This window comes from Girardinichthys multiradiatus, chromosome 4, assembly GCF_021462225.1.
Source record: "Girardinichthys multiradiatus isolate DD_20200921_A chromosome 4, DD_fGirMul_XY1, whole genome shotgun sequence".
In the NCBI taxonomy this organism is placed as follows: Eukaryota; Metazoa; Chordata; class Actinopteri; order Cyprinodontiformes; family Goodeidae; genus Girardinichthys; species Girardinichthys multiradiatus.
Window position 1 is genome coordinate 16,617,331 of NC_061797.1, and position 131,796 is coordinate 16,749,126.

Consider the following 131,796-nt stretch of genomic DNA (forward strand, 5'->3'; position numbering starts at 1 on the left):
TACGTTTCAGCACAGTCTGAATCTGATGAACCCACGTCATGACGGATGCTGCAGTCGAGGTCAAAGCTGAAGATAATGATCACCCTTAGAACTTTAGTACTAATCAGTTTAAATTTCTGTTTGACTTGGTCCATCTTATTAGTTAGCATTTTATATTTGCCTGTGGTAAAAAAGTAAATGCTGTGTTCTACTTGTATCACATTGGATAATGGTGTGATTTGTCATCGCAGCTTTAGCTCACTCAGGTTCTCTGTTTTGGATTTCTTTCTTCCATCATCCCTCTGGTGTTGGCTGGGATGATGGTGATGGAATAAGCATGGTGTAGTTCACTGGTAGGACTGAGCTCATAAGTCTGTTGGCCTAGCAAATATTTTCCATAGGCGTATAGCATGTAAACAAATAAGTGGAGCTTGAAAAATCACCTTCATAGAACGCATTGACCAGCCCAGATGTTGTCATTGGATGATTATATCAAATTAGAAACAAACTACAACAAAAAAGAAAAACAACTAGAAAAGCCGAACTTGTCATTAAGTCCAATATTTGGCAAACTTTATGTGAAGTGACTCTAATTGATCTGAAAGACAAATCCGGCTTGCAGCTTTAAACCCTCGGAGGTCCGCTCTTGTTGTGGTCCCCTTGGTTTTGGAACCCTTCCCGGACTCTTTCGGGTGAACCTTCTGGTGATTTACATAAGGAACAGAACTTAAACCTTTCAAGAGGAAATTTATAGCCCTCCTCCAAATTTTAACTGTCCCTGCTTTGCATCAAGACGATCCTGTGGCTTCAGTAACGTGCTCTGCAAGGCTGTGGGTAGGTTTTAGATTTGTATTGTTTTATCTTCTGGTCCAGATATCCTTTTTATATTCTAATAACTTTGTGTCTGAGAGAAGTATGTAGAAAAATTGAGCTCTTGTCAACCAGTCAGTTTCCAGATGGTTGAGTGGATTCAAATCTTTTCTGCCTTTATATTTTCATCAATTTTGGAGCTCAAAACTTGACAGAGTCCCTTTGCTGTTTCACAGCTAGCTGTTCACAAAATGGTCTGCCCCCTCTTGTCTGTCTCAGTGCAAGGACAGAGAAGAAAGGAGGACAACTATGCCCAAACATTTTAAATTTGGACAAAAATTCAAATTTCTGTCCAGTTTTCTGTCTGATGTGATTCTTCAGTCATTTTCTTGACATCTTTTAAAATTACATTTTCTTTCCTGGTTAGACGCTTTTTCCTTTATTTCTAACAGACTTAAAAGTCCAATCCTATTTCTTCTCCTTTACTCATGTACTTAATCTCATGTTTAAAAACATAACACTATATATTTTTCTGTTTCTAGTTGTCTTCTTTTTGGAGAACTATATTGTTGGTGCTTATCAAAGTTCACATGGCTGCCATCGACTAACTGCTGAAACGCTAAACAAAGTTTTTGGCTTTGTTTTCTTTCTGCTGTCTGTAGACAAACAACCCATCCATGTTTGAAGTGTGAAGCTCTTTTGTGTTTGAATGATTCATTGGTCAGTTTTAAGTGGTGTAAGAAGAGGGAAATAAACACTCCTTCACAAAAGGAGTTGATTATTTATTTTCAGCTGAAAGGCAGATTCCCTGGAAGCAAAGCATGAAAGAAAGGGGTGGGATTGTGATTGAGGAGAAGGGGTTGGTGGTCTCCACTAAGACCTGCTCCAGACCATTTCCCTCCATGTTGACTCCCAGTTCGTTTCTGGATTGATTTTAAGTTTTATTTATTTTTTCTTATGTTTACATGGTCTTGCATCTTAGTATCTGTCCGTCTTGATCCAGTTGTATGCTTCTTCATGCTCAGGTCGGCAGGTCAGTTACTGTTGGTCGTCCCAAAGTCAAACAGGAGCTTGAGCTGCCTTGGCTAACCAGACAGGCTAACCCACTTCCTGTTTTCAAATCTCCTCTTTGGCTTTTAACTCAGTTTGAGATGCTGGCCTTTATTGTTCTATTAACTGGTCATTACTGTTACTGTTTTTATTGATTTGAATGTTTTTATACTTGCTAGAACTTTTAATTCTTTGTATTTTTGGGATTCGCTTTGTTCTTTTATCAGTGTAAAGCACTTTGGTAAACAGTGTTGTTTTAAAGTGCTTCATAAAAATCGTATTGTGTTCATTTGTCTTCTTGTTTTGGATGCAAGCTGCATTTTCAACAGCTTTTTTAAATTTGTACCTGTGTGACTGGGCATTATGTATCTTTTCTATTATTTTGTAATGCTGTGTCTTATATTTACTGTTTTCATATTATATGGCGTAACAACCAACAAACTTTTGAGATTGCATGTGTTACATCAAACAAAATGGTTTGCATAACTATGTAGTGTGTATATGTATTCAGCCTGTTTTGTTCTGGTTGCCCTAAATACAATCTAGTGGAACCAGCTGACTTTGACCAACTCACAGAGCGCCGTTGAATCCCTCATCTGAAAATACAAATAATACAACTATAAACGAACCTAGAAATTCCTGTACACCTTAACCAACAGGCCGTGCAAGCAGAACAATAATCAGAGAAGCAGCAAAGAGGCCCATGGTAACTTTGGAGGAGCTACAGAGATCCATGGCTCAGGTGGAAGAATCTATTAGTCATGCATGTCAAAAAACTGGCCTTTATGGAATAGTGGCAAAGGAAATCCTCGGTTAAAAGAAAGCAATATGAAGTCATCTGTGCCGTTTAACAGAAACCATGCAGAGTACACAGCAAACATGTAAAAGAAGGTGCGGAAATCAGATAAGACCAAAATTGAACTTTTTAAGCCTATATGCAAAGCAGAAAACGAACACTGCTCGTGACCTTGAAAATGTTTCATCCCCACAGTGAAACATGGTGTTGGTACAATCATGCTACGGGGATGCTTTAAATAATACACTAAAACACATAAAAATACAATAATGTGTGAAAATGGCCTAGTTAAAGTCCAGACCTAAATCAAATTGAAAATCAGCGGCAAGACTTGATTATTGATGTTCACAGATTGTCTCCATCCAATCGGACTGAACTATGAGTGCTTTGCAAAGAATATGGAACAGTTTATTCTCCAGATGTGCAAAGCTGGCAGACATAAACCGCTTGCAGTTGTTACTACAGTTGTTACTATAGTTGTTACTATAGTGAAAGCTGTTTCTACAAAGTAGGGGGATTAATACAAATGAAGGCCACATTTCCACCATGTTTTTTATTAGTGAAAACATTGAAATTTTATGCATCAATTTCTCTGCACACTTCTGCACCAGTAGCTATAGTCATAAAACACAAATAACCCATATTGAGATTTGTGGTTGTAATGTGACAGATGTGGAGAATTTAAGGAGTATGAACTCATTTGCAAGACCCAAAATTAAATTGAAAATTAATTTACAAAGATAATGTTTACATTTAATCAGAATCAGAATCTGCTTTATTGCCAAGTTCGTACGTACAAACAAGGAATTTGACTCCAGTACACTTTACTCTCTGGGTTGTTTTTTGGTTTTGTTTAATGCATTTTTAATAATATATATTTATGCTTATATCTTTATGTCCTTAAATATACATATATACAAAGGTGGATTTGCAACTTCAGTATGCAGTTGTTTGGTACTCTATTAAATGTTCAACAGAGAAACAGCCTGGGGGAAGAAACTGTCTTTGCGGCGGCTGGTTTTAGTAAACAGTGCTCTGTAGCAACGGCCTGAAGGTAAAACTCTAAACAGTTTATATAAATTTTAAGATTAATTTCTGAAAAAAAAAAAATGGTGACAAACAGCTCCTGTGGGAGGACAGTGATTTTTCCTCTAATGCTTTTTTATGTGTGATTTTGCTTCTATTTAAATGAGTCAGAAAAATCTCTTGGTGATAAATGAAGTAAAGGTGTCTCAGCAGGGCCAGCCGAGGTAATTAAAGGCTTTTCAATAAAGTGAGCTCTTTAAATGCAAATGCAGCATTGAATGAAGAACAAAAGGCATAGGATGTGCCTGTATTGGAAATTGGTCATTTTATAACAAAATTCATTTCATTATAAATTCAGTTCAGTCAACAGCTAAATCCTGACAGTGCAGTAAATCCTGATAGAGGGGTGCGGGCTGTTGGAGTGCAAATTTGTAGCTGATTTCCTTGTGATGGGTGACACTGAGGGTTGTCTTGGTGCCCATGTAAAGGTCTGTTTCCGCTCCACATGGTTATTTTCGAGCCCCTCAGCTCTGTTTCACATTGATTTTATTCGCACATTTATAAGATCAGACTGTCATTAAACCACAACTGTTTGCCATCACCCTTTAAGACACTTGGACAATAATATTAGTCTGATCTGGTCATATTTTATTAGCACACTGAAGGTTTTACTGCCTATTTACAACAATCATATTTAACTCTTGTTTTGGTAAACGCTGTTGCGCTTGGCAACTTTTATACATAGCTTCTATAAATGCACTTAGAGTTAAATCATTCACAAATCAATATAGAAAGCGACTGGCCACACATAATCAGCCCAGTAAAATAAAAAGCATAAAAACACACAGATGATTGCGATGCGCTTTTACGCACGACGGATACATAATAACCAAGCGACGTGACAATTCATTTCTTTTTAATTTAAAGTAAAATATTCTTGCGGCTCCACACGAGCCCGAACTATCTCATAGAATCGAGCGACGACATTATGGTCAATCAGCGTGATAATGGCATCCGACTTGCGCTTTACAGTCGTCCGCATCCAGTGCGCCTTGGTTACAGTTTGCCAAACACATTACGCGCGTCATTAAATCGCTCCCGGAGTCTTTAAACCACTATCTTCTGCGGACCACAGCCCGCAGCTTGTCCCTAAACTCCTTCCTCATGAGGCAGTAAATGATCGGGTTCAGGCAGCTGTTGGTGTGCGCCAGACACACGGTGAGCGGGAACACGTACGTGTGGACTATGTAATACGCACTGTCCCAGTTGGCAAAGTTCAGTTTGACCAAGACACTCCACAGGGTGATGGCGTGGTTCGGCATCCAGCAGAAGAAGAAGGACAGCATGACGATGGTGATGGACTTGGTCACCTGAGACCTCCGTTTGGGGTTGCTTGTTTTCATGCTCCGCTTGCGGATGAAGCGCAGCAGCATGAAGTAGCTGACTGAAACTATGGACATGGGTAAAACAAAGCCTACAACTATCTTCTGGATGTGGTAAACTGCTAACCAGTACTGTCCGCCCGGAAACCTCAGCAGGCACAGTTTCTCTCCCGTCACGTTCGTGACTGTTGAGAAAATCGACGTGGGCGCGGTGGCCAGAGTTGCCAGAGTCCAAATAACTGCGCAGACCCATTTGGCGGAGCAAGACCTCTGCACGGTTCGGTTCTTCAGAGCCGAGGCCAGGGACCAGTAACGGGTCACGCTCATCGCGGTGAGGAAGAAGACGCTGGCGTACATGTTCATCACGGTGACGGACAGGACGATCTTGCACATGGCGTCTCCAAACGGCCAGCTGAAGTCCATGGCCGTGTCCACGGCCCAGAAGGGCAGCGTCAGCACGAACTGGAGGTCCGTCACCGCCAGGTTGAGCACAAAGAAGTTCACCCTGGACTTCCTGCGCTCCTGTCTGACCCTGATGAAGAAGAGGACCAGCAGGTTGCCAACCAGACCCGCGGCGCACACCACGGAGTAGACGAGGCAGATAAGGACCCTGAGGACCGGACTCCCGTCAGCCGTCACGTCGATGTCCTCCAGTTTGCTGAAGAGGTCCAGTCTGAGTGACCTGTTCAGATAAATGCTCTCATTGCCTTCACTCATACTGTCAGCATTTGTACTTTATTTTAATTTAAACGCCTGGACATTTATTCCCAAACAGAGCTGGACCTTGCAGTGCTGCCATCCCAACTTCCCATCTCCTCCTTGAAGACGCGCAATCTTCTAACACAACCTCCAGCTACTGACAGGACCGCTCCACCCCCTGCCTCTCTCTCATTCAGACTATGGGTGGGGTTAGACGCTCATTGGCGAGCCTGACGCAGAGTGCATCCATCAGGCTTGCGCGCAAAGAAGCGCCAGTGTTCTTCTCCACAAAGACGAAATCAAATCCAATAGTCTTATATAAATCTAGTGATTAACATTAAAGTATTAGTTGTGGCGTGTCTGAAGCCTGTAAAATGCAGCTGGATGTCTGAGTTTGTTCTCCTCAAAAGACGTTGAAAGTTAATCACCAACTGACTGCTGCCACCCAGTGACCAACTGAAATGTTTTCATGTAAAAACGTCAGAAATTTCCAGACTCAACTCCAACTCCAGATTTTTTCAAGCCTTTACATTCAAAATCCAAAATTCACTATGAGTTAATGGCAGATTTTTATACAGCGTGTATGCTTTCAATATGAAGCTGCAAAAAAAAGAGACTAAGAGGAAAGAATAGAGGAAAGGACGAACAACGAAAGGAGAAAAGAAGGAAAAGGGGACGCAAGAATCGACACAAGGGAAAGAAGGAAAAAGAAAGGAATAAAAGGACACATGAGGGAAAAATATAAAAAAAAAGTTTGTACACAATGAACGAAAGGAGGGAAAAATGCAAGGAAGGACACAAGGAAGAATGGATGGACAAGAATAAGCAACGCAAGTAAAAACAGAAGGTAGGATGCACACAAAGGAAAATGAGGAAGAATGCAAGGAAGGAATCAAGAAGGAAGGATTGTCACAAAGAAGGAAGAAAATGAAAATTGAACAACAAGAATAGTTTGGAAAAATCTGAAATCCATTCCATACTTTTCGATATTGTGTAGCAGCACTGTACAGTACAGCAGGAATGCTTCAACACTAAAACTGCAGAAATAAATGGAAACACGGATTTAGCAGAATGCATTTTATTACATCTACTTTTCTACATAAACAGGTAACATTCAATAAGTAAACAATTTCTTCCAATGCAGGTAATAAATATTTTTTTCACTTGGTATATTTGTACAAACTGACATGGGTCTACTGTACACCGTCTTCTCCTTTCCGTCCATGAAAAGCCTTTTTCATCTTAAGTTTTTTTTTAAACAAGTTTATTTTCCTCAGAGTGGAGCTGTGAAACCTGTTCATAAGGCAGTGAGTGCAGATGTCAACTCTAGTCCCGTCTTCAGAGATTATTTCTGCTGTGTGAGACTCTTTATTGGCCACAATCGTCTTTTTTTTTCCTTTTTACAGCTTTCATTTTCTAAAAAATATATAAATTATTTTATTCCTTTCGCTCTGAGGAGACACACACAAAAAGAAAAAAAAAACAAGTGGACATCAAACACCTCACGGTTGGATCTGAATGTTCAGTTTTCAGGGTTCCATACATACAGAATATAAACACTTTTCCCTTTTAGTTCAGGTAAGGAGGATCAGAGAGTAAAGCCGCTTTTCCAAAATCAGCTGTTAAAGAGGCAAAAAAAAAAAAAAAAAAAGAGAGAAGTTCACCTTAATAACAACTGCTTGTCCCCTGTAGCATACAAAAAACCCTAAACACAGAACAGGAGGGAGCGCCTAACATTGAAAGGGATCAGGAGGAGATCCAACTTCTTTGTTTTTTGGTAATTTCACACAGAACCTCGGGATGTTAGAGAACTTCAACAGAAACACATTCAACCCGCTTTTGCTCTCATACTCCATCCGCCATGAACTCAGCAGAACGACAAGCGTGACGACAGAAGCTTCAATAAATTAAGCCGCAATCAAATGCTTTCAGTAACAGTGACCGTCTCGTCAAGTACCCCAACACGGGGGTTTGATATTCAAACAAACAGAGCAGCAGAAATCTGGTAACGCTTCATGATAAAGGCACAAGCTGTTAATGAGTCTGAATGAGTTGACACCAGCAATTAATGATTAACTGACTCCTCGCTGTTCCGAATAAAACTGTCAGCAGCTCCAAAAGCTGCAGAGCAACCCCTGCAGGTCTCTGCTTTGTTTTCCAGGCCAATGAAGCTGGTTTTCACTCGTTTTATGTAGGAGGAAATTCTTTTTTTTTTCAGTTTCATGATCAGAATAAATTTAAAATGATCAAATAGAGAAACTAAAAGATATATTTTTTTACGAGGGATGATGGAGGAGGACATTTTGGCTACCCCCCCCCCACGAGTTCAAACAACTACAGGAAGCTGCTAAAATCAATTGCAAACAGCTATTTAGGTCACATTTAAAAGCAGGTGGGAGATATTTAAAACCTCCTAATATATTTTTTATTATTGTCGAGCAGAGAACAGATAAGCCCTGAATCTGCAGTGGGCGCCAGACGACATGAGGTAAACATACAGAGTTCATATGAAAGTGTACAAAGCTGACCTAAAACTCAGATTGATGTACACAGATGTGTGGCCTGTAGGCATGGGCCGGTGTGAACCGTGAATAAAATTCCACAGTTTTCACAATATTTTTAACAAATATTTTAAAAAAGAATAAATGATGTAATTGCTTTAATTTAAAAGACAAGCAAAACATTTTCCTAATATTCCTGAAATATATCCAAAATATGCATTAATTATTTGATAACAAAGGCATTTTTTTAAATTTAACTGCTAATTTGATGCATTTAACACAAATAAAATGGATTTCTCTGCTGCATTAGCTGTTTATGATGATACATTTTTAATAATTTCCCACCTAAAATCAATATTTGTACGACTTACAAAAACCCACATGGCACCCTTAAGAATTTATCACTTTTAAAAACTATTTTACAGTTTTTTGCAACACATTTGCATTTCAACAGAGATTGGGTAAAATATATTAAGCAATATGTGTATATTAGATAGAAGATCAAAAATAAAGATCAGTGTCCTTACATCTAGAGGCATGGTAAAGCTTCGTCTTTTTCTCTGTGGTGTTTTTTAATATTTCCTTTTTATAAAAGGCCAGAAAGCAGACTTTTCTTTGTTTTGGTGTGTTATACACTACCAGTCAAAAGTTTGGACACCCCTTCTCATTCAGCGGTTTGTCTTTATTTTTATTCCTACATCTGCTTCAAGACAACTCCTTCAAGACTGCAGAAAAACCATGCCATGTGACATAAATAAAAAAAAGCCACTGAATGACAAAGGTGTGTCCAAACATTTGCCTGGTGCTGCATGTCACAATTAAAGACTCATTTGGATGAGCAATCAAGTGTTTTTATACCTAACTGACTGTAACCACTCAATAGAAACTGATTTTGTGGTGCACAAAAAAACCCCTGCAGACACCTTGGACTCCTGGAAAACAATTGGACAGCTCACCTGTAATAACTAGATTCTCCACCAGGGGGTAAAAGACAAGCATAGGATTTAGTCCGCCAGGTTATTGGGAAAAACGCTAACATTGTTTAAGTGGAGAAGTCCCAGAAATGTAAATAACAAATTATACATTTAGCCTTGTATTATTAACATAAAATACAGAATAAACCTTTGATAAAATTAATGGTACTTTTCAAGTGCTCATGCACAGAATATTATATCTTTTTTGGCACCATGCTTTTAATAGTTGCATAAATAGGAAGATATTAACAGGTTAAGCAAGCCTGCAGGCTGCTGCTTTACAGACAAGCTGCTTGTACTTTGCCAACTGCAGTTTCAAAACAGCATTAATTTAGAAGGTGTGATAGGTGGCGCTAGTGTCCACAGCATGACTTCTTTTGAGTAGCTGGAAGTACCTCCAAATGGCCTGGTTTGTTTATCTTGTAAGCAAGGAAAAAGTGTAGATTTGTTCCAGGCAGCGGACTAACAATGCTCCGCAACATGTGGGGGAGGTACAGCTCTGTGATACTTTATGCCCCAAACAGGCACTTCCTCTCTATACTTTCTGATTAAAAGCACTTTAAACAGCAGGAACGCTGTGATGGAAGATTTTAGTGGTTTTGGAACGGTTTAAAACCCCAGTAAACCTCCCCACACCTACTGGCATGTTTGATGTGTACCATCTTTGTTCAGGAAGACAGCTAATGTTTCTGCACTCCCTCTTTACATTACTGGATTCCAGAACACAAGCATAATTCGTTCAAAGAAATAATTAATCATGCATGAATTAATTAAGCATTCGTTTTGTGCCCTCATTTCAAAGGATTACCAGAGTCTGCTCCTAAGAAAATGCACAGTGGCATTTATTTCCCTGGAGAATCATCACAACAACACCTTTCTGAGTAGTCTAGCTGCTGGCAAATAAGTATTCGACGCATATTAAATAGAATCTTTTCACAACTGGCTCCCACATGACAGTGACTCACACTCTCTTTCAGCCACCGAGCAATTTGTAAAAGATACAATATATAGACGCGAGGGTACAAAATAAATAAAATACTGCACAGCACAGGAAATACAAAAAAAAAGTTGTTCCAGTAGATGACGGAGTCATTTGGAGAGGCTGGAGTTGGTTCCCATGAGAAGAACAGGGAATGAATTTAGCAATGCAGAGTGGAAGGGAGGGGGGAAGGTCACCCTGTGTCAGATCCCGACTGGTTATCGAGGAATGGGACGGCAGACGTGAAGTGATGGGAGCTGCTGTCAGAGCCCATTATCTCATGATCGCTGGGACATTTAGGCGTTACCCGTCTCCGGCGCCTGGAAGCAGAACGTCAAAGAGATGGTCGTAACAGCAGACACCAGGAACATTTAGAGGATGACGGGACATATCCGTGGATCTCTCCAACACAGTTTAGATAAAGATGAATGAAAGTGTGTGTTGCTTGAAAAACGTACATTCATGAGCAAACCAGACGCACTTAACAGCGGAGTGTTTTGCTCTAACACAGTTTCTCTCCAGACAGGCCATGCATTTTTTAAACCATCTGATTCTGTGCGGAGCCCACGCTGACCTGCGGAGCTGCCTTCTCTCACTTTTCAAGACTTCTCCACAAGTGCTTTATCCAAACTTAACTCCCTCAAGATGTCAGATGCGGAAGTTGAAGGTGACGAGTTTAAGACGTTACTTTAAATTTCCTCAGACGCACACACATAAACAGGCACTGGTTTAAGCTTGGTCACAGGCTTTGGACGTCTGTGTCTTTAAAAGGCCTGACGCTGCGACGACAGCTTCGTCAGAAAGTCCTTTATAACAGTCAGCCGAGACACACAGCAACACACTGAACTCGGAGAGATGGACTGAAAACACTGGCACACACATTCAACAGCACTCACTTTCATTCGTACCTACTTTTTGGCATTGTGCAAAAACAAACAAAAAAACAAAAAAACTCTGCCAGCTAAAAGTCTAAATTGGCAAGTATAAATACCTTCAACAGTTTAAATGCTGTACGCTGGCAGACTTTTTACAAGGAGTGAAAATAAAAAAACAGGAAAGGGAGGATTTCTGCTTCAAGCTACTCCACTAACGTCAACCTGAAAGTCAAAGGGAATGCATATTTCACTGTTTAAATTATTTTACATAAGTTAAACGAATATTAAAACTACTACAATATGATTCAACTGTAAATTCAGCCTCATTTGAGAAAAAAAATACACAATGAATCTGAACATGAGCTCGAAGAGTAGAAGAGGAACGTGGAGAGAAACCAGGTTATTGTTGAGATGCAGAAAAGACGACAAAGATAACGTGGCAGCAGGTGTTTAACTTGTTCTGTGAGGAAAGAAAAGAAGGTCCAGTCCTCCACCTGGAAACAGCGACAGAAGCAGCTCACCACACTGAAAATGTTCCTGACATACAAAAGTAATAGAGGAAAATAGATTTTGTTCTCTGTACACGGTGCTGTGCCTTGTTTTTGTAAAAAGAAAACAATAAAGAACCTTCCATCCTTGTGTTTTAGCTCAGGCAGCATCTCTGCTGTTTGTGCCAAGTTGGTACCAGTAAAGAACTCCTGTGGTCCAAACGTCGGACTGATTTCTTATCTGAGGTCAGTAACACCAAGTACACATCTGCCCCCTTTAAGTGGAGTCGCCCACTCAGATATTTAGTGCTCTTCTTCATTATGGCTCCAAAAACTGAGTTCGATGACGTGGGGCCAGGTCTAATATCTGGATCAAAACGTTACCCTGCAAGTCAGCACGGGGTCAGGTTTGTTACCCCATTCAAGCTGGGCCCAGAGTGTTTTCACCCATGTCGGGTCAGTCCAGCGATATGACGTCAGGTATCCCGCCGTAAATAGCTGCCACGGCTGCTTCGGCGCTGCTCCGACTGGCCACCACGCCTGGGTGTGTGTGTGAGGGGTGCGAGGCCGCGTGCGAAGATGAGTGTGTGGAGTGATTCTCACGAAGGCTACTGGATGAGATCAGGCTACTGCCTCCCATGTTGCTCAACCCGTTAGTCGGCGCCGTCAGCGAGGGGGCCGCGGGGGTACCTGATTGATCGAGGAACAGCTGGGAAGCTGACGAGGAGGTGCTGTAGGGCAGAAAACGATTGAGAAGGAGCTCGTGGTCCTCTGAGGCTGAGGCAGCCGCCGCCGCTGCCATGACCATGTTGTAATGCTGCGGGTTGGGGAGAACAAGGGAGGGCTGTTAATGGGACAGCTCCCAAAAGGCTGACTGAAGACTGCAATCCTACTTTCTATTACAGAATGAGACACGGGGCAAGGACTAGCAGCTTATAATAATAACAATAACATCAATAATAATAATAATAATAATAATAGAACCTGCATTATTTTTGCTAACATATTTCGACTGATGTGGATGAAGGTAAGACGCTGACTCAGACATCATGATAAAAAAACTGCATTTTCTTCAGGGGACCTGGTAGGATCTGGGTCAGTACCAGCTAGCTTTTATTAATGATAAAATGTACTCCAGATCTAACGGCTAACAGTGGGAGCCATGCTGTACTCCGTGTAGAGGAGCTTATAGAGGTGCACTAAGGATAAATGTGATATAACCGCATTACCTCTACGTGAGTGCGTGCTTTTCAGACCTGTGCAACCAAATTTCCTGTGATCTGCAGAGTTTTTTAGGAAAATGTGTTTAGGGTGTCCCTAAATAAATCTACGAGCTCTCAGCATAAAAGTAGAAGGGCTGAGTGGTGAAGTCAGGGAGTGAAATGTTCTTCATCCAGAGGAAGGTGGCATGGTCTTAGGATTGCTTTCTTATCCTTCAAAGGAAGTTACGGTGTTCTGTACCTTGACAGAATTTGCCTTCTGTTTTTTTTTTTTTTTTTGCACTTTCCTGTTTTGCAGATGGCTAAAACATTCACAAACTGGTGGGTGCTGTTTCAGCAGCTATGGCATTTTGACATTATTTCTACAACTAGTAATAAAACACAGAGAGAAAGATGTACATAAATAACTAAAAGGTGTAGTCAGTAAAATGTTCATTTTTTGCTACTCCCTCTGTGTTCTCTTTCAAAGGCGACAGGTTAGAAGAATACATTTTGATATTTTTAACACTTTGTGAATCAGTTTTGATATTCCATTCATCCTCACTGTCACAAGCTGGCAGCAGAAATATCTGACACTGATGTGGCTTAGGGAAATACCCAATGTTTCTTTTGCACCAGACAACTTCCATTTGTCAAACGTTTTGCTCTCATGGTTTCCTGTATAGCCTGTAGAGACTAAAAGCCACTAGAAGTAAGAAAGGGAACATGGAGTACAGGAAGGATGCTTCACCCTATCATCAGGTTTCAGGCACATCATGTTAAAACTTTTAGTGGCTTACTCAGAATTAGGAACTCCTTTTAATAATTTCTCTGGGTATTCCCAGGAACATTTCTTCACTGAGTGCACATTAGTAACTTCGGCTTTTCATGATGAAAGAAACAAGAATTCCTTCATAACATGTACAATCTAAGTTTTAAAGGTATTCTCATATAACACACAGAGCACAGTTGAACATACCTGGTGATTGTCTCCTTGAAGAAAAGAGAAGAAGTTCAACTCTGGAAATCAAGCACAAGCAGAGTCAGTGTCGAACACATCTAGAAATTAGATGGTGGCAGATCCTAACATAAACATGTCTAGGCTGGAGTAAAGGGTCATAAATGCAATAAAAATGATTAAAAATGTTTAACTCGTACTTTTAAAATTCAACTAGTGTCAACAAATTAATGTAACTTTCATTCAGCCAAATATAGAACCATGGAAATCAAACTGTGGTGCTTTCAGGGACACTCGAGAAGATTCTATCTCAATTATTGACGAGGTAAATCTGAAGAGACGTGTTTTTAAAGCTGGTGTTGCACTGCACTGCACTTGGCGACAGTGACTTTTCAGATTTGAATTTGTTAAAAAATATAAATAATTAAAAAACTAAAAAAATACAGCTTTGAAATCTATGTCTATGCTCCAACCAGTTCCCTTCACAGAACAATTATGCGCTACTTAGTGTTGGTCTATCATATAAAATCCCAATGAAAGACATTTATATAGAACCGCAAATACAGGTTAAAATGATTATTATAGGAAGAAGGAAGGAAAGACACAAGCAAAGTAAGAAAGGAAGGAGCCAGTGGAGGTAGGGAAGAAACATGACACAACCAAAGAAAGAAGAAAAGACAGGGAAGGATGGAAGGATGCAAATAAGGAAAGCATAAAGAACACAAGGAAGGAAAGACAAAATAAGGAAACAAAAAGATAAGAAAGAAAAAGAGAAAAATAGAGGGAGGAGGTAAGGCAGAAGGAAGGACAATGAGAAAGGAAGGAAGGACACAATAAAGGAAGGATTGAGGGAAGGAGGGAAACAAGAACTGGTGAGGTGAAAACTTCAGCAACACTAAGTACTTTGAACAAACTTTATTAGCAGACCAACGCATTTCGGCTTGTGGCCTTGTTCAGGGTCCTTGAAACGTGTTGGTCTGCTAATAAAGTTTGTCCCAAGTACTTAGTGTTGCTGAAGTTTTCACCTCACCAGTTCGTTGACCCACTTTATGCACCTTGGGAGTTGGCAAGTTGTGCCAGAAACCTTTGGAAACAAGATCTGACAATGGGATAGGGAATAAAGTCTGGAAATACATTTATTTTCCATACTTATCCACACCTGGAAAATGCTGAAATCAGATCCCATAGTTTTCCAGAGTGCGCAGGAACCCTGTAAAGGGACCGTGGTTCCTACACTGATGTACGCTGCCATGGGCTGGAGTTCTGTACCTGAGTTCTCGTGACTCTCATCAGAAATAACTTTGCTGTTGTTCTTGCTAACTCAAGTAAAATAATAAATTTTCCATGTTTTGTGGGATGTTTACAGCCTTCTGCTTGTCAAACCTAGCACACTGCTTTGAAGGGCATCATTTTTAATAACTAGCGTGCCATGTTGCGATCTCTGCTGTCGTCACATCTTTCAAATATCATACAGGTGGAGCTGCAGCCAGCCGCCTTTAGACACTACTGTTTAACTCTCAACATCATTGTAAAATGTGTCAAACACGTTGACTGTTGGTGAAACCTACTAAACACATGATATAGGTTTGTGAGCTGTGCTCATAAAAGTAGGCAGTGATTTTTGAAAATGAGATTTCTATGTCTGTGTGAATTACCTGACAGGTCGTTGGGGGTGTGGTAGTAGGGTCTGTAGTCCTGGATGAGTGGGGGAACTGGGGGGATGTAGCTGGTGTCCATGGCTGGCATGCTGGGGGTGCGGCTCACAGGAGAGGCCTGGTGGTGCAGGTTCAACACCCTGCAGAGAGTGTGTACACGGAAACATGAAGAGGTCAGAGCACTTGCTGCATTTCTAATAGAGCTTTTACTTCATGCCATGTCTGTCGGGTAAGTCAGCATTCTGCATCCTCTACTGAGCTCCAAAAAACAAGCCTCTGAACACTAACACAGGATTCATTAAAGCCAGATGAAGCAGCAGATGCTCTTAGAGATCATGAATATTAATCTGGTAGAAAATGCAGCGGTAAAAAGATCCAGGGGAATCAGCCAACACTTGTTTGTTAACTTACAACTAATCTTTCATTATCCCGAAGGGTTTGTTTAGCATTAAATTCAGTTTGTTTCATCCTTGCTGATCTATGACCTGCTGATCTTTCATCGTATGTTCATGTTTTAAGCAGGAGGTTTCACACTCATTTTTCCCGGTAAGCACACGTGTGCCAAAAGGAGCACAGCTAACCTGAGCTTTAGCTTCACTTTTAATCAAATTCAAACTACATGTGAAGTTGAACACACAACTCTAGATGTTGCCTCACCCTTTGTTAATGATGGGTGGCGAGGTTGGTGACAGAGACGGACACGCCTGTTTGACTGGAGGAGGCAGAGCTGGAGGAGGAGGAGGAAGAGGCGGCGGGGAATCTGGTTCTTCTTCGTCCGAGGAGCTGTCGAGTGTCAGGTCGATCACTTCCACCTTTTTGCCGTTGCTGCCGTCGCTGTAGCTGGAGGACAAGGAGCTGTGCTGATCTGAGCCTTCAGATGTCCGGCAGGAGCCTGCGGAGAAGCACCGATGTCTCAGTTTGTGCTGTGATTCACAAAGCAACACTTAAAAAAACCAACGGTTCTCTAAAGCACTAAATCTAATCTCCTCTGCTGTAAATGAATCACAAAGCTTTTACTATAGAGACAGTTTATCCAGAAGCAATGTGACTGATGCTCTGCCAAATTAGAACAGACAATGCAAACAAATAAGCAGAGAATACAAGTTAATGTGCTTATTTCTCTTTTCATCAACTTTTCATTCCCAGCTGAAATTCTTCCAGCCTCCTCTCATCCCCTTGACATAAAACCTGTCCTTCTGCTTCTTTTAATGCCATCCCACAAAACTCACCATCCAGCCCGTTGTTCAGGGAAGCTGAGGAGACCTCCTGCACTTCCTTCTTAGACCTCATGGGGGCCCAGCTGCCATCCTCCTTAAACTGGATCTCATCACAGTCTGAGCAACTATTGAGGATCTCTACAAAAAGTCTGGAATCAAACAGCACATGCAGAAACACGCACATGCAAAGGTTATTTTAAAGAGACTAATCACAGGTAATTTTTAAGTACAATTATTTTAAACAGAAAAACTTTGACATTAAATACTGCATGCATCAGAAAGTCCCAGTCAGCCATCGAAGATCCATCGACTCACCCGAGCAATTTACAGTTCTATGCATATTTTAAACCATCCTTTATGCCTTAATACCTGAAAGCCAAGCAACCAGATGTTCTTGTAATTAGAAGTGAGCTTATTCAATATTTCTACAGCTTTCTGTTTTCACTGGGCTTCATACGAGGTTTTTAAAATATTTTCTGTCCAGGACCAGTACCTGAACTAGACAACATCAGGCCTAAAAAGTACAGCAGAATAAAAATATCCAGCAAATAGGGAACAAATTATCTCTTTGTGACAAGCTGCAATGAATAAAGTGCTTGATTTAAAATTTGAGCACTTTGTTAGTAGGAGCCTGAGAGCCATTTCTTCTACTTTCTGTGACAAATATCAAATGTAACAATTTGACAGATTTTAGCACCAACAAGTTAATTCTCTAAAGCTTTAACCTGGAAATAGATGCAATTTAAAATCATTTTCTAAAAGGGTGTAATGATACAATCAGCCCATGAGAGGAAACAGTTACATGATATTGTTTTTATAGGAACAAGACAAGATGAGAGATTAACAACATTTTGGGGAGAACTAAGAATCCCAGTTTTTGTTTTGACAAATAGAAAACATTTTCATAGAAGCAGTCAGAAAACTGTGTTAAATAATGTGTTATCGATGTAGTCAGTGTTCTCAGTTTAAAGTGGTCCAAATGCCAAAAAGAAAACAAACTACATTTCTTTTGTCTTTTTACAAGTAGAATAAGATTCAAAAATCTTTGTTCAGAGCAGTTTTATCCACGTCATGTTTGATCAGCCAAAGTATTTAACATGTTGAGAGAGGGTAAAATGCAGTGCAGGTTCATTAAAACACATTAAAACAAACTTCTTGCTCTCAAAAAATGAAAAAACAAAAAAAACATGACCCAGTGAAATAAAACAAGAAAATAAAAAAGCACATGGCCAAAAAATGCTCAAAGTGAAACAGTATTACTTTTATGCAGTCAATTGTGCGCAACAATTTACTTATAAAGATTCAGACTTTTTTTGACTCAACTCTCCAAATTTCCCACCTTTATTTTCATTTTAAAATATAAATGACTAAAGTTCACTATTAATTTATTTCAAGTAATATTTCAGTGGTTAGGATTTAAATATGAAACCTAGGAAAAACAAAACAAAACTGGAAGGATAAAAGGAAGGAAGAGAGGTCAAACAAACAATTAAATTATGGAAGAAAGAAAGGAAATGCAAGTTTAAGGAAGGAAGGAGGGAATGAATAAAGGAAGGAAGGAAAGTAGAGCTCAATGAAGGGTAGACACACATTAGGGAAATAAGTGGGGGCACAAGGAAAGAAAGGAAGTACAGGTCCTTCTCAAAATATTAGCATATTGTGATAAAGTTCATTATTTTCCATAATGTCATGATGAAAATTTAACATTCATATATTTTAGATTCACTGCACACTAACTGAAATATTTCAGGTCTTTTATTGTCTTAATACGGATGATTTTGGCATACAGCTCATGAAAACCCAAAATTCCTATCTCACAAAATTAGCATATTTCATCCGACCAATAAAAGAAAAGTGTTTTTAATACAAAAAACGTCAACCTTCAAATAATCATGTACAGTTATGCACTCAATACTTGGTCAGGAATCCTTTTGCAGAAATGACTGCTTCAATGCGGCGTGGCATGGAGGCAATCAGCCTGTGGCACTGCTGAGGTCTTATGGAGGCCCAGGATGCTTCGATAGCAGCCTTTAGCTCAGCCAGAGTGTTGGGTCTTGAGTCTCTCAACGTTCTCTTCACAATATCCCACAGATTCTCTATGGGGTTCAGGTCAGGAGAGTTGGCAGGCCAATTGAGCACAGTGATACCATGGTCAGTAAACCATTTACCAGTGGTTTTGGCACTGTGAGCAGGTGCCAGCTCGTGCTGAAAAATGAAATCTTCATCTCCATAAAGCTTTTCAGCAGATGGAAGCATGAAGTGCTCCAAAATCTCCTGATAGCTAGCTGCATTGACCCTGCCCTTGATAAAACACAGTGGACCAACACCAGCAGCTGACACGGCACCCCAGACCATCACTGACTGTGGGTACTTGACACTGGACTTCTGGCATTTTGGCATTTCCTTCTCCCCAGTCTTCCTCCAGACTCTGGCACCTTGATTTCCGAATGACATGCAGAATTTGCTTTCATCCGAAAAAAGTACTTTGGACCACTGAGCAACAGTCCAGTGCTGCTTCTCTGTAGCCCAGGTCTGGGGAATGCGGCACCTGTAGCCCATTTCCTGCACACGCCTGTGCACGGTGGCTCTGGATGTTTCTACTCCAGACTCAGTCCACTGCTTCCGCAGGTCCCCCAAGGTCTGGAATCGGCCCTTCTCCACAATCTTCCTCAGGGTCCGGTCACCTCTTCTCGTTGTGCAGCGTTTTCTGCCACACTTTTTCCTTCCCACAGACTTCCCACTGAGGTGCCTTGATACAGCACTCTGGGGACAGCCTATTCGTTCAGAAATTTCTTTCTGTGTCTTACCCTCTTGCTTGAGGGTGTCAATAGTGGCCTTCTGGACAGCAGTCAGGTCGGCAGTCTTACCCATGATTGGGGTTTTGAGTGATGAACCAGGCTGGGAGTTTTAAAGGCCTCAGGAATCTTTTGCAGGTGTTTAGAGTTAACTCGTTGATTCAGATGATTAGGTTCATAGCTCGTTTAGAGACCCTTTTAATGATATGCTAATTTTGTGAGATAGGAATTTTGGGTTTTCATGAGCTGTATGCCAAAATCATCCGTATTAAGACAATAAAAGACCTGAAATATTTCAGTTAGTGTGCAATGAATCTAAAATATATGAATGTTAAATTTTCATCATGACATTATGGAAAATAATGAACTTTATCACAATATGCTAATATTTTGAGAAGGACCTGTATATGAGGGTGGGAAGAAGGAAGGTAAGACATGAAAAGGAACAAAGGAATGAAGCAAGGATGGGAGGAAAATCTCCATTTTAAGACAATGTGATGGAAAATAAAGTCAGTAAATACAAGTATTTTTCTTTTACTATACTTTTCAAGACTGTATAGGAACCAGGTACATGTTAATTCATGTAAAGACAATTCTGACCAACACAACCCAGCTTGGTCTTCAGTAGGATCACCGTCTCTTCTGGCATATACAGTACTGTGTAAGGCGCGGTGCGTGTAGTGGCGATAGAGCACGCGACCCATATACGGAGGCCTCAGTCCTCGACGCAGCCATCCCGGGTTGGAGTCCCGACCCGAACAACCTGTGCTGCATATCTTACCCTGTCTGTGCACTTTGGAAAAATAACAAAAACAAAGGCCACCAGTGCCGCCAACAAAAGCAAAACTAAATTGCGCTGTGTATCCTCTATATCCGCTTCTCTGTATTTTCATTGTTTTTCCCTCCCTTTTAAATTTGTTTTTGTATTTTGTATTAGGTTTTCCTCACAAAAATGTACTTCTCTTCTTCGTGTGCCTTTGCTGATAGGTGTTGGGTTGGTTGTTGAGGCAAAACAGCCGAGGAGTGTAAGCTACTACAGACATTGAATCGGATGAAGTTTACTTTGAATTAAAATGTAGAATAAATTTTAGACATTTTAGGTATTCATAACGTTTGTCTTTAAGAATGTTTATGACCACCTGCGTTTTTCTTTCTCTTTTCCCCGCTGAGCCCTTCTTACCAAAAACAAAAAGCCTGATGCAGAAGATTTCTCTGGTCAAGCCTGAAGGAATATTAATACAAAGTACTTTAAAAGATTACAAGAGAGTATGGGCATTTGGAAGTAAAATATAGATAAATAAGGGAAGATCTCAGACTTTTGAACATCTTAAAACAAAGAGGTTGCTTGTAGTTTTCTCTTACCCATCAATGATAAGATGCTCATAAGGGGCCTTCTTGTCACAGACAGGACAAACCCAGGTAGGCTTCTTCTCATTCATCTGAATGTAAAGCGTGGCATCGAAGCATTGCAGATGGGAGCATGTCAGCGCCCTGCACGGGATCATCAGCCGCATCTTCCCCAGCTGCACACCAACAGGTGGGGAACCCAGAGAGGAAACGCACAGCAGGGATTTAAGGGTGAAATGCACTCTACATGTCATAAACATGACAAAAACATATGATAATGTAAGATTTTGCTTAGGAAGAGTTAGGTGGGCAAAGGCACGTTAAGCAATAAGTGTTAGGTATGTAAATGTATGGGAAGCAGGAATGGTGATTACCGGGCAGAGCAGGGACACGCGCAGGCTGGTTGTGGCTATTTCACTGTCAGGGTCTGCTGTAAGCTTCTCTTTGACTGAAAGAGGACAACAGCATTGTATGAGTGAGCGAGATGCAGATAAACCTCTTCCCTCTGTCGGACACCAGGTCAGTGCTCTAAATGAATTCAGGAGCTCCATATGCTGCATCTGATTCTTATTTAGGACTGAAGTCAGAAGATGTTTTCAGTAACTCCTATGTCGTATAACAACAAAAAATCTCAGTTTAAAGGCTGCATACATACATACATTTGTTAGATTTCAGTGAAATCTAAGACGTCTGAACCATTTTCTCTCTGGAAATAATTGTTTTCGGAACCTTCATCCAACAATTTTTTCTGAAGAAATGAGCTCGTAAAGCTGGAGACTGTCGTAGTGAACAAACCTAAAGAGAAATACAGCCCTGCATTGACAGCAGAGTGTCGCCCTATTATATTGTCTCATACAGAGGTAGCAACATTCTGAACGATTAAAATATAAACATTATTAAATCGTTTCCAAACCATTTACATGCCATGCCTAATTTGGGATTAAATAAAGACACTACAATGAAACAGATTTTTTTTGTGTTTCTACAATATTTAGTCTTTGCAACCAATCTGGAAAGGTCAGCAAACTCCTGAATATTGAGCGAATTTGCAACACATCTGTATAGTAAAAAAAAACTGCAGAGCTAAGAATTAAACCAAATGTAAAAAGATGCAGTTCAAGCTGTCATAAAGCACTTGATTAAAACTCATTAAATCTGTAGTAGATGTACAACGGACCACCTGTTAAAACTGTAAAAACTGTTGCAAAGCTTTTCACACTTTTAAGGTTTAAATTCAATAGACAAACAAATCTGTCTGGTTGAAAAATAGGAATAAACATAAAAGTTGTAATAATTTGATAGCGTAAGTGCGTACACCCTTAAATTAACATTAGGCTGATCTTTTCATTCAGGTTCGGTATTAACTCTTTAGTTACTGTGATGACTAAAACCAAACCCCTATTCATATTCCGTTTTTTTTGTAGACACTTGGAGATTTTGGGTCAAATCTGACAATGATTTGAATCTGTTCAGAATTTCATCCACTTCTCCGAAAAAACCCAGTTCCATCTAAATAAAAGTAACCCTGGAGCATAATGCTGCTACCACCATGTTTCGCTGTGGGTATAGTATTTTCTGGACGTCCAGTCTTGTTTTAGTCCAGGCTGAATGAGAAAAAGAAAGTTACAGGATCAGATGTCTGCCCTGAGGCTGATGTGGAGAGCTGCACCAGCCACAGTGAGCTCATTACTGGGTGTTTCAGCTCCTCAGATTATAAAAATCCTACATTCTTATTTCTCTCAGCAAATTAAAGCCTTAAATGAGATCCGGTGGGCGCTGGAGGCCGCCGGGTTAGGGGAGCAGACATGACTGACAGCACTGTGGAAACCTTTCGTGGCCTGAAGGTGAGGATGCAATGGAGATGAGATCAGCCATGGAGAGAAGATAAATCTTTTGTGTTTCACAGACTCTGTTTTTTCCTCTTATATTGATGCTTTTAGGCTACACAGACGGAGTAGGGCAGTGTGAGGCCCTTGTTACTTCGTTTCTGGTTCTGGGTTGTATCAGGTTCTGGGTTTTGTTTTGCTCATTCAGCTGCACCAATTTACTTATTTAAAAGATATTCTTTTATCTTTAATTCACACATGCTTGATCTCTGGGAGTTTTTCTTTCTAGGTAAGAGTTCCTTCTCTCTGAAATAACCTTACTGGTTCTGGTCTGGGTGTGCTTTTAAGGTGATTTAAGGTTCTCTCTCCAGGCTGTCCCGTCTGCAAGGCCGGAGAGTTGCATGGAGAGTTGTCTGCCAGGATAACAGGGAGGACGCATTAAATCATTTTAAAATCCAACCCGGATATTTTACTAAATGTGGGCACAAATTCAGATTCATTTTTTCAACGTATTTGATCACAAACTCATCTGTGTTCACAGCTATTTAAAACTGTCCCATACAAATAATAATGATGCAGATGCAGAAGAACAAGTGGTGTAACAAAGTGAATTTCCCTTGAAAATAAAGCCATAGTACAGAAACAACTCAGTGAACAAAATCCTCAGCAGTAAACTTGCTGTCTTTTTACCAATTTTGATTCAGTATAAAGATTGGATCACTTGCCACTCTTTTTTTAGAGCTGAGGATAGACTTTAATCAGGACAATTTTAGCCGTAAATCATTCCAGCTTCTTGGATCGGCTGGCAGGTCTTACTGAGAGCTCTGGAGTGGTCTGGGTTTCTGATGCCTTTTGCCCGCAGTCTTTGTAGCAGCACTGTGGAGGACTGCTGCTTCACAAGGTAAACTGCCATGGAGTAACTCTGTAGACACAAATTAAGACACAAGACAATGTCCCATTGAGAAGTGATATTTTTCACCTTAAGACTCCTCACAAACTGTATTTTGCCCCAGGAGACAGAGATTTGTAGAGTTTACTGCTCTCAATTGCCTTCCAGCAAAATATGAGTCACGCTCCATTCAACTCAGGCTGAATCAGCATTGAACATCCTTGGTTTGGTTCAGACCCGGGACCCATGTCCACACCGAGTCATCAGATCACACATGGCTAGAGCCAAACACAGGGTACTGTTGTTTTCCAACGGCCGATAAAATTTTAAGAAGGACGAAAAGAAAAGAAAAAAGCAAAGAAGCGTGGATAACATTCCATAGGACAAATAATGAGCATTTTAGTAATTTCTTATTCATTATTTTGCCCAAACTCTACATTTAAAAAAATGAAATCTCTCTTCCCCAATTACCATTATAAATTACATTTACAAAAAACAGATCATTGAAATTATTTTAAAACCTTGTTATATAAAAAAAACACTAAAAGAAGTGACAGTAACAGTCTGATTAGACAGATTTTTTTAAATATTGCCCAGTTTCTGAATTAATTTAACTACCTTGCCTCTTTATTGTAAGTTATTAATATTTGATTAATTTAAATTTGATCAATTTAAATTTTCTTTTAAATATCCTCTAAAACAACCACCTGGGGGGCTCATTGTGAGTTTTAAAATATTTTCTTACAGTCAGTTGTCACGCTCAACTGCTTTGTAAATGTAATTGCAAATAAAGTAAGAAAATAACCTTTCTTCTTCATTGGTTGCTTGCAACAGGTCTTTGTAGTTAGGTCGATATTCACTTCCCAGGACTTGACTGCACACAGATTCGGATCAAAATATTTGACATGTTTGACTGATTGTGTCTGAATCGGATCTCTGAAGCTGACAAATGTGCAGATTAATGTCTTCAAGCTTTAGAGTTTGAACAAACCAGCCATGCCTACTATCTCCAACTAGTGCAGATGTTACCCAATTGTGAACCCTGGATTAAAACTGGTGAAAATATTATAGTGGGTCCTCAGCTTTGGGCAGGTTAATTAAGATCGGAATCACTCAACATAGATTTTAAAGCCAGGTGAGAACAGTCGGACCTAAAGCTGCCAGCTGCATCTGAATCGACCAGAATACCTATTAATACCAGATCTGAACAGGGTCAGAACACATATTTGTCTGCATAAGTCTGCAAAATCCCAGAATGCATTTTCAGAGGGGCTTTCACTGAAAGTAGGATTTTACAAACTGCTAACATTTCATTGAAACTCACCAAGCAGTTTTGTGTATTAAACTGAATTTTAAGCTTCTGAACATGGTGAAGAATTAGTTTCACTTCAATGGGTTGGTGATGCCTTTATTATCAATAAATCATTTCAGTAAATTGTTGAATAAATTCAAAAGCTAATTAAACACCAACAAAGTCGACAACAACTCAAAACAGCCCCTATGGACAGACAAAGAACGTTCTTGTTGGCCAACAACTTGAATGTCAGGAATATAATTTAGACAAATAGGCAGGAAAGATTTTTTTAGTTAAGAAGGTTAAACGTTAATAAAAGAAACAATTTAAGATTTCATTATATGTTTTTCTGCAGGTACTGAGAAAGAAAAGATAGGTTTAGCTCCTACCCTTCCAATCTCTGCAGTCCACGATACCACAATGGTGTTTGGGACTGTGGTGGACAATCTGACAAGTGAGGTAATGTTGATCGGCCGGCTCGGCCGCTTAGGCTCAACGCCATTTTTGGTTGGAGGAAGGTAACCCTGAAAATCGAAAAGAAACATAAGGCTCACAGTAAATCTCGTTAAATGTTTTTGTTTGCAGATGCCGAGTTATCCACGACTCCTCACCGGCAAGTTGCATTGCTTCCCGTTGACTTTGACACAAAGATTGGAAGGGAAATGGTCTTCCTGAGGACAGCTTGTCTCCGACAGGCAAAACCGGAGCTGAACCTGAACTGAAAAGTCACATTTGGTTCCCGAGATGTCCCTTTGAGGAAAGGCACGATTATTATTATTAAAACATTAAATGTTTGTGGATTAGTTAAAAGCAGTGCACTAATAAGGGTCGTACTTACATGGAGCCGCTGATCTGCTGGACCTGCTGCGGCGTTAACGCGAAGGCAAAACATGTCTCCTGGAACCGCTGGCTGTTGTCTGACGCTGCAGGGGAACAAAGAGAGAAGAAAGTTTACTAATATACTACAAATCTATCTAAAAAGTAATGAAATCCCACTTAATTTTTCACTTTGACGACATTTAAAAAGGGGCAATGAACAATTCAAACATAAATGTCACCATTTGATGTGCCATAGCAGATTATAGCTTTTAGCTGAGTCACATCTACAGTCCCTTGGCAGGTCAAGATGAGAAGTTTAAGAACAGTTATGAATCGAAATGAGAATAGTTAAAATAAATATACAAAACAACCATAATCCAGCATGTATTATCTCACAAAACTGTGACAGTCACAACACCACACAATATTTCTAAACCTCCTAGTCAATTACGGCAGCTCTGAGCGGTCGTCTTGACTCTTCCTTAGATTTAGAGGGCCTAAAAGAGCCACAGCTCTCCACATCTTCTGGCAGCACGTTCCACTGATTGGTTCCTTTCACAGAGAAAGATGAACAGCACAGCAGAATGGTGTGGTACGATCTCATGTGAAAGATATTCTCAGAGATCTGATTGAATTTATCTCTGAGAATATCTCCAGCCTGCCCCCAGCTGGTGACACAGTCATCTAAATTAAACTAAATCACAGCATGCAATTAACATCCTGGAAGCATCATGTCAAGTACGTTTAAAATGATGTTTTAGTCATTTCTTTTTTACATGTTTCTTGAAATTCAATTTTATTATCGCCTCACCTTAGATAAAATTATGCCAAATTACTCATCAATCTCTGACTTTTTTCTTCTGCTCATACAACCAAAGCTGATATAAAAAAGAGCAGTAAACCATTGTGCTAAAACATCAGAGGATTTGAGATTTTCATTCCTAAAGAAAACAAAACTATTACGAGGTTGATCTCATGTGCAATGGAAAGACTTGCTAACGAGCGCCTGGATGTCAGAAAGAGACCTCACACTGAGGTGAGGATAAAAACCTGCTCTATTTATAGGCCCACCCACAGGTGGTGGAAATAACCGGTGCTCCTAACCCCGGCCAGCAGCTTCATAAAGTTACAAAATAAGTTTGTGTAGAAGGTTAGCAAGAAACAAACAGCTGTTCTGTACTTAAATATAATTGCAAAACTGAAACGAATTCAAAGCTACAATGGCCATATTTTGCATCAAAAGGTATCAGTGGCTGTTCATCAGCTGATCCCTGTTTTGTCGTCTGGATCCTGCTTCCTTATACTTCTCTCAGACGCTTGATGATTATCTAGTGGCTACTTCGTTGCGTTATAAAGAATATGAGCATTGGGCTTATGCTATAATGTTTTATAATAGTTTGGGTCTTTATAACGGGATGACTTAAAGAGAAAAGAACTAAACTGAGGCCTTTCAACCAAGTGTTGCAGCATAAACGTACAGGTAGGAATAAAACAAGGTTCATAAATAACTACAAACTTTATGGGTCCCCTCATATAATACATTTTAGCAAAAATGCCAAACTCTCTTCACCCAGAAAAGAATCAAAAACAGTAGGTGCCTTAGAGCTCAGGGCATTAAGAATATTGAGCATGCAGAATGCAAGCAAGCTGAGGCTGATCTGTCCAAAGGAGAAAAAATAGTTATTACTCACTAACATGTTAGCACTTGTTTTAAATGATTGCCTCTCAAACAGCTTTATAAAACAGAGCTTATTGCATGGAAAATTTCTGCTGGAGCAAATTCTTAAAGAATAGTTGGGGTGTGTTATAAATAGAGTTTCACAGTTTGCCTAATGACTGTTGTCATCGTACATCAATGTGTGCAATATTGCGATTGCACAGAACAATATTTGTTAGATTTGAATATTTACAGCATCAAACTCTGCTTGCCAATGTTATATTTGGTCCTATGTTCTCACACTGAGCGTTTGCCTTTAAACATCAAGCAGGCAACTTTGCTTCCAGTTTTTAAATCACTTCTAAAAACAAATCTTTTTTGGTGGCTTTTAACACAGTGTGAGCAGTTATATTTCATTTTCTTAATAAATTATCTATTTTTTTAAGCTCTACTTTTTATTTGAGAATTTTTAACCCATACCTTTGCATTATTTTAAATGTGCTTTATAAAAAAATGAAGTGAAATTAGGTAATTTTCAGTGGCCAGGTGCTACAGCTCTTCTAGAGTTGTGGGAGGATTGTAATGACGGGAAAGAAGAGTCAGTAAAGGGGGGGGCATTACTGTAACATTAAGCCTTGGTGCCTGCCACCCAACTTGGCTTGCAGCAGATCCTGACGTTCCTCTCCGTAGGTGGTAGACCCACATAGAGAGGGCTTCTTAGTAGTTTCTTCAGGCTAAGACTGGCTGAGCCCCAGGAGCTCAAGGCGCTCGCCGCCCTCTGACCTGGCTCCAGGAAGGTGCTCCAGTCTCCCCAATCTGGGCGAGGTTTGCCTCTTCTTGCGGTCAGCCATATCATCGTAATCACTGAATCACTCTGACCCCTCCCCTTTGCCATGTGAGACTCTACCAAGAGCTAAAGCCCTGAACAACATAGCCCTCAGGATCATAGAGGTACACAAACCCTCCTCCACATTAAGGTGGAGATTAAACAGAATGATGAAGCCCTGAATTTAAATGTGTCAAATATCTATCTATTTAATTTTATCTACATGCTTGAACCTTGCAGGCTTGCTGCTGGTGTTTATCTCCATTAGTTAGTTTGCAGGAAGCAGGAAGCACCCTGATCAGTTCTCTATAAGGGTGTATCACAGCTAAACATAAGGCATGCATGCATACACACATTCACATCTAAAGACAATTCACAGAGGCAAGTAAAACTAATGTGCAAGTTCTTCGGAGGAAGCTGGAGTACCCAGAGAAAACTCACATGTACGGGAACAATATGTAATCTCCACACAGAGAGACCCTGGCTGGGATTTAAACCGACCACCTTCTTGCTGCGACGCAACAGTGTTAAGAACTGCACCATGCAGGATACTCCTCACAGCATTTTAAAAATGAATGTCAAATCCCGACAGACTGGGATTAACTGAACATTTCACACAGTTCTGAATCCTACGTCAAACAGTTCACTTTTCTGTCTTTTTTTGGCTTCAAGTTATGCTTTGTCAACATGTCCTGATGAGGTACATAGCTGTGAGATGCTGTAAAACTGTGATGTTTTTACTGCTATGGAGGGTGCAACTACAAAATAACTAGCAGAGAAATATTTGGTGAAACGTTAATTTGCACACAACACAAACATCTATACGCACCATTTAATTGTGCCTTTCTATTTAATAAAACAGGATGTCCTAGTTTGATAAGAACTGTTTAACTAACTTCCTTTTCTGGAGAAAAACAACTTAGAAAACCGGAAATGAATGCAGTATTTTCAAAATAATAATACACGCACCTAAAACATTGACTTGTTATACTTTGGTCACGTATGCTTTTGTTACCACTATTTTGTTTTTGTGAAGATTTTCTCAATTATTTTTACAAACTAGAACCTTTAGTAAGTGAAAACTAATCTGAAATTGCATGGCCGTGCACATAGACACAAACTCTCAGTATTATCAGGTCCATGCTGGTAATTTGTTTCTATGTAGGCGTTGAGGGGGCTGAAAGCAGTAGTTCCCGTGGAAGACCAATCCTGTTCCTCCTACCATCAGCCTTTCAAAACCTAATTAATTTTCTCAGTAATGATCCATCTCACCTCCCACTGTTTATCATTTGCATGCAATGCATTTAACGCCGTCGCCGTATCTTTTTAGCTGCAGCCTGTGTGCTGCAGAACAAACACAAAGCACGATTGTGCTTTCGTACAACAGTCTCTCTCCTCTTCGGGCACACAGGTTATAAATAGAAAGTGCTCTCTCTCTCTCTCACTCTCTAATCACTCTGAAACTCACCCTCTTGTCTGTGGTAGTGGATTTGTTTCTAGTGTTTCAATGTGCATGGTCAGGAGATCTAAGATGGGCTCCTTCATCCCCAGAAAAATACAGTCAATGGCTTACTGAAGATGTCAATAAAATGTCTGATAAAATCTGAGGCTCCTGTGTTTGTTTTACACAAAGAAAATATTAGAAGTATTAAAAACTGTGGATTGGAAGCACAAGGCTGCTCTTCTTCCATTATTATTAGGGTCTGCCACATTTATGGTCTATTTTAGTAAAGCAAAGTCTACATGACGGGTGCTTTCTTCTTTAAAATGAAAAATTATAAATGTTTTAAATATATATGATAAATATGAACTGGTATCAGCATCCGGTTACCTTAGCTTCATATAAACACCAGAAACAAGGAGGCTTTTTGAGTCCGAAAACTAAATCTGCCCTCCAGCTGCTCTGAAGCTCATTAATGAAGAACGCTCGAGTCCCTGTTTACAGGAGAATGACAGGAACAACCACACAGCATGATGGAAGTAGTGAAGGAGCAGCCGAGTTTAAAATCTGTCATCCTTTGGACTGATACCCAGGACACTTTTATGTGGTGAATGCATTTTTCACTGAGCAGCAGAAACAAACTGCCTTTAAGCTACACAGAAAGAAGGGAGTTTATTTATCTCCACAACATTACCTCAGTTCCTCATCTGTGCCTTTCTTCTATATCTCTATAGTGCATAACCCAGGATTCACAGATACTTTTCATGTTAAAAGGACATACAAATACCTTCATATCCTCTATTTTTTCACATACATTTCCAGATCTGGAAAATATTTAATTTAAATTCCAAACTTTCCAGATTGTGTAGGAACCCCGGACCAGCAGAGTCAGAGGAGCTTAGATCAGGAAGCCAACATCAGATTTTAACTGTGGCTCAGGTGGTCATCAGTAGAGCAAAGTCACAAACAGTACTATCAAACACGGACAATGTCCAATCCAGCTCATTATTAATGAACTGTTTCCTTTCTCTAGTTCAGGTGTTGCCCATGTAAACCAGACGGAGCAGAGTACTAGCTTTGGGATCTCAATTTTGTACGTGTTTGAATTCCTTAGTTGCTCTAGATTTTAAATAGTGATCAGGATTAAGGTAACTAACGAACAGAGGCAGAAATGTTGCTTTATATCTCCTAATCCATTGTACCTTCTCTTTGCAGCTAGCAGAGTTCTTTTATTTAAAGTGTTGTTACTTAATGTCATGAAAATTATTTCCCCAAAGTCTCTAATTTTCTCCACTTAGTGATGAAGTTAATAACTGAGCAGAAATGTAATTACTTGGTTTTGCTTAATGGCACTAATAACAATTAACATATTAACAAAGCATTGCACATTATTCTGGATACACTATTAGACCGACAACTTCCTCAAGAAATTGTGGTAGGAAGGATCTATGGACTAAGAAACTTGATTCTCTGGGGTTTTTTTTCCACCAAAGCTGTTCCAGTGCTGGGCAGGGCTGGAGACAAAGCTATGTATGAACAGGTTCTGCAAAACAACAACAAAGAACCAGAATTGTTTTCCAGCTCTCGGTTGAAGCATCTCTTTTAGCAAATGTTTAAACCTGTCTATATTTTATTCTAGGTTTCTATAGGGCACCACAGAGCAGTGGAACAGCTGCTTTTATTTTGGTTTACTTGCAGACCAGTTTATAAAAGCAGTTTTAAAAAACTGGGTTCAGGGCTGACATTTCTGCTTATTTATGAAAAATAAAAATAAAAAACTGTAGAAAATGAGAGGCAGTAATTCTGTGTTATTTCAGTAAGAATCTGACTGCCCTATTCATGTTGAGGCTCAGTGTCTTTTTTGTTTTTGTCTTAATCTGCATTCCCACCACCATAGTCTTGGGGACTCGATTTGATTGGACGGGGAATGAATAAATGTTGCACACCTTCATTTGTTTTGGATCACTCCCACAATGCAAAGCAGACCAATCCAGTTGGACAATGTTACGTCGTTGCAAAATCGGCTTAACATTGTTGCTTATTCGGGTCACGATCACAAGAAGCTACCCAGGATAACCAGCAATCGAGAATGGCAAGTCATATAATTTTTAATAAAAGGTGCCCTTATCTCTGCCATTTGAATTATAGATATCTGAAATGAAAATGTTTTCATGTAAACACTTAATTTCAGCTATCTTCAACATTCATTCTAAATAGGGAAAAATGTACTTTTAGAGAGATGTAGCCAAAGATTCAATAAACACGAATGGAAAATGTGTCTTCATTTGTCCAAGGAAGAATGACATATGAGGTTGCTATTAAATGTTAAATTATCTTCCCATAGGCAAGAGAGTTAACTATTGGTTGGTCTGCACACGAGCCGAATGCTGCCGTACAGAAAAAAAGCTGTTGAGGTTAACCAGATGTCTAGTGAGGATTTACATGCACATACGTCTGCGAATCATATACATGTAGGTGGCGCCACCTTCTCTCTTTGGTTTGAAGGTTGGTTCTTTTACTTTTCCACTGTAAAAGGAACCGCACCAGGGATCACTTAAAAGCGAACCGAGACAACCATGTTTACATGTGGCCCAAAGTTCAGACTACACCAGCCCAAATGAAGCGGACTGTCTGATGAAAAATACTCTGGACTATATAGAAAACAGTTCTGGTGTGAAAGTGCTCTTCAAGGAAAAGACTGAATCTTATCTCGTTCTTAACACAGTCTCAGCCCTCTGGTGTACTAATGGCTACACTGTTTTATACTGCGCAATAATTATTGTGCAGTATAGTTGCTAGCCTGTGTAGCCTGTGTTGGTGCTCTGAACGTTGTGTATAGAAGAGAAGTGCTTGGGTTGGATTTTCCACACATCAGTGAACCATTTATTGACAAGAACACTTAAAACATTATGGTAAGTCCATGTACCAGACCCCTGCAACATTGCAGAGGTCTGTGCTCTATATAAATGCGCCTAAACCAAGTAAGAATGTATTAAATAATTTAGAACAAATAATAAAATGTGGTATACGGATTATATTTTTGCTTAATTTTGGTCACATTTGTTATAACACAGCGACACATTTTGACTTTGTCGTTTATTGTACAGCTTCTAATGTGAACTATTTAACACTTCTCTGTGAGAATAAGGAGGGAGCCGGTCGCCAGCTTGCTTGTGGCTACCAGAGCGTACTTGTTTGAAACAAATGAGTATTCTAACCCTGTAAGAAGCACAAACCTAGAAAGTTTGAGCAGCAGATTTTATTCTGCCTTCAAGAGAAGCTGTATGAGCTAAACTTTGGAGAATGTGCTCGACTGTATAGCCCGTCTTCAGCACAACAAAGCCCAGCTGGAGTTTATTAACTTGTTAGTGGCTTTGCTACTTTCTCTCTGCACCACAGGCACAAACACACAAAGGCTGCAATGCATTGTGCAGCAACGCAAGATGAAACATTCACAGGCAGAACAAAGGCAGACATTCTTTTTGTGTCAGTCAAAAGCGAAACTCTGACGCTGGAAGGGTCCAAAACAAAAGGTCAGATCTGGATGTTTCGCCCACACTTTAACATGATGACAACTAAATACCGTTCCACAAACGTTACTTACTGCTCCTCCAACAGCAGTGATTACCTTCATTATCAGCGCACGGACGTTGTAAAGCAAGAAAAACTGACAGGGCTCGTTTAGAGATAGGACCACTAAGGCTGGAATTTAGGGTTTCTGTGTAGTCAGCTTGCTCTGCAGTCTCCATCATCAAGTGCAGCAGGCATTTCAAAATGCCTTTAGGCCATGGCTTCATAAAACATCCACATCAATAACATTCTATCCTTAATTCAACCAAAAACATCTATATCTACGAATCTCTAGAGGGGGAAATATTTTTTTGCAGCAGAAGGACTAAAGGACCAGAGTTGTAAATGTTTATTTCAATTCAATTCAATTCAGTTTATTTATATAGTGCCAATTTACAACACATGTTGTCTCAAGGCACTTCACAAATGTCAGGTACATACATTCCAATTAATCCTAACCATTACAGTTTTTAGAGGTGGAATCTGTCGAATCCAGCAACCCATGTAGATGATGATGAACTAACAGACAGAATAATGCAGGTTTAATAGGCTCTGAGAGATGAAAGCCATTTACAGCAGGCTGTTTATAGTTGAATGCAGCCAGGGCTTTTTTTGGTGATGTTCATTTGCTGCGAGAAGGCAGAGCTGTTTACAGTGAAATGAAAATTTTAGCTGGAGGAGGGTCACGCAGGGGTCAGACTATGAGCTGCTAAATATCAGGCTATGTTTTCACACAGAACAAAATGGTCTGGAAACAAATAACCACCATGACGTCCTAAATAAAGTGGATATAGTGGATTAAAAAAAAGGCATACACTCCTTTCAACTTACCAGGTTTCAGACATCTTAAAAAAATGATTATAAATAATTTCAAAACTTTTAACACATTAAATATGACATTTAGCCAATATACAAAAGTACGGAGCCCGCGAGGGGACATGGGGTGAATTTTTTTCTTTTGCATCCCCACGCAATACTTTTGCGTTTGCTCACAAAACCTTTGCTTTCCTACGCTATACTTTTTGCGTTCTCACGTAATAGTCTTTGCGATCTCACTAGAGTCTTTGCGGAATCTCGCAATACTTTGTGGGAAACCTGTTTTTGAGATTTATTTGGAAATCGGCCTTAAATAAAAGGATCTTCAATGAGACTTAAAGACAGTTATTATCCACATGCTGTCAAACTGCTGAACACTGGACAATAAAACTGCACGAAACCACATCTGACACTTTTTTTGCTAATTACTGCTGCATGATGTGTACTTTCTTTGCACGGCACTTTTGTTTTTAAAGTGATTTGAATGGTTCTTCTTATCCTAAGCATTTAATCGCATTGTTGACTGCGTGTTAACCTGCGTATGACAATTAAACCATATCAGTGCCATATCTGTGCTGTTTGTTTTGCGAGCAGTTTGTCATCTGTGCTGCTGTTCCAAAATGCACAGCTTTCTCAAGGTGATTAACAACTTTTGCGAGCGAACGCAAAAGCATTGCGAGCGAACGCAAAAGAAAAAAAAATTCCCCCATGTCCCCTTGCGGGCTCTGTACGAAAGCCCTGAAAGGCAAATGAGAAAAAAAAAAATCTGAAGCCTTTTTTATGTGTTTGTTCTTGTAATATTTGACTCTGTCACTAGAGGCACTGGAATAAAACCACCAGCCTTCACTATCAGCTGTATTGTTCAAATAGATAGTCAAAGGATTGTCCCATTTTCTGAATGAGATTGTTGTAAAGTAAAATAAAATACAGCAAAAGCACATAAACAGTGTATTTGTTGGCCATGCTGTGTTGTTATCATACCAAGATTGTATATTTATGTGAGAGATAGAATTAACTACAGCATTGATCAAGGATATCTGTAGGACAAATGACCATTGCCCACCATGACTGCTCTTCCTTTGGACTAAGACTGTATCTTGCAAATGGCCTTAAAACTTGCAGTCAGTACATGCTCATCATAACCTCTCACAATAAATTAGAAAGGGACATGATTAATCACCAGGCACATTTTTAATTATGAACCCTGTAATGATTTATTTGTGTATTTATGTGTTTATGTATTCATATTTTGGTAACAACAGCTCAATAAAAACGTATTTTGAAAAATAATAAGTTTCCCAGAAAGGGAAGTGGAAAAAAAAAGTTTCTGTCCTCTTATTTTTCTAAGTGTGTATTTTTGTAATACCACTTCTGTTCACTAAAAAGGGGAGGCGCAGCCAGCCAGCTAGCTAGGTGCTGATGAGCGCAGAAAGTTATATTTTGTTTAAAAAAAATCTAGAAGTCTGGTTTTAAAAGAAGCTTTAGGATGTTTTTAGATGAGAAATGTTACCTTAAAAACACCATATATGGAATCAGTCCTTTAAAAAAGCCTGCTTTAAAAATTAGACCCAGGCTTCAGCGGAAGTTGGAGTATGACCTTGTCCCGGCAGGGCGCGCTGTCATTTTACCGCTATCTGTCGTATCTATATAGTTGGTTTAAGTGAGATATAAGGCTTTGTGATTGATAATTACAGGTAGCTAAATATACGAACTACTTCTTCGATGTATATTGTTATGGACAGAGTTAGTTATATTGTATGATAATCGATTGTTCGTGAATGCCGTGGTGCTGCAACTCTTATTTTGAAGGACACTGTCTGTCTCTACTATCAGGAAGTAGCATATTTATTAGCTTGACATAAATTACATTGTTACTATAAACATTTCTTCTCTGTGCTGTCCATACATGATTTAACCTGGTGACAACAAAAATGTAATAATAATGCTTGAAAGAGATTAGGTTTGTGTTCATAAGTGTCTGGTAGTTACATTATACACCAATTCATCCAGTTATCAGGTAACTGAGGTCAGATGGTGGGTAAAAATAGAATTTAACAAATTTTTTCAAATTCTTCCTTCCAATAAATCTGATCTGCATTTAGAGTGAACCAGAAAATAGTCATTTGAAATTAACTAAGGCTCTCACACAGATGTTTCTTTAGTTAAAGGCATCTTAAAAATAATTATTCAGTTATGGCAACCTTGTATGACTAGAAGCATTTCTACTCAATGCCTCAGAACATCCACCAAAAAAGCAAGCTGTCCCTTGAATCTTCTGGCTAACGTCCCAGGGGGAAGCCTCTTCTCAAGGTGATACCGGAGAAAGCCTGCAAACAGTTTACTGAAGACAAGCCGACTGAAGATATGAATTACTGTAAACATGTCCTGTGGTTTGATGAGACCAACATACAGGTCCTTCTCAAAATATTAGCATATTGTGATAAAGTTCATTATTTTCCATAATGTAATGATGAAAATTTAACATTCATATATTTTAGATTCATTGCACACTAACTGAAATATTTCAGGTCTTTTATTGTCTTAATACGGATGATTGTGGCATACAGCTCATGAAAACCCAAAATTCCTATCTCACAAAATTAGCATATCATTAAAAGGGTCTCTAAACGAGCTATGAACCTAATCATCTGAATCAACGAGTTAACTCTAAACACCTGCAAAAGATTCCTGAGGCCTTTAAAACTCCCAGCCTGGTTCATCACTCAAAACCCCAATCATGGGTAAGACTGCCGACCTGACTGCTGTCCAGAAGGCCACTATTGACACCCTCAAGCAAGAGGGTAAGACACAGAAAGACATTTCTGAACGAATAGGCTGTTCCCAGAGTGCTGTATCAAGGCACCTCAGTGGGAAGTCTGTGGGAAGGAAAAAGTGTGGCAGAAAACGCTGCACAACGAGAAGAGGTGACCGGACCCTGAGGAAGATTGTGGAGAAGGGCCGATTCCAGACCTTGGGGGACCTGCGGAAGCAGTGGACTGAGTCTGGAGTAGAAACATCCAGAGCCACCGTGCACAGGCGTGTGCAGGAAATGGGCTACAGGTGCCGCATTCCCCAGGTCAAGCCACTTTTGAACCAGAAACAGTGGCAGAAGCGCCTGACCTGGGCTACAGAGTAGCAGCACTGGACTGTTGCTCAGTGGTCCAAAGTACTTTTTTCGGATGAAAGCAAATTCTGCATGTCATTCGGAAATCAAGGTGCCAGAGTCTGGAGGAAGACTGGGGAGAAGGAAATGCCAAAATGCCAGAAGTCCAGTGTCAAGTACCCACAGTCAGTGATGGTCTGGGATGCCGTGTCAGCTGCTGGTGTTGGTCCACTGTATTTTATCAAGGGCAGGGTCAATGCAGCTAGCTATCAGGAGATTTTGGAGCACTTCATGCTTCCATCTGCTGAAAAGCTTTATGGAGATGAAGATTTCATTTTTCAGCACGACCTGGCATCTGCTCACAGTGCCAAAACCACTGGTAAATGGTTTACTGACCATGGTATCACTGTGCTCAATTGGCCTGCCAACTCTCCTGACCTGAACCCCATAGAGACTCAAGACCCAACACTCTGGATGAGCTAAAGGCCGCTATCGAAGCATCCTGGGCCTCCATAAGACCTCAGCAGTGCCACAGGCTGATTGCCTCCATGTCACGCCGCATTGAAGCAGTCATTTCTGCAAAAGGATTCCCGACCAAGTATTGAGTGCATAACTGTACATGATTATTTGAAGGTTGACGTTTTTTGTATTAAAAACACTTTTCTTTTATTGGTCGGATGAAATATGCTAATTTTGTGAAATAGGAATTTTGGGTTTTCATGAGCTGTATGCCAAAATCATCCATATTAAGACAATAAAAGACCTGAAATATTTCAGTTAGTGTGCAATGAATCTAAAATATATGAATGTTAAATTTTCATCATGACATTATGGAAAATAATGAACTTTATCACAATATGCTAATATTTTGAGAAGGACCTGTAATCTTATTTGGTTCAGATGTTGTCAAGCGCGTGTGGGGGCAGTCAGGTGAGGAGTACAAAGACCCATTGTGTCTTGCCTACAGTCTAGGCCTCAGGGCAGTATTACAACATCATAATGACCCCAAACACACCTCCAAGATGACCACTGCTTTGCTGAAGAAACTGGGGTTAATGGTGCTGGACTGGCCAAGCATGTCTCCTGACCTAAATCCTACTGAACATCTGTGGGGCATCCTCAAACAGATGCTGGAGGAGCACAAGGTCTATAATGCCCCTTTCCACTGGCTCAATTTGGCCCTACTCTACTCCACTCGGCTCGCTTTGCGAGACTTTCCATTACAGTTTTTTCCGTACCAGTACCTACTTTTTGGTCCCTGCTCCAGAGCAGGTACGACCGGGGCTGAGTCGGGACTACATGTGACGTGAACAGACTGTTGTTCACTGATTGGCCGTGGGAGGAGAGTCTATAAACAGTCTATGTGACACTCTTAGAAATTTTGGTTTAACTCAACATGTTAAACAGCAAATGCACAAACAGGGATATATTTTGGACTTGATCACCACTAAGGGTCTAAACATTTCCAAGGTGTCTGTAACTGATGTTGCTCTATCTGACCACTTTTCTGTTATTTTTGAAAGCATCATCTGTAATGACTCAGTTTGCCAAAGAGACATGATAAGAAAACGCATCTTTAAGGATGGTGCTGCTGAAACCTTTAACCAGATTTACTCTTCTACCTCCACTTTGCCCTGAAACACTGTAGATGAGTTGGTAGAAAACCTTCATTCTAAAATCTCAGACATCATTGATTCAATTGCTCCAATTAAAGTGAAAGTCGTTTCTGGGAAGAAAATGTCTCCATGCAGAAGTGCTCCACCAGTCAGAAGTGAAAAAAAGGTGTTGAATAGCTGAACGCAGGTGGCGAAAGACTGGACTCCAAGTTCACTATATTATCTATAAAGAGAGACTATACAGATATAACCTACAACTGAAAAATGCAAGGGAGTCTTTCTTTTCTGAGATCATCAGCTAAAACATTAACAATGCTCATGCATTATTTGCCACGGTCGACAGGTTAACAAACCCTCCTGTAACTGTAGCATCTGAACTCCTCTCTACCAGGGCCTGCAATGAATTTGCTAAATTCTTTACTGAAAAAACCCAAAATATCATAGAGGCAGTCAGCACATCCACATCAACTCCAGTACCAAAGTTGTCTCCAACTAGAACTGATTGACAAAATGTCCCAATTTCACCAAATAAACTGCAAAATCTTAGAAGAAATCGTACAGCAACTAAGCTCTTCTTCCTGCTGTCTCGATGTTTTACCCACAACTTTCCTTAAGAAAGCTTTGCCTGTAATAAAATCTGATTTAACTCAAATAATAAAAATGTCCCTTTTGTCAGGTGTTTTCCCCCAGGCCCTAAAAACAGCAATTATCAAACCTCTATTGAAAAAGAGCAACTTGGACAAGCTGCTACTACAGAACTACAGGCCTATATCAAACCTCGCCATCATCAGTAAGATTACTGAAAAAGCTGTGTTTCAGCAGTTAAACAACTTCCTAACAATGACCAACCGCTTCCAGTCAGGCTTCCTGCTCACCACAGTGCAGAGACTGCTCTTGTCAAGGTGTTCAATGACATCCGCATAAATGCAGACTGTGGAAGAACCACAGTGCTGGTATTATTGGACCTTAGTGCAGCATTCAACACTGTTGATCACTCCAGGCACTTCCAGTGCCTGGAAAACTGGGTCGGCCTTTCTGGTACAGCACTCAATTGGTTTAAATCCTACTTGAAGGACAGGGACTTTTTTGTGTCAGTAGGTAACTTTACATCAGAGACCACAAAAATCACATGTGGCGTTCCCCATGGGTCCATCTTAGGGCCCCTCCTATTCAATATCTACATGCTCCCCTAACTCAAATTTTAATAAACAACGTAAGTTATCATAACTATGCAGACGACACACAGCTATACGTTACGATGTCACCAGGTGACTATGAACCCATTCAAGCGCTTGGTAAATGCTTAGAAATCAATGCATGGATGGGCCAGAATTTTCTTCAACTGAATCAAAACAAAGCTGAAGTAATAATCTTTGGACCAAAGGAAGAGCATTTAAAAGTTAGCACATAGCTTCAGTTAATACAGCTAGAAACCACCAGTCAGGCTCAAAACCTGGGTGTAGTGATGGACTCAGACCTGAACCTTCAGAGGCACATAAAGACAGTAACAAGGTCGGCCTTCTATCACCTACAGAACATCTCCAGGATTAAAAGGACTAATGTCTCAGCAAGACCTTGAAAAACTAATTCATGCTTTCATCTTTAGTAGAATTGATTACTGCATCAGTGTCTTCACAGGTCTGCCTAAAGGGTCAATCTGACAGCTGCAGTTGATCCAGAAAGCTGCTGCCTGCGTTCTCACTAGGACTACGAAAGTGGAGCACATCACCCCGGTTCTAAAGTCCCTACACTGGCTCCCTGTAGCTCAGAGAATAGGGTTTAAAATATTTCTGTTAGTCTATAAATCACTGAATGGCTTAGCACCAAAATACTGACTTGTTGTCAGTGTATCAACCAGCCAGACCTCTCAGGTCATCTCGCTCAAATCTACTCTGCATACCCAGAACCAGAACCAAACATGGAGAAGCAGCTTTTAGTTATTATGCTTCACTAATCTGAAATAGACTCCCAGAAAACTGTAAAAGCGCCGAAACCCTAAGTTGTTTTAAATCAAGATTAAAAACTTGTTTAGAGTGGCCTTTGACTGTGCCATCTAAGCATGATTACCGTATTTTCCGCACTATAAGGCGCACCGGATTATAAGGCGCACTTTCAATGAATGACCTATTTTAGAACTGTTTTCATATATAGGGCGCACCGGATTATAAGGCGCATAGAATAGAAGCTACTGCAGTCAAACGTTTGACTGGGGTTGCGTTATGCATCCACTAGATGGAGCTGTGCTAAAGAGAATGTCAACAAAACAGTCAGTCAAACTTTATTAATACACTACAAACCAGCGTTCTGATAACTCCATTCACTCTCATGGTAAGGTCTCCTCTACATAGAATTCTATTGAATAGAGCCAACCGCACGTTAGGAATGCATTGGAGTCTATGAAGTTGAAGTTGAAATCAAACGTTAGTTAAAACGTGAAAGGGAACTTTTCCCTGATTCAGTAAACACGTAAAAGAAACAGTTTGATGCACTAAATCAAACGTTAGTACTGTTAACCTTTCCTGTTTCTGTCCCCTGACCGTAGTCTGATGACACAGGGGAGACGCTTTCTCCAGGCCCGAAGTTACTAGTTTCCTCGGGGTTAACTCCCTCACTCATACGTAGCTGAGTTGAGCATGAAGAAACAGCATCAAAACACTGAGTTGTTGACGAGATTCGGGGTTCTTTTTAATGACTTTGCAGCACGTAAAAACACAGGGCTTACAGACTCATACACCGCTGCTCCGGTCGCCGTCTCTACCCACCCCACACACACAATAATACCGACGTCACTCCTTCACTCTTGATTCTCAGCTACGGCAGCACACAGCACCACCTCTGTCCGGAGGAGTAATGTCAACATCTTCCATACACACACACGAAACATACACCCCACACACTGAGCTTCTAATCACGTATAGTTCAGGCAATTCCTGCAACAGTACATTCAAACGTTATACACACACAAGTGGTGTTGGACTAGGAGTAAGCACAGTACAGGTGTTTACCGCTATTACTTCGGCGACGCCCCTGACTACGGTAGCCGTAATGCTGCAAGCGGTGCGGCTTTGTAGTTTACCAGTCGTACTGAAACATTTTGACAGAGCGCCGTGTACAACCAGTATGGATCAACCAATTAACCAATTGATCCATATATAAGGCGCTCCGGATTACAAGGCGCACTGTCATGTTTTGAGAAAATTAATGGTTTTTAAGTGCGCTTTATAGTGCGGAAAATATGGTAGTTACGTTTTCAGTCCAATTTTCCTTTCATTTTCTTATATATCATTCTATTCTCTTCATTGAATTTTTTCTTTTATTACCTCTGTTGTTTGATTTTATCATTTGATTTGTTTTTCTGTGTCTGTATCTGTGTTTATTTTCTTTGTGATTGTATTGTAATTGTATTTACAGCGCTTTGAGTGTCTCGTTGCTGAAAATCGCTATATAAATAAACCTACCTTACCTTACCTGCACCAAATTCAGTGTGATTGATCCTAGTCCAGTCCCCAACAGAGATCTGATTACATATTTGGTGGGCGTGGCCTAATTCGTCCACAGCGCCACCTATAACATTTTAAAATGATCAGCCCCAAGCCATGCTTTGACCGAGGATTTGGAAATTTGGTACACATATGTAACTTGTCAAGACGTACAAAAAAAGTCTCTTGGAGCGTTGGTCCAAACCCAACAGGAAGTCGGCCATTTTGGATTGAAGTTGCCATTTTGACCTCAGATTTGCCCTTTCTAGCCCGCATATCTGAGCGAACTCCTCCTACAGCTTTTGACTTAGAGACTTGAAAATCACTCAGTATACTCTTAAGGGATTGGGGATCAAAAGTTATCAAAAGGTTTTTGATACATGAAAGCATGTGGGCGTGGCAACACCTCAAAATATGACTTCTCGCCATGAAACACGAAACTGTTATAGTTTCTACAAGGAATGTCACAGACATGAAACCTTCTGGGATTTATTCATATGATGACTGGAACAATATTCAATGGTCAACTGCTGACATCATTGTAGCCCCGCCCCCTGAGAACAGGAAGTGTAATGTTTCACTTCGTTTGGCTCATATTTGATCTCCTTCATCTAATCAACAAGAAACTGTCTCCAATAACAGATAACTCGATGGTCTAACTTGGTCTCCAGTACTGACAGGTTTGGCTAGAGGGTGTGGCCGTGGTGGCGTGGTGAAGTCTGATGTCACGCCATGGCCATACGTTTGGCTTTAACTTCCACATTCATCATCTGATATGCACCAAATTTAATGTGATTGATCCTAGTCCAGTCCCCAGCAGAGATCTGATAACATATTTGGTGGGCGTGGCCTAATTCGTCCACAGCGCCCCCTAGAACATTTTTAAAAAATCAGCCCCAAGCCATGCTTTGACCGAGGAATCTGAAATTTGGTACACATATATAACTTCTCAGGACCCACAAAAAAGACTCTTGGAGCGTTGGTCCAAATCCCACAGGAAGTCAGCCATTTTGGATTGAAGTTGCCATTTTGACCCCATTTTTGCCCTTTCTAGCCCGCATATCTGAGCGAACTCCTCCTACAGCTTTTGACTTAGAGACTTGAAAATCACTCAGTATACTCTTAAGGCATTGGGGATCAGAAGTTATCAAAAGCTTTTGGATACACGAAACATGTGGGCGTGGCCATGCCTCAAAATACGACTTCTCGCCATAAAAGACAAAATTGATATACAGGGGTTGGACAATGAAACTGAAACACCTGGTTTTAGACCACAATTGCTATGAATCAGAAAAAGGTGGACCCAAGATTCAGCCAGACAGTACCGAAAGTTTAAAAGGTTTATTCATCCACAGGAAAACGTCACACAGGTAACACTCCTCACAGCTTCCAGGAATCACTGCTTTTGTCTTGCGTGGAACTTGAAACCCAGAGGGGAAACCTCAGTGAGCGGCAGGCGGTGATCTCCACAGCACAGGTAAGAAGTGACTCCAGGCTGAATAATCCGAGGGCTAGGCTGGCTCAATAATCCAAGGACAGAAATAGGGTCAACGATCAGAACAAGAGGCGTCAGGCAAGGGGCAAGCAGAGGCATAAACCAGATGCAGGAAACAAGGTCGACAACCAGAATCCAAATAGTCCGACAGGGAGCAGGCAGAGGCATAAATCCAAAAGGCAAGGTAAGGTCAAGAACAATGATCAGACAGGAAGGAACGCTGGATATCTACTCACACAATAGCTTTCGAAAATCTGGCACCGTCTGCTTGTCAGAGTCAGTATATATCAGGGAAGACACAGGTGCTTGGCATTCCACAGATTGCACTACACCGCAGCAGCCACCAGGTGCATCTAATCTGCTGATTGCAGCCAGGGAGACAGGGTAGAGCAGACATGCCAGAATCATAACAACAATAATTTATTAGTATGGTGTAGGGCCTCCTTTTGCGGCTAATACAGCGTAAATTCGTCTTGGGAATGACATATACAAGTCCTGCACAGTGGTCAGAGGGATTTTAAGCCATTCTTCTTGCAGGATAGTGGCCAGGTCACTACGTGATACTGGTGGAGGAAAACGTTTCCTGACTCGCTCCTCCAAAACACCCCAAAGCGGCTCAATAATATTTAGATCTGGTGACTGTGCAGGCCATGGGAGATGTTCAACTTCACTTTCATGTTCGTCAAACCAATCTTTCACCAGTCTTGCTGTGTGTATTGGTGCATTGTCATCCTGATACACGGCACCACCTTCAGGATATAATGTTTGAACCATTGGATGCACATGGTCCTCAAGAATGGTTCGGTAGTCCTTGGCAGTGACGCACCCATCTAGCACAAGTATTGGGCCAAGGGAATGCCATGATATGGCAGCCCAAACCATCACTGATCCACCCCCATGCTTCACTCTGGGCATGCAACAGTCTGGGTGGTACGCTTCTTTGGGGCTTCTCCACGCCATAACTCTCCCGGATGTGGGGAAAACAGTAAAGGTGGACTCATCAGAGAACAATACATGTTTCACATTGTCCACAGCCCAAGATTTGCGCTCCTTGCACCATTGAAACCGACGTTTGGCATTGGCATGAGTGACCAAAGGTTTGGCTATAGCAGCCCGCCGTGTATATTGACCCTGTGGAGCTCCCGACGGACAGTTCTGGTGGAAACAGGAGAGTTGAGGTGCACATTTAATTCTGCCGTGATTTGGGCAGCCATGGTTTTATGTTTTTTGGATACAATCCGGGTTAGCACCCGAACGTCCCTTTCAGACAGCTTCCTCTTGCATCCACAGTTAATCCTGTTGGATGTGGTTCGTCCTTCTTGGTGGTATGCTGACATTACCCTGGATACCGTGGCTCTTGATACATCACAAAGACTTGCTGTCTTGGTCACAGATGCGCCAGCAAGACGTGCACCAACAATTTGTCCTCTTTTGAACTCTGGTATGTCACCCATAATGTTGTGTGCATTTCAATATTTTGAGCAAAACTGTGCTCTTACCCTGCTAATTGAACCTTCACACTCTGCTCTTACTGGTGCAATGTGCAATCAATGAAGACTGGCTACCAGGCTGGTCCAATTTAGCCTTGAAACCTCCCACACTAAAATGACAGGTGTTTCAGTTTCATTGTCCAACCCTTGTAGCTCCTACAAGGAAAGTCACAGAGACCTGAAACCTTCTGAGTTTGATCTGCCTCTGGCCCTGAACAATATTCACTGATCAGAGGCTGACATCATTGAAGCGCCAGTACTGACTGCTTTAGCTGGAGGGTGTGGCTATGATGGCATAGCAAATTCGAATGTCACGCCACAGTCATACGTTTCGCTCTAAATTACACATGCATGGTCCGATTCACTCCAAAATAAATATGTTTGATCTTTGACAACCCCCAAACACCTCTATTGGATTACATTGGAATTTGGATCAACATCGCCCCCTAGGACACTTCAAGGGCTATATCTCCCACATACATCATCTGATCCACTTGAAATGTAGTATACATGATCATGAGTTAATGATGGACATGTTGACACAGTCAATAGATGACATCACTTTAGCCCACCCCCCACTAATATACAAATGAGTGTAGCTTCCATATGGAAGGTCAGATTCACTCCAAACTGAATATGGTTGATCTTTGTCAGCCCCCAAACAGCTCTATTGAATTACATTGAAATTTGGATCAATAGCGCCCCCTAGGACATTTCAAGTGCTCTATCTCCTTCATACATCATCGGATCCACTTCAAATGTAGTATACATCATCAGGGATCAATGCTGAACATGTTGCCACAGTCAGTTTATAACATCATTTCAGCCCCACCCACTAATAAACATGTGAGTGGAGCTTCCATCTGGAAGGTCGGATTTCCCCCAAATTTTGAATACTTCTCGCCAGACCAGAATTCTGCATGAGTGAAGATCATGACATGACGCTCACAGCGCCACCTAGAGGTGACATTGGAATTGAACGGCGGCCTCATTGGTGGCGTGCAGCTGGCAATGCCAGGCTCCCGCGGTCGCTGCACAGGCCGAGTTGCGCTGAGGTGTGAGAGCCTTCAATGCTGCTTGCAGCTTTAATTATTTTTATTTTTTTATATGGTGCAGATATGTTATTGTGGGTTTTTGACCTCAGTTTACATCAGAATTTGTGATTCAAATTGGAGAGTTTTTTGTTGAATATATTTTATTTATTCTGCTCTAGTTCAAAAGCAATAAAACATTCAGTGGATATACATTTATTGAGCTGTACAATGCATAAATTAAAGTGGTTGGGGCGGGAAATATTGTGGGAGCGGGCCGGAAGTGACAGCAGGAGTGGGCTTTAATTATCAGATATTCAGCAGGAGCAGGTGGAAGAGGGAGTAAAAAAAATAGTCCTACAACAAGGTACAATTGGCTATTTTAAGGCTAATTTCTTTTCTTGACTACAGATTTACACAGCCCTGCATCCTGTAGAGTTTCTTCCACCAAAGTGGGTCCAGTTCTAAACCAGGTGTGGAGAAAGACCTGGTTCTGCTAAAACCCAGCAGGGAACAGGTCTTGTTCAGGCCAGAGAGCCAAGTCGTCTACACATCATTCCTACAGGGAAAACACCCGCTTCAGTCAATGTTTCATCCTTTCTGAACAGAAGGCCAGTTGGCATCTACATGTTATGCGTGCAAATAGAGGTCTTTACAGCTTATTTAGAAACAACATATTAGAGAACAGTCTGTGTTTGTCAGTACTCTTTAGAATCCAAAACAGCTTCTCTGATTTAATCCGTTTAAACCCTGAATCTGTGACAACATGCAGCTGTACTGGTTCAGATTGTTGCTGCCCTCTGTATTGTGCTACAGCTGTTTCCAGCTGCTGTCAGTTTAAGCTGTGAAGCTTCTACGTTGTGATATTTATGATGCATTGTGAACACACTGCAGGAATTCAGGAGTACAGTAACTCCATCATGAGGCAGTCAAAAACAAAAATCAATGCATACTCAAAAATTCACGTCTAGTCAGCATTTTACCATAAACTGTCATAACTACAGACTGTTTTACATGAAATATCCTCCAGAGCAACAAAAATCTATCCCTGTGGCATTCAATGAGAGACCTGGTGAACAGTTTTCTTTTTAAATGCTGCAGACCTCAACCTGACAGACTTACTGAGGGTGGAAGACTGTCCCTGCAGCTGTGGTCTAACTGTACTACATAGAGCTGTATTATAAGACGTGTTGCAGACTGCTTCGCTGATTCAAACTAAACCCTAATTATAAAAGAATAAGCATAAACGTTTTTGCAAAACTAGAAGGATTTGAGGTCTAGATACACCACAAATAATCAATTGAAAGAGTCGTCTTTGAAAACTAGAAATGTCTTACCAATTTTTTCCAAGCATTAGCTTTTTTCCAGAAGATATGCTGATTTAATGATCATATACGTGTTGAATAATATTTGTAATAAGGCATATTTCATTATTAAGGACAGACAACAATGGGGATGAGGCAGAGTACAACACGTGAGGTCATCATGGTAATCGAGGAGAAGATGGAGCGGCTAAGACCATTGTGCAGAGGATGCTGGCAGGGCCAAGCTGTGGGCTGCCTAACCTTTATTACCCAGACTGCCAGGACTGAGTAGAGAGCACAGGACTGCACCACAGGGAGGGATAATGACACAGAGTGGGGGGCAGAGGAGAGGAAGATGGTGTGAGAGTGATAATAACTACATTTATATGCACAGAAGAAACCCAGGTACTGGGACTAAACAGACTGGTCAGGAAATCTGAGAACATGCTCACATAGTGCTACATTTCCATAACCATAAACGTGATGCATATGGAGCTGATCATTCAGGATGTACCTTGCAACCGCTTCTCTATATGTGTTAAGCATAGTTGTAATAGTTTAATCTCATTAGTGATGTTTTAGTTTGCAGCAGAGGGCGTTATTTAGCATGGACAACTCATGTCTGTGAACCGATTGACATTGGATTTTATTTCTTGGGTTTTATTGCACATTTTCATTACCTAAATTGGTTGTGTGAGAAAAGCTCATAACACAAATCCAGTTTTATATTTCAAAAAGAAGCCAGAAGCATTGCAGTCAAATCCACTTATCTAGAACCTACAAACCCAGTTCTTATTAAATCCAATTTAGGGAGTTGGAACATCTTGGAATAGCACAAATTATGTATAGGGCCAAAAATAAATTACTGCCTCCAACCAGTGAAATGTTGTTAAAACGTAGGCAAAGTCGACATGAGTAATATCATCATAGTGCAGTTAAAGGGACAGATTTATGAAGCAGCAGCTGGCGGGAACTGAACAAAAGGAAGAAGCAGAGTTTGAGCTGGAGCCTTTCTCAGTCTGTTCCAGGTTCACATATCTCAAAGCACCGAACATATAACAATCTTCCTTTCACCCGACTCTCACAAAACTGTCACAGAATCTCACCGTACCTTCAGTAAAAACATCAAGTTCTCTATTATTGTGTTATTGTCGTATGCCTAAAATTTTAAATCTGAAAATGTATACACGCAAATAATATTCTGATTATTACAGTTATTAGAAGTACTTCTCAACACAAGCGGAAGAAGTTGATATAACCTGATGAATTAGTACAGCTATCTCCTCTGGTAGTCAGCCTGAATTCAACTGCTTGAGGGACAGCTACTTGGAGCTTGCCTCCAGCAGTTTTAAAACAGCATTACCATAATAAGGGCGATAGATGGATGTCTGTCGGGGGTTTTTTTCCCACAGGAAAAATTTCCAAAGATCATACATTGTCTTTGTTCTAAGTGTGGGAGCCTTCTTTCACCCAGCTGCCCAGCAGGGCACAACAATATGTGAGGGAGGGTGAGTGCTGCCCAACTCGATTAAGGAGAAATGATTATTCTAGCCCCCTTGGTCAGGGAACAAGTAATGCAAGACAGAAAGCAAAACATTATTGTCCATTAACACTGTTAGAAATAAAACTACCTAGGTTTAACTTGGAGAATTCAACCTCCTAATCACAAAATCCAATATGGCTGCTGTCTATTTTAAACATATTGATGGTTACAGTAATCATCAGTTTCTCTGCACTTCTGTTAATTTAATTCTCACTAAATCTTTCATTATATTTACGAACAACCCCTACTTGTTAAAATGCTCCTTTACTACTTGAATCCATAAAATGCAGAGAAATATATATGAAGTTGTGTTTGATGTTATCCCCTCAATCCAACTTCAAACTCCAGAACACAGCATTAGCAGCCATTTAACCTTCTACGTTCGCTTTCTGCTACTCACCTCTAGCAGCCACCTCAAAGATCAGTGTGCTTGAACAACTCATATCTATGACTGCTTATAACTGCTATACTTGTGCTACTTTGTTTTGTATTTACCTTGTAAATAGCTAATACTAAACGTTTCTCAGAGCACCACCATAAGTCCTTGTACCAAAGTTTGGGAAACTTGGCTAATATTATTAAAAGGACTTTAAACAGTAGAAAACGTATTTGAAACCACAAACTTTATACCTTGAATTACCAATATATAGTACCTCAAAAACGGTAGCTATCATAAAATGAACTCTCTTATAGAGCCTAATCTTTGATTTATCGTTTTACAGGAAAATAAAAATCCAGACAAAGAGAGGCAGCAAATCGGGAGGAGGAAGATGGGGGGGGGGGTTGGGGGGACTTATTTACTTGAGGTAAAAAATTATGATCCATGTAGGAGAGAACAGCTTTCCTAAAGTAAAGAAAAACATCCACTAGTTTGCTTTTTAGGTGGGAATTAAACCTACTTCATGAGGGTCAAAAAGGTTAATCTTCTTTTTCCAGAAAATGCACATAAACAGTTTCATCTAATGATGTACAAAATCCTCCAGTGAGTTTTTCCTTTTGTCAATCATCCTTCCATGCTTCTCTGAGACCAATAAGTTCAACACATGCATTATTTATCGGAAAGTGTGTTTTGGAAATATTGTAAGTGACAATGTTCGATTCAAATTCAAATAAGGGGAGGGTGGGTTCTGCAGGCACAGGTGTTCACCTGTGTGATTTCATCACTCTGCATGCAAATTTTGACCAAGAATGGCCATGGAGACACATCAGAGAGCGAGAGAGAGAGAAAGGAGGCGGAGAGGGAGGGAACACGTGCAGGAAACTGGAAGAATAAGAGAAGGAAGGAAAAGGAGAAGGATGGTGTGATGACAGAGCTGCAGGCATAGTGTTTGTACATGAATCTGCAGGCAAATTAATCACAAGGCAGCCTCTTACTCCATTAAAATGCTAATGTAGGAAAATCTAGACATTTTCATATATTTGCAATATATCCCAGAGCCCAAAGATTGTTATTATGCTAAGTACAGGCTGGCTGCTGGATGTGATGCAAAGACAAATCCAACCAAGATAAAGCCAAGATGGAAAGTCTCTTAAGTAATATATTAAAGAGCAGAGAATAAGCATGGAACAACACTGAAAGTGTGAGTTTTCATGAAATCAGACAGTAGAAGACTCTCAGTGATTCCTAAAGCATGGTAGTTATTGATCAGCTACTAAAAAATACACTCTTGGTAAAAAGAAAGTAAACCCTCTGTTACCTGTTGGGTTTTAACTGTAAATGATCCGACCTTTACAAGAGTCTAAAAGTATCTGAATCTAACCTCATGTGGATAAAATCATAGATTTCACCATGTTATTATTGATTAAAGCTAAAATTTTAAACTTTGAGAAAAACTGAGTACACCCCCTGATCATGCAACAATATGGGGCAGGGTGAGTTTATGCCTCAGCAGATAAAGCAGGTCATGTATGTCTCACTGCAGCTCCGCATATTGTTTTTATTTACGTATTCATTAGACTTTTGCTCCAAGGAATGCATCTGCATGTTGTTGTGCAGAGCTACAGTGTGAAAATGAGTTTGTGATGCAAAGTTAATGCAACTCTTTGATATAAATTGATATGTGTCTGGTCACTAAATTAACAACAAACCTTATATCATGAATTTTGAAGACTGTAATTTTTTTTGTCATCCCCAACACATCCCAGCTCCTCTCAGTACCACAGATGTTAAGTACAGACTGGGTCAGTGAGGACCACAGCAAATGATTCACTGCTTTTTATTCACAGTTTCAACCTTGCAATCTGCAGTAAAATTTGATCGTACCTTGTTAGTAAACCTTGTTTTGCCTCTAATTTAAACTGAAAGTCGTGAGCCCAAAGTGGTCGATCTGTTCTCTCTATAGATGCATGATCCGTTTTAATTGTATCTAGGATCTAGAGAGCGATACTAACCATATGCTGCTCTGCCCGTTTTCTGTCTATTGGATTGGTCACACTGTTGACTAAAATGTAAAAGTGAGAAGGAAAATGAATAAAATAAAACATTCAACAACTACATAGTAAAGGTGGGTGGTTTAAGGTACAAAGTTATCATTGAATAACAGAAAACACAGCTTCAGGTTTTCTATTATATGGCAGCCACATCAGTGGCACATTAAGGGCATGAATTGTGGTGAAAACCCTTGTGAAACCCTTAGTTGCATGACCATTAACCACCAGTTCTTTTTTCTACAGCTGCAGAAAACAAGTGGGACAACCCCTATCAGAGGTTGAGTTATTTTCAGTTTCTTTGACTTGACAGGAATACGTTTACTCGTTAGCTCTGCATAACTATTCCAACCTATGAGATATGAAAAACATTTGGTTGCTTCAGATAAACTATAAAACACCTTACAGTGAAAAGGCGTTGGGACCCAGCCATGAGTTACAACATTAAAGTAAGTAATAACTTTTCTGGAACTTTAAAAATAAATGGCATTAACCTACTTCCAGCACAGCCAGGAAAAGCAACAAGAGGGGTAACAGCGGACTTCCCGTGAAATCACAGTTTGAATAAAAACCCTGCGTTCCAACAACCAGACCTCCTTCACACCGGTCCCTAGCGGAGCTGGAAGGAGAGACAGCTAATGTGTCCTTGCTGGCAAGCAGACATAACTCTTCAAACTGGATCCAGAGAGACTACGATCACATGCGATCACATGCAACAAAGTTAAGTAATGATTTGCTGATTGAGTATCCGGCATTCATTCATATAAAGGGTGTAATAAAACAAGCGTGACTTTCTTCTGAGGCCTCCAGAAGCAGCCCTAATTGAAGAGGATTTCCCCAACGGCCTGAAAAAGAAGGCCGGGACCGCATCGCATGCCTTCCTGGGTGCACGTCCAGGTAGCGAGAGCTACACCGCCGCATCGCAGTCAATGAAGGAGCCAAATGTGCCTTTGTCTTACAGTTCAGCTGGGCCAACTAAAAGCCCTTCCCCACAGCTACAGAGATTAGCTGCAAGCTAATCCTTTGTTTACCTACACGTGGATGTTTTCCTCAACGCCCAGGACAACTTCTCCTCAGCACAGTTCACGTAAGAGGAGGTGTTTGGGCAGAGAAGATTAGTTTAGAGTTAAATAATCAAAATGTTCGTTTAATGACACTTGTTTTTGCTTGTGTTACGAAACTGTGCTACAGTAAGTGCTAGCAGACTAGCACTCAGCTAATAATGGGTTCTGTGTTGTTGTTTTTTTTAAAAGTTAAAACAAACTTTATTTAAAGGGTGGTTTTTAAACACAGAAGATTGACCATAACGCGCCATCCACCCGTATGCATTTCAACCCTTTTATTAATGGTACTTTAAAGGTATGCGTTTGATTCTGGTAACCAGATATAAGCTTCTTTTGTTAGCTCCAATCGCTAACGGCTAAGGTTGTTAGTTTCCAATCTAGGAAGTAATATTCCCTTAAATATTATTTTACTAAATGTGATAACTAATTAAACACCATTAAGATCCATTTATCCAAAGGTTGTTGGTACTCATTCAAAATATTTCCTTAAATATTATTTTAACATTTCCTTAAATCTTATTTGTACTAGGCGAAGCCATCTAATTAAACACCATTAAGATCCATTTATCCAAAAGGTTTGGTTCTTATTCAAAATAATATTTCCTTAAATATTATTTTAATAAATAAAGGCACTTTATTAAACACCGTTGAGAATTAGTCATCCAGAAGGTTTGTTTTATTCAGCAAATCGTTCTTCAAAATATTATTTTTTTTAAATAATGTTTTATCTGATCTTGCATTGTGAATGGTTGTTTGACGGTATACCAATTATTTCCCAAGTTAGTTCCAAGATTAACTTAACTCCATTTCCAGATTCTTCAAGATAATTCTTGGTCCTCAAACATAAATAACATTGCATGGTAATGTTGCATCACTTTATTTGTTGTTGTTTTCAACCACTTTGATTCACTTGTTTATATTGTACATAGCCCATTGGTCTTCCTTATTCTTTCGTTCTGCTTGGTATTTTAGTTGGGTTGTTTTAGCATTGTAAAGAGTTTGTTGATTGAAATATGTTTGACTTTGAGTTGACGTATTTTTGTTAATAAATTGTTGTATTTTAATAAATTGTGTGAATTTATCCTGTGTCTGTACAGTTTTGCTGTTCAATAATGCCAGAGCTTGGCTCATCCCTTTCAATTCTGTCCTAATACCACCACCTAATTGGGCTGGTATTCACAGCACAACCCTTAACAGACCGAAATATTATATATGTATAATATATAAGTATAAATATTAAACAATATATTCATATTCATAATCATAATCACAACAAAGGTGTGTCTGTAAGGGGGCAGATACTTTTTCACGAGGTAGAAAATCTAATAAAAATCATGATTTAGTGCATCCTAAAACCTAAGCGTGACTGAATAATATTAAAATGCTGAGACAGAATATTAATGTGGTCATTTACAAAAGTATAACAGCTTCTGCTGTGCTTATTAACAACCACTGTTGATTCAATCAATTAAAAGAGAAAGCTTAGATTCCTTATGGGTCCAAAAGGTTCAGTACTATTTTTACTTCTAGTTCTAGGGGAACAAGACTGTTTTGCGTTTACTCTGAATACCTGAGAGAAGTAATATATTGTTGCTCTAACTTTTCTTCGCCCTGCCAACCCCTTACCAGGAAGTGCGACATCGACGCTCACAGGGAGCCTTTTTTCATAAACAGGAACTACAAATGTCAGTGTTTGCAGTGCCTGATGCTGTGATTTGTATATAGAATATTCGCTCATATACACATCCAAAACCTTTCTGGTAATACTTTTGGGTCATTTTCAAATTGAAAGCCATAACTGTTTGCTACTTTGTGTTGATGTATGACATAATAAATGCATTGAGGTTTGTAGTTGTAGTTGGACGATGTAAAAAAGCTGAAAGGTTAGGAATACTTATGCAAGGCACTGGGGGGGGTGAATAAATGTCTTAACTTCACGTTTCAGACAAAAATAACCTTCTCACATCTCCTTTACCTAGACTTGTTGGCTTGATGAGTTCGTCGAGCAGGTCGTAGAACGGCAGCCTCTGGAGCTTCACATCTGGGTGGACCGGATGCAGCGTGGCCGAGGTGGGCAGGTGGTGCGTCAGCCCGGTCAGCTCATGCTTCCCAGGCCCGAGAAGCGAAAGGGGCAGTAAGGCAGCGGGCGATGGAGCGCCACCGTGTCCAGCATGACCCTCGTACGCCAGCTGCGTCAGGCCGGCAGGCAGCGACGCCCCGCCTCCCCCAACGACTCCAACTGAGGCTGGATGATGCGGCCCAGTCATCGCCAGTTCTGAGTGGGAGACCATTTTGGCAGGGAAGCGTCTTCGGTAGAGCTCTTTGATCTTCATGTGCACAGCGGGACTACAGCCGGATTTCAGCAGATGAAGCGCCTTAGTCAGAAGCTCGTGCTTGCGTCCATGTTTGTTGCGTCCAGCGTAGCCCAGCAGAACCTGCAGCTCCGACACCCGCAGGCTCATCACCATTTGCTAAGAGGAGAGAGATAAAATGATGAGGACAAATTCTTGAGATGTAATGTCAGCTGTTTCACACTTTTTAAAATCCTAAACAAATAGCTGAAAGAATCTAATGTGAAAGTCCACCTCTCTTCAGATAAAACATGGACTCCTCTTGATTGTTTATTGATGAGACTACTTGATAGACTACTGTTTTAAGCCCTAAATGTTATGATCCTTAAGTGTTTGGGTTTGGTTTTCATTTGTGTTTTTATCATTTCCTTCTTGTTTATTTATGTTCCCTGGTCTTGCCATATTCAGTTAATTTCTTTTTAATAAAAATAATTTATTTCATTTGTCACTGCAACTGTACATAAACCTATCCCATAGGTAGCAGAGGGTAGCTGTGCAGCGCCCGGGGAGCATGTCAAGTCCAAGGATCTTCCTCAGAGACCCAAAGTGGCAGTCTGTGGGATTCTGACCGGGAACTTGCAGCCTTCTCAGAATGCAAGAGGTCTATACTACGACTCCCACAAAACACACTCATAAGTCTCTGTGTTCATTATAATCAGTAAGGTGTTTCCATATTATTTCATTCGTGTTCAGTGTCTTGGTTTTTTCCTGAGTTCTGTTCTCAGTGCATTTAGATTTATTTCTCTCAGTTGAGTCTTATCCTCTTGGTTAGTAGTTTCGTAGTGTCTTAGTTCACCTTTCCTTTGTGTTAATTAGTCTCCATCCCTTAGCTTCAATGCTTTCATCCTGCCACAGCTGTTCCACATCTCCTTTTAATAACCCATCTGGTTCCTTTGTCATTTTCCTACCCCTGACTCATTATTTAAGCTTCTGGATTTTCATTGTTCCTCGCTGGAATTTTCCGCTAGACTTCCCGTTTCTCTGTCTGTGCTCCATGTCCTGTTTTATTATTAAATATCCTTCACCATGCTTATCCTGAGCTCCTGTCTGTAGTTTGGACCAACTCAAATTCTACAAAGCATGACACTTTACATACATTATACTGCCAAAAGTATCTGTCTGTATACTTTTACATATACATGAACTTTGATGACATCGTGTTCTTAATCTTTAAGGTGTTGCCAGCAATAGCGACTTTAACTATTTTGTAAACATCTTCCACAAGGTTTAGGAGTGTGTTCATAGTTAGATGAGGAAACCAGAATTGCAGCCTCCGCTCTAATTCATCCGAAAGGTGTTCAAGAAGGTTGAGGTCAGGACTCTGTGCAGGTCAGTCAAGTTTCTCCACACCAAACAGCCATGGAAGTGATTGAAACACTAGAATTTATTGATTTGGTGGAGGGAACCAATATGTAGCTTAGGCATGTTCTCCTGAACACTGAAAGCAGCTTTAAAGACCATTAATATTTTTACCAGCCAGTGCCTGCCTTATTTCAGCTGCCTGTAAAGTTTGGCATTTTATCCTGAGGGTCTATAAGAATTGACCCACATTCGGAGGCAGACTGGAGAAAGTCTAGATTTGTTTGTCTGCCACTTCTGCTCTTGACTTTATTCTTTAGCTCTGGATGCTCCTGCATTTTGTCTAAGCAACACTGTCACTGAGGCACATACACAAATTTTGAATATTTTCATCTTTTAAAAAAAGTACCTTTCTAAAAAATAAACAAAAAAAGTTATGAAAGAAAATGCCCACGGTTCGAGAAAAATAATGTGTCAACGGTTTAAGAGAACATCCAGAAATTGATAACCACACCGCTCAATATTTGTTCTCTGCTTTCATGTTCAGAAATTCAGATTTTTACTAACGTACAGCAGGTTGCAGGGGTATTCCAATAAACAGCCCAAAACCTTCTACCTGTAAGGGTGGTGTAGAAAAACATTACCTTTAATTATAGCACTCCACTGAGCACAACTCTAACACGAGACATTTAATAATCTTATGAAAACCATCAAAAAATAAAAACTGTGATTATTGTCTCATGAGTCTTAATTTAACTCTTGAAATTTTTTCTCAATCTAAGCATCTTGATTAAAAATTCTTGCTAGGAAGCCTTTTTTTATGGAAGTCTTTAAAATATTTCTAGCCTATTTTTACCAAAAGAAATAAATCTTAGGCTAAATTAATAAGGTAGAAGTGATCTCTGAATGGTTGTACTCCTCAGAGCAGCTAAAGATGCAGAACAAATTCCTCATATTTACTTTAGGGGACAGTGGGTTGCTTTTCATTGTGAATCTGGTGTTGCAGTCCATCGCCACCTGCTGAACCACAGTTTTAAAAGACATCCAAAACAGGGGAACGGTGAAAAAGGCTCAGTTTGAGTGAAATGCCAGCAGCAAGCAGAGAAGAGCTAACTATGTTCATATGTTGATTCCCAGCGAAGCACAAGCACAGGGTTTTTGTTGTTGTTTACAATAGTGTAGTGGGGAAATTGCTTTTGATTTCCACTCAGTCTCGCCCTCATTAACCAAGGTGTCCTTAAAGGAAGATAAAATGCACTAAAGAAACAAACTGTGCAAAAGGAAACAAAAAATGAAATGAAAACGAAATCCTCACTCTGGGACCAGAGACTGTAAGAGCAGTATTTATATTTCCCTCCAAACCGTTTATACAGTTTAAACTCTTAGTGAAAAGCCAGAGGAAGTGCCAGAGTGACCCAGGTGTTCTTCAGCTGTACAGAGCAAACTGTAGCACAGCTCTACCTATTCCCAACCTGATGCTGCACACTGACTGTTAGCTGGCTGATAGAAGGCTAAAAGATTATTCCCTTCCTTACAACAAAGAATGATACAGATGGTTTAATTCTTGGTCTAACCACCCGTCACTCTTATTAAGTAAACACTTTAGTCTATAACAAATAAAACAATGAATATATGGCATAGATAACATTGATTACTCCTAAAATCAGTATGATTTGTCTACTGAGCAGATGATGTTATGTTTACAGAAAAACAAGGTTTTTAGGAGGGTAATTAATTGTTTAGGTTAATTATTATTATTAATTATGGTTGTCATAATCTAAGTTTCATACCAACCCATGCCTACATTAGTATGATGTTCTCATTGTTTTCTTTTCTTTTGAATTTTTACGAGGCTTGATGTTGGCCAGCAGTAATTACAAAGTGACTGGGCTAGAAACCTCAACCATGCTGTGTGTTTCTAACAGAACAGCATCTACCTGGGCTGCACTAAATAAAAATAAAGGTAGCACGTTACAATTTTCCAACCTGTTCACAGAAGCAGTCCAAGTATTGCTCACACAAACAAAGCAACAATAAACAATACATAGGTATTTTTAAGCAGGACTATTTTCTGGCTTTGCAATGGGAAAAGAAAGCGAAGCTTCGGCCCACAAAAGGATTGTTTTCCAACTCGATGTGAGGCTGAGAGCCAAACTCCCACAGGACAGTAGGATGGAGCAGGTTCAGCAATAGCGCAGAAAAAAACAAGTAAATAAAAACGAAGATAGGCAGCTTTAGGCTTAAACAGCAGTATGCAGCAGCAACTTTTCACCAAACCAATAAACCATTCAGACATGTTACCTTAAACTTTATTTTAATAAACTTGAATTTTGCGTTAATGAAAATATACTGCAATATTTTGAACCTTAGCGTTATTGACAGGATGAGGGATAAGCAACAAACAGAAAAACAGGATAAGTTAGGAGATTTGGTCAAAGGCTAAGTAGGGACAGTTTGAAGATCAAGGTATGCTTTTGTTTTTTACAGTTTCTTAAGCACTAACATTTTTTGTTATGTTGTTCCTTCTGGTTTAAAATCTTAAACTCAAGAGAACTTTCTCTGGTGGTCTTGAGTAGAGACTAGCACTCCCCCTCCCCCACCTGCTGCTGTTTGCTGTCAGTCAGCTGTCTGGTTCAAAGAACAACAAACATCCGACATTAGCGACCAGAATGACAGTCAAGTGCTTACCTTTTGCTCCTGTTAAGGTCAAACTGCTTAAAAGGCCATGTTGACCACAAGCTATGAGAGTGACCATGTCTGTTGGTACAATAAACTGCACATATACCACCAGGCCAGATAATACATGATCAGCCTACTAATCTAAGATTAATCCGCTCATATTGTTACATCATAAAGAGCAGAATGAGAGAACAAACATAATATTCTGGGCAACCATTGCTTTTTGATATCATGTTATGAGACAATTGCCAACAATTTCATGATTTTAATTTAAGGACCATGTTGTCCAATTTTCAATTAAAGTGTTCGAGAACATTCAGTCACTAAATAAACAAAGTAAATAATATTATTAAAGCTATACTAGTTCATTTAGAGGAACGAGTGATGGATATTCAGCAGCAGTCGCAATAGTTGTTGCATTTCTACAATATTTCTGTTTGAGCGTTGTTGTTTCTGTACCATAACACCACGGATCAAGGTTACCTTACTGTGTGAATCTGAAACCTAACTGGAAGTGTATGACAAAAGTTTCTAATCTGAGTTGACAGCCATCCCATAATGTATTTACAAGCTGAAATCAGCCCTACAAGAAGCAGACACCTACAACTTCATGCCTCCATCCTCTTTAATAACTCCCCTTCATGACAACACATGCAGGACACTCCCTCTGTTTAAGAGAAGTCATACAGTTGCATGCTTTCACAAATATAAGTGTATATTTTTTTACATATATAATAATCTGAATGCGGATTGATTAACAAGTATTAAACACTGCCTCGGTTTGGATATAACAATGTTCACATGAGCCACATACCTCCTGTGCTTTGCATTTAGCTGACATTTAAAATGCCATATACAGGTCCTTCTCAAAATATTAGCATATTGTGATAAAGTTCATTATTTTCCATAATGTCATGATGAAAATTTAACATTCATATATTTTAGATTCATTGCACACTAACTGAAATATTTCAGGTCTTTCATTGTCTTAATACGGATGATATTGGCATACAGCTCATGAAAACCCAAAATTCCTATCTCACAAAATTAGCATATCATTAAAAGGGTCTCTAAACGAGCTATGAACCTAATCATCTGAATCAACGAGTTAACTCTAAACACCTGCAAAAGATTCCTGAGGCCTTTAAAACTCCCAGCCTGGTTCATCACTCAAAACCCCAATCATGGGTAAGACTGCCGACCTGACTGCTGTCCAGAAGGCCACTATTGACACCCTCAAGCAAGAGGGTAAGACACAGAAATAAATTTCTGAACGAATAGGCTGTTCCCAGAGTGCTGTATCAAGGCACCTCAGTGGGAAGTCTGTGGGAAGGAAAAAGTGTGGCAGAAAACGCTGCACAACGAGAAGAGGTGACTGGACCCTGAGGAAGATTGTGGAGAAGGGCCGATTCCTGACCTTGGGGGACCTGCGGAAGCAGTGGACTGAGTCTGGAGTAGAAACATCCAGAGCCACCGTGCACAGGCGTGTGCAGGAAATGGGCTACAGGTGCCGCATTCCCCAGGTCAAGCCACTTTTGAACCAGAAACAGCAGCAGAAGCGCCTGACCTGGGCTACAGAGAAGCAGCACTGGACTGTTGCTCAGTGGTCCAAAGTACTTTTTTCGGATGAAAGCAAATTCTGCATGTCATTCGGAAATCAAGATGCCAGAGTCTGGAGGAAGAATAGGGAGAAGGAAATGTCAAAATGCCAGAAGTCCAGTGTCAAGTACCCACAGTCAGCGATGGTCTGGGGTGCCGTGCAGCTGCTGGTGTTGGTCCACTGTGTTTTATCAAGGGCAGGGTCAATGCAGCTAGCTATCAGGAGATTTTGGAGCACTTCATGCTTCCATCTGCTGAAAAGCTTTATGGAGATGAAGATTTCATTTTTCAGCACGACCTGGCACCTGCTCACAGTGCCAAAACCACTGGTAAATGGTTTACTGACCATGGTATCACTGTGCTCAATTGGCCTGCCAACTCTCCTGACCTGAACCCCATAGAGAATCTGTGGGATATTGTGAAGAGAACGTTGAGAGACTCCAGACCCAACACTCTGGATGAGCTAAAGGCCGCTCTCGAAGCATCCTGGGCCTCCATAAGACCTCAGCAGTGCCACAGGCTGATTGCCTCCATGCCAAGCCGCATTGAAGCAGTCATTTCTGCCAAAGGATTCCCAACCAAGTATTGAGTGCATAACTGTACATGATTATTTGAAGGTTGACGTTTTTTGTGAGGGACCGGTGCAAAAGAGGATTGGGTGGCAGACAAAGGTGGAGACCTCAGCGGCCCGATCCCCGGATGCTTAGGCTGGCTCTAGGGACGTGGAATGTCAACTCGCTGGGGGGGAAGGAGCCTGAGCTTGTGCGGGAGGTCGAGAGATATCGACTAGAAATAGTCGGGCTCGCCTCCACGCACAGCGTGGGCTCTGGAACCCATCTCCTTGAGAGGGGTTGGACTCTCTTCTACTCTGGAGTGGCCCACGGGGAGAGGCGGCGGGCTGGTGTGGGTTTGCTTGTTGCCCCCCAGCTCAGCCGTCTCGTGTTGGGGTTTACACCAGTGGATGAGAGGGTTGTATCCCTGCGCCTTCGGGTTGGGGAGAGGTCTCTGACTATCATTTCAGCCTACGGGCCGAGTGGTAGTGCAGAGTACCCTGCCCCTCCCGGGGACTCCATTATTCTGCTGGGGGACTTCAACGCCCACGTGGGGAACGACAGTGACACCTGGAGAGGCGGGATCGGGAGGAATGGCCTCCCCGATCTGAATCAGAGTGGTGTTTTGTTATTGGACTTCTGTGCTAGTCACGGATTTTCCATAACGAACACCATGTTCAAACATAAGGGTGTCCATCAGTGCACTTGGCACCAGGACACCCTAGGCAGGAGGTCGATGATCGACTTTGTTGTCGTATCATCAGACCTTCGGCCGCATGTTTTGGACACTCGGGTGAAGAGAGGGGCTGAGCTGTCCACTGATCATCACCTGGTGGTGAGTTGGATCCGCTGGAGGAGGAGAAAGCCAGACAGACTTGGCAGGCCCAAGCGCATAGTGAGGGTCTGCTGGGAACGCCTGGCGGAGCCCTCGGCCAGGGATGTATTCAACTCCCACCTCCGGGAGAGCTTCGACCAGATCCCGGGGGATGTTGGAGACATAGAGTCCGAGTGGACCATGTTCTCTGCATCTATTGTCGATGCTGCTGCCCATAGCTGCAGCCGTAAGGTCTGCGGTGCCTGTCGTGGCGGCAATCCCAGAACCCGGTGGTGGACACCGGCAGTAAGGGATGCTGTTAAGCTGAAGAAGGAGTCCTATCGGCTGTGGTTGGCTTGTGGGACTCCTGAGGCGGCTGACGGGTACCGTGAGGCCAAGCGTGCTGCGGCCCGGGCTGTGGCAGAGGCAAAAACTCGGGCCTGGGAAGAGTTCGGTGAGGCCATGGAGAAGGACTACCGGTTAGCCTCGAAGCGATTCTGGCAAACCGTCCGGCGCCTCAGGAGGGGGAAGCAGTGCTTTGCCAACACTGTTTATAGTGGGGGCAGGAGACTGCTGACCTCGACTGAGGACATTATCGGGCGGTGGAAGGAGTACTTCGAGGATCTCCTCAATCCTGCCATCACTCATTCCGTGGTGGAAACAGAGGCTGGGGACTCGGGGTTGGACTCTTTCATCACCCAGGCTGAAGTCACCGAGGTGGTTAAAAAGCTCCGCGGTGGCAAGGCTTCGGGGGTGGATGAGATCCGCCCTGAGTACCTCAAGTGTCTGGATGTTGTAGGGCTGTCATGGTTGACACGCCTCTTCAACATTGCGTGGCGGTCGGGGACAGTGCCTCTGGACTGGCAGACTGGGGTGGTGGTCCCCCTTTATAAGAAGGGGGACCGGAGGGTGTGTTCCAACTACAGGAGGATCACACTCCTCAGCCTCCCTGGTAAGGCCTACGCCAGGGTATTGGAGAGGAGAGTCCGACCGATAGTCGAACCTCGGCTTCAGGAGGAACAGTGTGGTTTTCGTCCCAGCCGTGGAACACTGGACCAGCTCTATACCCTCTACAGGGTGCTCGAGGGTTCATGGGAGTTTGCCCAACCGGTTCACATGTGTTTTGTGGACCTGGAGAAGGCATTCGACTGTGTCCCTCGTGATGCCCTGTGGGGGGTGCTCCAGGAGTATGGAATCGGGGGCCCTTTATTAGGGGCCATCCGGTCCCTGTACGAGCGGAGCAGGAGTTTGGTCCGCATTGCCGGCACTAAGTCGGACCTGTTCCCAGTGCATGTTGGACTCCGGCAGGGCTGCCCTTTGTCGCCGGTCCTGTTCATAACTTTTATTGATAGGATTTCTAGACGCAGCCAAGGGCCGGAGGGGGTCTGGTTTGGGGACCAGTGGATTTCGTCTCTTCTTTTTGCGGATGACGTGGTCCTGCTGGCCCCCTCTAGCCAAGACCTACAGCATGCGCTGTGGCGGTTCGCAGCCGGGTGTGAAGCGGCTGGGATGAGGATCAGCTCCTCCAAGTCCGAGGCCATGGTACTCGACCGGAAAAGGGTGGCTTGTCCTCTTCAGGTTGGAGGGGAGTTCCTGCCTCAAGTGGAGGAGTTTAAGTATCTCGGGGTCTTGTTCACGAGTAAGGGAAGAATGGAGCGGGAGATCGACAGACGGATCGGTGCGGCTGCCACAGTAATGGGGGCGCTGTGCCGGTCCGTTGTGGTGAAGAGAGAGCTGAGCCGAAAAGCAAAGCTCTCAATTTACTGGTCGGTCTACGTTCCTACACTCACCTATAGCCATGAACTTTGGGTCATGACCGAAAGAACGAGATCACGGATACAAGCGGCTGAAATGAGCTTCCTCCGTAGGGTGGCCGGGCACTCCCTTAGAGATAGGGTGAGGAGCTCGGCCATCCGGGAGGAGCTCGGAGTAGAGCCGCTGCTCCTCCACATCGAGAGGAGCCAGTTGAGGTGGCTCGGGCATCTATATCGGATGCCTCCTGGACGCCTTCCTCGGGAGGTGTTCCAGGCACGTCCCACCGGGAGGAGGCCCAGGGGACGGCCCAGGACACGCTGGAGGGACTATGTCTCTCGGCTGGCCTAGGAACGCCTTGGGCCCCCCCTGGAGGAGCTGGAGGAGGTGTCTGGAGAGAGGGACGTCTGGGCGTCTCTGCTGAGTCTGCTGCCCCCGCGACCCGGTCCTGGATAAGCGGAAGACGACGAACGAACGAACGTTTTTTGTGTTAAAAACACTTTTATTTTATTGGTCGGATGAAATATGCTAATTTTGTGAGATAGGAATTTTGGGTTTTCATGAGCTGTATGCCAAAATCATCCGTATTAAGACAATAAAAGACCTGAAATATTTCAGTTAGTGTGCAATGACTCTAAAATATATGAATGTTAAATTTTCATCATGACATTATGGAAAATAATGAACTTCATCACAATATGCTAATATTTTGAGAAGGACCTGTATATGACGGCTGTGGGCTATTTTCAGTGAACTGTGGCTTTTTATACAGAAACAAAAAAAAAATGTGATGCAAAGAAAACCCCAGTTTCTGACTGGCGGAAGAGGCTGCCTGTAACTGGACAGAATCTATTTATATTTGTGTCTGTTCTTAAATGAATAATGATTGTTTACAGAGGTTATCGACAGATGAAATATTAAACTGCGAAGTTTAGTATGCATTGGGAGAAAAGTAGCCTCAGACGCTACATACATACTATCTGTTCTTGTTCTTTTTCTGATTCTTTCCATTTATGAGAAACCCTCAGGACGCTCGCATAAAAAAACAACTCTGAAAACTGAAGCTTGTTGCATTTTGCTGTGACTATTTCCCTTTGAAATGTCAACTTCTTTTTTATTTTGGGTGCCCCGGGTGTAAAACATACCTCTCACTACGGTTCAACCACAGAACTGAGCTGTGTAATCTTAACCGGAGCACAGCAATAATACCAGTAAATCTGAACAGAACAGAAACCCCCAACGTTTCGCAGCTTACTGTAAAACATGTTCCACTTTTGCTCATCTTGCTTTCACTCTCCACAAGTGAAGCAAAACAATTTCAGTTCTGCATACCAGCGTGATATTTTATAGGAAGTCATCCAATGCACCACTTTTATTAAGATTTATGCTCATTAGCAACACTGATGGTAGATCAAAAACTCTGCACTGGAAAGCGAAAATCAAAGGTGCTTCAATCTCATCCCAGATGAGCACCACTTTGCTTCAAAAACGTTCGGTCAGTACCAACGACTTCATCAGGAACCAGCCACAGTACTTGCTCTGAAATTAAGACAAGTGCTGTGTAACAAATGTTTTCCAGGACATTAACATTTAAAAAACACTGGTTTACAATTCTTACAGATATCTGTTGTTCCACGTGTGTGTAGCCGACGTTTCGGACAGAAGGCATCTTATTAAAAACACCTAAACATCAATTTTGATTATATATGGACTTTAAGTACTACTTTATGCAAATAATAAGGTTCCTAACCATAGTAGTTGCTTTTAAATGCAGCCTTGCAAGACGCTAATGACCAGCCTTAATCATCTCAGCCCACTCTGCAGTGGCAATGACGGTCAAAAAAATCAAAACTGATGTCACAATTGACACACAGCCTTTAGATGACTGTTATCCAAGACGTCAGCCATGTCTAGACTTTGTATGGCTGATTAGAAGTAACATAAATGCCTATTCCCGTATGCAATCCTCCAATGCAGCCAGATTATGCAGCCTAAACGTCCCACAGCAGGAACATTACATCCAGATTATTCACTATAGTCCTGGGTCAGTCCTGCTGTGTTTTCCTTGAGTCTTCCTATTAGGTTTGGATCCAAATCTGGACTATACGATGGTACTGTACTGGAATGTATTTGATTCAATGAACTGAATTACAATTGATTTAGAGTCAAAGTTTATATGAATTATTCCAGTTTGTCTGGTAAAGTGCCATAAAAATTACTTTTTATGTAAATTGTCACAATATAAATACGTTGAATTGAGGTGACATGAATTAAAATGTACGTTACTGTTCTTGGCCAAAGATCTTAATCAATTACTTATTTATAGCTGCAGCATGGCAAAAGGCATGTGCATTTAAAGGAAAGGGGGGCAACAGGCTTTTATCTAGCCCTTGTTTCAGTTAGGCCTGATAACAAAACGTTGGTTTATTCAAGTTAAAACAGGTAAACTGCATATGGAGAATTTTCAATAAACTTATTTAGTTTATTCAGTTTTTAACTATTTTCCTGTAATCAACACTTGTATTCAGAAAAAATTCTTTGTGTTTTATGCATTTCCTACTAGGCAAATCATTTATCATTATTTGATTCAAATCCTTGTATGGAGAGCCGTTTCATTCAAAATTAAATAATTCAACGGCTCTCCATCCCTTGAACATGCTCAAGTCTCAAATCATCTTATGAAGTGAGAAGCCCTTGCTGTTTACACATCAAGCATCACCATCTTGTGCAAACCAGGCAATTATTCACACAGTTTTAATAATTCCTTGACACCTATTCTAACACTGTACACTACTTGTAACCATACCACCGGCCTAAAAAATATAATGATTTTCCAATATGCAAATCTGATTTCTGTGCAAAACACAAACTTGAGGCTGCACAGTGTAACAGGTCCACACACAGTGTAAAACAGACCTGTTTTCTGCTAATACACACAGCTGAGGTAAAAAGCAAGAGGCAGACGCCCATATGTGAATGCAATTCTAATGCCTCTGGTCTGAGCCACACTGCAGTCATAAAAATGCATCAACCAAACACAGACGGCAGGAGGCTCAATCACAGGTGTAGCATACAGGCTGCAGCTGTCTATAGATATACTTTATCCACGCCAGACTATCATTTGGATAATTCAATATGATCTTGTTCAGTATCTTTAGATGTGCTCAGTGCACATGAACGCACAGTTTATCAATTCTTCTGCTCCCGACATGAATGATCAAGTTTCATGAAATATGCATATAAATGTGTGGGACGTGGAGAAATGGTGACACTGGCTGCCGACCATTTCACACACACGCCAAGCCCCCCCCCCCCTGCCACAAAGCAAACACACACTAAAGGGAGGCAAATACACAAAGCGCACACACTCCCTCAAATAAACCTGACACACCAACACACAAACACTTCCACCACACTGCGGATGTGGAACATTCCTCTGGCTTCAAAAAATAGAGGGAGAACAAACAGGGAGGAGGGAAAAAGTGGCAAGGGAAGTGTTGGAGGAGAGAGAGATTGAACAGTTCGCTGCAACCCCCCCTTCCTCCTTTTCCTTTCTTTCCGCTGTCAATCATTCTCCTCAATATTCCCGGTCAACAACGCAAAGCTTCAAGCTCCGTTCAATGAATGATTTATTTGAGTTATCTTTCTCTCCACCCAGTGTTAATCTTTTTCATCACTTTATTCCTATAGACAGAGGGAGGGCTTTGTTCCTGCATTAGGAGCTAAAGTTAAATCAACAGATGGAGCTTTGTTCAAATTTCTTACTCCCAAAACTGAAGACTTATGGGGGAATAAATCTTTAAGGCTTGACAGTAAATTGAAATTCTGTCTTTTTTGAGTGCACCAATCATTGATTAGCACGTCAAAACTGACAAATCAGTTTTTTTTCCCTCTTCATTGAAATGAAACACTGAAAATTCCACTTTGTTATAGTGCATGGAAGGAAAATCAAAAGCAGCAGGTTACAAATTAAAGAAAAATGTAAACTGGTATCAGCCAGTAAAAGTTGTATAAGCACATCTCTACGTTAAATATAATCTCCTTTATCAGATATCTAATCTAAATAAAATGTATTGAAATATTACAATGTTATATATCAGACCGATCATTGGGACTAATGATCAAAACTAGCAAGAACATGCAGATAAGTCACAAAAATTGTAAACCAACCTATTCTTTAAACTCAGTTTTCTACAAAATGAGAAAACATAAGATCAAGGTACACTGCTCAAAAAAATAAAGGGAACAGTCAAATAACACATCCTAGACCTGAATGAATGAAATATTCTCATTGAATACTTTGTTCTGTACAAAGTTGAATGTGCTGACAACAAAATCACACAAAAATCATCAATTGAGATCAATTTATTAACCAATGGAGGCCTGGATTTGGAGTCACACACAAAATTAAAGTGGATAAAAACACTACAGGCTGATCCAACTTTGATGTAATGTCCTTAAAACAAGTCAAAATGAGGCTCAGTATTGTGTGTGGCCTCCACGTGCCTGTATGACCTCCCTGTCTCCTGAGGGATCTCCTCTCAGACCTGGACTAAAGCATCCGCCAACTCCTGGACAGTCTGTGGTGCAACATGACGTTGGTGGATGGAGCGAGACATGATGTTCCAGAATCAGATTCAGGTCTGGGGAACGGGCGGGCCAGTTCATAACTTCAATGTCTTCATCTTGCAGGAACTGCTGACACACTCCAGCCACATGAGGACTAGCATTGTCCTGCATTAGGAGGAACCCAGGGCCAACCGCACCAGCATATGGTCTCACAAGGGGTCTGAGGATCTCATCTCGGTACCTAATGGCAGTCAGGCTACCTCTGGCGAGCACAAGGAGGGCCGTGCGGCCCACCAAAGAAATACCACCCCACACCATTACTGACCCACTGCCAAACCAGTCATGCTGAAGGATGTTGCAGGCAGCAGATCGCTCTCCACAGTGTCTCCAGACTCTGTCACGTCTGTCACATGTGCTCAGTGTGAACCTGCTTTCATCTGTGAAGAGCACAGGGCGCCAGTGGCGAATTTGCCAATCCTGATGTTGTCTGGCAAATTCCAAGCATCCTGCACGGTGTTGGGCTGTGAGCACAACCCCCATTTGTGGACGTCGGGCCCTCATACCTTTCCTCATGGAGTCGGTTTCTAACCATTTGTGCAGACACATGCACATTTGTGGCCTGCTGGAGGTCATTTCGCAGGGCTCTGGCAGTGCTCCTCCTGTTCCTCCTTGCACAAAGGTGGAGGTAGCTGTCCTGCTGCTGGGTTGTTGCCCTCCTACGGCTTCCTCCACGTCTCCTGGTGTTCTGGCCTGTCTCCTGGTAGCGCCTCCAGGCTCTGGACACTACGCTGACAGACACAGCAAACCTTCTTGCCACAACTCGCATTGATGTGCCATCCTGGATGAGCTGCACTACCTGAACCACTTGTGTGGGTTGTAGAGTCCGTCTCATGCTACCACGAGTGTGAAAGCACCACCAACATTCAAAAGTGACCAAAACATCATCCAGAAAACATCAGTACTGAGAAGTGGTCTGTGGTCCCCACCTGCAGAACTACTCCGTGAATGAAGGAGTGAAGGAAGGAGGGAAGGAGGGAAGGAGGGAAGGAAGGAGGGAAGGAGGGAAGGAGGGAAGGAAGGAAGGAAGGAAGGAAGGAAGGAAGGAAGGAAGGAAGGAAGGAAGGAAGGAAGGAAGGAAGGAAGGAAGGAAGGAAGGAAGGAAGGAAGGAAGGAAGGAAGGAAGGAAGGAAGGAAGGAAGGAAGGAAGGAAGGAAGGAAGGAAGGAAGGAAGGAAGGAAGGAAGGAAGGAAGGAAGGAAGGAAGGAAGGAAGGAAGGAAGGAAGGAAGGAAGGATGGATGGATGGATGGATGGATGGATGGATGGATGGATGGATGGATGGATGGATGGATGGATGGATGGATGGATGGATGGATGGATGGATGGATGGATGGATGGATGGATGGATGGATGGATGGATGGATGGATGGATGGATGGATGGATTTATATTCCCATGTTTTATTCTGTATTTGCTCTGTGGAGAGACCATTTGTTTACATGCAAGTATGCTGGTCTGAAAGTCATACACAATTAACAATATGTGTATTTTTAGTGATTTTCAACTTTGTTCTTTGCCAAACAGGAATCAGTGCGTGTGTGAATGTGTGTGTGGCCAACAACATTTAGCAGCGACTTAACGTCTAAAATTATGGCCAAACTATTTCAATGCGACCACCTAAAAAGATGACAGTTATGATATAACCTTTGATGCGTTCATTAAAATGTGCGTTTTTCCAGATTTAGCACTTTTCAAGAAATGAAAAACATCACATTAAATATAATCTAAAGTTCTTCCTACATTGAGACTTCAAAAGTAAAAGTTTGTCACATTTTTTTGCATTAACTGGCAATTTCAAAAATGAATGTCTAACCATTTCATTAAATAAATCAGCATAAGTGTCCCAATATATGGAAGAGAAAAACGGATCCATCAGTCACTCAATAATTGTGATACCCCTGACGGCCAATTTGTGTAACATCTCCTGACAGCTGAGAACGAGTCATTTTACAGCGACCATTACTGCATATGAAAAAGGTAAAATTATGCACAGCTTTTGAACAGCCTCTGAAACCTCCTCCAGGAAACATTTTCTTTTTGTTCTTTTAAGGGCTTTTCAAGACCTGCAGACACCCAGCAGACTCCTGTCAGGCTGGAAAGCAATGTGTAGGGTAATAATTTTCTGTCCAGAGCTGGTGAGAATGACGGATGGAGAGAGGGTGGGGGATGGGGGAAGAGAAGGCTTGCAGCTGAGCCTCCAAACCGAATGAAATTCTCCACAGCTCCAGTGAAAACACTGGAGGGAGGGGGAGGGAGGATGCGAGAGGATGGGAGGGCAGTGAAGCTGACGGTGGAGGTTTAGATGGACGTCAGGAAAAAAACTATTTCTGCACTGGGCATGGTACAAAAACAAAATAAAATGTTTGAGTAGAACTTCATAATTAACAAGTATTTAATACATCCTGCAAATATGAGAAACAATATAATCATTGCAAGCTCAATAATTGGTGTTTAAAAAAAATAGTGCCATTTTGTAACTGTATTTAAAAAAATCTGATTATTTGTCATGTATAGATATGGGAAAACATTGGGACATCCCTTTTGAGTTTGTCTAAAATATTTCCACATGTGGATATTCTATCAATAAAAAAAAGAAAGATCCAAGTAATTAACCATATCATTAAAACTGAAATTTGCAAAAGGTCATTTTAAAAAATGCAATTTCTGGTGAGCTGTAAGCTAGGACTCTGCCACACTTCTTCTCCAGCTAAAATGGCTAAAATTACACTCAGCATCAGGTGATCCAGCTGATGCTGAGAAAATTGTTACTCAGCATTTGAAGCAGGTTTGCCCTTTTCAAGCCCTGGACACGGAGTGTGGCTCTCCTGCCTGTTGAACTGAGAGGGAACACCAGGGCGACTTTAAAAGACAATGACAATATCCGGACCATCTGGGTACACAATTTCATAGCAACTATTGTCAGCCTGCACCTAACTAGTTGGAAGCTCAGTTTTTCTTAGCGCTCCTAAACGCATCACTCGCCCCTCCTCCCCCGCCCATGCGGAAAATTCCAGAGCCCACAGATTGTTTACTAGTTGAGACGGGGAAGCATGGAGGCACAGAACTGTCCAACTATAACACCAACCAAAGACCGGGGCTTTTGGAATACTGATCGGGATAAACCAAATATAGCAATCCAGGAAAACAACAGGCTCTGAATTTGAAGCACGGAGGTGGACTTGTTGTGGTTTGCAGATGCTTTGCAGCAGCAGGACTTGGTCAGCTCACCATCATAAAATGAACCATGCTTTCTAACCAGTGTCAGAGGGTGGAGGAGGAACACGAGACCATCTGTTAACAAATTAGGTTAAACTGGACCCTGCAACATGGCAAGGATTAAATCCACAAGGGACAAAATGAAAGGTCCTGGGCCATGTCAAAGCCCAGATTTGAATACTTTGAGATGCTGTGAGGTGACCTGAAATGGGATGTGCATGAAGGAAAACCCCTAAAACATCTCACAGCTGAGAACTGAAAAGTGGTGCAGACGTTCCTCAGACTGACGTCAGCATCCCACTGAGGTTGATCCAACCAAAAGGGGAACGAACTGTGTTGTGTCTTTTTCCTCCGTGAGAAAACACATTTATATTGATACCTATTGTTTAATGAGCAAAACAAATTTAATTTTGGTAGTTTAAGTGAAAGTAAGTTGCTTGCTGTTAAGAAGATAAATAAAACATGAGACCAGTCACCCAAATCTGGACATGTCTTAATCGAGCACTGAACATTTATTGTGTGATGACCGTATATGGCATGTCTTTGACTTGACATGTTCTTGTCTCACTGTGTATTCCTAACGTCATCCAGCAGAATTTCAAGAGGTTTTAATCGTTTCCTGAAAATGATTAAACTAAAAATGTGAATGACCCATCCTGCTCTACTCCTGACAGCCTATAATAAATCTCCATTCAGTGAAATGATGACGATGAGATTCAATCAATCAGTAAAAAAAAGGTTCATTCAGGCAGAGTTTAGAACACGACACAGCCCCGTTTTAACAGGAAACACCTAAATATGAATGAGCAGTATGACATCTAGGGATTTAGACATTTCTCTGGGTTGGTTGTTAGGTTAGACCAACATTTTAAACCTACTGTTTGTGAAGTCACCATTTAACAAAGTAAAGCATCTCTTGTTTCTATCCTGCTAAATGATTAGCCTACCATGTTGTTTCAGGCTTAGCAATTTTTTTAAGCAGAATGTCCTTCACTCCAGTCCAAAACCTCCACAGATCAGACAATAACATAGGATAAGTTCACTCAGATACTGTTTCAGTAATTCATCTGAGATCAGAAATTCAAACAAATACCCTTGATTTGATAACGTGCAAACAATGTTCCCTAAAACAAAATTTCTTTAAATACCTGTTTGTACATAAAAAAACAAACTCCCCAAAAAACCATACCAGGTATTGCATGCTTCATCTATACCTTACACATTTTCCTACACACCTAAACCTCACCTTCATTGAAAAACACACCTGTCAGTGCTGTGGTGCTGCAGCACAGAGCAGCGGACAGCACCGAAGCCATAATGAAAGAAAACAGGCAGCGTGGAGGCCTGCCTGATGAGGGCCGACAGGTTGGAACTGGCCAGTGGCCGAGCTGTCCTGAATGGGCTGTTTTATCTGTCGGAAGACACAGTGGCCTCCAAAACTGGAGACTGGCTGGCATCATGGTCATGTTTCTGAGAAAATCCTCTTCAGTCAAGGTTACCGGCTCCAAGCTTTTGTCATGATTTCATTTTCTGAGAAAAAAATCTACTTTTTATTTCTTTCTGCTGTTATTGGTCTTATTAGAAGAGAAAGCTGTTCCAGACTGATATGTAGTGTCCTGTTTTATCAATCCATTCCTTCTTCTTTTGTTGCCTTAGATCTACTTAGGAAAACAAAAATGACTCACCCAACCGCCCTGCACACATAGCATGCTAACAGAACTTACACAACTTGCAATTTTAACCTTAAAATAATCATATTACCTATATTTTCTTATAAAGTACACTGAAATTTAAAACAATGGTAACCTTCTCAATTAAAAGTACTCAAAGCGTAGTTTTATGGAAAACTAAATTAATACAACTGTATATAGAATTAGAGAAATCAGAGATTTTTTGAAGCCTCTATTTCCTTTCAAATCTGAACTAAGAGTGAACTTTTGTTGGAGATTAAGTTTAATGAGCAATTTAATTTTAAACATTTACTTGTTAAGTTCCAATTACTATTTGAACAAGTTACCAAAACTAAAATCTATTTACCAAAAATATTGTCATCAGGGAAATATAATATAAATAGTATTGTTAAATATCGGTTATCGTCCATAACAGCAATATTGATATCAGATATCAATACTGGCCCAAATTTATTTCCTTCCTTCCTTCCATCCATCCTCCATTCAGTGTTGTATGTAGCTGGTGGCTAACTCCAACACATGAGAGGCGGGATGTGAGAGGCCAACAAACCAACCATCAGAGGTGCACGATATACTGAATCGCTACTATAGGCTACTATATTACATGTGGCACACTAATGACATATTTGGCCAGTTGAATTGACTCTTGCTGCCACTGAAACCAAACCTGTCCTATAACTGGATGGCTGAATGACAGAGGAAATCATGATGATGGAAAACAAACAGAAGAGTGAGGAAAATGTGGGTTAAATACAGGAGATATTTTTATTTGTATTAAACAAAAATATGACAGTTATGTGGTTTTCTTATATCGTGCGGGTCTACCTAACATGCAGGGACTGTGGGCGGAAGCCAAAGACACTTGAGAAAAACTATCAATGCCATGTGCCAAATACACAGTATTGTTTCTGCATATGTTCTATATTTTATAGATGTTATTCAGCGTAAAATACTGCATGATTAACAGTTTGCTCTATTCAAATCTTACGTAAATGACAGTCTACCTTCACAGCAGCAGCCTCCTGAACTGAAATTAGAAAGTGTAATTCAGACAATTTACAGTTGCACCACATTTTTGTTCCTACTTGCATTGCAAAGTATCTTAGTTCAAGTTGAAGTAATATGGAAATTACAGACACAAAGACGCTGCAGCCATGCTACGGACCTGGCATGCAATGAGTCAACGTCAACACATCACGGGAGATAATTAACCTCACAGTGATCGCATGTGCTGCCCAAATGGTTTATACATGTACAAAATCTCAAGTACAGCGTTCGGCCACATGACAGTCATACGACACCAACACAATTATATCTTCCCCAAGTGAAGGTGAAAAATCTGCCTTCCAGTTCAAACTATGTGAAACACTTCCTCACTGTGATAATTTCCTGCAACACTTAACAAGGGCTGATTAAAAGAACTGAAATGCTCTGTAGCCTTCACAGCCAAACTTAGTTCTGTTTCCACTGCATTAGAGGATAAAAAATATCAGGAATAGTTTTCTTCCTTTTATGACAACACAGAGAAGTAATGCAGTGAAACACAAGCCTCCAGACCACACCTTGTTTCTGACTGAAACACCCAGCCTTCGTCAATCTCCTGAATTGACGCATTAAAAGAGCTTTAGAAAAGACTGCAGTCAGCTGGGGGTGCAGTGAACATTCATCCCGGCATAAGGAAAACATGCAGATCCCTTTTAGAGCTCATTCTGCAATCAATTATCCAAAACAAACACTCCAACTCTAACTTTATGAGACAGGCCTCTGGAGATTATGATCTAACAGTTAATCTAATTACCAGGCACACTGCTGGCAAATGTTTCAACTGTAAGAAAATATGAGCTGAATATGACCCATTTAGAGCTTAGATTTGTCAAACGTGAAGGATTTGGAGCATATATACTGCACAAAGACAACTTCTGACACCAAAAAGGCAAAATAAGCTAAATATTTTGCTTTTCTAAAAAAAAAAAAACTCTAGATTTTCAGACATCTGTCAAGTTTTGAATATGAAATCTGAAAGCACACAAATGTTGCTCCTGGTCTGCAAGAAAACCACGTGCACCGGTGTTGTCTCAGGTCTTCATGAATGAAGGCATAGCCGGCAGAATCTGACGAAAACCTGAAAAAACCATCTGGTAAAGGCAGCGAATGACAACACTTTAAACGTGCTCTACGCCTATAGATTACAAGTCAAAATTAGTTAACCTAATCCGTGAGGCATTTTATATCCATTCATAATAGCACTTTTACAAAAAACACATGAGTATCCTGGTATGGACTGAAATGTATTTTCTGAGGAGACGATAGAAACCGATCCATTTCATTACTTACTATTCCTTTCAGCTGCAAAAGTATTTGTTTTAAAAAAAGAAAATTACAAATTTTTCCTATAAAGTACTGTGCAAAGGGGAAACCACCCCTGATTCATTTACAATATATTTCCAAGGAGACAAAGTTTCTTGTAAATATTCTGAAGGGGTCCAAGGTGTGGTCCAGCTAAGGACAGTCTGGGAATCATCCAGTGTCGAGATTCATATTTTCTGTCAAACTTTATCTGAATCCATGAAAACAACAAAGAGAAAGTATGTGTCTCGGTGACAGAGTTGTGTTGACACAACGCTGGGCAATATGTTAAGTTATTTATACCTGCATGATTCACAGGTCAGAGCTAAGTGGCTCACCAGTCAAAAACAATATTGCTACTAAAATTGTCAGGCCCTGGACTTGAGTGAGCAGAAGCAACTGCTACTGTCAGATCTTTTTAAAAACCTTTAGAAACAAACAAAAAACACTGATTAAAGAACTCCTTTAGATCAGAAGGAAGTCAGGGTATTAAAAATTGCTTTGTAAATTTTCACTTCGATTTATTTCAGCTCCTGGTAAAAAGTTAAAACTCGAGTTTCCTAATTTCTATCAAATCAGAAGGTATAAACATATAAATGTTCAAAAAATATTTAGGGTTCCTTGTGTGTAAAAAAAGAAACTCTTGGCTGGACCGATCTGGCTTACAAAAAGTAAGTTGAAGGAGGGTGCACACAGTAAAGCACTCATATGACCACTCTGTTTCTCAATATCGTTCCTTCGGCTAAATTACGTTCAAATTTCAGTTTGTAAAATGGTAAATGGACTGAACTTATATAGCGCTTTTCCAGTCATACAGACCGCTCAAAGCGCTTTACACTAGAGCCACATTCACCCAATTGCACTCACTAACGCTCACACATTCATACACAGATACGCAGATCGGTAGGCAACTTGAGGTTAAGTGCCTTGCCCAGGGGCACATCGACATATGGCAGGAGGAAGCTGGAATCCAACCCACAACCTTCTGATTGCAAGACGACTACTCTTCCTACTGAGCCACAGTCGCCTGTTGAAGTTGTTTAATTTAATTTTCAAAAAACGGCACCCCGATAAATGAAATCTGGAAGTATCTGCCCTGCATACAACCTGCAGACATAAACAAAACTAGCAAAATCAATGACCACTTCATTTCACCTGTTACTGTTGTTTAAGTGGGATGAAAGCACCGGCTGGCTTATTGTTATACAGAAGAACACCACGGAGCTCCCTGTGTTAACTTGCAGGGCTAAAATAGACCTGTGCAGTTTTTGTATTTGGTTTGGAGAAGGTGAACAGTAATGCAGTTCTTTTGAATCCCTGGAGGCTGGGAGATGGTGAGCCTCATGTTGTGCCAGGCAGTCTCTGCAGGATGTGTGTGTGTGTGTGTAGGTGGATGGGGGTGGAAGTAGAGGTTGAACACTACCTGGCCATTATATAAAGCTCCAACTCTCAGCTACAGGGCTTTGTGCTGAGCGCCAGCCTCCTCCCCATCCTCCTCCCCTCTTTGTCCTCCCATCCCCCCACCTCTTAGCCTTCCAGCTTCTCTGACTCAGGCTTAACTATGAAATGCCTCCGCCTGTTGTTTCTGTTGTTTTCTCCCTCTCTTTTCTCTCTAGAACCCCAATCATGGTGCTCATTGTGGCTCAAACAAAGAACATTTTGGGGATAAAGACGTAGATGAGGGTAGGTCTTCTTGTGGCTGGATAAGATCAGGTGACCCAGCTGGACGTACTTCTTAAAGACTTCTCTTTTAATCATTAAATGCCATTCATCCACACCTGAGGCTACTAGGGTCTAGTCCCAGCTTGCCACAGGAAGATAGACATCTAAAACCAGCTGCGTTCAATGCTAAGCATCATGAAATGTTGACAAGGGTGTTTCTGATCTGAGGACAAGATAGCAAAGGTTCAAGTTGCACTCTTTTTAAACACTGGCAAAATAGCCCATCGGTGAGAAGAACCAAACCTTCTGTTTACTAAAGACAAAACGACCACCCTAAAGGTGTAAAGCTGAAAGGATATTAGAGACAAAAGTCTGATGTTCTGGTGACAAAAACAGGAACAGAGGAGTAGCAGTCGGCTGCAGCCTTTTAACCGACTCAGTTGGCAGAGGTCGACAGGACTTGAGATGAAGGGGAATGGCAGAGACATGAGCAGGAGACAACAGGCTGGGCAGGACCGCAGATGCCTTTCATCTTGAGAACGGCCTCTTTGATGTTGGACTGCATATACGGACCGCTGCTACGCTACTGAGCTCCAGTCCAGGGTTTTATTCAGGGGAAGATGACAGTCTTGATGGGTTCATAAGATTTCTTTCCTCTCTTCTCCATATCTAACAACCAATACATGACACCGATGCAGAAAGCATAAAAAAACTATTTGAATTGATTTGTTGCATTTGAAGTTAGCTACAAAAGCAAAACATCAACTCTTCACTAGTTTTTTTTAGAGACTTCCCACTAAATGCTGAAAATGGCTAAAAAACATCAAACCTGACAGTCATCTTAACAGTTGTAGTTACCTAATGGCTTTAACACTGGGCAGCACATTAAACTAATTACATCATCTGCTAACACTTTCCAAGGGATTAAGATCTAAAGAGAGTTTATTTTAGATTCACAGGGAAGCTATAAAACTCAAAACCAGCAGCAACAAACGGCTGACGATCCGTCTTCTGATGCTGTTTCAAATGGAAGGCGACACCAACCAAGACAGGACACATTTCCAGTGGAAGATGGGGTTGGTGTGGGACAACTGGATGTGTGGAAGAGTGTACTCACCTGTGCATGGTGCCAAGTATGGTTTACTGTCCTTTAAAGTTTTAAGCAGCTCATTGACTGTTGCTCTAAAGTGAACATGTAGTCAGAATTAGAGTTGTGCAGTATATTGAATGGCAGTGGTAATGACTGGTCTGATGCAGCATACGGCATCCAGTTTATTCAAAGTACCACGCATCAATGTACATCATACAAATATTTGAACAACTGGATTAACTCCAACTGCTCAACGCCCAAAACCGTCAGATAGAGATGGCCGAAAAGCTTCCCAACGGAGGGAAAATCTTAAAACAAATAAGAAGAAGAGTCTTGGAAAGCTGACAAAACAACCCCATCAATGTCCAGACCCAAACGGGCTGTTCAGTGAAAGCAGAAAGCAATTACTAACGTTTTTGTGCTGAAATCTTCCCATCCTTCACTTCTGATGACAATTTGGCCTTTTTGGATGAAATCAAAACCTTTGACTTCCACAAGTATTAATGATTTAGTAACCCAGATGTTAAAGCTTGCAGGTGATCTATAAAAGTGCCAGACCAGTGAGGAAAAGGTGTGTTTTACTGCAAATGGATATCTTTAGTGCAATATTTAACAGCATTGCGTCTGCATGTTTTTTCTGACATCCTGCAGCTGTAGTTTTACCTGTCAACATCCCCAAGTGTGCTTTCAATATAATTTCTAAGATTATCTCACAGCATCTTTCTTCACCCACTCTAGAAAGCATGTTTTCTTGTCTTTTACAAGAAAAAAGATGGGGAGGGACACTCCCACTAAAAATATAAAGCAAATTAAACAATTCAGACTTATTCTCATCACAAAATGTGGTCCCTGCAGGCCAGTGGCAGTCTACGGGGTTGTCTCAAGAAAGGATCAAGACTGTAGCACAAGCACGAGTCATGTTGTTTTGGGCGTTTACCTGTGCTTGAAAAGCTAGTACATTGAATTATGAACTAGTTGTAGGCGCGCAGCACATCTAGAAAATAATGTAATTGGAACACCATTTTACAAAATATCAAAATACTCACACTCTGCATCCTAGCAATGTATTGGATCAGATGTAGATAAATAAAAAATAAACGCACTAAGCCTTTGCAGTGAACACACCACACAGAAAGATGTTTTAATTTTCTCCAACTGCAGGCTGACTGCAGCGTCTATGCAGCTTCAATGCAGCGTATCAATTATGATTAACCCATATTTTCCTTCATCATATAGTCCCAACCATAGTTTGTGGGTTGTGAGGCTATTAATTGTTTCCTGTTTTTAACGGAACAAATCGATTGGCCAAAGATCAGACAATAAAAAAGCAATCTCTCTCAGGAAACCTAATGATAAATATTACAGGCAATTAGTGTTGTAAAAAGGTGAGCAAAGGCTTTAAGGGATTATGTGGGCTAATAAATTATAACTGTACACAGATCAGTATAACACAAAGATACTGCAGTACACAATAACGCTCATTTCCCAAAACATCTGTGTTTCACAAACAAAACCAAAGATTGCTGTAAAAGTGTCACAGATAAAACAGTCCACACTGAGAATAAACAAACAGGAAGTAGCTGATTTGACCAAACTAACCTTTATCACACAAAAACTTGAGCTTGCTTTTTCAGCTAATTGCTTGACGATGGTTACAAAATTGTGCTTCGCTGTCCTCTAATTTGAAGACTTTACAAGTGGAAGGGAGATAAGCACGGCTTAAAGCAAAGCACGTTAATTTGTGTTCTTGCAAAACCAAAAAGGATTTTCCGCTCTTGGCATACTACTTCCTGAAGAATGAACAGTGTGGAGAATCAGTGTGTTGAGCAGAACACCCCTAGGTCAAAAGGTCAATGTAGGGGCCACGACTGGTTAGACCTCAACAAAAACATCTTTTCCATCATGACGCCACCTCATGTGACTACAGGCTGCAGTTGTCCCACGAGAAGAAGCTGCTTTTCAAGACAGATGGATGTTTTAGCTTCTAACGTCTTATTTTATATTGAAGTTTTACTTTTCATCAAATGTAAGAAAAATAGAAAATCCTTGTGTTACACCATGAGTGTCCATGTATTTACATCTTCCTCATCTACAGTTATTATCCATACCCTTAGCAGATTACGATTCTAAATGATTTTATTTAACCAAGAAGTTAGTTCCTGATAGGAAAACCAGGTATCTCTTCAAAGAGAATAAAATAATGTACAGGGAAATCCGTTACAAAATGTTTTATATGTATTTATTTCTATGTGGCATTTCAAATGGCATGTCAAACTTTTCATACCCTTCTAAACAATCAATGAAAAATCGTTTATTTGAATTACAGCATCAAAACTTAACCCTTCATATAAATAGTGAGCAATTTATGTTATGTTTCCATGATAATTTGATCATTTATATTTTATTTTGAGCTATATGTCTTTAAGTTTGGAAGGTCTCCTTGCCATCACCTTAATCTTCAGCTTGCTCCAAAGATTCTCTGGCTGGGCCACTCTAAACTAGGAATATCGAAATCTGATGTTAATATTGCTGTTATGGCCGACAACCGACATTATATATATTTTATATATTTCCCTACCCTTTCAACTCCACGGAAAAACGTCTGCGCTGCATCAATGTCATAAATACCAACCCGCTCCCCTTCCTCTACCAAAACACAAACAGGAAGTAGGTGGAAATAAAAACCGCTTGTTAATATTGGCCCCATCTTATGGGGCCGATACCAATAATATTGGTTTGTAGGTTTTAAACTAAGGCTGATCAAAGAAATAAAGGTATTTTTCATGTCATGTTACACAAACCATAACTTTAATTCATTATGAGCATTTTTAACATAATGTAGAGCCCTGCATCCCCGCTTGTAAAACATGAACCATGACTAGGAAGAGAAAGTGAGCCCACAGATGGCAGAGATAGATTATAATAACAGCTAATCACTCTGTCCCACCTGCTGCCTCGTGCTGTCATTCAGCTGTATATGACGGCTGAAAGCTGGGATTGCCTTTGACCAGAGTGGGGTAATACCAAGACTGAATTAGTTGTACACAGCTCCAAAACACTTTATTCAAATAACTGAATTATCTCCTCTGTTTGTCACTAAATTTTACAAGAGCTGCTAATCACTTCAATCAGGAGCGTTCTTGGGGACTGGAAGGGCACATCTCTACCCTAAACATTCCCACACATTCAGAAAGATGAAGCAGATTGTTAGGAATGCCTCTTGCACTGTAACCTACACTCATGGCATCATTTTAAAATCATGCTATATATTTTTTAAAGAAACAGTTTTGAACATTTGGGAGAGGTTATAAGTTACTGGCTTTCTGTTCTACGGTTGTGTGTTGGCCAGAGTAATGGACACTCAACCCACCTGTTGCTGCACACTGTCAGTCAGCTGGTTGGAGGAGTGTAATTCACGTAAGTTTGTCTTTGTTAACAGAAATATGAAGTTGTCTTTCTGTTGCAAAAACACGAACAGGATTTGATGCACCACACCTCTGTTTTTATACAGTAACGTTAACTAGACACACCTGTCCTCTAAAAACTACAACTACAAAGTGTAATGGTGAAATAAAGATACAACCGCAGGTTGACTCCAGGGGCTATTAGGTGTCTACATTTTTACCAGAAAATTAGCTTAAATTTCCCTTAAGCCGGGGACACACGACTTTCACTAGTGTCTCAGATTTAGTTAAACGCATATGTGAATATGATTTGGATAGTGTTTAATGCATCTCATTTTCATTGGCTGTCAGCTACACACGATCAGTTCACACAACCCAACTGCCTCCACAAACACCTCAGAAAACTCTAACATGTTTGTTTGACTGTGAGTGAGCTTGGATTGGGTCGGTTCCCCTCACACACCAGCAGAGTTTTATGCCCATTCGCCCGGTCGACTGACCGCAACCAGTGCCGACTGACGCAGGCGTTCCCCGGCAGGGAATCAGGGGGTAAAATCGGTCCAAAAACATGTAGCGTGTCCCCAGTTTATCTATCATCAAAACTAAAATAACTATACATTAAAAACAACAACAATTACTATATCTATAACAATATATCAAAGCTGTATGTGATTTATGGTTTTTGTCATGATTTACATTTTTTTTATTTAATTTTCTTTTAATAGCAACTAAACATAAAAACACTGTATTTTTGCTCTCGTTTATCACATAGTTTGATATTACAAAATATAGGGCAGAAACAATTAATCGGATTAATCGTGATTAATCGATCATTGAAATTATAGTCAATAATTTTGTAATCGCATAATCGTAACAGACTCTAAAACATGAACAACCACTCAGAGCAGTAATTAGGCCAAAATTGTACAAAAAATGTAAATATTTGAGATCAAAAACCTTCTTTGTCTGTAAATATGATCTACCCAGAACTCCTCAAGTGGCCTAGCCTTAGTTTCACCTGCTTTAAATTCTGTAAAAAATCTTCTATTAAGCACCTTTTGCTATTCGATTAGTAATCGATTAAGCAAAAAAATAGTCGACAGATTATAGATTTTAAAATCGATTTAATCGATTCAAAACAGTTGTTAGTTGCAGCCCTGATAAAATACTTCTGGATAATGTGGTCTAAAAAAGGCAGAGTGACTGTCCTGAACAGAGGGCTTTGTTTGAGATTGATTGGAAACTGGAAACTAATGCCGAGGCCTGTTGTTCTCTGAATCTTAATAAGTGCGTGATAAGTCATACGTGATAAAAGTGACAGTACAAATCTCTGCAAACAAGTTGCACAGAGCTGTCAATGGAGGGACAAACTGACTCTTCAAACAAAGCACTCCTGGGTGCCAAGGGAGCAAGGAACATCCTTTGATGAACCCACTTTTCATTCATTTACTTTTTCTTGTTCCACACCAAAACATTTCCAATAGTGAAATATTCCAAGTCCCAGAAAATATGCTGGAAGAAATGGCTTTTCTCTTTTCCTTCCAGTTGGAAACAAGCAACTGAGCTCCACACTGCATCCTACCCATGTCCATCTCAAATGTGACATGTTTCCACAGCAACAGCGCTGTGTAACTAAATCACCACAGGAGTTAAGGAAAGCTCCATCTCTGCAAAACCACACAAAAGTCGATGACTGCAGACAGCATGTACTCTCACGGGACCAGAAAGGTCTGACTATAATGGAGCTGGAATGCCAGTTTGACTGAGCAGAACATGTAGAACATAGATCCTGTTGCCTGAAGTGACAAAACATGTTTGTTATCTTTATCTGGTAGGCCAACTGGTGAACCTCACTGAACAGTGAGAACATGGATAAAAGGCAACAAACCGTCTATGACAGTTTGCTCCAGTTGTTTCAACACTAAACATCTCTGACATCTCTGTAACAGAAGAAACATGCAACATCTGTATCGAGTTTGGCATTGTGGAGTTCATCACATCTGTTGTGCACTACTCCACGTCCTAATTCCATTTATCAAGCTTTTTATATTCCCATCCTTTTTCCGGACTGGTGCAGAATAAAGTGTCACATCTAAACCTTACGTCTTCAAACCTGAGTTCATTCAGCAGCGCATGAGAACAGCAATCACACACTGTGACGTTTCCACCTGAACTTCTCATTCTGCTCCAGATTGAAATTAAATGCAACAATAATGACAAAGACAATAAAATAGGCAGGTGCTGAAAGGATGTAAGGAAGCAAAGAACAGACCCTGTATCATTAGGGATTAACCTAGCCAGAGGCTCTACAAATAGACTGTCTCCACCTATAAGCCGCCAGCACATAGACAGTCATTTGTATTGCCAGGTTGCTGCAGCAGCAGCAGCAGCGGCGGCTCCGGAGAAGAAAGAAGACAGTTCAAAGAAGCTAAAGGCGAATCGAGACTCCTCTCAAACAAAATGCGATGCAACAGGACATGTTGGGGGGGTTTGGCAACATCAGAGGCTTTCACAAGCGCGGATGTTATCGGAGATGACTGCGCCGCAGCTTTATGCACATTTTCAGGATATAAAGTACAAAACAATGCAACTTAGAGGTAAACATGCAACGGCACAAAATAATAAAGCAAAACGCCATGATCACCTCTTCCTAATGTCCTGATGATTTAATTTCTTTTTCATGAGACGAGTTTTAACAGAGTGAAATGACCCTGAAAGTGTTCACTACCAAAGGGAACAAGATAGGATATAGACCCTAACTCCAGGTGGCTGCAAGATTCAAGCAAGCCTCCATGATTATGAAGTCATAATACTTGCAATGCAAATTAAAAGAACTGAAGATCTGAGTATTTTGCAAAAGTAAGACATGATGAACATGATAGGTCAGAGGTCCACGCCTCGGCACCCCCGACTGCTACCATTTTCCTTTAAGCCAAGATGTCATTAACCCCATTAGTTCTGGTTCCTGAACACAACATGCATTACAAGCAATATAACCCAAATATCCGTTTTACTTACAGGGATCTTCTTTGTATCAGAAAAAAAAAACCGTTTTGTTTACAAAAACACCAAACGTCTTTGGAAAAGTTTTTTTTTTTTTTTAAGAGAATGTGAGGTGATCAGAGGAAATAATATTTAGCTCTAACAGTAGATGATACAGAGCAAACAATCTTTTGCACACATTACAAATCTCTCCTCATAATTATTCTTAGTTTGCTGTTTTGCACACACTGTCACAGCTGCATATCTGCACACCTGGAAGCTACAGCGGTCAACATCGCAGCCAGTTCTGCCCTGCTGCAGCTCACACGCATATAGAGAGAAGGAAAACAGTCATTTATGTTAAAAGGTCCACTTTCATCGTTCAAAGCATGAAACATAAATAAAAGAATGATCAATTCAACGACAGGAGCTGTTATTTATTTCCAAACAAAAGAAGAGAGGAAGTGAATTAATCACTGTTATCTTAAGCCCTAAAGCATCACTACATTCACTAGTATGACTAGTGTAATATATCAGTATGAAACCTAAACTGAAAACAGAGTGAATGTAAAGAGTTCAGAACGTTTCACTAATTTAAGAAGGACTAAAAATCGATCTGTGTCAATGGCTGCTGGAAAAACGTTTAAAACACACAGGTGTCTAACACCAGACATCTAAAAATAATTATCGTGTCTGTGAAGGTCTGTGTGAAACTAGACTCATTTTAACTGAGACAAAGTTATTAAGTTACTTGTCAGCAGAGGTGGGTGATCCAGGTCCAGAAAGTCAAAAGCCTGTACAGAGATTAGTTCCAACCATTTGCATTTCCAGCTCTGCAGCATAGACAGGGACCAATCACCTGGTTAATTGAACAGAATGAAGGAAAACTAGACAGGGATTTTACTTTCTGGACCTGGATTACCCACCTCTGCTTGTCAAGCATGTTTTAGTTACACACAATGCTTTTCACATTGCTTCTTCCATATGGAAGCAAATCGTTACCATATTTCAAATGAAAAAGCATTTTCAGAAATGCTTTTTCATTTTAAGAATGTGGCTGCATTGTTTGACTCATAAATGAAATTAGTTATCAATAATCCTATTTGCATTTTAATTTTCTTCTTCAAGACTGCTCATTCTTTCACTTAATTAAAATGAAAAAGAAAAAGACATTTGAGATTTATTTTTCAAAATGTACCCCAGCAAATAGATACCAGAATTCAATTTGAAATGTAAAATTTGAAAATGAAAAAGCATTTCCAGAAATGCTTTTTCATTTTAAGAATGTGGCTGCATTATTTGACTCATAAATAAAATTAGTAATCAATAATCCTATTTGCATTTGCATTTTCTTCTTCATGACTGCACATTTTATACCATAATCATAAAGAAAACAAAGCAGACATTGCTTTTTCGTTTTCGTGGTCTGCCCGCAAAGTACTGCCCAGAACTCGAAAACGAAAAAGCATTCCGAGCTGCGGGCGCAGAAGAGTGACGTCACCAGCCGCCCTTCCTCAGCTCCCTGCTGACCGAGCTACCCATCTTGTTCGGTAGGGGGCGCTGTGCACATCTGCATTGCATTACATTGCAAACGTGCCGAGAAATTGATTAAATTGCAGCAGGGCCGAGCTCAATTTGTGGCAGTGGCAGGCAGAACTGGTAGTTCCGGTGGCAGTCTGTGGCGGAACTGCCACAGTCTGCCGCTGGGTGGCAGGGGATTCCGCGAGGATGCCAGAAGGTGCCAGACCGGCCGTAAAAGCTTGCCAATGCCGTTGCCGCTTTTTTTGTGGAAGCTGATGCTGATTATCGGCAAATGGGATGTCATTGTTGTTATAGCCTGTTACCTTTACATAATAATTTCATTATTGATTATTATTTAATAAACAGCTTTAGACCCATAACATAAGGTGATTGTATTTACTTGACATGGAAAATAAATAGCACTATGTGTATGTGTGACGTGTTGAAAGGATGACGATTTATTGCACAAACAGCCGGTTTATTATAGAGCATGAGCGGCTACTCTGAATCGTCACTCACAGAAAATTATAAATAAATGCTTAAAAACACGCTGGATGTCCCAGGCCATAAGGCTGCCACCGGAACTACCAGTTCTGCCTGCCACTGCCACAAATTGAGCTCGGTCCTGCTGCAATTCAATCAATTTCTCGGCACGTTTGCAATGTAATGCACTGCAGACGTGCACAGCGCCCCCTACCGAACAAGATGGGTAGCTCGGTCAGCAGGGAGCTGAGGAAGAGCGGCTGCTGACGTCACTCTTCTGCGCCCGCAGCTCGGAATGCTTTTTCGTTTTCGAGTTCTGGGCAGTACTTTGCGGGCAGACCACGAAAACGAAAAAGCAATGTCTGCTTTGTTTTCTTTTTGATTATGGCATAAATGTGCATTAGTGAAGAAGAAAATGCAAATAGGATGATTGATTACTAATTTTATTTATGGGTCAAATAACGCAGCCGCATTCTTAAAATGAAAAAGCATTTCTGGAAATACTTTTTCATTTTCAAATTTTACATTTCAAATTGAATTTTCGTATCTATTTGCTGGGGCATATTTTGAAAAATAAATCTCAAAAGTATTTTTCTTTTTCATTTTAATTAAGTGAAAGAATGAGCAGTCTTGAAGAAGAAAATTAAAATGCAAATAGGATTATTGATAACTAATTTCATTTATGAGTCAAACAATGCAGCCACATTCTTAAAATGAAAAAGCATTTCTGAAAATGCTTTTTCATTTGAAATATGGTAACGATTTGCTTCCATACTTCCACAGCTCAATGAATGCTTCACATTTCCATGTTCTTCTCTACCAATCCATCCAGGACTCCGATTATGTTAGTATTTATTATCTGGGTGTTCCACAAATCATTACACAACCCAAAGGTGGCTTTAAATTCAGCAGTGTGATGAAGACTAATTTTACAGCTTTTTGGCATCAGGACTATCCATTAAACTGAGCTCTGCTTTAGGAACCCAAACATTTACATCTGAAGAATCTGAACTGGATTATCCTCCACTAAACAATAGTGTTGTCACAATGCTAAAATTTCAGACTGATGCAAAGAATAATACTCAATACAATATTCAATATCATGGCAAAATGTTTTGAAGGAATAGGGTTCTTTCTGGTTAATAGCAATAATTAGGATTAATTACAATAGGATGTTATTTTAACTTCCTCAATTAGGGCAAAACCAAGAAGTAAAGAACAATTCATCCCTCATTTACAAAAAATATATAATTTAAAAGTACCACTTCCATGTTTGGCAAAACAGTATAGAGGAAACACTTTGTATAATATATATGATAATTTCCTTCTGGAAGCATGTATGTTTGATTCAGTCGTGCAGATATTGTAATAATTGCTTATCTATAGTGTACCAGTGCTTGCTTCCATTTGCCTGCCAGTCTGCTTTTAATACATACAAATGTTAGTACTGAGGGACAAATAAAGGATTATTCTATATATTTTTGTTTCAATTATAACAAATTATCCATTATTTTGAAAACCCTATTAAATTATATCCCGTTCAATCACAATTTGTGAGCCCAATGTGAAACCTTGACCCAGCCAAAAAGCTGTGGCATGGGTCATTTGTTGCTTTAAAACAAATGAGCATTTAGGAGAGGGTTCTCTATTGGTGACACAAAAACCAAAACAAAAAATGAGTCAGACACAAACTGAGGTTTTGATGTGGCAAATCAAAGATGCAGGATGTATTCTAAACATAAATCTATGTAAAAAGCCCTTTACTTCTCTGAAATTCAGATATTTTATCTTTTAAAATCATAAAATAAGGCACTTTGGACACATTTAGCCATGCTTATTTATGTTTTTCTCAACTGTTTCAGACTTGAAAAACAATCTAATTAAATCCAACTCTTACCCAGATTTTTTAGGACTGATTAGTAACTCCATATTCCATCCCTTGGTTAAATTAGAAAGGCACATCAAGATGTTATCGACAGTCCCAGACTGCTGGTGTTACAAGATAAAGAATGTCATATAAATCCAACATAAAGCAAACACCTATTTATTCACTTTATTTTTAGAAATTCTACTCTGTAATCTTTTAGACGAAGTTAAAGGAGAGAAAGTCTGGAAACATTTTTCTACATTTTTCCAAGACTCCGTAAACATACAGGGTGAGGTCAAGCTAATTCAGAGCAAGAAGGCAAAAAGTAAACATTTAAAGAGCTTCAGCTTCCAAGACAGACTTTAAAAAGGGCACCAATAAATAAAGAAGTTAGACAGAAATACACTATAAAGTTTCAGAATCTGTTCCCCTTTTTTCACAAAACAAAACCTAAGCCAGACAATGCAATGTGATGTATAAACGAGGATAACCTTGTAATCTTCGTTTTCAAATGGATTCAAATTTTATTCAATTAAGCTGCAGCATAATTTCCTCTTTAAAGTTTTATAGTTCTAAGAACAAAAATTGGCAGGTCAGCGCTGATAGAGACTCGGATATCAGCAGTCAGAGACTGGGTTTCCTTATATAGAAAACTTTTCACCAGTTTCAATTATAAACTGAATGTGTCTGCACTGTTTAATAACTGCAGTCTAATTAGAAGGTATGTAACTGACTGATTCTGTTTGACTGGATTTAATTGAATGATAAATTTAATGTTTTAGTAATGTTTTTTTGTTTGGAAAGTGCCTTGAGAGAACCTACGTTTTTAAACCTGCGCTACATAAAAAAACTGAATTGAAGTGAATTATCGGCCTGGAAAAGTCTGATCGGTGCATCAGTAAGTACACCCATACCTGGTTTACCAATAAAGAGAGCGAACCTGTTAATGTTTGAACAGCAGGAGCTGGCATAGTGAAGGCTGGACAGATCACAGGAAATAATGTGGGAAAAGGTCTAAAATGAGACCCAGAGTCTGATCAATGAAATAAATAATCCAGGAGATCATGTGAAGACCGATCTGGTGTTGGCAGCCAGCGCACCGTTACATGATGAGATGATCATCAACAGGTAAACTGAATCCCAGGTTTATTAATTCAGCCCAGATGAGTTACCTCCACCTGCAGACAGACTCGGCCTCTCCTCGGAAACCATGCCGCATATAGATGAGAAACTCTGGGTTGTTGAAAAGCCCATAATAACGCGTCCAGGTAGCGGGTTTTAACTGAATTCACAGGTGTGAAGAAGCTGCTGTCAACCTGCTCTACCCGCCTCGCAGTCTGGAGGCTGCCGCCGCGTCAAAACCACTCCGCCACGCAGAGGAAAATAACCTAAAACATGCTGTTTTAACCCCCGAAGACCGAGTTGTGATTGGGACAAGTCACAACTGATGGGTGCGATGTAACAGGCAGTCGGAAAGGAGCTGGTGCGCTGAGGATAACCATCCGCTCAGCCAAACCAGCGCCTCTCAACATCAACATAAACATGTTCGCAGGAGCTTTTGGCCGATTCAGAAAAAAAGTTTCTAACGCGTTTCGGTGGGAAACCTTCAACGCGACAACCTCTCAGTCCTGCCGACACTTAATGCGCTCAAGAACTACGCGAAGCAACAATAAAATACTGCAGGACCGGCTTAAATTTGTAGTAATTTCAGACTGCGCCTTACCTTCAGGTCCGCACTCTCCGCCATCTTCTATTTCTGTGCGCAGGCGTGCTGAGGTGTTGTCACATGACCGGGACGCCAGATTGTGATGAGTTCAAGAGCACACTTTGAGAATGGGAAAAACAAAATCACCACAGAGTAGAATAGAATAGAATATCTATGCAATTTCATTTTATATTATTTGAAACAACCACATCAACGAAAAACCTTATTATATGTTTGCCCTATGCAAAATTTAAGTAGTCATTTTAAGTACAGGTAGATCTATGAAGAGTAACCTTATAATGTCTGTGTCAACTTTAATATTTATTAAACAGAAGCTGTACCAAATTGCTGCACAGCAATGATTAGATAAAACTAAGTAACAAAATAACACACTGACATAACAACACTCTCATCTGCTACCATCTTACCCCACCCTAACACTCTTTATATGCCTGATAATTTTGTTCACTATAACAATACCAAACTTCTTTTAAACTCTGAACTGTGGTAACTCAAGTCCAGGGGCCACCAACTTGACAGCTTATACAGAAAAACTGGCCACACTGTCCATTAATCACTCTCCTTGGTATAAGGACTCCATCAACACTCCTAAAGCAACTAATTTTTCTAATCTGATCACAAATAGCAAAGGTAACACAAAAAAACATTTTCTCTATTGTCATTGACAGTGCTTGATCCCCTAACACCTTCTCTCTGATTGATTGATGATTTCTGCAACTCCATACTGTCTTCCTTCAACAACAATACACAAAACCCATGATCAAATAGCCCTGAATGCAAGTGCTCCTACATCTTTCACTGTCCCCACTAACCCTTTTCCCTCCACACTGTCATAGTTCATTCTCCACTCAACTGCTGAAATCTAGGACCTGTTTCACAAATGTAAACCCTCCACCTGTAGATTAGACTCCTTGCCCACATCTTTGGTTAAATCTTGTCTCCCTTCTCTTATTTCCCTAGTAACTTCGATCCAGCAATCTTTTCTTACTACTAGCATTGTTCTCACTTCACTTTCAAAATTTCCCTAATAAAATTGTCGCCTCTCAAGTTCCCTTTTACCTCACTGATAATAAACTGGCTTTAGATCCCTCCATAGTACTGATAAAGCTTTAATAAAAATTACAAACGATCTCCTACTTGCAGCTGACAACAGACTCCTAACCATACTCATCGTACTTGACTTAAAAGCAGCCTATGACACAATTTCTCACTCCATCCTCATTGACAGACTTACTTTAATTGTCATTTCCCACACGCCCCTTCACTCGTTAATCTCTAATCTTTCCAACTCCTCTCAGTATATCCAACTTGGTTCTTGCTCATCCCAACATTCTGCTTTTTCCTCAGGTGCACCCCAAGGCTCATTACATTTTATTTCATCATCTACCTCCTTTCCCTTGGTCATATCTCCTGAAAACACAGCATACATTTTCACGGTTATACGAACGACACCCAACTCTATATCTCATCCAATCCCTCCAATATCCTACCACCCTCCTCTTTGTCCGATGGTCTCCGGGAAATCAAATCTTGGTCCCTTCCAGCTTTTTAAAACTTAACAGCATTGAAACTGAAGTCCTCCTAATAGGCACCAAATTTACACTAAACAAAGTATATATCACATGAACACTGATAATGCCTCCATCTCCCCTTTCCCTCTTGCAAAGAGCTTGGGTATCTTCTTAGACCGCACTCTTTCATTCCAGGTACATATCAGGAACATCACACGTACTGCTTGCTTTCACCTCAGAAACATTAACCTTCTTCGACCTGCAGAAGCTCCGCTGGCCACCTGTACATTACCTCATTCAGTTTAAAATCCTGCTTCTCACTTTTAAGTCTATCCATAACCTCGATTCTTCTTATCTTTTAAAACTTCTTAATCTCACCACACACTCCAGAACCCTGAGGTCCTCCTCCTCCACCCATCTTATGGTCCCTCCTGCCCATCTTAGCACCATGGGGAGTAGGGCCTTCAGCCGCTCCACTCCCCATCTTTGGAACAAACTCCCCCCATGACCTCCATAACATTCAATATACAATATATTATTCCAACCAGTTTTAATTTAATCAAATAAAACAATGACTGAAAGTTTTCATCTACAGCCTATCTTTTGCTTTCAGAAACAAATAAAAACAAGAATATGATATTGCAGGGATATGAAATCTAATCAGATCTAATTTTAGCCATGTGAAAAGGTAGGACTAGTCGTTTTCTTTAGATGTTATACAATTATTTTTCTTGAAGAGGTCCTAGACAGGCATTCCTCTATGATCTCATGATTTTGTAGATTACATGTACAGGAAATGTAAGATTTCCTCAACACTAGACTAAAGCTAAAAGGACTATAGACTATGAAGCTTTGTGACATTACACACCACCAACCTAAATGCCAAAATCGAGATAACCTTGTTATCTCTGTTGAATTTAAAACTACAGCCCCTATAAAAGTACCTTCAGCACATTGTCTTCTTTTACCCATCAGTTTCTGACCATTTCTCATGTAGGTTTGCACTGAAAAACATTTAGGGTCTTTTTTGATGATTTTCCAAAGAATTAATTTGCTGTTTTATTGAAATATGAACACTTACACAAGCTTTTGTTGAAAAAACAAAACAAAAAAAAAAACCTCCTTGTTAGACATGAGTACTTAAACACTATGCCTTCATTTACCTTCTCTGTATTTTTTTGTTTTAACTCAAACTCTTACAAAGTTTTGTAGGACAGAAACTCTGAAATTATTATCGGAATCCTGCTATTTTCTTCAGGCGGTTACAGAAACAATGTGCGGCATACGTTTCACAAGATAGACTTCCTCATGTTGGGGCCAATTGAATGTTTCTGAAGAAAAAGGAAGACGAGGACTTACTTTGTAGTCAGGGGCCAACCCCGGTCTAGCCAGTAGGGGGCGCCAAGTGACTTCAAAATACAACAAATCCAACATGAATCCAAAGCTTATCCTGCACAATTACCAGCCACTCACGTCCCTGCTTACTGTAATAGGGTTGTTCTTCCACGCTGAACCAAACACTATTACACTAAATACATTTTGGCTTTGTGCACAAATCCATGATGAAAAGAAAATACACAAAGACTTTGACAAACTAGTTCTACTGCTTGATTCAGAGAGAAGAGGCCTCATTATGTCATGTATCGCTGCCATCTGTTGCATTGTTGATGCCCAGCGATCGGACAGGTGTCCACTGACCACAAGTGATTATATGAGCAAATAATCAGTCCACATCCCCGTGAGCAAATACTGCAAGACCATTATCCAGCAGCCGAATAAAGAGTCATTGTTTCCTTAAAATGCTTGGCAGGACTGAGTAGACTCCATAGCTGCACTTAGTGTGGAAAATTATTCCAAGGACATGTAAGCCTAATTTCAAACAAAGAAATTCTACCAGTGCTCAGCCACATGTCAACATTTATCATAAAGACTACATCATGTAAAAGAATAGCAGAGATACTTTTTCTTGTGACAGCAAAGATAACAAATTTGTCTTCAACAGGGCTCTATATACACACACATTAAAAAAATATACACCTAGATGAACATAGAATACACACCGGATAAAAAATAAAAACCTTAAACGGGTTATTGAAATCCCTCTGCTGTTGATTTTTTTTTTGAATATTGCTTTTCTGGCCAGTGGGACTTGGCATCTCCTGCCTTATGGGAGGAAACTGAAAGAGTAATGAAAGGGATGAGAGGGTTACTCTGTGATCAAGATGGCTTTCCTGATCACAAAGCACTCATACAGATGCAACAGTGAAGAACAGTCATGCTAGCCTGGTTTGTTATGTCTGAGAGTTTATTTTCTGGTAATGAAGTTGAACCAAGATGTGATGTTGAAGGTGAGAATGGATTATATATGTGACTGGTAAACCATGATTAAAATCCTTTTGCCAACTTTAAGATACCTTTGGAGAGGTTAATTATAAATCACCTCACAGTGTATTTGAAGGATGGACAGGTGTCCATCTCTGTCCCCAGATACTTAAAGCAGTCTACCTGCTCTATGAATAGTCAATGGCTATCATATTTAATTGTCTAAGCAAGGCAATTAAATATGATAGTTAAATGTCAGTCAAGTTTCAATCAGTCCTTTTGATTAAATTAAATAAGTAGCAGCTAAAAAACTGAAATACTTTGTCCATGGTATAGCACCCTCCATGCTTTGGTAAACATGTGCAAAACCTATAAAACAAACTCCTCTATTACCGAACATAATCTCACATCAAATTTTAGAAAAATCCTCTAATCTTCAAAATGACATTAGGTGCAAAAAAGTTCCACAAAAAAAAAATTGCTTTTAAATTTTAAAGTTAAATTAAAGGACTAAAATTCTGTATCTAATTACAGGTTTTAGAACAAAGAAACTTTGTTACAAAAAGACAAGGGACAATTTTCCAATAAAAGAACTAAACAGACTCAGAAACTTATGAAGAGGCCATTGGAGGACTGAAAGAGGATCACATGTGGCTCCAGAACCACAGGTTGCAGAACCTTGCTCTAGGGTATACATATAGCATAATAAAGAGGTCCACAGAGGTAAAACAGCAACACAAGTTTTAAAGAAATACAATGAGGAAGGGTTGCTCCTCGCGGGACCCGGCCGGGCCTAGCCCGAACGAGAGACGCGAGGCCATCCCCCAGTGGGCCCACCACCTGCAGGGGGAACCGTGAGGGACTGGTGCAAAGAGGATTGGGTGGCGGACGGCGGTGGAGACCTCAGCGGCCCGATCCCCGGATGCTTAGGCTGGCTCTGGGGACCTGGAATGTCACCTCGCTGGGGAGGAAGGAGCTTGAGCTTGTGCGGGAGGTCGAGAGATATCGACTAGAAATAGTCGGGCTCGCCTCCACGCACAGCGTGGGCTCTGGTCTGGAACCCATCTCCTTGAGAGGGGTTGGACACTCTTCTACTCTGGAGTGGCCCACGGGGAGAGGCGGCGGGCTGGTGTGGGTTTGCTTGTTGCCCCCCAGCTCAGCCGTCTCGTGTTGGGGTTTACCCCAGTGGATGAGAGGGTTGTATCCCTGCGCCTTCGGGTTGGGGAGAGGTCTCTGACTATCATTTCAGCCTACGGGCCGAGTGGCAGTGCAGAGTACCCGGCCCTCTTGGCGTCCCTGTCGGGGTGCTGGATAGTGCCCCTCCCGGGGACTCCATTATTCTGCTGGGGGACTTCAACGCCCACGTGGGGAACGACAATGACACCTGGAGAGGCGTGATCAGGAGGAATGGCCTCCCCGATCTGAATCCGAGTGGCGTTTTGTTATTGGACTTCTGTGCTAGTCACGGATTGTCCATAACGAACACCATGTTCAAACATAAGGGTGTCCATCAGTGCACTTGGCACCAGGACACCCTAGGCAGGAGGTCGATGATCGACTTTGTTGTTGTATCATCAGACCTTCGGCCGCATGTTTTGGACACTCGGGTGAAGAGAAGGGCTGAGCTGTCCACTGATCATCACCTGGTGGTGAGTTGGATCCGCTGGAGGAGGAGAAAGCCGGACAGACTTGGCAGGCCCAAGCGCATAGTGAGGGTCTGCTGGGAACGCCTGGCAGAGCCCTCGGCCAGGGATGTATTCAACTCCCACCTCCGGGAGAGCTTCGACCAGATTGCCTGTCGCGGCGGCAATCCCAGAACCCGGTGGTGGACACCGGCAGTAAGGGATGCTGTCAAGCTGAAGAAGGAGTCCTATCGGCTGTGGTTGGCTTGTGGGACTCCTGAGGCGGCTGACGGGTACCGTGAGGCCAAGCGTGCTGCGGCCCGGGCTGTGGCAGAGGCAAAAACTCGGGCCTGGGAAGAGTTCGGTGAGGCCATGGAGAAGGACTACCAGTTGGCCTCGAAGCGATTCTGGCAAACCGTCCGTCGCCTCGGGAGGGAGAAGCAGTGCTTTGCCAACACTGTTTATAGTGGGGGCGGGAGACTGCTGACCTCGACTGAGGACATTATCGGGCGGTGGAAGAAGTACTTCGAGGATCTCCTCAATCCTGCCATCATGCATTCCCTGGTGATAACAGAGGCTGGGGACTCGGGGTTGGACTCTTTCATCACCCAGGCTGAAGTCACCGAGGTGGTTAAAAAGCTCCACGTTGGCAAGGCTTCGGGGGTGGATGAGATCCGCCCTGAGTACCTCAAGTGTCTGGATGTTGTAGGGCTGTCATGGTTGACACGTCTCTTCAACATTGCGTGGCGGTCGGGGACAGTGCCTCTGGACTGGCAGACTGGGGTGGTGGTCCCCCTTCATAAGAAGGGTGACCAGAGGGTGTGTTCCAACTACAGGGGGATCACACTCCTCAGCCTCCCTGGTAAGGCGTACGCCAGGGTATTGGAGAGGGGAGTCCGACCGATAGTCGAACCTTGGCTTCAGGAGGAGCAGTGCGATTTTCGTCCCGGCCGTGGAACACTGGACCAGCTCTATACCCTCTAGAGGGTGCTCGAGGGTTCATGGGAGTTTGCCCATCCGGTTCACATGTGTTTTGTGGACCTGGAGAAGGCATTCGACTGTGTCCCTCGTGATGCCCTGTGGGGGGTGCTCCAGGAGTATGGAATCGGGGGCCCTTTACTAGGGGCCATCCGGTCCCTGTACGAGCGGAGCAGGAATTTGGTCCGCATTGCCGGCACTAAGTCAGACCTGTTCCCGGTGCGTGTTGGACTCCGGCAGGGCTGCCCTTTGTCACCGGTCCTGTTCATAACTTTTATGGACAGGATTTCTAGATGCAGCCAAGGGCCAGAGGGGGTCTGGTTTGGGGACCAGTGGATTTCGTCTCTTCTTTTTGCAGATGACGTGGTCCTGCTGGCCCCCTCTAGCCAAGACCTACAGCATGCGCTGGGGCGGTTCGCAGCCGAGTGTGAAGCGGCTGGGATGAGGATCAGCTCCTCCAAGTCCGAGGCCATGGTACTCGACCGGAAAAGGGTGGGTTGTCCTCTTCAGGTTGGAGGGGAGTTCCTGCCTCAAGTGGAGGAGTTTAAGTATCTCGTGGTCTTGTTCACGAGTGAGGGAAGAATGGAGCGGGAGATCGACAGACGGATCGGTGCGGCTGCCGCAGTAATGGGGGCGCTGTGCCGGTCCGTTGTGGTGAAGAGAGAGCTGAGCCGAAAAGCAAAGCTCTCAATTTACTGGTCGGTCTACGTTCCTACCCTCACCTATGGCCATGAACTTTGGGTCATGACCGAAAGAACGAGATCACGGATACAAGCGGCTGAAATGAGCTTCCTCCATAGGGTGGCCGGACACTCCCTTAGAGATAGGGTGAGGAGCTCGGCCATCCGGAAGGGGCTCGGAGTAGAGCCGCTGCTCCTCCACATCGAGAGGAGACAGTTGAGGTGGCTCAGGCATCTATACCGGATGCCTCCTGGACGCCTTCCTCGGGAGGTGTTCCAGGCACGTCCCACTGGGAGGAGGCCCAGGGGACGGCCCAGGACACGCTGGAGGGACTATGTCTCTCGGGTGGCCTGGGAACGCCTTGGGCTCCCCCTGGAGGAACTGGAGGAGGTGTCTGGAGAGAGGGACGTCTGGGCGTCTCTGTTGAGTCTGCTGCCCCCGCGACCCGGTCCCGGATAAGCGGAAGACGACGAGTACAAGTACGAGTACAATGAGGAAAGATGTACCATTTTCGCAAAGTGGAGAATTTATCTGATAGTCTTCCTTTTTAGTCATTTTCTTCCTCCTCCCACGCTGAAGAAACCACACATTAATCACCACTTAAGAGGCTCTGGTGGAATCTGTATTTCTGTGGGTGGAATTTAACCGGTCATCCAAGAGAAAAGTTGTTTGAATAAGAGTGCATGCTTTAGTGCAGGGTCCAAGCAGCTCACACAGAGGTGCGTCAAGGCCTTAAGATGGATGTGTGTTCATCTACATAGACCAGAAAACGACTCAAAAATAGTTGCTTGTTGACCTTGCTGATATCTACAGATGCAAAATATATGTTCTCCGTTTCTAGTGGGAAGGAACTTGGTTTCTCTCCAACCTTGTTTAGTTCCAGTTGTGAGTTCCTTCCCATCTTCCCACTAGAAACGGAGAGCAGGACAGTAACACAGGCATTAAATCCACAAAGCTGTTAAACTACAGCAGAGAGCTCCTAAATCTTCAAAATAACCATTAGGATATAATTAGGCACACCAGCTGTTTGACGTGAGGAGAAACATGCAGAGTTTGCTAAACTGTATTTGGACTTTAACTGGAATCAAGTAATTCGGACAGGTGAGACTGTCATTTGCGAAATAGCACTGACCCACATACAGACAACACTCAGAAAACAAACTGAAAGCGTAACGGTGTTTATTTACAGTACGTGAACACAGGGACATGAATGGGTAAATTCACCAACTGAAAGAGAGGGGAAGAGAACTGGTGAAACAGGGAACGGTGTTAACGAAACGATATTTGTAACCAAGAAAGTGTCTTACCAAGTAAATGCCGTCAGGTCGCTAGGGGTAGAGGGAGTCAGAACCTGGGTGTGCGAAGCTAGGTTGTCCAGATGCTTCAGTACGAGCTGGGGAGTGAATACTGGTGAGTTCATGAGAGAGTTCAATGTTCAGGTACTTGCGTTGGAGGGTGGACAGGGTACGCCTCTGCCTTGGTTCAGGAGTCGGGAATTTCCAGGAAGCTGCCAGCATAATCCAAAACACGAAATCCAGAACGTAATCCACAAAACGTAGGTAAACTTGAGCGTCCAGGAAGTCACTGGAACCAAAGACGAAGCTCAACGAAGATAAACGGGGTTCAGGTTTCAGCCTGCAAAAAAAAAAAAAAAATCAAACACAATGTCATCAAAGAGTCATGGACCGAAGCTTGGTTAGAGGCTAGGTTTGTTACCACTGAAGGCAAACACTCTGGCATCGAAGTGCTGGCAGCCTCCTGCTTAAATACTCCTCAAGGCAATCAGCAGATCAGTCGCACCTGTCAACCCGTGCACCTGAGAAACTCTGGAACCATCTGAAAGCTAAAAACAAAGTGAACACAAACACACACACACACACAAACACACACACACACACACACACACACACACACACACACACACACACACACACACACACACACACACACACACACACAAACCCAGAACCCTGACAGAGACACAGATTGATCTTTTATGCAGCTAGAATTCCAGGTGGGTGTTTTTGGCAAAACAAAGGATGGATATGTGGTAAAGCAACTTATGACAACTATTAGGCATGGTGGAGGATCTGTGATGCTATGAGCCTGTTCCTGTTACAAAGGCCCATGCAACCCTGTAATAGAGCATTGTATTGTGAGCTCTTTAAAACAGCAGAACATTTTTCTTATTGCAGTCCTGCTGAAAAAAGGGAATTATGGTGCTGATGACTTCTTCATCTCCCTTGTGTATTTTCTCCTATTGAATAAATGTACTCAAAGTAAAGGCTGGATTTTCTACAAAAAAATATTATTTCATTTTAGGTCTTTTGTGCATCTTTACTATAAGTACAAAAAAGTTATAGCAAGTATTTTTCATTATCCTTTTAACAGGAAGAAATCTCCATCAGATCCCTCGGGGATCAATAAAGTATCTTTGAATTGAATTGAATTGAATTGAACCAGACTCAGTGTGAGCGGCCATCTACCACAACCAACTTTTTGAGAGGGTATGAGAGAACAGAGCAGAGACAGAAAAAGAACACAGAACCATTGATCCAGGAGTACTTTCTATGGGAAAGAAAAGTAAAACATTAGCGGTGGTAGCTCCTTTAGAGGCTTCATCTAGAAGAGAAAGACAGCTAAACAGAAGGACTCTGAGACAGTTTTCAAGAGTATGAAAGAGAGCACATACAGTTAGTCACAGTAGAAACTCAGCCAGTAGCTACGTCTAAGAGAGACAGGGTTAAACACTAAAAGACAGGGACAAGTGGATCATCTGTAGAAGATGAGCATTAAGCTGAAATAACAATAAATAACGCAAAATTGGAGAGTAGTATGAGAATATAGCAGAGAGAGTGAAAGTGGTCATTATGTCCTCCAGCAGCCTAAGCCTATAGCAGCATAACTACAGAGATAGCTCAGGATAACCTAAGCCACTCTAACTATAAGCTTTATCAAAAAGGAAAGTTTTAGACCTAGTCCTAAAAGTAGACAGGGTGTCTGCCTCACAGACTAAAGCTGGGAGCTGGTTCCACAGGAGAGGAGCCTTGAAACCCAACTGAAACTTTTCAAACAGGTCATTGCTGTGTAAATGCTCACACACTCGATTAGCAACTATTTTCTCAAGAATTTTAGATAAGAATGGAAGATTGGATATAGGTCTGTAATTTTTCAAGTCATCTCGATCAAGCGAAGGTTTCTTACGTAAAGGTTTAATTACAGCTAACTTAAAAGCCTGTGGTACATATCCATTTACTAAAGACAGATTAATCATATCTAAAATGGGGCTGGTAATCAGAGGGAACACTTCCTTAAATAATTTGGTTGGTCTAACATACAAGTTGAAGGTTTAGATGAAGCTAATATTTCTGATAACTCAGGAAGCTCCACAGGATCAAAACAGTCCAAACACAAATCAGGTTCTGCAGTTATTTCCAATGTTGTCTCACTTGCTGAGAATGAAGTAATCATCTTCGGGAGTATGTCAAAGATTTTCTTTTTAATAGAATCAATTTTATTTAAGAAGAATCCCATAAAGTCATGACTGCTAAGAGCTAAGGGAATGGATGGCTCAACAGAGCTATGACTCTGTGTAAGTTTCGCAACTGTACCTAAAAGAAATCTAGGATTATTCATAAAATATGCATAAAATAGAGTATGTAGCATGGATCAGAAAATAATGTAAAGGTTTGCACTTCTGGAGCGAGCCTTTACCGAACGGATTAAAACTGTGAAGTTATTTATCATATCAAAGGTTGTTTGTTAAACTGAATAAAAGAATGAATAAAAGATCCAGTTAACCTTTATATCTTTTGGAGAGTAGAGTTCAACAGTTTTAAACTCATGTCATGGAGGAGAGTCTTGTTCCTGTTGTTCTCCATGGGAAACAGATCTACCAAATGAACCGACAACACAAAAAAGGTACAAAACCTCCCAAAACAGACGCTCTAAAAAACAACAGAGATATCTGGACCAACAGAGAAGTATAAATAGTCGCCAAGACTAATATTAAACCAAAGAAAGCATTACATTCATAATTCAGACTTTACATGTCCACCAAGAGAAGCAACATGCAGACACATTGAACACAAAGGAACACAAGCTCGCCATGCTGACGTCCAAATCAAGAACCAGCCTGACATTGTATGGAACCCCAGTTGCGGCGCCCATTATTCATGAAACAAACATCCATAATGTGACAGATGTGTGTGGAGTACAGCGCTCCAGTGCAGACTCAGCAGTCAGAAAGGAGGTACCAGCTGTCATTTATTTATCGATCAGTTAGAAGTGAAATAATTAACAGAATGTGACTCCAGCACAGATAGAATCAACTAGCAACAGTAAATTAGGACTGTTCACATAAATATCAAACTATGAATAATTTTCCTAGTTTATCAGTTAAATCCAAAATAAATTTAAATTAAAATCTTTGAATAATTTTAAAATATTTCAAGTTTTCTTTGGAACATATTTGGAAATTTGACTTTTTAATCTAGAAATGATGTGAAAGCAGCTTAGTTTGCACGTGCGTGGTCCTGCCTCTGTTTAAAAGCCACAATGCATACTGTACATTAACAATATGTATATAGGGAAACTACAAAATGTTGCTACAAAATAACAGACCACAAAAATACAAATAAATTATTATAATTTTGTCAGAATATATTGAACTGCAATTGGAGACTCCAAGCCCAAGAAGAGGCATAAAACAAACACTAATAATAATGCAAAAACACACAAAACAAGCACAAACCAAACAATTCTCCAAACAACAGAATGATAACAAAAAGAGAAACTAAAAAAAAAAACACAAACCAACAACAATCAAACAAGAAATTACTAAAGTTGTAATGACTACATGACTAATTTTGTCTGCTCTTGCAACCCTTTATCCCCCTTTCCCTCAAAAGGCCCTGCCTTTTGGCCAGGCCACAGTTTTAAATAAGAAATTGCTGCCTGGTTAAATAAAGGTTGCAAATAAAAATAAAAAAGGAAAACAACAACAAAGAGGCAAAAACACAAATCAATCACAAGGAGACACAAAGTAACAAATAATTATGACAAAACAAGTACAAAATTAACAAAATAAAGCTCACAAAGACAATAAACTTTATTCAGTAACAAATATAAATAAAATATTTGCTAAAAGACATAAAATGATTCTCAAAACAATCAGAAGGAGACAATGACAGCTCATAACACACAAAACAAGCATGGAAAGGCAAATAAATATCCACTAAATAATCACAATGAGAAAGCAGGTTGATTAAATGTGATGACAAAGTGCTAAAACACAAAAAGACAAATAATTCTTCTGTGTTTTTCACCAGTATCAGTCTCAGGGAGGACTCAGTGAAGGCAGCCAGTCAGTCCCACTGTATTATGATGCTGTTCATCTTCTGGACCATGTTAGCAATCAGAGGGAACAAAGTTTGCCATTAAGGCAATTATGTTGCTGAAAATTAGCATTCATTGTGCAGCGGTGACATTATGTGAGTATCTGTCTCAGTATGAGGCATCCAGGGTCCCGGAGCCCGGTAATCAATATCTATTAGCCGTCCCATCTGAAGAGTTAGATTTCACCAGTGGATCAACCTGCCCCCCCTCCCCCACCACCAACACCACCTCCACCTCGCCTTCTTGACTCCACGTCAAACATTATAAAGTGACTGGACACTGATGTTGTCCGCCTAATGAAAGAGATCATGTTGAACTCAAACACAATGTGAGGCAATTCGATCCACCCCAGGGGGGAGCTGTTCTGGAAGGAGGCCAGCAGGTGTCAGGCTCCCACCGGGAGGGGGGGACAGGCACAGGAAAAGTCAGGGACATGAAGCCCAGAGAGCTTTTCAAGTTTTATTTGCATTTGTACAGAGATAAACAGGAGAATTGTGTGTTTATGTCAGAAAGCAGGGTTTGATTCTTTTAGGGCTGCTTTTGAGTTGATTTTTCTTACAAGAAAGATCAACAAGAGCGACAAAATGAAAAAGAAGCTGTGAGAACCATAGTTTTCATACTCGAGACAGTGTTTTTCTTCTTATAAAAAGTGCTTCAGACAACAGAAAAGATTTTGGTTCCGTTTGCTGAGACAGACATATATTTAACAGAAACTAAAATTGAGAAACACGCATTCTCAAACAGCTGCATCAGTGCATTGTCTTTCCTTTTAGCTTGTTACAGTTAATACTGTGAAGTAAAACCTGAAGGGCCGCTGCAGTAAGTGCTCATTACTAGGTGCTGTAGTTATAACACAAGACGAATTGGAGGAGAGAATTTGGTGTCCACATTTCGAAATGTTGTCCATTTAAAGTGCTTATTGACATACACAGTGTAGAAATCAAAGTTCAATTACAAATACATGTAAAAACATATTCAAAATGGAACAAAATCTAACAAATGAGGTGTTAACTTAAAATCACAATTATACAAACCATTGCACATTGTCACATCATATACATATATATATATATATATGTATATATATATATATATATATGTATATATATATATATATACATATATATACGTACATATATATATATATTTTTTTGTATGTATATAATGTAGTATTTCTCTCTTCAGAATAGTGAAAGAGCAGACAGTTTTAATTCATTGACCTCCTTGGTTTGAGCTTTGCAGCTTCAGATCAACAATCCTCTGATTCACAGCATGAAGTTCACATGATCTCCTTAACACAAGAGTCCAGTTCTTTAGAGGAGAGATCGCTGCAGAATCCATCTACTCCAGAGCCTTGATGGATTCTCTCAGAGGTGTATCCGTACCGCAGCAGCAGTAGGAGCAGGAATCCTTGGGTTTCAGGTCGGAGAGGTGAACACATGAAGGCTCTCGAGACTGGATCTTTACGTGTGTGGGTGCTTTTTTGAGCTGGGCTGCTGTCAGCTGCAGGGTGGTGGCACTAAGGGGGCAGCAGAGGGGACTTGAAGGCGCAGGCTCCATTGCACTGACGAGGAGTGAGCATCTTACAGGAGAAATGGTGAAGGGCGTCGTGAGCTTCTGGGGGGAACGAGTCCATCAGGAAGAACATGAAGGCAAAAACAACAATAAAGTTCAATTAGTAAATAATCAGTTCAATTCTAACACTCTAGAGTAGGGGTGTTCAAAGTGTGGTCTGGGGGCCATGTGTGGCTTTCTGAATGAGTGGCTCCAAATTTGACCCACCAAAGGTTGCAGCAAGAATTTTAGAAGCAAATAACAAATGGCCCAAATGACTACTGCCTTTTTTTTAATAAGGCAAAAGATTTAAACCCTCTTTATATTCCTGATCTAACACAAATTGCAGATCTATTTTCTACAAAAATCAGACGACATTGTTTCTTTCATTAAAATAGTGCAAGTCTAGTTTATCTCTTGAGCCTGTTGAAGTAAAAACAAAACACAACAAAAAACAACAATTAAATTAGTGTTTTAGTTTTTATTTAAAAATCTAATTTTTGTGGCCTGCGAGTACTGTCAACTTTACGATTTCGGCCTGTGTAAAGTTTGGACACTACTGCTCTAGAAAACAACTGTATACACATTGTAAGTGTAATGTTTTTGAATATATATTAGGAAAAATATAAGCCAAACTGAGGTCAGAATTTGATCGCAGCCCTTAAATACTTTACAAATGGAAGCTAACTTAAACAGAAATACTGTATATATATATATATATATATATATATATATATATATAACTGCTTGATCTGTTCTGCTCATCAGTTCAGAAGAAGAAAAGCTCAAACATTAGAATGAGTTTCCTCTCAAACACAGCTCACATCTGCCTTTTTCTGATTATTTCTGCTGATTTTAGATGAGAACTTTGACTTTTCTTTTTCAGACTCATCAATTTGATTGCTTAATGAGGGTTTCTGCTACAACTAACCTCATTCTAAAATGTATTTAATAAAAGATGTCCTGATAATTTGTTTCTTTAAGTTTTCTGGAATCATTTTTTTATTTTGTTTTAGCAGTAACGGGTGTCGTCCAGACCCAAGTGCTGCAAAACAGGCACTGAAAAGGTTGGAGTGAGACCTACAATTACCAGAACCTAATTTAGGTAAAACATTGCTGATTATTTTACATCATTAAAAAAAAACTGGAATATAGTTTGCTGCTCAAGGATTCAACGCTGCTGAGTCCTTGTTGTAGTCTTGCCTACAGTGCTGGTAAACGTTTTCAAACCCTTCGTGTTTCTCACATTTTGTCACATTACAGCCACAAGCTTGAGACCAACACAAAGTAGAGCTTAACTGTGACATGGCAGAAAAAGGATGCATGTCTCTAACTTTTTGCAGGTACACCTGTAGATCTTCTGGGGCATGTCTCTACCAGCTTTGGACATCTGGAGACTGACATTTTTCCCCGTTCTTCTGCAAAACAGCTCAAGCTCAGTCAGACGAGATTGAAAGTAAAAACATTAGTTTTTAAGTCTCAATACAGATTCTCAATTTTGTAATGTTTGCACTTTAACTGGACTACTCTCATGCATGGATATGTAGCTGTAGCTCTACTTTAGGGTCCTGCTGGAAGGCGAACCTCTGCCCCAGTCTCAAGTCTTTTGAAGTCTCTAACAGATTGTCTTCCAGAATTGCCCTGAATTAAACTCCATCCATCTTTCCATCAACAGTTTCCAGATTGAGCGGTTTATCTGTCCTTGCTGAAGAAAAACCTCCCCTCTGCATGACACTGCCACCACTGTTAGAGTTACCGTGGTCCTCTTAGCTGCTTCTCCGACTCCATTTACTAACCAGGCGATTTCGGAAGGCAGCTGGCTGCACGGCATTTTATTTAGAGGTATCAAATTAAAAGAGGCTAAATGTAAATGTACATCACACCTTTCAGATACTTATTCATAATTAATTTTGAAACCTTTGGATCATTTTCCTTCCACTTCGCAGTTATACACAGTTTGGTGTTGCTCTACCACCGAAAATCACAGTAAAATACATTGAAGTTTGTGGCTATAATAGGACCAAATTGAGAGAAGTTTAAGGGGTTTGTTAACTTTTGCAACTAACTTTAGGTGATGTTTTATGTTTTAGCTATTCTGCTTCTCTTGGTCAGGACTGAGGCTTCATACGTTCAGTTAAAAAGGGTTGCAGTGTGGAAAAATAAGGAAGGTGGGGTAGAGATATGCAAAGCAAACTTTGGATCAGGTAAAAAAAAAAAAAAAATCGGTTTCACGTGGGAATTTGGATTAAAATCCATGATGCTCTTTATGCCAGGGATATTGTCTGCTCTTCCAAACAACAGGGCTTTATTTTTCCACACTGGAAACTTTTCTTTGTTATTGTCTGTCTGTGGTTGCATATGTTGAAATATATTTTAGCACCTTAGTTTCTTTACCTGTTTCGAAAAGTCAGCGTACACACGTTTTATTCTCTGGCAATTTAAATCAATTGTTAGACTGCAAGTAACTTCGATGTCTGATTCATAGATTTTTCTCATATACTAAGGTGTTTATAAACTATTCAACCAGACTTTCTCATTCCTAGATTCTTTTATGACCACTATTGTTTTGTTATTTTGCAAAGTAAGGACCGGAAACCCATAAATAGAGAAAGCTTAATCCTTCTTGTTTCAATATCTTTTATGCAAATGCAAAAATATTTTCAAACCTATACCTTTTCTTTTTCCTGTCTTTACAGACATCAAGTTTCCTCATTCAAACATCATCATTCTTACTGAGGGATTCAGTGTTTAATTTCTCAGAAGCTACAAACTAATTTAATAGATGTTCATTCTGCAACGACATAAAGATTGTGTTTATTTTTCTCTTTACAAATGAAATAATAATTTTTTTGACATTCTGCTTGAGAACACATTGACAGTTTGATATTTCTCACATCTTTAGACATCCAGTCTCTTCTTTTTGTTACACAAAGAATAAAAAAACACTTTTAGTACAACCATTATATGTCTAATGACCACTGACCTCTAAAACTCATTGTATTTAAATACAAACAGGTTGGGGTGGATGCATGTATTCACCCTATAGCTTACAAGCCTGAAGCTCCACAGTTCCAGGGGCATGAAGCAGATTCTGCAGGTGTTGTGGACAATAGCTGCTGTGATGATAGTCAAAGTAACAAAGTTTCCTTTAGCTATAACACCGGCCTATCTAAAACCCACTCCTTTGGGATTTTTTCTGCAGCCCCTGATTTGCAGTTGAGCTTTCAGCCCACACCATGATATTCCCACCAAAGAAATTTTACCAGATGTTTTAAAGTTATTTTGTTTTTGTTTTTTTGGACTTTTCCTGATAGAAGAACTGTGAACATTAACATTTAGGGAGCTATTTGTTAGTTAGCTACTGTTAAAGGCAAAGTAGCAGTATGTTTCTTCCATCAGCACATGTCCAGTCATACTGTTTGGTCCAATTAGAGATGGTTTGAGACATTTTCTGTTCTGATGAGCACCAACAAGTCCCTCTAAGAAAAAACAAGTCTTTATGAATGCCAAAAATTAAAACCTGCTCACAAATGTTCTCAAATCATCGTCACGGTAAGCAAGACTCTGAGTTGCACTACTAATCATCAATATTTCAGATATGTAACGCTCCACTTGAACTTGTGTGAAAATCTTTTTTTATGAACATTTTTATAATAGTATGTTCCTCCTGTCAGCATGAGTCACATTAAAGATCTTGAAGATCTTTTCTTGCCATGATTTCAGTGTGAACGGTGAGGGGAAAAAAATCCACAGTCTCGCTAACCGAACACATTATAAAGTTAGTCTTTACTGTCTCGTGTGGTTCAGCTAAGGAGCTGTTATTACAAGAAAACAGGCTTTGTTTTCCCTTGGTTGTGAGATGATCGTGGTTTCAAGCTAAATAATCCTTCTGCTACACTCAGTTTCATTGTTCAGCACTGCAGCCATCACACATTTCCTGCATGAATCATCTTCTGCTGAAGAAACAAAACTTTTTCATATTGATATCCAAATAATCTGTAGTTATAATGTGAACATCAAGTAAATAAATCTATTAACGTGTTACCCCAAGAGAAAAAAATCTTAAGATAATTACAAAATAAGTAAAGATTTTATCCAAACAGTATATACTTTAAAGCAAATGTTCACCAAAAGCTGTAACAGAATGGCAACTGATTAGCATTTTCATGCATCTAATGACACTGTGGGAGGCAAGCTGTCTACTGGGAGCCAGAATAGTCGTGCAAAAGAAGAAGAGGAGATAAGGTGACGTAATTAGAAAAGCATTGGAAATAAGAGGAGAGATTTTGCATATTTGGTTGCTTTGTATGTTCATTTAAGGACAGCTGTTATACGAAGTACTTTGCAAATGTGTCTCACCTTTAATTCTGTTTATGAAATGCATCCATTTTTTGCACATTTTTCACATGCATAAACACAATTTGAAGGAAAAGCAGTGATCAACTGGTCAGCTAAGCTTTGGTCAGATCTCATAAACACTAGAAATTCATTTTCTTGTAAAAACAAAAAACTGATGGGTTAATTTGAGTTAATCTGATTATCATTGTTTGAACTGTTTCTTTCTCATCTGAAAAATACATCCCACCTAGCATGAAACAGAAGAACAAATATTGTGGCCAATAGAAATATGTGAACCTGTACTTTAACTGCGCCATCACAGAAGAGGCTGAACAACAACAACAAAAAAAGCAGCACTTGCATATTTATTTGAGCATCTGGGTAAAATGTGAATATATGATGGTTTTCCCCTAAGGACCAGTTCAAATTTACCTTTTAGTTTCTGCTGTATTGCATAACGAGCCTTTCTCTCTTGGTCCAACTCGCTGCACAAAGTGTCTATCAAACAAAATAAAATAAAATAAAATAAATAAATGGTCAAAAAGGATTACTGAGGAAAGTAAAAAAAAAATAAAAACGTGAGCAGTATGTGAAGGATTGTAATATGTGCTGTTTGCCCCTGTGGTATTTAGAGTGACCCCTCTGTGTACTTGGACCCTGTATTTAAACGACTGTAACAATAAACCAATCCTTTAACAGGAGGCATTAGTTGATGTCTACTGCATGTAACTGATACAGAGCTACATTATGGTCAGTCTATTCAATTTTCCAGAGCATGATTTAGGAGAAAATAACATTTGCAAACAAAACAATGTGGTTTCAGTTTCAACTTTGGATATCTATTAATCCACTGAAGTATAGCAGGAAATATAAAATAAATAAATGTGGAGTTTACAGGAAAAAGACTCAACTTCAAGTGCTATTGTGTCACTATGCAAGTGTCACTTTTTCTTTTAGAACTAGGAGAATCTAGATGGATTAATTACCAGGAGTTGTGTTACTTTAACTTGTTTTGTGGCTTAAAGAAGGACTGATCTAAATCTGCTTCCCAGAGTAACAGAGAGAGACTCACCTCGAACAATCTGCAACTGCTGGACCATTTCCTCTCTGTAGGACAGCTCACGCTTCATTTGATCCTGGAAATTATCTGTGGAGAACAAGGAACCTCATCACATGGATAGACTGAATGAAATGATCTTGTTCTCCATCTTTTTGCTTGCAGATCCGACTCTCTAATTCCCTAAATACACTCACTAACCCCCCCCCCCCCCCATCATACCTTTCAGATGCTGAAATTCTCTCTCCAGCTTCTTCCTCAGCTCCACTTGCTCCACCAGCTGCTTCTGCAACTCCTCTGGAAAGAGCCAATAATATCAAGACAGATTATCCTATTTCCAGATATTAAAATAGCTTAAAAAAACACACACCTCTTTTCAATTCTGCTCATAAGGATTTGTTGGAGCCCATGTAGTGCACCACCTTTAGGTGCGTCTCCATCCTTAATAACACCCCTCCACCCTCCCACCTCTCTCTCTCTCTCTCTCTCTCTCGCAGGCTGCCGCAGTAATTGCCATGCATTGCCTGGAGGTGGAGACGATAATAACGGAGTCCCAGGGTTTTTCCAAGCGTTGTAAAATAATTAGCTGCCGTGCCTGGAGGTTATGGCTCTGTTCCTTAAAATATTAATAGCCTCTAAACGATTTCCCCTTACAATAACAAGTCAAAACTCCTACATCTCGTGATTAAGTGGTTAACAACTATGGAAACACTGTAGGCCTATAAAATGCAAATTCACATTCGGAGATTTGGGGCGCCTGTACGTCTTTAGCGGCATCATTTCAGATCAGGTGGAAATCTGTGTTTAATTTTATTCTAACATATTGGAGATGTTTTAATTGCTAAAGGGGCGAGTTCCGGTTCAGAAATTTAAATGATCAAATTAAAAACAACAAAATAAGATTAGCCTCCATACAATTGTTACCACGTTCTGAATTATTACAAATAATGCAGCCTATGCCATTTTCAAGCCTTTAAACGTTTCCTACCTTTGGCCATATTCTCCAAATCTCGCTCATGCACACTGATGTCGATGCGTAAAGCTCCATCACCTGCAAATAAAAAACTACAACAATCAATCCAAAATGATGTTTTATACGGTAAAAAAAAATAAATAAAATAAATCTGATGATTTCAGGCATTAACTTGGAAATATGGACGAGAATCATTTAAAACCTTGTCTGTCTTTCTGCTCTGGATAGGACGGTGCGCAGCGCTGCGTCTGTATTTCAGCCATGTGGAGGACACCTAAACATAAACAGGAGGAGAAACGCTGGTTCAGTTTCAAATATGATATTATAAAATAATAAACGTGGTCAGTAGTCGTACCGCTGGGTCTGCTCGGCTGTTTGGAGCTGGAGGAAGGACGTTCGTTCAGGAGCACCGGGCCGTCTGGTTCATGGGTGTACACCTGCAAAACGGAGACTAATTACGCACCAATTGCTGCGGTTCTTCACATAACTGGGGCCATTTCAAAAAAGAAAACGATGGGATTTTTTTTTTTTAAACATAAAATTTATTAGAATTAATACAAAAATAAAACATGGTAAATAAATGTTGGCCTGTTTGGGTTATAATTGAACCTAGAATTCAACCAGGCTCTCTGAAAATAATAATTTTCTAAAAACGTATCAATATATATATATATATTTACCTTTAAATAATAATTAAATGACCGCCCTGCTGCCTTGCTCAGGAGCAAGTGATTTCATTTATTTTTATAAATGCAAAGGCCACTTGACTGTAATCAAAGCTTGCTGGTCACCATTTCCATCATGTTTACTTCTGCTGCTACAGCCCAACTTTCCCTCCAGGCTTTATTAAAGCTTCATTTCATCTAATCTCACCTCATGAAGAGGGGAGCCGCTGCGCATCTGCCGGTCCTCATCCGAAGAGCCCTGCGGTGACGCCCCAGACGCCCCGGGGCTGGAGGAGCCGTCAGGCCGCTCCTGGCTCTCCTCAGCAACAGAGCAGACTCGCTCCAGAACAGGGGAGCCTCGGAGGTCTCCACCTGGGGAGATCTGGACAGACTCCTCTTCCTCCGGACCCCGGTTGGACTCTACGTCCACGTCCGGGTCGTCGTCTTCGTCGTCCACCACGCTGTCCCTGTCCGGAGACGCTGATCTGTAGCTGGAGCTCTCGCTGATGAAATCCGGGGACAGGTAGCCGGGGCGCGCACCGAATCCGTCCCGGTTGCCGTAGAGTTTGGCGATGGTCTCCGCGTCTTTGACCACGGGTCTGAAGGCTGAGATGTAGCTAATCTTCCTCTGAGAGGCCTCGTCCCCGGACTTGTCCTCGTCGTTTCTAGTGGAGGAGGACTGGGAGCTGGGACTGCGCTCATGGTGAGGGTGCGGGGTTGTGTCTTTGGGTGTGTTTGCGGCCCGGTCGCTTTGGTCAGATAGGTCCAACTCAGTTTGCCGGACACCCGGCCGCTCTGCCGGAGGTTTAGGTGGAGCACCCGCGTAGGGCGGGATGGGCAGGCCACCAGCTGTAGGCCAGAACATGGGAAAAGCTGGGTAGAGGGAGTCCTTTGCGCCGGGCCAAAACACTCCAGGAACACTGGATTTGTTACCATCGGTCACCCCGTCGCTCTTTTTCTGACATAGCCCATAGCTGGGGAAGCCATACGGATGGTGAGGGAAGAGAGGAGGGGGGATCTTCTGGAGCATGCCAAAGCTCTTGCTCGGCACCGGGATGAGCGGGTAGCTCCGTGCTCCGCCTGCCAAACTTAAATTATTGCTTCCCTGCTCCTCGTCGCACCGCGAAGTTTTATGGGGGATTTCAGGAGAACTCATTGGTGCCAAACTAGACGAGGCCTGAGATTTCAACGACGATGACATCCCCGACCCGCTCATTGGCAGAGTCCTCTTTCTGCTACCCCCGTTAAACATGGCCTTTACATCCTCCCATGCGTGGTTTATATCATCAGACTGCTTCTTGTCCGTCAGCTTCAGGTGCCGCCTCCAGGAGTTGAAGTTGGCCGCGTCCGGCTGCAGGTACTTGGACTCCGGCGTGCGATGGGAGTGGAAAATGAACTTGTTCGGGGAGAAGTACATGCTGCAGAAGCTGCACTTGATGCACTTTGCCCTGGAGCTGTTGTATCTGGCGGGGATGAAGCTGCCTCTGCAGCCCCAGGCGCATTCATGACACACGTCAAAGGCAAAATTTTCCGGCAACTTCGGGGGACTGTGCGCCCCTAGAAATGACTTGCAGAGGCGCTCGGCCTCCCGTTTGGTGATCATGCCGCAGCGCCTGGATGAGATGGGCATGGCCCCGGCGCGCCGCAGGAGCTCCAGCTGGACGGGCGTGCACTGCACGCAGGTGATACCCAGAGCCACCCGGCGGTTGTGGATCTCGTTGTAGCTGTAGTTTTTCAGCAAGGTGTTGGAAATCTGTGCCAGGCAGAGTCTCTCTTTCCCATCTATGACCAGAGATACGATGGGCACCCCGTACAGGGAGGTCTCACTCACTTGGTTTGGTTTGAAGGAGTTGGGGCTGGAAAACCTTTGAGCGTCCTGCTTCAAACTCGGGGAAGAGCTGGCGTCTCGTCCCGCGTCTCCAAGATGTCCGGGAATCGACTCCATCCCTGGAAGCCTGACGATCAAATACAGAGAGCTGAAATGTTGCTTTAACGAACAATTTCTTTATAATAATACAAATTACTATATATATATATATATATATATATATATATATATATATATATATATACATATATATCGTAATTTGAATTAACTAATTCATCAGGATTTTATTAGCTGGGTTAAGCCTTTAAAATGCAAATATAAACCGTAACAATTTTACAAATAATGCGAAAATAAATTAAGTAGATATGTAATAATAATAATAATAATATTAATAATAATAACTATTTAAGGAGATTATAGAATTGCAAAAGTGAATTCAGTCTTCAGTGAATTCACCCTTGTTCTAAACTTCTCTCTTTCTGTCTTTTTATCTGTGCGTCCGGCCTCCTCTCCAGGATTTTACGCGACCTCCTGCGTGGAAGAAGGACCTCTCCTGCTCCCCTTATCTTCAAATCGGCTCAGCACTTACGGAGCAGCTACTTAAGAGTCACATAAGATCCTTAGACACGGAAAAGGACAGAAGCTGAGCTGCGCCAATGCGCTTAGCGGAGAGGAAAAGAGCAACTGTAAGCTGCTTCTCTGGTAATTACACGGATCCAAGCGTGCGTCCCCGCATTGTTAATAAAAGACTAGCCCTATATATAATTAAAGCTTCTGCGCAGATTAGCCTCAGACAGTAGCCGGGAATTAGGTTGGAGCAGGTCTATCTCACGTTCACCTGCTCCTGATGAAGGCCGCGGAAATCTAGCGAGCAGCCTGCAGGTTTTATCAAAGTTTAACAGCTGGGTAACAGTTTGAGAATCTAAGATGAACGTTTCATGCTCCAAACTCGACTCGGGCATGAACCAAAAACAAAATAAATTCAGAAATTAAAATGTGTTTTTATTTAAACTGAATAAAAAAATGACGTACCTTTTTCTCCTGAAAATACAGCGCACTCCAGCGATGTTTAGGGTGGAAAAATACAACTAAAAAGGTAAGGGGAAGAATATTCAGATTTAATGTGTCCAGATAGAAACGATGATTAAAAACACAGGATAAAACACCACAAACTGTGAAATTTATTTCAGTTGGCTGAAGTGCAGGAAGAAGCAGCAGCGCGCAGGACCTCCATCCTGTTGGAGCTCAGGGAGGTGAATGGCGTGTAGACAGGAAGCACATGGCACCTCTCTCCTCCTCCTCTCCCCGCTGTCATGCTGATGTGTATTAGCTCTCCCTCTCTGCCTCCCCTCCTCTCACTCGGACACATAAACACACGCTGAGCTACACATCACTTTGGATAATTCACATTTTTGACGCACAAAGCCGATCAGAAAAAGGGATCATTCGCAATTAGGCCCCCGCAGACCCCAAAGAGGGAGACATTTGGCCTTACAATTCTTGTTGGTGAATTCATGATTCGATTCAAATAATACAAAAAACACAATCCTTTAGAAATGTACACTATTTTAAAAAGTAATCAAAAAGCCAACATTTATAGCAGCTCAAAAGAGACACTCTGGAGGCCCCCGGCCGCCCCACTGGGGTCAAACTGATCATAGCAATATATTTGCATTTAGGATCAGCTCGATTGCAATGGTGCGCATCTTGCGTTATTTCCCCGCAGTCGAAGCGAGCAGCAGGGCAAGTTGAGCTGTGGAGGGCAGCAATAACGACAAAAAGGCCCGGGCTCATTTATCAAGTTACACGGCCATCTGTTAGGCTTCCACGCCGGCCACGCAAACCATTCTGCAGTTACGGGGTAGGAAATTTCAGAAAAAGAGCAAGAAATGAAGGCTGGAAATCTGAGATAGATGCGTGGACCTTTAAACAGGTTGAGTTTAGATTTATGGCAATAATAACTGAATGAGGCTGAGATGAGGTCATGCCTCTGATCAGGCTGTCAAAGAGATTAAGCTTTGTTTACAAATGGATTTTTGACCAATCAGTTAAAAAAAAATCTAATATTTGGAAACCACCTAAGAGAACTATAAAGTAAATAGTGTTAAAAGGCTTGATCGATTTAGGCGCTTTTTGATTGCTCTGGATCCGTGAACTCTCTGGATGGTAACCAATACCATATATGGCCACCGCAAGGACACCAAAAACTACAAAAAAATAACAGATAAATAACTAAATAAATAAATATATGTTCCAACTCTTTGAAACAATGTTATGCATATGAGACTGCCTGACAAGGAGAGGGACGACCAGAGAATGTATAGAAGTGCCCAGAGCCCCCCTGCTTCCCCTTGGTGGCTACACTGTTAAAATGTTACAAATGACCTCAGGTCAAGACAGAATTATTTAATATCCTCATCATAGGATTTCATGGGTCTGGTGAAAACTGAGTTCATTTTTATTGATAGGTGTGCCTAATAAACAAAACAAATGTGTTAGCTGTATCAAATATATTTATTTATTTATGAGTTACTGTTAAGTAGAGGCAAATCCATCTGAGATCTTGCCTTGGTTTGTGTTTTTTGATTTTTCTATCTGAGTAAATCTTAGGGATAACAATGACACAGAACATCTGGATGCAGAGCTGTGAAACATTCGGGTCAGTTTTCTCCTTCATCAATTAGTATCATCATTTTAGTTGTTTTACTTGATTTATTGCATATTTATTTTTCAGAGTTAGATTTTTCCTAAATTCTGGAAATAAATAATCATCAAAATGCTTGTGTAAGATTGAAATCATTGTATTACACCCAATTTCCATGCATTCTGGTTCTTTTCTCCATTTGTGCTCAAAATGAATGTTTTTGGTGGGTCAAAAGACAAAATTTCCTTAACTATATAATGACAACACTTTCTTTAAATCTTATGTTGCCAAAGTGGTAATAAAATGTCCTTTTGGATGGTACAAACCGACACACACACACACACACACACACACATATATTTATGTTTGCAGCTCTTATTAAGCTTTTATTGCAGTCTGCAATAGTGAGACAGTTGGTCAGCCTAAAGTGTTGTTAGTTATGATTGTTTTATCTTGTTTAAAGTCCATAACATACTAATAAATTGACACTTGCTTTAAAGAGCAAGTTGCTTTATTTGCAGATTATTTGTTAGCAGTGTGTTGCGGTTTACTGGGGGGCAGAAAGCAGCCCCAGAAAGGCTCTGTCCGGCCCTGCTTGCAAAGCGAACATGTTAACAAAAGCCAAACAAGTGAGTTGTTTCGGACGGTTAAATACAAAAAACAAGAACCCACCTCATGTTCTCACTCATCACATTGAAGGGAACGTACAGAGTGTTCCTGGAGAGATGAGAGGGGATGAAGTGTCATCAGCCTGCGTGCAGCCCTTTTTTCTCTTACCTCCCTACAATATTGATGCCGAACCTGATCCTATAAGCGTGTCCTCTCCTCTTTCAGCATGGAGAGTACCCCCCACTCCCCCCACCTCCACCTCCAATAATTACAATTTTATACTGTAATTATTCCTCTCCTTTTAATTATTTAGGCCACAGAGCTGAAAGCAGCCTTTTGTCGGCGTTTATTCCGGGGGAAACGTGAGCTGACGTGGCCGCAGATCAGCAGCGAGGAGGTTTTAATTAGAGACATTTCAGCGGTAATTTTACGCGAGCTCCCTTTATTATTCCTGTTGGATACAAATTACCCGGCTTCATTGATATGCACTCAACAGAAAGCTTTTAACCTGAAGGAGAAATGCGCCTTCAGGTGTCTGTCCAAACTCATCAGATGAGTCTCAGCACGACGCTCAGTGCGAAGAAATGTAGTGAATTTGCTCATTTTGTGCCTGCAAAGCTGATAAATGAAAATGTTTGAAGACTGCCTGTGCTCCTCAGGTTTTCCCTTTTCCTTCTCATTCATGTTCATGAAATGTTTTATTTATTTATTCCAACCTACTGTATTGATGCAGCACTTGGTTTCAGCTGTGGTTGTTTTAAAGTGCTTTATGAATAAATACCAGTAGTAGTATGAATAAATACTAGCAGTGAGTTGCCCCAAAAAGCCTGAAGCGGGTTTAATTACCCTTTCTGAGGATAAATAAGCAAAGTGTTTTAATAGATGGATTTTTGCTTGTAATTTTTTAATCAGCCTGACTTCTAATTCTACTGAGATCAGACGAAAACTGTCCAGCTACAAAGCAAATAAGAGTATAGTCCTATAGCCCAGCTACTCAATGGAGACAGGGGCGTCTCCAGAAAGTTTCTGAAAAGGGGTTGGATGGGGATCAAGGATAATGTCAAAACATAAAGTCGTTGGAGAATTTTATAAACTGTTGGTTTATAATGAGGTGGACACTAAAAAGTGGTGTCAAATTAAAAACAATAATACACAAACGTTTAAGTTAATACATCTGCAATAAATAGATAAAAATGTCAGCTGGTTGAAGTTCTTCCTTTCCTGTCTTATATTCATGACACTAAAACAAAATAAACGATAAAAAATATACCAGGACTGATTGGTCGCCAAATCTGAAGGAGGGGCCACGGTCTCCCCTACCTACCCCTTGGTGGCGCCACTGCCTGTTTACAGCTCTTATTTCACTGGCTGCCATTGAACTCTGATTCAAAACTTTGTTTTGCATTCACTGATGGAAGCTAAATAAATGCATACAATAATATTTTAATAAAAAAAAAAAAAAAACAAAACAATTTGCTCCAAGCCATATATGATATATATTGCGTGATGCTGCATGGTCATTTCTTCCCCACTTTGTTATCATTTTGCCTCATGACGTAAAAAGATCAATCGAGTCCAGCTCAACCGGGACAGGTTTAATAACAGCAACAATTGCAGCCAAATGTTTTATAATTAACAGTTGTATCAGCACCCTATAAAACCATGACCCCTATAAATCCCATTTTAGAGACCAATCAATCCTCCTCTTGGACTAAAGGGCCTATTGATCCCTCTCTGCTCGGCTCTCTTAAACGCTTTCTCCGTCTCTCTTTTTGTTTCCAGTTAAAAGAGAATTTCGATTGCACTTTTTATTGGAAGAAAGACTCCGCCGAGAGGAAAGCGATGGCTCGAAAATTAAACGGTGACATTTTAATTACAAGACATTGATAAAGGGATCCGGAATCCGGGTAATGGCTGTGTACAGGGCGGCCACTCATTGTCCCGCCTGACGCGCTAATCAAGCCGGACTGCTCTGGAAAAGAAAAAGGTCATCGGGCCGATACAAAGCGGAGACGCAGCTCGGTGGGAGTTTGGGAATATGAGGGTTCCGGACGGCTTCAAATGAAGACGCATCTCCAAACAATGCACGGTCAATATCCCGGAGCGGGGGCCCCCCAGCCAGACGTATTATCACCATAGGTCACAAGGAGCATAGCCATAGATCATGTGATGCTACGATTTACATGTCACACAAAGCGTTTCTGACAGGTACGAGTGACACAACAAGGCTGGACTGAGGGATCAGCATCAGGGCTCCCTGCAGACTGCAGTTTAGTTAAATCAACACATGAGATCACTGCGTGAAGGGTTTAGCATGCCAGGTTTGTGGCTTAATGCCCCCCCTAAATTAAAGGAGACAGATATCTGTGATACTAAGATGTTTTGTTTCCTGAAAGTAAGATTTATTGTGCCTTTTCTGTGTTTCATACACAATTGTTGGATAAAAATCTCCAAAGATGCAGACAAATGTTTCAACAACCCTGGTAAAGCCTTTAAACAAATGCATCTTTGATCACAGTTTCATAATCTCACACTGAACATTCTTCAAAAAAAATCTAATCTTTTGAATCTTTTTATTTGTTGAGTGGAGGAAAAAAAAATAATGTATACAAATATGACATTACAGCAGGCTGTGTCTTTTTAGGCACTGGACACTACAGGGGTTGGACAATGAAACTGAAACACCTGGTTTTAGACCACAATAAATTATTAGTATGGTGTAGGGCCTCCTTTGCAGCCAATACAGCGTCAATTTGTCTTGGGAATGACATATACAAGTCCTGCACAGTGGTCAGAGGGATTTTAAGCCATTCTTCTTGCAGGATAGTGGCCAGGTCACTACGTGATACTGGTGGAGGAAAACGTTTCCTGACTCGCTCCTCCAAAACACCCCAAAGTGGCTCAATAATATTTAGATCTGGTGACTGTGCAGGCCATGGGAGATGTTCAACTTCACTTTCATGTTCATCAAACCAATCTTTCACCAGTCTTGCTGTGCGTATTGGTGCATTGTCATCCTGATACACGTCACCACCTTCAGGATACAATGTTTGAACCATTGGATGCACATGGTCCTCAAGAATAGTTCGGTAGTCCTTGGCAGTGACACGCCCATCTAGCACAAGTATTGGGCCAAGGGAATGTCATGATATGGCAGCCCAAACCATCACTGATCCACCCCCATGCTTCACTCTGGGCATGCAACAGTGTGGGTGGTATGCTTCTTTGGGGCTTCTCCACACCGTAACTCTCCTGGATGTGGGGAAAACAGTAAAGGTGGACTCATCAGAGAACAATACATGTTTCACATTGTCCACAGCCCAAGATTTGCGCTCCTTGCACCATTGAAACCGACGTTTGGCATTGGCATAAGTGACCAAAGGTTTGGCTATAGCAGCCCGGCCGTGTATATTGACCCTGTGGAGCTCCCGATGGACAGTTCTGGTGGAAACAGGAGAGTTGAGGTGCACATTTAATTCTGCAGTGATTTGGGCAGCTGTGGTTTTATGTTTTTGGATACAATTCGGGTTAGCACCCGAACGTCCCTTTCAGACAGCTTCCTCTTGCATCCACAGTTAATCCTGTTGGATGTGGTTCGTCCTTCTTGGTGGTATGCTGACATTACCCTGGATACCGTGGCTCTTGATACATCACAAAGACTTGCTGTCTTGGTCACAGATGCGCCAGCAAGACGTGCACCAACAATTTGTCCTCTTTTGAACTCTGGTATGTCACCCATAATGTTGTGTGCATTTCAATATTTTGAGCAAAACTGTGCTCTTACCCTGTTAATTGAACCTTCACACTCTGCTCTTACTGGTGCAATGTGCAATCAATGAAGACTGGCTACCAGGCTGGTCCAATTTAGCCATGAAACCTACCACACTAAAATGACAGGTGTTTCAGTTTCATTGTCCAACCCCTGTACTTATTTAGGCTACCTGTCAATAGAAGCATCACTGCTTTCAGTCAAAAGCTTGCATAAGAAATAAAATACAAAGTCAAAGAATTTCAACCATTTTCAGTTTCAAAAGAATGTGTTTTGTTTCCTAAACCACTCATCCCTGAGCTCGGATCCGCTCAGAACGGGTCTTTCAGACATAAAAAAGCTCCTAAACTCAAGGGATAAACCACTGTTGTGTCTACAAATAACAAGGAATCAATTTTACACCTGTGACCATTACTTTAGTTTAATATTTGAAAAATACCAAAGATAACAGTTTGGCAGACAGAAAATAGTAGCTTCACACCAACAAGGTTACTGCGGTGATAACCTCCATGCTTTTCATTGATTCAACCACAGAAATTCGAACAGATTGTAACTTTGTGATAGGCTGCTGGTAACAAAACCTCTAGATTCAACTTTTAATTGGTTATTTGTTAAGTGTTCTGTTATGTGTCATCTCTTGGGTTTAGGTGGCCTTAACAAACAAAGAGCATTCCTCTTGTAGTGGTCAGGGACTGCACCGAAAATGACATAAAAAGTACTATGTAAGACCTTCAGAGAGTCTGGGGAACTATTGAATTGGATCTTTTTAAAAGATCATGAGGAATTATCTGTTGTCCACAGGGCTAGAAGACATTTGGCCTACAACTGTGAAACTCTGTTCTACTATTTAGGGTCAATTTGCCTTTTGCCCATTCTTGTTAGATGATTTTGATGAATTGTGGAGTTAAATAATCCGAAAACTGCTCAAACTACAACCAATACTGTAATTTAACGGTAGGTTTTATATTACATCCTATTTCAACTGATTTTTGTTATGACACGCCAAACTACGACACAAACCAAACTGACAGAGTGACATCCTGCAGTTAGAAATAATTTTCCTTACAGAGGAATATGTGGAATATGTGAAATCAGATATTTTCACACATTGTGTAAAATGTCACAACCTTTTTCCGCACTGTCTAACATTGAATCCGACAAAACTTTTCCTGCTTTAGGTCAGTTATAGTGACCAAAGTTACGGAGCGCGGTGGTAGAGCAGGTGCACAGATACAGAGGCTGTCCTACGTTCTCTTCCCTACCTGAACCATTTACTGCATGTGTTCTCCCTCTTTTTCTGTCCTCCTTCATGTCAAGCTACTCGTGAGTAAAGGTCACTATGGAGAAATCTTTAAAAAAGGATTACCATCATTCTCCATTTCATACATGCCAGACTAATGAGAGTTTCTTACTTTCTTGAAATTCAGAGGATCACATACACTTCTTTAGTATTTGGTAGAAATGTATTTCAAGCTGTATGACTTGGGTCACATATTTTGGGTTTCCTTCCACAAACCTCTCCCAATAGTTTGCTGGAGTTGTGGCCCATCCCTCCTGACACAACTGGTGTAACTGAGTCAGGTTTGAAGACCACCTGGCTCACACACACCTTTCCAGCTCTGCTCGCGGGTTTTCTATGGAGCAAGAATCAAGGCTTTGTGATGGTCACTCAAAACAATCACTTTGTTTTGGCCACTTTACTAATTTGTAACTAATCTGGTGATATGCTTGAGGTTTCTGCCCATTTGGAAGAACCTTTAGAGTCAAAGCTTTAACTTTCTGGCTGATGTCTTCAGATGATACTTCGGTTTTCACACATTATGTTTGTTTCCCAAGATGCCATGTGTTTTCTAAATGCACTAGGGCCACTTTCAGCCAAATTCCCCATGACATGATGCTGCCACCTCCATACTTCACAGTTTGCTTTTAAGAAACCTTGCATTTGGAAGATCCCAATGGGCCTAAGCTTTAATTTCCCAGCTGATATCTTGGGATAGTGTTCTCAGGCTTGCAAGCATGGTCATTATGGCGCTTACAATGCAATGACATCATCATCTGGGCTTTTCCAAAGGGCTCACAGGAAATCTATTTCTGACTCAAACCAAGGGCCTTAAAGATAGTTGTCTTTTTATGTAAAGAAAATAAATGAAAGCTATATTAAAGAATTCAACATGAAGGAATCAACATAAAAAGGATTTGATGAAACAAAAGTCTGAACCAAAGTGCACAAACTATTTTCTTCACATATTCAATTCAATTTATTTATATCGCACCAATTCACAATAACTATTGTGTTAAGGCACTTTACAAGTACAAAAAAAAAGGTCCAAACTGGTCCCAGTTCTCAAACAATGCAGTCAAAATTAGTTTATTATTCAATCTGGTTAAAAAGGTTTTCTATCAAAGGAAACTTAGCAGATTGCATCGAGTCAGTGACTTGCAGCATTCACCCCTCATGGATGAGCATGTAGAGACAGTGGACAGTCGCTTGCATTCTGTTGTTGACTTTGCAGCAATCTTTCCTACTGAGCATGCATGTAGCAAGAGTGGAAAGGAAAACTCCCCTTTAACAGGGAAGAAACCTCCTGCAGAACCAGGCTCAGTGTGGCTCCTCTATCTACCACGACTGACTGGAGATTTGAGAGAACAGAGAAGACCACTTGCATGCATGAGGAAACTGAAAGATTTTATTTTTATTTTTGCTTACACAAATTGTACAGGCTTATGTACAGTTACAATATACTTTTTCAGCTAACCAATGCATAACAATGAAAACTACATGAGAAAAAATAAAACAAATTAAAAGTAGTGCATTAAAAATCGAAATAGCAACCAGAGCCACATTGAAAGAGCATTTCACATAAAGCTACTGTGATTTTTGTGAATTCAGTATTTTCGAAGAATCTCTTAGAAAAGCCAGATCGGTAAGAAATGCAACTAAACATTGGTTTAGTTTTGGCAAATTTACATTTTTGAACAAAGCATTTGACCAAAAATAGACAAATGATTTAAAAGAAATTCTTCAACTGGATCCAAGAGTGTCATACGATTACCGATCATATGCACAAAGTTAAGTACGAATGAAATACTGTTTGTGTATCTGGTAGATTCATTCATGAACAGGGTAATTAAGGTACAAGCGTGTCTTGACTTTTCTTTCTGAGGTCTACAGAATCAAGCTGTGTTATAGAGAGTTCCCAGCAGAGACGCTGTATCTACGACTCCGAGTGGAGCAGTTTCTTTAATTCTGCTTGGTAGTTTAGTTGGATTGTTTTAGCATAGTAAAGAGTTTGTTGATTGAAATATGTTTGACTTTGACTGTTTGACTTATTTTTGTTAATAAATTCTTGTATTTTAAGAAATTGTGTGAATTCATTCCATGTGTGTGCAGTTTATGCTGTTCAATAATGTCAGAGCTCGTCTCACACCTTTCTGTTTTGTCCTAATACCATCGCCTTACTGGGCTGGTATTCACAGGACAATCCTTAACAGACCGAAATATTATTTGATAAAATATTAAAATATTAATATTAAATAATATATTCAGATTCATAATCACAACAGTTATGTATATTTATTTTTCTTTGCACCAAAACAAAAAAGACAAAACAAGAAGAGTGTAACCTGTCACTGAAGTTCTATTTTATATGGATAACATTATGCTTTTTGATGTCAAGAAAATCTCTTTAAAATCCAGAATGCAAGTAACACTTTCTGCACTTTTTGTTTGTGATCATTTTCCCCACTGAAGCAGATAGCGCTGTATTGATGTTCAGTCCACCAGAAAGGGCTGAGCATGTCTTCCACCTCTCTTCACCCCACTTCCTGTCTGCCTACTTTCAAATAAGAACAATTAGTGGCCAGTAGTGCTGCAAAAAACCTTTAAAATGAGCTCAAGTAGATGAATGAAGACTGTGCCATTTTTTATCCAATTACTCGATTAATCGTCAGAATAATTAATAGAACACTCGATTACTAACATAATCGTTAGCTGCAGCCCTATCCTAGGGGTAGTTTGTATGTTAAAGAAAAGGTAAAGAGTTAATGGCAGCTCCTTTAGTGGCTTCATCTGTAACTAACATTGAACATTTATGTCCCAGCACAGAAGCCATCCAGTTTCAGGCAACTTATTTCTTATTGAAATACATTCAATGAATTGTGCTGCTTGATAAACTTTGAGGATCTGAGAGGTGAGAAGGATTAGTTGGTATGATTAAAATTTTACTGCAGTCCTTTCATTAGGCCTAGGTGTATTACAGTTTGGACAAAAGAGACTAGAAAAAGTGGGAAAAAAAAAGGTTTTATAGAAATTGGTTGAATTTAGCAGCGGTAATAGTGTATTCATGTCAAATCTTTTATCATTTTGCACATAAATGACATTGACGTTTCACCTATCGAAGCTCTAACTGCACTATTAACTACTGTTATGGTTTTTTTCTTTTTTCTCTCGTTTGAAAATAAAACTTTTTAGAAATTGAGGTCGACCTCATTTACGCTTACATTTTCACATAAAAAGACTTGAGTGAATATATTTAAATGCATTTTATTTATTTAATACCAGACTCACGTTAAAAACAAGAAATTCATGAAAATATATATTTTTTGATTTGGTAAACACCAGAGTTATTTAGCGAGGTTGTTTAATGTTAAACTGATGAGTTCGAGGTGAAAACTCTCTTATGTCGCAGGTTAATGCTTCACCTTCACTTCTTCTTTTGGAGTTAATGAAGTTCGGGGGCATGACTGGAGATTTTGGTTATGACTCATGCGCAGAGAGACGATAAGATGTTTCCATTCAAGCTTTTCAAGTTGAGAGACAAAGAAAACAACAGCACGTCCTTGTCCTGTCAAGAGAGAAAACTGCCTCAGCTGAACACAGCCACTGTTGGAAGTAATCTCTGTACCTTGAACTGCTTCTCACAGGTCAACTCACAAATTAATAATCAAGAATAAGTCAGGTGTTAATTAAAGGTTGACTGAGATTAATTATAAAAAGCAAATTGTTACTGAGCTCAGGGAAAGTGCTTACAGGTTTGGGTCACTCCAAAAAAAAAAAAGATGTCTAAATGTCAGATTAATAAAGACAAAATAATCATTTCTGGATCCTGTTTAATGCCCCGTTTGGTGTGGAAGCCATGTTCTGAATGCTGCCTGTAATTTGTATTATTATTATTAATTATTGTAGTTATTTTTAAGACACCCCGAGGCTTGTCACAAGTTTTTTGCCACCAGCATAAACTACTACAGAAGCTAAGTGGGGAGAAAACTGACTAAAACAGTGTTGCAGAAGAATCTGTTTTAGAAGTTTCAATCCACTAATCAAGGCATAAAGGGCATATTAATTTGGCGCTTAAAATAAGTAATCCAAACCTGTTAGTGTGGAATATTTATAAAAATGATGCTTTAAAACAGGAAGTAGATGGACAAGTTTGAATTAAGCATTTTCTCTAATCTAATCTCAAGACTGTAAAGGAAGCTGGTTAGGATGTTCAGGAACAACCCAGAAACATTCAAGGCTAAAGCTAGACATGAACTAGAAGATGCTAGAAGACCAATGTAATTGTCCACCGTGAGGTGAGTTTTACATCCATGTGGACTGAAGAAAACCCTGACTCGAAATGAACACCTTCTGGCTCAACTGAAGTTTGAAGCTGGCCACAATTCAAATGCCATCTGGAGAAACGGTTTATGGTAAAATTAGATAAAGACTGAGCTTTTTGGACATCATGACAAGAACTGTGCTTGGAGGATTTAGGTGAGGTTTTCAGACTAAAGAACACACTATTAAGTCTTAAGGACTGCAGTGGTAGCATCATGCTGTGGGGTTGTTTTACTACCAGTCATACTTAACACTTGTTTCAAGGTCCTCCATCTTCGTTATTCCAATCACTTTTTGCAAGACAACCAATAGCCCGAGGATCCCACAGTTACATCAACACTAGTTTTGGAATGGACAACAAACACAAGCTAACATTTCGATTCTGGTCTGACCCCTGACCTCAACACAATTGAAAATGTATGAGTCATGCTTAAATGTCAGGTCCTTGCAAGAAAATCCAATCAACCTAAATTAACTCTGCCAATTATACCAAGAAGAGTGGTCAAATACATCTGGAGATCTCGACCAGAAAAGGGTGGCTTGTCCTCTTCAGGTTGGAGGGGAGTTCCTGCGTCAAGTGGAGGAGTTCAAGTATCTTGGGGTCTTGTTCACAAGTGAGGTAAGAATGGAGCGCGAGCTCGACAGATGGATCGGTGCGGCTGCCACACTAATGGGGGCGCTGTGCCGGTCTGTTGTGGTGAAGAGAGAGTTGAGCCGAAAAGTGAAGCTCTCGATTTACCGGTTGGTCTACGTTCCTATCCTCACCTAGGCCATGAATTTTGGGTCGAGACAGAACGAGATCCCAGATACAAGCGGCTGAAAGGGTGAGCGGGCACTCCTTAGAGATAGTGTGAGGAGCATCTACACCGGATGCCTCCCTCGGGCACGTCCCACTGGGAAGAGACCCAGGGGGACAGCCCAGAACAGGACTACATCTCTCGGCTGGCCTGGGAAGGCCTTGGGCTCCCCCCCGGAGGAGCTGTCTAGGGAGAGGGACGTCTGGCCGTCTCTAACAAATTTGCTGCCCTTGCGACCTGGACCTGGATAAATGAATATGAGAGTGGCAAAATGTCCAGTCATAATAATGGAAGAAGCTTGTTGATGGATCTAAAAAGTACATGGTTGAGGTGCAACATGCTCTATGGGACATTTAATTATGTGTATCTATGAGCCTTCGTGGATTATCAATTAAATATTACCTGTTTAAAATTTGATTAATATATGAAGGGTATTAGTATATAAAGATCACTATTATTAGATTAGAAAACCTACTTGGCAGACTGGGATTCTGTGGGATCAAGGATCAAACGTTTAGTTCCTGGAGGCTTAATGCTTGGGCCAATTTTCAATACCTACACGCTTCCTCTAGCTCAGATAATGGTGTGTGACAACATCTACTTACATCTACCTATGCTGATAAAACACAGCTTAATATTTACTGTCAGCATGTGACCACATTCGCTTCAAGTCCCCCCATCACTTTCTGGGAAAGAATTTCCTTTAGCATAATGCATAAAAAAAAAAGAGACGAAATTGATTCTGGCCCCCAAAATACCAAAAATACCTTTTATTTTGAGCAGGTTAGATTATTCTAAGCATGGCTTTACAGGTCATTTTTTGTTTTTCTTTGATGCATTTCTTTTTTTCCTGTAAAAGGACTCTGCATGGAAATTGTTAATGTTTCTCTATGCATTTTAAATGCCTGAAATGTTACAGAGATCATAAAATGTACATAAATGAGAGGCTAAATGGGAAAAATGAGCAATGAAAACTAGTTTAAAAGCCAGAGTAGTGCTGGTTCTCTTTTTGAACACATTTTCAATCTACACCAAGAAATACAGTTTTGCTAATCAAATAAAGGCAACAAAAGACTCACACTGAAACACTTTAGTTTAAATATATTTTATTTAACATATGTAGAATATGTGCCCACAATAATAATTAGAGAAAAGGCCTCAGTCTGTCAGCAATCTCACAGCATTAATAATTCTGCTGAATCTCACCACTTTTCCAAGGCTTTGTGGCTTTGAAGTGAGAAAGAAATTAAAAAGGGAGAAGGTGTTGCCTGTTGTCAGCAGGTAGAAAAGGTAAGAAAAAAATAAAGGCCCCGTTCATGGCAGATTAGTTAAAAATAAGTAGAAAAGATGAGGTTGCTGGGTACATCTGTTGCTTTCATGGACATGTTTTTCACTGAAAACATTTCCAAATTGAACTTCTGACCGTAAAGCAATCACACATTAAGGACAATGAAAAATCATACAGATGTAATATATTTGCCAACTGTTACATGAAAATTACCAGGATCAAACACTGATACCCTCTAAAAATTGAGATGTAACATATTGCTGTGAAAAAGTCATTGTCCACCGATAGGCTTCATTTTTTATCATTATTATTATTTTACACATTTTATTATCGGACAATAATAACATGAATAAATAAATAATGCAATTTTCAAATGATGATTTAATACCAAGGGGATAAAATTCTCCAACCAACCTGGCCTGAGAAAAAGTAAATGCTGCCTTGTTAAATTTTAAATTAAATGTAAATAACCACAGTTTTGGGGCAGATTATTTTAATTATGCTGTACCACATCCAGGCTTGATTAGTGCCAGAGTCAAAAAATCACTTAAACAACCTGTTCAACATCACAATATAGGCTAAACTGATACGCTGTGGCACCAGTATGATGGTCTGGGACAGGTTTACTGCTTAAGCACTTGGATGTCTCGTAATTGAGGGAACCATGGATTCAGCCCTGCAGCAGGTTATTCTGAAGGAGAATATCCCGCCATCAGTTCCTGATCTAATGCTCAAGTACACATGAATTTTGCAGAAGGATAATGATTCTAAGAACATTAGCAAGTTTTAAATAGGAGGTTTTGGAGTGGCCTCGTCAAAGTCTGGAGTTAAATGTGGAAACACCCAATGTGGCGGAATTAAAACGTATCTGCAAAGTGTTGGGACCACAGCCAGGAACAGGGTAACAACGGACTTCCCATGACGTCACTGTCCAAATAAAGTCACTGCTTTTGCAACAAACTGACCTCCTCTATGCAGGTCCCTAGAGGAACTAGACGGAGGGACACAGCGCGCTAATGTCTCTTTGCTGGCAAACAGACATAACTCTTCAAACTGGATCCAAGAGTGTCATACGATCATGCGATCATATGCACTAAGTTAAGTAGGAATGAATTGCTGTTTGTGTATCCGGTATTCATTCATGAACGGGGTAATTAAGGTACAAGCGTTGCTTGACTTTCTCTCTCAGGTCTACAGAAGCAAACTGAGTTCCAGAGAGTTCCCAGCAGAGACTCTGTCTCTACAACGCCGAGTGGAGCAGTTTTCCCGGTCTGAAGGAATGACAACGGGACCGCATCACCGTGGTTACAGCAGTAACGTGCAGTTTGACCAGCCGACAGAACGAGCCACCCCTCCCCACAGCTACGGAGGTTAGCTGCAGTTAACCCTTTGTTCACTGTGGATGCTTTCTTCAACTTTGTCCCTGGACAACTTTTCCTCAGCATAGTTCACGAAAGAGGTTAGGTTTGGGCAGAGAGAAGTAGTTTAGAATGAAATAATCTAAACATTTTTCATTTTATGACGTTTGGTTTTGTTTATGTCGAAAACTCAGCAATCTTAGTGCTAGCAGATTATCTGCTCAGCACATGTGCTCAGTTTGTGTGCTCTGTGTTTGTGTTTTTTTTAAGTTAAGACAAACTTTATTTAAAGGGTGATTTTAAACACAGAAGATTGGCCATAACGCGCCGTCCACGCTTATGCATTTTAACCCTTTGATTAATGGTATTTCAACAGTATGTTTGATTCTGATGATAAGCTATAAGTTTCTGTTGTTAGCTTTAACTGCTAACAGCTAAGAACACGTGCTTGCCTACTAAGATCATTTACCCAAAAAGGTTGTTAATTTTCAATCTAGTAAAATAATAATTTCCTAAATATTATTTCACTAAACTTGATAACTAAGTAACACAATTAAGCCCATTTCCCAAAGATTTGGTTCTTATTCAAAATAATATTTCTTCAAATATTATTTTAATAAATAAAGGCAGCTAATCAAACATCGTTGAGAATTAGTCATCCAGAAGGTTGGTTTTATTCAGCAGATCATTCTTTAAAATATTATTTTATTAAAATAATATTTTATCTGATCTTGCATTGTGAAGGGTTGTCTAAACATTTGCTGATTATTGTCTAAATTAGTTCCAAGACTAACTTAACTTCACTTCCAGATTCTTCAAGATAATCCTTGGTTCTCAAACATAAACATGCATGGTAATGTTGCACCATTCTTTCGGTCATGGTTTTTAATCATCTTTAATCAACTTGTTTATATTGTACATAACCCATTAGTCTTCCCTATTCTTTAATTCTGCTTGGTAGTTTAGTTGGATTGTTTTAGCATAGTAAAGAGTTTGTTGATCGAAATATGTTTGACTTCAACTGTTTGACTTATTTTTGTTAAATTGTTGTATTTTAAGAAATTGTGTGAAATCATTCCATATATGTGCAGAGTTTATGCTGTTCAATAATGTCAGAGCTCGTCTCACACCTTTCTATTCTGTCCTAATACCATCGCCTTACTGGGCTGGTATTCACAGGACAACCCTTAACAGAGCGAAATATTATTTGATAAAATATTAATATTAAATATTATATTCATAATTACAACAAATGAGAAGTGGGTCAAAGGTCCTCCAGAGTGATGTATAAAACTGACCCAGTTTTCAAAAACGCTTGATGGTAGTTGTTGCGGCCAGGGGTGACACAGCCGGTAATCAGGTTTATGGTCAGGTTGGTTGGATAGTTTTGCTTCCTCTCAATATATGAAATCAAAATATTAAATATAAAGTTTGTATTTCCTTTGATTGTCTTTGTCTGACATTAAAATTAGTTTGTCAAAACATTTATGTGCGACAAAAGAGCAAAAACAGAAGAAACCTGTAAGGTAGGCAAACACTTTTTCACAGTCCTGCATGTTCATCGAGTGAAAATCTGGTACTTTTTTCAGGTTAATCAAGGACCTTATCTGCTGTTTAACAAACACAATTACAAGCAAGGTTTTTATCAAATCTGGTAAAACTGGTAAATTAAACAAATTTTGAAGTTTCTGTAAGATTAACCTAAAACAGGAGACTTGTTGGAAGACCTTGCTTTATTTAACATGAATACTTACATCTTCATAAGAACTACATCGTATGTTTGTAAATACTTTATAAACACTAATATATAGTTGGACCTAGGACACCTGGTAGTGGCGTATAATTTCCTACATAATGAATGACAGGAGGAAATTTTAATATTCTCAGGTTTGAAAATGATGAAAAAGTGTTTCTCGTTCCAAACAAATAAATCCAGTCTGAAGCCGTCATGTATTTTATCTATACGTTTCCTTTGTATATCTACAAAAATAAAACCATTAAATAGCTCTTAAAGACCACAGATTTTGACAGCTACAAATAAAGACGGACAATGCAATGTTCAAATAGCCATGTAACCCATTACATTTAATTAAATCTATATAATTTATTACCTGGTTTCTCTTTGGTGTTGCAGTATAATAATATTTTTAGATTTTATAAACTGATTTCTTTTGGCTAGAGTAAATTTCAGTTAATATATTTCAGTAATTCAATTCAAAAAGTCAAACTCATATTCAGATTACATATATAACACACAGATTGATACATTTATGTGTTTCAACAAGGAGGACAGGCCACAAAAGGCCATTGCTAAAGCAGATGTCTGTTCACCGAGTGTTATATCCAAGCAAATTAATGGAAAGTTGAGTGAAAGGAAAAAGTGTGGTAGTATAAAGTATGTGATAGCAGCAGGGATAATCAGATTTGAGAGGATTGTGACGCATAACCCATTCAAGAGGATGGAGGAGATTCACAAGGACCCATCACACACAGACGTTTCCAAGACAAAACCCAGATGAGCTGAAGGACCTCAACACCTCAGGAGACCTACAGGCTGATCACCTGCATACCACACAGCATTGATGCAAAACAAGTTCTGAGGATACTGTACAGTACCTAGACAGACTGGTTGGTTAGTCTGAATTAAAAATAGTTTTTATGGTCTTATTGAAATTCAGATTTTCTGAGAAACTAAATTTTGTGTTTTCACTAACTGTGAAAACATAA

At 40.7% G+C, this 131,796-nt stretch overlaps 3 protein-coding genes and 1 long non-coding RNA gene across 7 annotated transcripts; all 4 read right to left on the bottom strand.

Annotated features, from left to right (window-relative positions):
- Positions 1–4,288: 4,288 nt before the first annotated feature.
- rxfp3.3a1 (relaxin family peptide receptor 3.3a1) lies at positions 4,289–6,651 on the bottom strand. The gene has a single exon (XM_047363019.1). It carries the CDS (start codon positions 5,758–5,760, stop codon positions 4,777–4,779), a length of 984 nt encoding a protein of 327 aa, XP_047218975.1. The 5' UTR covers positions 5,761–6,651; the 3' UTR covers positions 4,289–4,776.
- A 153-nt stretch (positions 6,652–6,804) lies between these two features.
- Positions 6,805–90,144, bottom strand: LOC124866946 (E3 SUMO-protein ligase PIAS1-like). Its single transcript, XM_047363018.1, has 13 exons — positions 90,077–90,144; positions 54,396–54,891; positions 25,578–25,662; positions 25,351–25,489; positions 25,129–25,263; positions 23,373–23,478; positions 21,105–21,178; positions 20,746–20,906; positions 16,601–16,737; positions 16,029–16,263; positions 15,372–15,511; positions 13,738–13,778; positions 6,805–12,376 (listed from the first exon to the last, which is right to left on the bottom strand). Exons 1-13 carry the CDS (start codon positions 90,098–90,100, stop codon positions 12,017–12,019), a joined length of 2,133 nt encoding a protein of 710 aa, XP_047218974.1. The 5' UTR covers positions 90,101–90,144; the 3' UTR covers positions 6,805–12,016.
- An 8,211-nt stretch (positions 90,145–98,355) lies between these two features.
- LOC124866456 lies at positions 98,356–99,074 on the bottom strand. Its single transcript, XR_007037823.1, has 3 exons — positions 98,910–99,074; positions 98,501–98,828; positions 98,356–98,420 (listed from the first exon to the last, which is right to left on the bottom strand). It is a non-coding gene; the product is annotated as an uncharacterized LOC124866456 (long non-coding RNA).
- A 3,961-nt stretch (positions 99,075–103,035) lies between these two features.
- LOC124866583 (SKI family transcriptional corepressor 1 homolog-B-like) lies at positions 103,036–114,294 on the bottom strand. 4 transcript variants are annotated; one of them, XM_047362431.1, is made up of 9 exons: positions 114,038–114,294; positions 111,386–113,132; positions 110,868–110,949; positions 110,715–110,786; positions 110,528–110,590; positions 109,762–109,836; positions 109,555–109,629; positions 108,915–108,980; positions 103,036–104,204 (listed from the first exon to the last, which is right to left on the bottom strand). In XM_047362431.1, exons 2-9 carry the CDS (start codon positions 113,120–113,122, stop codon positions 104,110–104,112), a joined length of 2,265 nt encoding a protein of 754 aa, XP_047218387.1. In that variant the 5' UTR covers positions 113,123–113,132; positions 114,038–114,294; the 3' UTR covers positions 103,036–104,109. The 4 variants fall into 4 exon arrangements, with proteins under 4 accessions (XP_047218387.1, XP_047218386.1, XP_047218389.1 ...); XM_047362430.1 differs by having other exon boundaries at positions 103,036–104,207; XM_047362433.1 differs by lacking the exon at positions 108,915–108,980 and having other exon boundaries at positions 114,038–114,293.
- Positions 114,295–131,796: the final 17,502 nt, after the last annotated feature.

Bases quoted from the DNA above. Each gene is read 5' to 3' on its own strand.
- LOC124866583 (XM_047362430.1), bottom strand. From the start codon at position 113,122: ATGGAGTCGATTCCCGGACATCTTGGAGACGCGGGACGAGACGCCAGC. The intron at 108,981-109,554 runs GTGAGTCTCTCT...TTTGTTTGATAG, and splicing joins GCAGTTGCAGATTGTTCGAG to ACACTTTGTGCAGCGAGTTG. The intron at 104,208-108,914 runs GTAAATTTGAAC...CGTTCCCCCCAG, and splicing joins AATACAGCAGAAACTAAAAG to AAGCTCACGACGCCCTTCAC.
- LOC124866946 (XM_047363018.1), bottom strand. From the start codon at position 90,100: ATGGCGGAGAGTGCGGACCTGAAG. The intron at 25,264-25,350 runs GTGAGGAGTCGT...TTCGATTTTCAG, and splicing joins GGAAGCAATGCAACTTGCCG to GGTTACCTTCCTCCAACCAA. The intron at 23,479-25,128 runs GTAGGAGCTAAA...TTGTGTCTACAG, and splicing joins GGACTGCAGAGATTGGAAGG to AGTTACTCCATGGCAGTTTA.
- rxfp3.3a1 (XM_047363019.1), bottom strand. From the start codon at position 5,760: ATGAGTGAAGGCAATGAGAGCATTTATCTGAACAGGTCACTCAGACTG.